The sequence below is a fragment of the Talpa europaea genome (assembly GCF_964194135.1).
Source record: "Talpa europaea genome assembly, chromosome: 14".
NCBI lineage: Eukaryota > Metazoa > Chordata > Mammalia > Eulipotyphla > Talpidae > Talpa > Talpa europaea.
Window position 1 is genome coordinate 9,594,330 of NC_140082.1, and position 143,822 is coordinate 9,738,151.

The following is a 143,822-nucleotide window of genomic DNA, read 5'->3' on the forward strand; positions in this document are numbered from 1 at the left end:
AGACCATCGGTGTTTGTCTTCCTCCTGAATTACTTCATTTAGCCTTATCCTTTCCAGTTCTACCCATGTTGATCCTTTTTTACAGCTGAGAGGGGGAGGGTTGTGGGTGGAGGTGGGGAGGTGCCAGAGTCCAAAGGAACATGCTGGAGCATGGTTGGGGCACTGGTGGTGGGCAGGTAGGCAAGAAAGCACATTTAGCCAAAGAAGCAGATAAAAGATATAAACTGGGGGCCACCCTGGTGGTGCAGGGGTTAAAGTTCCCAGCAATAACAACCTATGGACAGCCACTGCAGCATGAGTTTGATCCCCAGCCAGAGAGCTGACCCACATGGCACAGCAGACCTCTCCTGTCTCGCCCGCTGCTCCCCTCAGCAGTATATTTCGTCAGTCTGCCTGTTCTGTTCCCCGCTCTGTCTCTGGTGAATCCTCTCACCCCCCCGCACCTCTGGCCTACACCCCAGTTCTTGTATGCTTAAATAAATAAACATAAATCTCTTTTTAAAAAATGTAAACTGACTTTACCTCAGTTAACATAATTTATAGGAGAAAAAACAAAAGCAAAAGGTAACTATGTAATGCGATGGGTATGTTGATGGTAGTGGTCATAGCATATCCTATTTTTGATATGTAGACATATCAAAAATTAAACCATGCACATTAAATAGATACCATTCCTGCTTGTCAATCATAGCTCAATAAAGCTGAAAAAAAAAAGCGGGGGTGGGGGGGCGAACCCTATCTGTGTGGAGGAGAGGTGTCTTTCTGCTATCTTTGCAGAGAATGTCAACATTCCTTTCCCAGGAGAGCTGCACAGACTCCCTCAGGTCCTCAATGGAGTTCCTTGTGCTCAAATAAATATCCACATCCTTTCTCTCCAGGCCCGGCTCCCTCCCCCTTGGGGGGGAGGGTTGCCCTGCTTCGCTGCTCTTCCTTCTCCTTTAGATTTTCTTTTCTTTTTTTCAAACATTTATTTTTATTTATTAATTTATTTATTTATACAAGCACTGGGTACGGTGAGAAGCGCGGGAGGGTGAGAGAATTCACCAGAGCCAGAGCGGGGAGCAGAGCAGGCAGAAGGACCGAAGTACACTGCTGAGGGGAGCAGCGGGCGGCAGGAGAGGTCTGCGTGCCATGTGGGACGTGGCCCGGGAGCAGCCGGGGATCGAACCGGCACTGCAGAGGCTGCGGGCAGCTTCGCAACCCAGCGCTCAACCGCTGCGCCACCGGGGAGGCCCTCTCCTTTAGATTTTCAATTGCTGACCACAGACCAGGTGAATTGCTTCTGGATCACCCCCCTTTCTTTCCTGCAGTGGATATTCCTATTCCCAAGTGTCCTAATACAGGCAACCTGTGCTCTGCTTCATTGCACGACACCGATCTCTCACTTTTTACAGTGGAAGTTTTGAGACAACCCTGCATGGGATCATTTTTCCAACATGGGCGCCATTTTCCAACAGCACATACTGTCTGCATTTCTCTGTGTCACATTTAGTTAGCAGACGTACGTGGCTTTTTGATGGAGCCTAAAGTGAAGCTGCAGCATAAAACACAGCTCTTCCTAAAAATCAGCAAACCCTGTGAAATCAGGACATCTGGCCATTTTGTCCCAATATCCCTGGCTGTCCTGCTGGGGTGCGGGGAGGTCTCACACTGTCCTACAGACACATGCCTTAAGATTGACCAGGCCCACCACCCTGTCCTGCCCAGTTGCTCCCTCACCTTCCTCTGGTCTCTCTGGAGTCACCTTATTGTTAAGGTCTTCCCTGACCACCTCTATAAACTCTCCCTCACTCTGCTTTGTTTTCCAAAGTTACTTCTCACCATTTAACATGCTCTCTCTTTTTTAAATTGTTTCTCCTTCCAGCAGATTGTAAGGGCTACCGGTTGGCTTCCAGGGCCTATGAAAGGGCCTGCCTGGTGGTCAGTGCTCATTATATTTCTGCTGAGTGTGTGTGAAGGAATTCTTCAAAGGGCAAGTGATTGAGCTGAATGGAATTTGCACTGAGGGGGGCGTAAATCTCAGAGGGCTGGGGTGGGGGTGCTGTTGTTTCTATGGTCTCCAACTGAACCCACAGGATCTTCACGTGACCCCCAAACATGCTCATATCCTAATTCCTGAAACCTGTGAATATATAAACGATGTGGGCTCCCCCCTCACCCCCACCACCTCTACCATCAAGCAATGCTCTGTCACCAGTGGGGTGTCCTACAATTGAGCTCCATTCTGACACCATCTATGGGAAGATAACATCATATCCCACAGGTGAAGGGCCTGGGCCAACAGGGACCACGGCCCCCATTTAGAAACCAGCTCAAAGTCTAGTGTTTCTCACACTGGCTGCAGATCTGAGGTTGCCAGGACCCCCTCCTCAGCTTTGATTAACTTGCTAGAATGACTTGCAGATCTCAGAGGAGCCTTTTACTTATTAGATTATCTGTTTATCATGAAAGGATATCAGTGGGGAACAGGATGAGACACAGAGGACAAGGTATGCAGGAGGGCCACAGAGCTTCCGTCCTTCCATACCACGTGTTCCCCAACACGGGAGCTCTCCAAATCCTATCCTTTTGGGATTTTATGGGGGTCTTATTACACAGGCATGATCGATGAACCCAGAGGTCAGGGGGTGGACCTTTAATCACATGGTTGGTTTCCCTGGCAACCAGTTCTCAGTTGTTTTCCAAAAGTCACCTCATTAACATAAACTCAGGTGTGGGAGAAAGGGCTTGTGATGAATATCAAGAACCCCTTTATCACTCATCACGAAGGAAATTGCAAGGGTTTTGGGAGCTCAGTGTCAGGAACAAGCACAAAACGCAAATACCTATTTCCTATAATAAGTTATGATATCACAGTTGCCTTAAGGACAACAGGGACTTTGCAGATGGAATTAAAACTGGAATGTTGAGGTGGGGAGATTAACAACCTCGGTGGGTCCTGTCATCACTAGGGGTTCTTTAAGGGGGGTGGGGAGAGGATGGAAGCTGAGGACAGAGTGATGCTGGGCCACAAGCCAAGAAACAGGGGCAGCTCTAGAAGCTGGAAAACACAAGATCATTCTTCCCTGGAGCAGCAGCTATATGAAACGAGTACAGATTTAATACAGATTTTCGTATTCGTTTTCTATGGCTGTTGCGACACATTACTGCAACTTAGTGGTTTACAGCCACACGCATTTATTATCTTACTGCTCTGGGTGTCCGCAAACTCGAGTGGGTCTCGGGGGATAAAGTAAAGGTGTCGGCTGAACTGTGTTCCTTTGGGGGGGCTCTCAGTGCAAATCCCTCTTTTCCCATTTCTGGCTGGTAGAGCCACCTGCACCTGGGTTGGTAGCTGTGTGACTGTGGCGCTGCAGCCCTAATGCAGAGGCCGGGGAGATGTGATTGTTACTCAGCGTTCCTGGGACAATCTGTATAGCGAAGACATAGAGGCAGATAAAACACACACACACAACTATGGCAAAGTCCTACCTCCAATATGCTGGGTGATTGGTACAGACAAGAAGCATGGGTGGGCGGTGGAGAAGGGCGTCCCTGGAAAGGAGGTGTTTGAATCAAACCCTCTGCAATAGAGGTGGTACAGGCAGAGATAAGAGAAATTCAGCTTTCCAGGTGGGGGCAGAGGGTGGCAGAAGCACAGGCCTGGCAGAAGAAAAACAAAAGCTGTGTTTAGCTGCTGGGGAAGCGGAGGTGGGGGAGATGCAGACAGGAAGGCTTGAGTGGAGCAGTAGGGGAAACATTGACAGGGGGTTGATCCGGCTCTTCTGGTGGGGGGAGGGGCGGGCATCAAATGCCCTTGAGCAAGTCCCGGCTTTGTTCAACTTAGTGGTCTACAGAAAATGCAAGTTTTCAGGAAAGGGCATCTGGGGCCAATGTGCTTTTCCAGGAAGGCGAGGCCACCAGCTTGGAGGATAAAGGAACAGGTGTCTCCTCTTACAGATTTGGCCGGCAGCTTTTTTGGTAGTACCTGCATTTTCGTTAGCCATTCTTTGCAAGGCCTCCCCAACAAAACTGATTCAATTACTCACTGCACAATGGTTCATGAATGCCACAGACACCACACCTTGAGTTTATAGCACGTCTCAGACGTTTTTCTCGCACTTCAGTTTCTTTACCCCCGCCATGGCCCCGTTGAGACAAGAATGGAGCAGAGGCGAGGGCAGCTCATCGTACTTGAAAATCTCAGAATTCTTGAAAACATTAAATGAGAGAGGAGCCGAAAGAGTGAGACTTCCACTCTCGGCTTCTGACATCAGCTCAGACTTCTAGCACAGAAAAGCTGGGATGCAGAAGCAAGGAGGACCCCGCCCCACCCTCCAGTCTAGTAAAGAGTTTGAATTTGAGTTTTGGAAATCACTTTACTAATCACTCTGGTTTAAATCTTCTGCTATTTGATGATCTTAATCTTATTTTCCTCCAGAGCCATCGCTAAAATGATTTCCTTTTAATGAAGCGGGTTAAGCTCTGCATTGACCCATCCAATCGTAAATACTTTCCGTTTTCTCTCTTGCTAATCTTGCCAAGCAAACAATGAGAAAATAAGCATCCACATTACCTAGCTGGCTGGGAAGCCCACATTCTAGGTTGATCTGCTGGTTCCCCTTTTCCTCTCCCCCCTGAGTTTCCTACCACCTCTCCTTTCCATGGGGTGTGGAAGGTTCTGTATTGGTGTAAACTGGGATTTTTCTCCCAGTTGTCGGAAAGCATATACATTTAAATGGCCCCCACCTCCTCTGAGGTTGGGTCCCTCAAAATTCTAGTGTGAGAATCATGCAGGAAACTGGTTAAAAATGTGAGTGGTATGCAAATCACGTAGTGTTTCACCTATATTTCCTTCTATGTATTTTATGGTTTCAGGTCTTATGTCTAGTTCTTTAATCCATTTTGAGTTGATTTTTGTGTATGATGTGAGGTAGTGGTCAAGCTTCATTCTTTTGCATGTAGCAACCCAGTTTTCCCAGCACCATTTATTGAACAAACTTTCTTTGCTCCAATGCATAGTCTTTGCTCCTTTGTCAAAGATTAGTTGACCATAAATCTGTGGGTTTATTTCTGGATTTTCTAGTCGATTCCATTGGTCTGTATGTCTGTTCTTGTTCCAATACCAGGCAGTTTTGATGATTAAAGACATCTTTACAGACACATCACCCAAAGCAGTGATAGTGAAGGCAAAGATAAACAGCTGGGACTACATCAAATTAAAGAGCTTCTGCACAGCAAAAGAGACAATAACAAAAACAAAGAGAAACCCCACCAACTGGGAGAACATTTTTGCACCCAACACTAATGATAAAGGACTGATCACAAAAATCTGCAAAGAGCTGATGAGACTCAACAACAACAAAGAAAATAACCCAGTCAAAAAATGGGCAGAAGAGCTAAAAAGAAACTTCTCTGAAGAGGAAATGCAAATGGCCAACAGGCATATGAAAAAATGTTCAACATCACTTGTCATCAGGGAAATGCAAATCAAAACTACCATGAGATACCATCTTACACCAGTGAGAATGGCACATATTAAAAAAACTAGCAACAACAAATGTTGGCGAGGGTGTGGAGAAAAAGGAATTCTCCTGCACTGTTGGTGGGAGTGCAAACTGGTCCAACCACTATGGAGAGCTGTGTGGAGATTTCTGGACCTACTAAACATAGAGCTTCCATAGGATCCAGCAATTCCACTCCTAGGTATTTACCCAAAGGACACAGAAACATCAATTCCAAAGAACACCTGCACCCCTATGTTGATAGCAGCACTGTTTACAATAGCTAAGCTTTGGAAACAGCCCAAATGCCCAAAAATAGATGACTGGATCAAGAAGATGTGGTACATATATACCATGGAATATGACTCAGCATTCAAAAAAGATAAACACATGCAATTTGCAGCAACATGGATGGCGCTGGAAGGGATCATGCTCAGCGAAATAAGCCAAAAAGAAAAAGAAAAATACTGGATGGTCTCACTCATAGCAGGAATCTAGAAAACTTAAATAAGGGATCAGGAAAATGAATAACTACAAGAAAGTGAAAATCAAAATCAACAAAAAACTATGAACCAGGGACACTTTTTGGGGGGTGGGGGCCGGGAGGGGAGGGATTGGGGTCAGAATGGGGCATGTGCAGTTGTATGGGGGAATATAAAAATAAAATTTATTATTTAAAAAAATAAAATAAATAAAAAATAAATAAAAAAAAATAAAAAATAAAAATGTGAGTGGGTCTCAGACCTGATCCCTTGTGAGTGCTAACAGCAGGGACAGGCAGGTGGAGGGAGAGATCAAACTGGCTTTAACAATGAGTGGTCCCTGTGCTGGCAGGTGGCCTGAGGAAGCCTGAGAAACCCAGGCATTGTGTCAAGTGGAAAATAGCAATGGCATCAAGGCGGAGCTGTTTAGAGCTCTGGTAAGAGATAAAGGCTAACAAAGCTGGAAGGAACCAGAACAGGCAGCTTAGTGTATTTGCTTGCGTATTGGGCTACTCTATGCTATTCCAGGCCATTCTATTGAGTCCTACCCTGCTCTATGTCACGTATCTGTATCTTAACTCACTTAATCTTATGCAAGACAATGAGGTCAAAACAACTGCGGTCCATTTGACAGCGAAGAAATGAAGGTTCAGAAAAGTACGGTGACTCATCCAAAGTCACACAGCTAGGAAGTGGACGAGCTGGGATTGAGCAGGGACAGTTTAAGGTCTCTTAAAAGCAACCCTGGCTGGTGGTTAAGAAGGCAGATTCTAGAACTAGACCGTTTGGGTTTAAACTCCAAGCCTTAACATTTACTCCATATGTGGACCTTGCACAAGCTGGCTGATGGCCTTGTGCCTCAGTTTCCCAACTTTTTAATTGGGGAGAACAACCACAACATGTCAAAGTGTTCTTGAGAAGGCTGACATTTAATGAGCTAGCCATTATTTTTACTCATGACTCAATTTCTGCAGGGCAGTGTTGAGCTGCCCGCCTTCACACCCAACTCCGACATGCATCTCACACGTGAACTTGGGCCTGAGGCTCAGGGATGGGGTGGAGGAGTCAGGAATGGTGTATTGGGTAAATTACTCTAATTTAAACGGCCATCCCAGTGGTTTATGACCAGGAAGTATGTGTGAATGTCACGCCGCAGCACCCAAAAGCCATATGCAAAAGGGTCTGGTGATACCTTAGCACCCCCCGGCCACTTGTCCTTGTACAGCGATCACCTTGGGTGTCTAGAGAGTGCTGCTTTATCTGTCCTTTGGGTGGTTCTGAGGTGTCTTCCTTTCAGAACTAGGTCCAAGGCCAGCCAGGAGTTAGGTTTTGGGGTCCTCAACTGTGTGTACAGGAAGGGCTGAGGGGGCAGGGGTAGAGAGTCCTTGGAGTCCTCTCTGTGAATGCAGCTGTGATGGGGGCAGAAATGTCCACGAGTGGGGAGGAAGCTGAGGTGAGGATTCCAGATCCGTGTTGACAATCAAGAACTCTTCGTTTGGCTGCAAGGCGCGTCCTCAGAAGGTCAGCCCCTGGGGGAATGGGTTCCATCTTGTGGGAGCTGCTTCCTCCAGGACTGCTGGATGGAAGAGTGTGATGTCCGGTCTTCTCGTCTCAAGCTGGGATGCTCTGAAAGGCCAGTTTTAAAATTCTCAGCAGGTTGGCTGAAGTTTCTGCTTGATGCTCTGGCAGCTCAGACTTTCCTCATCACCAGTTAGGTTCTTCTCCCCCCACCCCTTCCCAAGAGCAGCCCTCATCAGCCTCCAGCTACCTCTGTCTCAGAAGGGAGTTCCCGGGACATCTAGCCCATGTCAGAGGCGAAGGCATGAGAAATTCCGAGCCAATCAAACAAAAGACAATAGTCGGTCAAGTTGAGTCCACTTTTTAATATGTTAACCATAATGCAAACAGGCATAAGTAGACTTTTGTTGAATTCCATCAAATGAGAAGATGAGAACTATACAGAAGAGCATGCGGTGAACACAGCCTGGACAACCTCGCAAAGAGCGTGGGGGTGGGTGTCAGTCCTTTGAGGAAGGTGCTGGAGCACATGGGACACTGGGCAGAGAATTAGCAGCATCGAGAGAGCTCAGAGGTAGGGGGAGTCCGAGATTCCAACAGCGTGTGTGTGTGTGTGTGTGTGTGTGTGTGTGTGTGTGTGGTGAGATGCCACATCCACTCCACCCACCTCCCCAAACCCCAGTGGAAACCCATGGAGGAGGGTACAGCAACTTGGAACAACCGACCATGCACTCTCCTGATTTTCGGGAAAACCACTGCTGAGCCCGGCATGGGTCTTAACAATCACGACAACATGACAACAATGAAAACTGGGTGGAGGCAGGGAGCAGGGTACCGGAGGGGCTGGCTGAGCCGGCACAGGTGTGCTGGGCCTCCCAGGCCTTCATCTGAACGCCAAGAACGCAGCCTCTTCCTGAAACAGAACCACCTTCCTCTGTCTTGGGAGGAGTTTCTGAAACCACATGGTGTTATTCCCCCTTGAGAGCATTCAAATCTCAGTTTGGCAGCAGAGAATGGAAACAAAACTACAGACTGAGGGAAGCTCTCCTTACTCCAGGGGCTGGCTGCCCAGGTCTGGGGCAGACAGTGGCCCCCCAGTGGACACTGGGCAATGTCCAAGGACATATCTGGTTGTCACCACTGGTGGGGGAGGTGCTGTGGGCCTGCAGTGGGTGGAGCCAGGGGTGCTGCTCAGCATCTACTACACACTGGTCAGCTCTTCCCAACAAAGTATCCTCCAGCCTCGGTGCCAGAGTGCGGAGGTTAAGAAACCTGGTCCAGGTCTTCTAGTGCTTAGGAAGCAAGTCTGGGCACTACGATGTTCTGGAATCGTTTTCTAGCAGACTGTGGAAAGCAGCACGTTAAGGCAGATTTGTTCCTGCCAGCCAGGGCCACCTCATTGGCAATTTGCTCCTTTCTGGACCCAAGAGACATGGCCTGTGTACTCAGAACCATTCAGATATTCCCGGACAGAACAGATGTACAGGCGCACTGAGGCCGGTCTCCTCCTGGCCGTCCCCCTTGCACTGGGCTTAGGCAAGCAGCGACAGAAAACAGAGCCTGCTTTCCAGGGGTAAAGGTTTCCCTGGGTCTCAGGGGAGAGACATATCTGTGTTTGGGACCCTTGTCCCCAGGCAGGGGCTTGCAGTGCCCCAGGAGGGGTGGGGTGGGACACACAGGAGAGGCCCAGGGCAAGTTCAGGTCTGTAGGACCATCGTGGTGAGTCCCGGGGAGCAGGTTCCTCCCTCAGGCTCTTGGACTGGTATTTGTCCCTCACAGCTCTTGGCCTCTAATTCTTGAATGAAACAGGACATTTGGGCGCAGGAGGCTGGACAGAGGCTGGTGGCAGACAGGGGTATATGGACAGGTCACAGAGGAAGCTCAGATGAGTATTTCCTTCTTGTCACCATAGGCAGTTTCTTGCCTATTCAGACAGAAGGTTTTGAGGGAAGAGGGCACAGTGACGTGCTGGAGATGGGGCAGTGGAGATGGAAATTTACAAGTAAACACAGCCAGCTTAAAACAAAATCTAAAGTTCATGGCTTTCCTAACAGCACAAACGAAAAGGCTATGCCAGGCCAAAGCCATCAGGGTGAAGGGACTGGGCGTTTGGCTTGTCCATCCTGGCAGGGCCCATCTGCCCCATGATCTGGGTCAGAGAGTCCACGGTCCACTTGTTTTTTTGGACTTAAGGCAAAACCTGACCTCCTTTCAGAAGCCCAAAGCAGGTGGCTGCTGAGGGCTTGTTTGGCAAGAAAATCCTGTGTTCTGAGGCCAGTGTCTATTGGCTGGGGTCTGTTTTCTTTCTGTCCATCTAGGCTTGGCTGGACCTTGGAAGGATTCACTCTGTTGACTCGGGGAGTAGCTGGCTATTGTGTCAGCACTGCAAACTCACCTCTCTGCCCACCCCAGCCCCCAGCCTGTTCTCCTCATGGAACCCCTTTCTCAATGTAGAGGCAAGACTCTTAAATGTCCCCTTTGTTCTAGGACACATCAGTCTCCAGGTTGTGTTGATTTAACCCCTGGAATCCTTTTTATCACTATATCTGCCTTTTCCTTCATTCCAGCCAGGGTTACTGCAATCACCCAACTGTTTGATAGGCTGGAAAGCTATGCTCCAGGCTGCAGCCAGAATATTCCCTCTGAAGCATAATTCTATTGCTTTAATTTCCCCTTTGGAAAAAAAACAGAACATTTTTAAGGTCTTCTTGTGGCCCATGGAAGAAAGTCTAAATTCCTTGATGCGCCACTCCCCTCTCCCCACTGCCTGCTCCTGGTCCATCTTCCAGCCCCTCAGCTTTCCAAAACTGGGCTACATCTGAGGACGGCCCTGATTTGCTCCAAATGCTCCCCATCCAGGTTTCTTCCCACTTCCTGGCACCTAGTCTCCCCCCAAACTGGCAGGTGGACTCCCATCCGTTTCTCAAACTGCAGACCTTTCTGTCTATCCTGAGAACTGTTACTTATCAACAGATTCTAATCTTCGATCAAAGAGGACCCGTATTTTGCTCCGCACACTCCATGGTTGGCGCCTTCCGCATACCAGAGAAGCAAGAAATCTTATCGATTAAGTGAAAAAAATATTTTGATTGCTTACAATGGGCCAAGTGCTGGAATGGGGGTATTTTAGGGTCATTATCTCATTTAGTTCACCTCTTTATACAGGTGGATTTGTAGACTGAGAAAGATGCAGACATCAGGCCCTGGCTGCCTACGGAAATGGGGCAGAAGTCTGCTTCCAAAACGGTTTTGGTGGATCTGAAGCATTTTCCCCCAAAGAAAGATAGTTAGTTGGTTGTCTCACTCCATAGAAACCAAGGAAACCCGCTCTCCTCCCAGAGAGGGTAACTACTCTTACTTCTTTTGAACACAAGGTAGGAGAATTGGATTCATAGAGACAATGGCTCCAGCTTCCTGGTTGCCGGGGATGCCTCACTCCTCCTGGCCAAACTCACTTTTGTTAAACGAACTTGGGGCTACTACAGGCCAGTTCGAGGGGAGAAGAAAATAAAAGGTCCTGGCTAACCCCCAAACGCCCTAGAGGCAACCTTATTTTTGCTCATCTATTACAGGGACTGAACTCAAAGCCACCACCAGAGGGCAGCATTTACCCACCTGGAGCAGAGCTAACCTCTGAGCTGGGGCTCCACTCTGGGCCCTATTGGCTCCTAAACAGCCAGGCTTTTGGTATCAGGAATTGCAGCAAATGAGAGAAGTGCCTCAGACCAGTCTCCTATCTTCTAAGCCAGGAGCTGTGAAGCAGCTTGTGTTGGGGATTGAAAGGTGTTTACTGAAAAAAAAAAAAATCCTTTTAGGAAGAGAGATGAATTCTGGTGATGTAACCATTTCTTTGGGCTCCCTGACAAAACAAGACCATTTGCCTGCCTGCTTCCAGGAGGGCAGGAGTATATGAAGAAGGTGCCTGGCACATAGTAAGTGCTCATCAGTTTTTATTAGGTGATGGAAACTATTCGTGGGGAAAGCTTGACTGGGAGAGGAAGCAGCCATCCCTTTCTCTCTGACAGCGGACCAGTCCCTGGGGAGCCAGTGACATCTTAGGAGGACGCGCCAAAGGCTTGAAGGGCTGGGAGGAAGGCCCCTGGGAGAAAAGCTCCCAGGAACCGCAGTAGCATTTGTAGGGAAGAAGTGGTTTCCAGGGGGCTTCCCTCCAGGTGAAAGAGGCTCAGCAGGGCGTGCCCAGGTTTGGTCTCTATGCCTAGGGCAGCCTGAGGGGGCCGGAGGCTTCAAGGCAGGTGGGGAGATCATAGCCCCCATGACTCCAGTTGCTGTGCCAGGTCTGGCATTGGCAGGGGCTCCAGAGAAGGGGAGAAAGGCGAGATACAGGTTGCCCTTTGGCTTTAAGACCCTCCCCTCCTGGGAATACCTCTTTGACCCCCCAGTTCTGAGGCCCATCCAAAGGCCAGGGCGTTTTTCTCATTGTCAGGGCCCCAAGCTGAGCGTCAATAAAAGAATTCCTGCTGAGAGTCTACGCAGGAACCCGTCCTGCTGTATGCCAAACCAAAAGAGCAGGTGGGGACTGGCTGTGTGCTCCCACCCGAGGCGGGAGTGGCCGCCTCCCACTCTAGGCCCCAGGGCACACCCTGCAAGGTCGTCCTGGGGCAGGGGTCACTGGCATTACCTGGCTTTCTCTGGGCACTGCTGGACATTGATTTTTAGCACTGAAGTGTCGAGAGGGATCCCATTTACTCTGATAAAGGGGGACGGGCGGAGTGGGCGGGGTTTGCCCAGCTGGGGCTCTTAAGAGCCCAGGAGAGGTTTTCCCCACCTAATCTCACAGGATCTAGTTCTGGGACTCCCCTTTCATTGCAGATGTCCCCCTTCACCATCGCGCACACCCCATGGCCTCACCCTTTACAAACAGGACAGTTAGGTGCTTCTGTGTGTTTCGGGGACACTGGCACAGACCCTTGATCTTGGACGCACGAGTCATTACTATGGGTTGGGGCACCTTCTTGGGCACCGAGGGCCTGCAGGTGCCGGCTGGCACACGACAGGATGCCGGAGACCCAGCCCATCACACACACTCGCGACCAAAACGGCGTCATAAAAAAGGACCAGGGGGCCGAGGACGGGCGCAGGACACGCCTGTCAAGTCCCGGGGAACAGGGAACAGCGGTTCCCCGCCGCGAGCCGTCCCTCCGGGAAGGGGACCCGGTCCCGTGGGAGCCACTGCGGGTCACGGAGGCGATGCACTGCAGCGGGAGATCAAGGAGCAGCTCAAGGGGGCCGAGGAGACCAGTGAGGGCGGGAACCCGGACGAGGAAAACCGGGGGCGGCGACAGGACGAGAGGCAGAGCGGGGGCCGCGGGGGTCCCGAGGAAAAGGTGCAGCAGTGTCGGCGCGTAGAAACCTGCAGCCGCCCCGCCTCGGCGCCCGGGGCGGCCCTCCTGCCAGCCGCTGGGCCAGGGCGTCCGGTTAGGAGCTGAAAACCCTGGGGGGAGAAGGGGCGGCGTCAGGGCCGCGGGCCGCGGGGCCGCTCCGGCTCTGGAGCCACCCGAGCCCGGGCGCCGCCTTCCGCGGGCCTCGGCTCCGGCCCCGCCGAGCAGAAGCTCCCCAGGCCCGAGATGAGCCCCACTCCCCGGGAAGACCGAGGAGCCGCGCGGAGGTCACCGCGGGGCCGGCAGAAAGGGGGGGGTTAAGGGCAGCCGCGGGACTCGGGCTGTGCAGGCCGCGCGAGGGGAGGCCGGGGCCCCCCAGCTTTCAGGACGGCCGCGCGCTGACAGTAACGAGGACCCAGCACAGGGCGCGAGCCCCCCCCCCCCAGGCCGAGTCCCCATGCCTCACACGAAGGGCACACGGGGGAGGTCTTGGGGTGCGCGGGGGCGGGGCAGGGCAGGCATGGGGCCGGGGCATCACAATCCAGGGTGATGTGCCCGGGCGTTAGGTTTAAGCAGTGACACGCAACCCCAGTCTGTGGTGCCTCAGATGGTCTGTAGACATTTCTAGAGGGTGGGTGAATTGTCAAAATAGCACCAATTAGAATCTGCATCCGTGAGAGAGCTCCGGGGGGCTGGGGGGCTGGGAGCGGATATAGACGCCAGAACCGGGTGGGAACGCGGTCTCCCCGGGCGAGTGGTCAGTCCAGGGGCGCTCCAGGCGGAGGCCGGAATCCAGAGCCAGCGTCCTCACTCCCGAGGGGCCTCGGGATCCACTGTGTGTGCGTGTGTGTGCGTGTGTGTGTGGAAGGGTTGTTAGAGCACAAACTGCTGCACCCTCACCCCAGAGTTTCAGATTCTCAGAGCTGGGGCGACCTGGGAATCTGCATTTCTAACAGGAGCCCAGGTGGTGCCGCGGCTGCTGGTCTGGGGGACACCCCTGCAGGAAAGCAATGGTGAGTGAACCCAGATGTCCTTGCCCCCTGGGACCCCGAGAGCGGGCTCTGCCCACCCCCAGCCCACAGCTTACTCGTCAGTGTCCTTTTTGCTCTCTTCGATGAAGGCAATGGATTCAGATCTAAGGCGGTTGGTCACTTCATAGGTGCGCAGGGTGACGCCGAAAATATCCTCATGGTACCGGTTGTCATCCTAGAGACAGAAACGGCCAACAACAGTCCTTTACTGCCAGCCAAGGAACCGCACACCAGCAATCCGGAACGGGAGAAGTCCTGGGGGACACTCGGGTCCAGGACTGACTCACAGACCCTCTCCTGGGCGGGCGCTGTGGGCTCTGAGGATAGAAGTGAGGGGGGCAAATGGAAACCTGGTCATCTCCTCCTACCCTCCTCCGCCCGGCCCTGCAAGTTCAGATCTGGGCAAAGCTGGGCTTGCTGGGAAACCTTGTAGCCTGCAAAGATGGGAGGAAAGAAGTGCCTGCACAGGACTCTGGCAACACCCCACAGCTGCACCAGGGGAGACTATGAAAGTGACTCCTGAGGGTAAGACCAAAGAGACTGAGTGCTGGGACTCCACAGCCATCCTAAAATCTGACATTTTTATCAGAAAGTTCTCCCTGTCCCTCCCTTTTTAAACTACTGGGAGTTTAGTCCCTGATTTAGAATCAGGGATTCTTCTGTAAAGATGTTTGATTAGTGCTCCTGCAAGGAAGCAGAGGGGAGGGTGGGGTCATTCCTGGAGCTTAGTGAAGTTCTGGAGCTGAGATTTTCCTATTTGGGGCAGTTGGTTACACAGTTAGGACTTTGTTTGCTGGGTTGCTCCTAGCTTCTGTCCTGTCTTTGTGTAAACTAGGAAAAGGCATGCCTCCTTGGGGTGGGCACAGCTCCATACCAAGGCGAGCAGCTTGGAGAATCAAGCTTGGGTGATTTTCAGCTCCCACTCGCCCCCCTTTGGGCAGGCCTTTTTGTGCAGTGCCCAACTGGCACAACTGCCCGGGGTAGTGCTTCTGCGGGCAGGAAAGTTGGTTTACGATGGCTTTGATCTCGCTACCAGATGGTCCACCGTCTTGTTACTATCACACACTGCAGCCCCTGACCATAGCTAATATAACACCTGCACGTCCTTCCTTCTCTCAACTATGGGTTGGGGCCACCTATATCCTCCACTCCCAGGACAATGGGAGCAGGGATGCCATCCTGGCTCCTCTCATCATGGAGACAGGCGGGTGAGGAGGAGGAAGCGGGGAGCCAGGTGCCAGAAAAGGGGTGCAGGAAGCCAGTGCCTCACTCACCCTCAGCCTGCTGATGAACACTCCTGCGTCCTCGGCCGAGAGCTTCCCCTGCTGAGCCATGATGTGCTGGACGGCTTTGAGGACGTCGGCGGCCATGGTGACATCCCCGCACACATAGATGTGGCCCCCTTGCTCCTTCAGGGCTCGGTACACGGGCTCTGCCAGCTGCTCCTGCAGGATGTCTTGCACGTACTTCTGCAGGGAGCAGGGTACAGCCAGTGAGAGAACTGGGCACTGATGGGCCTGGGGCACAACGACCGACCAGTGCCTCTTCCCCTGCAGTCAGTGCTCCCCACGGGGTAGAAAGACTTGTCCAGGTGTAGGTTCGGGTTAGTGGCTGCAGGGTTGGGGTGCAGGGGAAGATGCCAGGGAAGCCCAGGGCAGACAGCAAGCAGTGAGCAAGGGGCGGGGCTGTCAGGTCACGTGGGGCAAGGCAGTAGCAATAGCTGGAGTAAAGGGGGGAGGGGGGTGTCTGGTTTGTTCAGGGCGCATTAACTTGTCCAGGAACATTTAGCTGGCACGTCCTGCTGTGCTGGTTGTAAAACACGGCCTCACTTCCACCCCAGTGGTCGAGTGGCCCTGTGCCATAGCTGCCCTGTCCTTTTCCTGGGATGCCCCCTGGACCTCCCCAATATCCAGGAGGAAGATGCTCCAGTCCCATGGCTGGTCTGACGGTAGCGCCTCTCGGGGGCTGCTAAATGTTTCTTTTGATTCATTTTTCTAAATATTTTTATTGTGATGAGACACACACGATAGAAATCTGTCAGGAGACAGTTTCAAAGCAACAGCTCAGAGCATTAAGCACATCTACCATGCTCTGCAGCCGCCACCACCATCTAGCTCCTGAAGCTGTCATTACCCCCAAAAGGAAACCTATACCCATGGGGACTCCCTCCTCATCTCTCTTCCCCACAGCCCCTGACACCTCTAAACCTGTCTGTATGGGCTTGGCCGTTCTGCATATTTCACATAAGTGGAATCACATCATGTGGGCTATTCACTATTTTAAAGAAATATTTGTCTTCTCCAAGCTTCCTGAGTATAAAACCAGTTCATGGAGAGTCAGAAAAGGTGGGGGTCTCTGGGGAGAGGATGTGCATGTTGGGGTGAGGTGGGGTGACTGCACGGCTGCGGTTACCTTTGGTTTGTCCGGCTCCCTGGAGTAGGCGGTGTACAGCTCTCTGAAGACCCCCTTGTTCTTGGCCTGCAGGGTCTCCTCGCGGTAGATGTGGTCTATCTTGGACTGCCGGCACCCGAACACCAGGACCATGGGGCAGGGGCTCAGTCCTGGAACCAGGAAGATGGGAGCTCACCGACAGCCTTGCTTTGAGGGGTGGCTGATGTGCCGGGGGTGGGGTGCTGGGAACCTTAGTGTGTGCCATGTGGATAGAAGCAGCACAAAAACACAGGTGGGCACATGCACACACACGCGCGTGCACATGCATGCCGGGGCGGCAGTGTTCAGCCTTTGGCAGATCTCCCTTTTCTGGGTCTCCATCTTGCCTTCTGCCCCCAGGGCTGCTGAGCAGCTCCATACCCCCCACCGGGTGCGCTAAAACCCTGGACTCTGCGGCTACACGGCTGAGTTCAGATCCCAGCTCCGGGTCACTGCGAGCAACTTACTTAATTTCCCACGTGTCAGTTCCACCCCCTCCCACCCTTGTCAATGGGCCTCCGCACACGAGTGCTCCAGGACATTAGCTGTTTCACTGGGACGGCAGTTCCGCGGGGCAGGGTTTTTACAGCCGTTTCTCTGCCTATCTCACTGCTACGCCTCCAGTGCCCACACCGTATCTGACATGTTAGATGCTCCAGAAACGCCGAGTTTGCTGTGCTGTGGATTTCTCTCTTTCCTCCCGAAGCTGATCTGTTGCGTCTCACACAGCAAACCTGCTCCTGGACAACAGCTCTGGATAACATTGATCTGAGTCTCATGCTCACCCATTCCAGGGCTGCTGGGATTTATGATGGACTCCTATCTTAACCATCAAAGGAATGTCCTCTGGGGGTGCACTGTTAGGTCCTCGGACTGTGTGGCCCGTCCAGCTGTGTGGCCCCTCCGGCTGTGTTTGGAGGGGCCCTTTGAGTTACGCCATGAATGTCACCTATTGGTGGGGTCCCCACGCTTCTGCTGCAGGCATTGTGCCCCCCATCTCCCCGGGGGTGGTGCTGCCGTACAGTTTTCATTCCCCACCATTCCTCCTGCTGCTGACACACGGAGTGGGGGTTTCCTCATCTAGGAGTGGAGGTCTCGTGGCTGCGGGGCTGTGACCCACCTTTGTGTTGGATATCAAATTGCCGCTGCTGCCAGAAGCTTCGGAAAGGGGCAATGCCAGTACCCGGGCCAACCAGGATGCACGGCACTTGGGGGTTTCGGGGTAGACGGAAGCTGGGCGCTCTAGACCAGGAAGAGAGAGTCACAAGGCTTGCTGAGTTCCTCGCTGTTCAACAACAGCCTTAGGCCAGGTGGCCATCTTGGGCTGAAATACAGTGGGACCGTGGCATTTCAGCTGGTGCCAGGCAACACTGATGAGGGGGGTGGGTTCCATAGATTTGGGGAGCTTCAAAGGCAGGAGGTCCTCAGGGTCTAGCTATGACTCCATTTCCCAGTTTCCCTCATTGCTGAGCTGAGCCACAAAGGCAGAGGGACTGACTGAGGCCAGGGTCTCCCTTCCTCAGCACTGTGACACCCGTTGGGGGGGTGGGAGGAGCTGCATCTTTCTCCCTTAGGGGTGCTGGCCTGTGCACCATGGGGTACTGAGCAGCACCCCAGCCTCTAACCACCAGCTGTGACAGTCAAAAATGACATTGACAACTACCTGGGGGTCAAAATCACCCCAGGTTGAGAACAATGATTTAATCACCCACGAGGGGTCAGGGTATACAGGAGTGTGAGAAGGGGTGCAGATGCCTGCACAGCGCAGGGAGTCCGGGCTCAGAATAGCATTTTAGGGGCTTTCTGGGGATTCTGATGCCTATGGTACGGGGTTATCCCATAACGATCTACTCTTGACAGTTGACAGAAAAGGTTGGCCAAGCCACCATTCAGGCGAAAGTACTGGCTCATAAAGCAGATACCTCCTGTGGGCCTATGTCAGCTCTCATCCCTGTTTATCATATATTCAATTATATTTTTATTTGGGTGATGCTGCTAAGAACAGTTAACATGAAATCTAAGCCCTTCTAAACAAGATTTTAAGTGCACAACACAGTATTGTGAACTACAGGCGGGAAGAAAAGCTCTGATGGATGGGGGTGTGAGGGATCTGCCCTGACTCTAAGAAACTGGGGACACCGAGGGTAGCTGGAGACCCTCTGTCTGGTTCTTACGTGGTTCCGGCCTCTAGAGTCTAGTGCAGGACATGCACTTGGTGACTGCTGCCTGGCCGGGCTCTGGCTCTGGCTCGCTCACTGCTGCTGTGCCCCCGAGACCCCGCTCCCCTGACACCTTGCGGGGAGCCAGGATGGTGATCTCAATGCCCTCTGACTCAGCCATTTCTCTAGAACCCTTCAGACTGCGCCCCACCCCACCTCATGACCTCTGCAAGCAGATGTGGGGCGATTGCTCATTTGTCTTCATTTGCACTCACCCTCGCACGAAGCAGGGTACACCCTCGTCAGCCTGGATGCGGTTGAGCCAGGAGGAGCACACGCCGTGGTGGACTGGTCCTTCTCCATCTAGCAGGATGAGGGAGGTGGTCAGAGTCGCCCATTGTGCCCGGGGCCGCCACAGCACTGGCCTCCCTTCCCCACTAGAGCAGGAGGCTCACAGCCCCAGGCCAATCTCTGTCCTGAAGCTCCTCTGACGGGGAGGAGAAAGGGCCCAGCTTGGCTGAGCTCCCAGCTGAGCAGCTGCCTGGGCTTCTGCTGGGTCAGACTCACATCCCGCCCACCGACGGGATGGTCAGCGTGCGCCTCAGTCAGGGTGCTTTCATGGGCTACCGGGCCCCAGTCTCTGTGCCCTCGGGTGCATTTTAACTGCTTTATCAGAGAGGGAGAAATACGGAAGCAGAGGTCGGGGTAGCTGATTGGCCCACAAGCTGCTGGATATCATCCTTGGAGGGAGGACGTGGTATGTGCTTGTTCTAGCTGCTACCTTGAGGGTGTGAGGGGATGAGGGGAGCAAAATGGGGTGTCAGGCTTTGTTAGCAGAGGGGGCTCTCAAAGGCACATCTTGTATCCTTCCTACTTCTGCCCGGGGTTTGCTCTGCTTCTCTGGCTTCCTGGCTTTTGGGGATTTGGGATTTCAGCAGATGGCAGAGGTCCAGGTGGTGGGGGATGAAGACCTAAGGGGGCTCTCCCGGTGCCTCTACCCACCTCCGGTGCGGTAGGAGACAATGGCCACGGTCAGGTGCACCTCGTCGGGGTACATGTCTGGGGAGGAGCTGATGGAATAGTAGCGAGGTTGCAGCAGGGACAGCTGGGTCAGCAGCAGCGTGGCAGGCATCTGGATGGATGGGAACTCCTCCAGCACCTCCACGATGGTGGGGTTCTTGCCCCATTTCCATTCTTCGTACTCCTGCAAACCCTGCGCCAACAAGAGGACAGAGGAAAACTCGCACCTGGCTCTGGGGCCACTTCCAATCAGGACTTTGGGAGTCAAATAAAAATCATCACCGAGAACACTCATAGTGGGAGGAATCTGGGCCAGGTTTTAATTCCTGCCAGGAGCTATGGAATAAGTATTATTGTGGCCCCTATCTCATAGAGGGAGGCATGGGGCCCTGCTTGGAGAAGCCTAGGAGGTCTTCCTGGGTCAGCTTCTTACTGAGTGAGGCTCTGCTGCAGCTTGGGGGCAAGCTTGGTTTGTAAGCAAGGGAGGCAGTTGCTGTGTTTGTTTGGCTCACTTGACCATCAGCCTCCTATACCTCAGCTCCTGAGTCAGAAAAGGTTTATCTTTAAGGCAGTGTGCCCAGGGAGTCTCTCCTTTTCTTCTAAGCATGAGGGGAGCCAGAACTAATGGAAGTTCAAAGGTTCTGAAGTGCAGGGGAAAAGAGTCAGAATATCTATTTCCACCGTACCTGAGAACTTTGAGATTCAGCGGGCCTTCGAGGGCAGATGGTCAGGACCAGCCCAAACGGACTAGCCAACAAACTGGAATATGGCCGCCTTTATTCCAGGCTGCCATCTGCTGGACACTGTTGTAAGAACAGCACAACTCTGCGATGACTAGGAAAGTGCCCCCTGGGTGTTCCAGGCCACCAACCCACCTTGCTAAGGACCAGGAGACGCTGCTTCTCTTTCTCGCTGGTGGCCAGGGAGGCAAACTGCTGCAGCTGCAGGGGCGTTGGCGGTGTGGTGATGTCTAGGTAGTACTTGAAGGCCTGGAAGATGGTGCAGGGAGGGAGGCGGTGCTCATCCGTCCAGTTACTGATCACTCCTGTAGAGGCACAAGGGGGGTGAAGGGTGGTGGTGGGAAGAGTCTGAGCCCCGAGGGCAGAGGATAGGGCCAGGGAGCAGGTTCGCCCCAGAAACAAGAAGCTCTTTGGGGTCCATCTTTCATGACCTGCATCTACACCTGGGCACCCAGGGACTGTGTCACTACCTCCTGTGTGCAAGGAGCATATCCAAAATCAACTGAGCAAATTAGTCCAAAAATTAAAAAACAAACAGAAATTAAAATAGCACGAGTCTCCTAGCTTTCTACGCAGTGAGCCGCCAACCGAGGGGGAGCTATGAGACTATTTTGGCTCCATCTGTCCTCTCGTGGTGTCAGCCTCTCTCCCCTCTGAGTGGGATTCTAGTGTTTAAAATTACAAACATGCCTAACACTTACCTAGCACTTTCTGCATACCAAGGACTATTCTCAGTGCTTCACATTTGCTGTATTTATACTCATAGACATATTTTCTATGTATTTATATTCATTTAATCCTCACTACAATCCTAGGAAGCGGGGGCTATTATTATCCTATCCTTTTTGCGGCTGAGAAAAATGGAGGTACAGCGAGGTTAAGCAATTTGCCCACAGTCACACAGCTCATAAGTGGGAAGTGAGGCAGGATGGCTCCCAAGCTTGTTCTTAGTACTTCACGGTGCTGCTTCTGTGCTCTCATTCAAGTTAGCCTCTGCACACAAGCCTCTCCTTCAACCACCACTCCAGAGAACTTTGAGATTCAGCGCGATGCTCTTGTTCCATCAGGCCTTAGAGGGGAGAGGGTCAGGACCAGCCCAAACGGACTAGCCAACAAACTGGAGTATGGCCGCCTTTGCTCCAGGCTGCCATCTGCTGGACAGCTGGACAGCTCCTGGACAGCATCTGCAGTAAGCTCCTCTTACTGTTGTAAGAACAATACGACCCTGCGATGACTAGGAAAGGTGCGGCTTCATCAGGGGCTCAACCCAAGATCAAAGAACTTCCAACACAGAGGATGGGGCTGGATTTATTAATGGAAGGTGTGTCTCTCCAAAGTGGTACCTTCCTAAGGGTTCGCCACAGGGCTCTGACTACCTCCCTGACTTGACGTCCTTTATACAGGTGATATGTCACCATCTCACAAGCCACCAGGTAAGGCCCCTGACGTTCCCAGTACCAGAGCCTTGAGCTCACCTGCACCTACTGAGATGAAGCACTGAGGCCCGTTTGCCTTTGCAAGTTCTTCAGTGGGCATGTCAGGGATGGTCGCAGAACAGGTTGGACCTTGATCTAATGAGGTCTGATATGTGGTTCAGTCCCTGCGGGGTGCTGGGGCTGCACATGGAACCTTCTGATTTGGAGTGGGGAGGCAGGAGCAGAGGCCAGGGGCTGTTTGCTCAGTGGGCGGTGGGGCCCTGGCGAGGAAGGCAGAGAGCAAAGCGGCCACTTCTAAACCCGCCTCTAGCCGATGTGGGAAGGTGAAGCCCGTCTCTTGCACTGGTGGCCCATCAATGTTCGCTCAGCGGGTTGGGCCACACCGGTTCAGCCATGAGAAAGGGGGTGTCTGCAGACTCATGAGCTGGTGGGGAAAAACCCATGCTCCCACCTGGATTGGTGATTGGGAAGAAGCCCGAACCTCCTTTTCCCCAGACACCCACTGTCTCTGGAACTCCCTGGGAAGGAAGGGCTCTGGGAGGTGCCCGACCCGCTGTAGTTACCCAAAGCCGTGTTCCGCTCCTCCAGCAGCTCCACTTTCACCAGCTGGTTGACAGGGGGTGCGTCCTCCAGCCGCTCGATCAGGGCATTCACCAGGTCCTCGTGGTTGCCGGGGAAGACGCCCAGGTGGTCCCCCGGCTGGTACAGCAGCTCCTGATTCCCGTTGGTGTGGAGACGCACGAAGATGGTGGACCGGCTGGAGAGGAGGGCGGGGGGCAATCAGGGCAAGGTCACCAGCTGCCGGCCGCTTTCTTTGCCCCTTTGCCCCTTTGCCCTTGTGGCTGCAATTCCCCCAAGCCAACCAGATTTCTGCCACCTGTGAGCTCCTCATTACAAATCCAATGCAAAGCCGGCTCTCAGGGTGGCACTGGACATGGCTACTCACTTCTGCTTCTTTAATTCTCTTCTCTTGGATGCTAGCACCCAGCTCTCCTGATCTCTCCGCTGCTGCTGCTCAGCCTCCTTTGCTGGTTCCTTCTCATTTCCCCTAACACTGCACATGGGAGCACTCCAGTGTTCAGTCCCAGGTCTCTCTGCTTTTCCCTGGTCCTGTCCCTGCTTGATTTTTGTTCATCGCACCTGCCATCATCACGCCCCCAGGGGAGCTGACTTTGCTATCTCTATTGCCCTCTGCCCCCTGCCAGGCCCCTGAAACTCTAGAGGGCAAGGAGTTTGTCTTTTTCTGTCCACTGCCCTATTCCTGGCACTTGGGACAGTGCATGGCACACAGTAGGTGCTCAAGAAATATTTACTGAATGAAGGAACCCTGGACTTGCAGGATTAATCAGCTGCCAGGACGCACTGTTCTCAGCACCAATCAGGTTCTCAGCAACCATTACTCTGTTGGGACCACAGGCAGGAGTGGTGTCCCCAGTTTGTGAAATTCCATGGCTCCGAGGAAATCCCAAGCTCTGCTCCCTTTTTGTAACCAGAAGTCCTCATGTAGAATGGAAAAGGGAAGCGGACTTGGCTTTAAGCTTGGGTTCTTATTTACAAATATGCTGATGTTAAAATACTGAGCTATCTGAGAAGAGAACCCGGAGAAAAACTTGTTTATGGCTGTAGGGTCACCCCTTTTGCACTGATTTTTGTATTTCAAGTGTAGGAAGCCCGGGTTAAAGGAATAGCTTAGGAGTGAATCTCAGAATATGAATATGAATCTCAGTTATTTGGGATGGTCCTTTTAAAAGTTTTAGCACAGGGCCTCCCTGGTGGCGCAAGGGGCTAAGACACAACCTATGAAGCTATCCCCAGCATCTGCAGCATAAGTTCGATCCCCTACTGGCCAGGGAGCTACCCAGATGGTGCAGCAGACCTCTCCTGACTCGCCCGCTGCTCCCCTCAGCCGTGTACTTCAATCTGCCTGCTCTGTTCCCCACTCTGTCTCTGGTGAATCCTCTCACCCCCCGCACCTCTGGTCTGTACCCCAGTTCTTGTATGCATAAATAAATAAATCTTTAAAAAGAAAGTTTAAGCACAAAGATGCACAACCTGAAAACTTTGGGACCGATCACACTTCAGTGGATCGAACCCTTTGTACTCTTGGAGTTACGTCTGCTTCTGGATCTGCTTTTCCTTCATTGCCAACTGGTTCAGTTGATAGGGACACTTGATATTTATTCCACTGGAAGTTTCTACATCCTCCAGGGTATGTAAATCAATACTTGAATAGACCAATGGGACTCGCTATTTAAAGGAGTGTTTGGCTCAACCAAGAGCTTCTTTGTGCTGCAAATAGCCACCATTATTAAAAATAGTTGTGCTGGCACATTTGTTTTTTGGGGTGTCAAGTATTTTCTTGAAGCAAGTCGCCCTATCCTTAGAATGGTGAGGAACTTGGTGACTGAGATTGTGAGCGGCGGTGTTCGGGTCTGGGGTCCCACTCTGCTCCCCGGGCAGATTCTGCCCTCTCTGGGTACTCATCTTGTCTCCTGAATGTCTGAGCCGGCTCTGAGCTCACACCGGTTGTCTGGTTCCTGGAGCACAGAGACATCATTACCACCCCCCTCCCAGCAGAGGCCAACAACCAGCAGGGGGCGCTGTGGGGTCGCTAATCTGGGTGCCTCCTGAGTCAACCACAGGAAGCCTTTGAAAGGTCCGCAAATCAATTCCCACTTTCTCCCAGATCATCACGATTTCTTTCAGAAGTATATTTGCCTCCGCGCTCGCTCTTTTGGCCGGTACAAAATAGAAATGCGGAGGACCTGAACTTGCTGAGCTGGCTCACGCTCACAGCCACTTTCCCCAAATCCTCTTGAAAGTCTCGCAGAATGTGGCCAAGCAGATAAGGGGCAGGGAGGGGATGCAGCGGGCAGGTTAGCTGGAACGTGGGCCCAGGCTTGGCTGCGAATTTAACCAAGGGAACTTTGCGAGGCGCTGACCAGGCAGGGCTTGCTGAGAACCCCAGCACCGAATGACTGTGGGGCCCCTGGGCCCCTGGGTGGGTTGAACCTCGAAGCTTTGCAGGGAAGCGGATCACCTGAGTAGTACCGGCCTGGAGACCAATTATCTGAAATATCAGTTCTGCTGGGGGTTTCTAAGTATTTTAGGATCTTCTAAGTTCTTTTTTTTTTTAAGCTTGGGACACATTTGGGCCATTGAGAAATACATACTCAAGGAGGGAAAAAGGGTGACACTAGGATGTCAGCTGTTATTAGGGTTCCCTCCACCTTCTCCCCCATAGTATCCCCCAATTTGACATATTTATAGCCACATACAGAAGCATAACACACACGTACATGTGTCTGCTTGGCTGAGGTTCAATGACAGTTTCGCGATAAAAGAACAGCTTGCTAATGCCTAGCATTAAGTGAAAAAAATAATGTTCGCTCTTCAATGAAAAGTGTCAGTTGTGAGCAGTTCTGAGTTACAAGGTTCATTCATCCAACATCTTTACAATGAGTGTCAGGCACTGTTCTAGGCACTGGTGTGAGTGACGGGAAAAGACAGCAAAGTGCCCTATTTCACTGAGAAGCAACTTTGGAGGCTCGCAGATGGGGTTGGTTATGTGGATGGTGCTGGTCACGGCTTGGGGGCTAAGTGATCATCAGGTAGGACAGTCAGGGAGGCCTCTGTGATTTGCCATTTGAACTGAGATCCAGAGGGTGAGAAAGAGCCAGAAGGCAAAGATCTGGGGAAGAGTGTTCCTGAGAAGAAAGAGCACATGCAAAGGTCCTGAGGTAGGAAAACGTGTGGCAAGTTTGAGGAAAGGAAAGAAAGGGAGCGTGTTTGGAGAGAGGTCAACACAGGGGAGAAGGAGGGTACAGGCCTTGGCATGACCTGTCACTGTGAGGAGAGAGCGAGCTTCCTTCAAACCAGTGGGAAGTCATTGGAGAGTGTGATATGCTTCCATTTGTGTTTTTAAAGGGTTCCTCTGGCTGTTTTAGAAAATTGACCTTTTCGTGAAAAGCCAAGAAACAAGAAGACAAGTGAGACGGCTGTTGCGGTGACCCCGACCAGTGGGTGAGCCTAGCTTTGCTAGAGGGGGCAGGGGTAGGTTTGAGGTATACTTTACAATCCAGGGTGCCCGTGGATGAACAGTGTGAGGGAGAGACTAGGAGGACCCTTGAGTCAAATGTTGATGGACTCTGTTTCAATGCAGAAGGGCTGGAGAGAAGCAATTTTATCAGAGAGGAGATGTATAATAGTATAATGTATAATAGTCTCCAAAAGGAGTTCTCCGTTGAAGGTCCCCCCTTCTCCCCCACTCTCTAGGACATCCCAACCTGGCTGCTATGTATCGAGGCATCTGCCATTCTCTTTCCACATGTTCCTCCTCATTCTTACCTGCCAATTTCAAATCTATATTTCCCCTCCTCCTTCTGACTTCTATACCACACCCCTTAGCATCCCCTTCTGCACTGGTTGCTAATTGGCATATGCAGAAATTATTTCTTACCCAGCCAGTAACTGAAGTTATCAGTTATATATTTATATTTGCAAAGATCACCCTCAAAAGGCTATTTACTTCCTCTTAAGCACTTTGCTTGCAATTAAGGGGGGAGGCAGTTGTGACACCATGCTTCTGATCTCCTGGGCCAAACAGTCTGACTTTGGCCTTGGGCAGGAGAAGATAGGAGAGAGTTTCATGCTTTTTCAACTCATTATCCTTTCTCTGAAAAAATGAAACACATAAAGCTGGAAATGGTCTTAATCCTGAAAATAGGAGGCAATGCTTTCAGAGATAAACACCTAGCCAATTTGATTCTTTCTGCACTAATCCATAACTGATTTTAATGCTATCTTTTAGTTCCTAGCCTTGTTGAAATATTCCCTTGTAAGTCACTCAGCATAGAGTTCAGTTGCCCTTTCTGGAGGTGGGTGAGGGTTATTCTGGGGCTTGGTCCAACTTAGCATCAAAACATTTGTAAATGACCGTGTTTTTTCTGTACTATAGCTTAGGGAGTAGATTTGTGATCTGGGCTTTCATCGTTTGTTGCTGAAAGAAAATTCCAGTAGATTCTTAGTCCTTTTTTTCTAATGCTACTCAAGTCATTTCCATAGCAGGAAAAATAAAGAGTGCCTCTCATGTCAGGGAGCGTTATCCTCTGAATGTTGCACTTAACAAATTATTTAAATGGATTCACTGCCCAGCCCATTTCTTTAGTGTCTGAGGATTGAATAGAGAGAGTGTGAGGGCCTCCAGGGATCCGTCCTGCTGGTTATGCTCATCAGGTTTGAAGTCCATGTGGAAAGCAGCCATACTAAATGTACAAGTGTATGCTGGGGTGGACAAGTCACTGATGGGGATGGATGACATGCTACTTGCTTCGTGAATGTCATCTTGAAACCCACAGCAGCCTTGCGGTGCTGTTGAAGTCATGCGGTCACCCATTTGGCCTAGTGACTTCGCAGTCAAAGAACCGGTTGGTGTGACCTTGAAAAAGTCACTAGAATTTTCTAATTGTCAATTCTCATACTCAAAATGAGGATAATGGTTCCTACTTCCTGGGTGAGTCAGAATGATGACAGATCCTGCACAGACAGGACTCAAAACAGTGGTTGGCCCATAGAAAGTTCTAGATAAACATTAACAGTGTTTACAGTGACTGTTGTCATATTAGGCAAGGAGACAGGGGCTTAAAGAACCTGAGCAGGGACTTGCCCAAGGCTCCACTGCTGGTGCGGGGCAGAGCTGGGGTCAGAACTCAGGAGTGTCACGCTTGAGAGCCTACTCTTTGTGCTATGTCATGCCACAAATCAAGATTTTAAAAGATTTTCATGAGCTGTAACTGCAAATTGAAAGATTTTATTCAGTAGGGACCAATGCAAAGCTACTTATATAAGCAGGCCTGGCCTGATCATTTTGGAAAGACGTGATGTCTAAGAACAGCAAGGACCTCAATGGGACAGCACAGGAGACAGAACCGCATCTGCGATCTCAGTTGGCATCATGTCCTGTTCATGTCCTGTTCAGACAATCATCACAGCCTCACTGTACTCCTCTGCACTGTAGCCAGGTCTGAGAGTGACATTTCCAGCAGGAGAGTGTGTTCCCTTTAGCTACGGCAGCTAGGAAGCCTGTTTTGAAGAACCTAGAACCCAGGAGATATCGGCCAACGTCCTTGGCTATTTGAAGCTGTCTCTTTTGGAAGAACTGAATTTGTTTTGGGTGTTACTAGAGTGTAATTAGGATTCATATGAAGTGCTAGGAAGATATACTTTGGTTATAAGCAACAGTAAGATCATTTCTAACAATCCGGACTTACAAAACAGAGCAGGCTGTCTTGGGGTAATGAACCTGTCATCCCACAGGAATGTAAGCAGAATGTGGGCAGTAACTTCTCAGCACTTCACAAAGAACCATCTGCAGTGAGGAAACGCCTGGACAAAGTGACCTCTGATGAAGGTGCAGTGAACACTGGCAGGTCTACAGGGGTGGGTCTACATTCAGAAGGCCTCACAAAACCTTCCACTTTGCTCTTTGCATACCCATCATCATTGTCTCCTTTTCCTGTCCCTGCAGGTGGGACCTTAACAAAGGACAGCGGGAGACCACAGAGCAGCCGGGGTCTTTACTACGGCCTTTGGAGTGGCTGGGAAATGGCAGCCGGTTCTGGGAGTCACCAGTCTCCTCCCTTGTTGTGGTGGCAGCGGTGGGTAACCCTGAGAAACAAAGGTGTTCCTACCTGGAGTTAGGGCTCTGAAGGTTTTGACGGCTGAGGAGTCGAGCGGCTGAGACTCGCTTTTTGTGGACATTGGACAGACCTGTGGGGGGGGGGGGCGGAGAACAGCAACAGTTGTCAGTATAAAGTCTCCAGCTTCCAATGACCTTCTCTTCCCACTATGCTCTGGGGTGAAGTGAAGAGATCAAGGAGCTGAGGCCAGGCATGCACTGGTGGGGCCAGCTGAGGTGGCTGTGGATAGTGCAGAACAAAAAGCAAATCTGGTTGAACTTAGTTGAGAAGAAGCTGGTGATGGTCCCGTGTCACACTACTGCAAAGAGAAAGGTCTGAGCGTGTGCGTTACTGGGCATGGGGCAGTAACGCTTTGTCTACTTTGGGGGGACTATGCTAAAGGGAGACCAAAGCCATAGACCCACCTCTCTAAGCACCTTTTGGAGGGGAGAGCTCCTTTTTTTCCCCCAGCATCATGAACGCCTCCCCAGGAGGGTGGTGAGAAGTACCTTGTGTAAGTTCTGGAGCTTCGGCCACATAGGTGAGGCGGAACTTGTTCCTCTTCCAGCTGCGGTCATTGCTGATGAGGGAATTGTTCGCTTTTTCAATATTGACATCGTCTCCCACGCAGAATACATCACAGGCTGCCTGTGGCACACACGGGGCATTCAGGGACCCCTTGAGCCAAGAGGGATTCCTCTCCAAAAGCTCCAAGTCATAGGAGGCATCTCTCCACCCACCCACCTACCCATCTACCATCCACTCATCCATCATTTCACCCATTAATCCATCTGTTCACCCATCCTATTTTTCTGAGTGCCTTCAATGTGTGAGACACATCATATTTATTATTGACTTTAGAACCTCACCTCTATTTAATAGGTAACTCTGGGCCCTTTATTTCTAAAACCAACATGTACAGAAGCTTAACATTAAAAAAGACAGTAAACAACTTAGAATTTCCTACCCATCTTCCTCTAAAGGCTTTAAAAATTATATTAAATGTAAAATATGTCAAATGTGGATAGCTGCATATACATTTTCCTTTGTTTCCTGTTACTTTTTGCAAGTTCGTAAGTTCTTTAACTTTAGTGATAAGTTCTTTTAACTTAGTGATCCTGTAGATTTCTGTTCAGAATTACTTTTTGAGATGAAAGGCAAGAACAAGCTAAAGGTTTTCAAGGGCAGATCTTATCATTTTTGACCTCATCTTGATTTTAAGACAGCTGAAATGTCTATTAGTTGATGAGTAGATAGACAAAATGTGGTATATCCACACTGTGGACTACTGTTTGGCCATGAAAAAGGAATGAAGTACTGCTATGTGCGGACGAATCCGGAAAACATGCTAAATAAAGTAAAGGAAGTTAGTTCCAAAAGACTAGGTATGATTCTATTCCTCTCCTGGAAATACCCAGGAGAGGCAAAATTATAGCAATAGAAAATAGATTAGTGGTTGCTAGGGCTGGGGGTGGGGTGGAAGGCCAGTGGAGTTATAGCTAAGAGGCCTGGTGTTTTATAACAGTTTTGCTTCTGGGATGTTCAATCAAAGGTGGATGACTCAAGTCAAGATCCAACAGTTAGATCGAGATACAAAAAAACCCCCCATATCTCTACTCTGTCCCAGAAGAAAAACAGGAATAGGCTTATGGACACAGCCTCCCCATCCAGATGTCCCTATGGCTCACGGATCTCACTTTCCCCTTCTGTACTCCACCTGTATTTGCAAGTAAGATGAAAAGTGTCAACTAAATGACAGTGGGTTGCATAGTTAGTCCCCTTTCTCTGGGGGCTGCAATGAGAATGCATTCCAGGGCTGAAGAAGGGACAGGCAGAGCTCGGTCCATAGTCACTGGTTTTTAGTATTTCCCAGGATGGTCAGTGGAGTCATGTTCCACATGTAGATCGAAGGTCACTGTCCACATATTCTCCTGCAGCCACAGACCTGGAATAATCCAGTAAGATGCTCTATCCTGATGGAAATGTTCTATGCTGCCCAAAATGGTAACCCAGGGCTACTTGTGACTACTGAGCATGTGAAATATGGCTTGTGCAGCCAGGAATGAAAGTCTTAATTCATGGACAATTTTGAATATTAGCTGAATCATTTTTAAAATTTAAGCATTTTATATTTATATACATAAGGAGAATTAATATAAAATCCAACTGAAAAGGTATAATTCAGTGTTTTTTAGGATATTTAAAGGTTGTGTAACCACCACCACTAACCCATTTCAGAAAGTTTTCGTCATTCCTAAAGAAACTGAGTACCCATTAGCAGATATCCGTTTTTCATTCTCCTGAACCACAGGCAACCACAGATCTACTTTCTGTCTCTATACATTGGTCTGTTCTGGATGTTTCACAGAAATGGAGTCCTATGACAGGTGGTCTTCCGTGTCTGGCTCTGTCACTCAGAATTTTTCATCCACGTTGCAACATGTAGCAGCACTTCATTCCTTTTTACTGATGAATAGTATTCCACTGTAGGCACATGCCACGTTTTATTTCTCCACTCATCACATTTAATTAGTTTACATTTCAATTTTAAATAGCCCAAATGTGGTTAGAGGCTCCTGTATTGGTCAGGGAGGATAGCTCACAAAGGAATAAGCTTGCTGAGGAGACAAATTGGTAGACAAGGCAGACAAAAGCTGAGGCCCAGGTTGGGTCATGGCCCCCAGGGTTGGTTATTCAACTCTGTTGTGGGGTATTTATCTACCAGATGTGAGTGAGGGATGGGTTTCTCGCAGCCCCAAAATTTCAAGACTCTATAGTTATAGACCATATCCTTACCCATAATGCAGGAGGTTAGATTCTGGGTGGAAAATGTATGCTTTAAGAACACCCAAACTCATCTGGGTTGTTTAATTGTGTCCTGGCTGGTTACATGGGAGACTACCAGGAGTTCTCTCAAGTTTCCTCTATTTCTGATGGTTCAGTACTCCATTTTGGGGGGCAATGGTGGAGGGGCATTACTTCTCCTGTTCTCTGAGATCCTGGCAGGCAGTTACCTTGAAGACCTTCTTGGCCCAGGTCCTGAAAGCCTCTTCTTGCCCACAGAGCTCATCCCCCTCCCTCATCTTCAGGATCCTCTCTCCTCCCAGCTCTTCCAGGAGAGTGTCCACGGCATGTCCAAAGGCGCAGAAGTGAGGATATGCCCGTGAGCCAAGACCAAACACTGAGAACCTGATAAGGAAACAATAGAAGCTCCATGCCAGGGAACCATGGAGGTGGGGGTGGTGGTGTCATGGTGTCATGGACTGAATCACATCTTTTCCAAGTCTATAGGTTGAAGCCCTAACCCCCCAGTGTAAGTGGATTTGGAGATAGGGTCTTTAAGGTTAAATGAGGTCATAAAGGCAGGACCCTAGCTGGGTAGGACTGGGGTCTTTATAAGGAGGAGACTCCCTTTCCTACCTGTGCATGTGCATAGAGGACAGTGTGAGTACACAGTGAGAAGGTAGTCCTGTGCAAGCCAGGAAGACAGAAACAATCCCACTGGCACCCTAATCTTGGACCTCTAGCTTCCAGACCATGAGAAAAAAACATCTCTTTCAATGTCCCCAGTCTGTAGTATTTATGGCCACCTGACAGGCTGATCCATCTGGTATCTCCAGAAGGACTGTATTTAGCCCATAGTAGTGAGGCTATCCCAAGCCCATATGTGGAGGGACATCCTTTAAACATATGGCCCCCCCCAAGCCTTCTCTCCCTTCCTCCTGGTTCTCTACTAGGCATTACCATCTTAGTTGGAAATTCCCGATTGGCCCTAAGGGGATAAAAACCCAAGCCAGTTGACTGTTTCCTGTGCATCTCTAAGCTGGACTAACTACAGAAATGAGGCTGTTGCTGGAGGCTTCAATCCTACAAGGGACACAGCTAGATTAGTCTTAAGTACAAAGATAATGAAGACTGTAGCAGAGCAGTCCTTGGAGACCTGCATGAATGAATGAGATCAGGAGGACTTGTCTTTAGCACATCGAGGGCTGGTGTGTTAACAGGTTCATCTGAAAGGGGTGAAAGGTGGATAAACATGCTGGCTCTGCCCCCTGCCATGCCTGTGAAATTAATTTGCTTCACAAACCTTCTTTGCACAGATTTCCACCAAGAAAATGTGGGTACTTGAATCACTGGGGATCAGGTTAATGAGATTTTTCTCTTTTGAGGTGGGGAAGTGGAGGGCTGTGTTCCACATTGCCCCTCCTGCTGGTTTTCTGTCCTACTCTGTATTTTTTTTAATTTATTTTATTTATTTATGCATACAAGAGGTGGGGTATAGGCCAGAGATATGGAGGGCTATCAGAGGATTCACCAGAGACAGAGTGGGGAGCAGAACAGGCAGATACACTGAAATACACTGCTGAGGGGAGCAGCAGGTGAGACAGGAGAGATTTGCTGCGCCATGTGGGTCAGCTCCCTGGCTGGGGATCGAACTTGTGGTACAGTGGCTACTGATAGCTTGATAGTGCTGAGACTTAATTCCTTGCACCAGCAGGGAGGCCCCTCTGACCTATACTGCATGTCACACTGTCAGGGCTTGGTCCCGGCTCTAGGTCTTCACTCCATCTATTCTGGAGCAATGGGTTAACAGTTGGGACAAAAACACTCCATTCCCCCTTCTTCCCCAGGCCAGAATATTCTGCTGTAGACTCATCTCAGACAAGCCAGGGAGTGGAACTGTTTATCCTTGTCCACACAGGGTCTGACTCTGCTCCTGAGTCTCTTTTACGGGGGGAGGGGCCAAGATGGTGAACGCCTGAGATGGAGATGGGGAAAGCTGGGAAGTGGCTTTTCATCGCTGGAGAATGAACTTGAGATGGACCCAGGCGTCTCGCAGTTCAAATGAAGGCCTAACAGATTAATATGTACACCTTTCAAGCCCACATCCACATGTCCTCATCTCTTCCTGCCTTCCTTTTCCTGAGGTTCTAAAGCCTTTCCAATGGAAGCATGTGGGCTCAGGCAGTGCATTCCCCACCACACCTTTACTCATGCTCTTCCTGGGGCTGGATACCTCACCTTTTCATCACAGGGCTGTGGGCCTGACAGGAAGATAGGTTGGGGTGCCAAGAAGGTGCCCTTCTGCCCCAAGCCATTCCTCTAAAACTTAGTCTCACATGAATTTGGAAGCTCCTAGTACTGGTAATGTCTTGTGGTTAAGGCATGTTCCCCAGACTGCCAATATTTGTCTGCCATATCTGATGACCATGGGTACTGTTATTTACTAAGAAGCTAATGAGCACTGTTTAACTTGTGTGTAATTTGTGTTAACTAACAGTTGGTTCGGGTGATTAATTCATTGACATGCTTCCCAAAGCACCTAAAATCTGTATTATGGTTACTTCCTAGCCTCACATTTCCATCAAAACCTTTACCTTAGGATTTAAAAATTCTGCTACGAAACCTACAAATGAGGAGCTGACAAATTTATTAGATATGAGGCCAGATAATAAATATTTTTAGCTTGTAGGCCAAGAAGGAAAATCAAAGGTAATACTAAGAAGAAATTATAATGGTTAAGAAAATTATCAAAAAGCTATTATGAAGAAATAATACAAATCCCTGTACTTTTTTCCTGTTCTACTGACAAAATTAAAAATATAATGTTATTGTAGATGTTGAATATAATGTTTTTTAGTAATATATGTCTATAAGAAGAATAAAATTATTTTGAGGGGGTATAGCAATTTGCTTAATTGGAGTTCAGAGGTAAAGTTTTCTATCAGCAAATGAATTGCAAATTCATCTGAAAAAAACATTCTTAGCTCATGGCAGTGAAAATATTTAGTGGCCAGGCTGGATTTGGCCCATGGGTGATAGTTTGCCAATGCCTGCCCTAAGCCAGGAGAGAGTTAATTAGGGGGAAAAGACTTATCACACTACTGGGCTGATATTTCAACGTCAAGCTAAGAATATGGACTGATATCAAACTCCACAGAATGCACGCCATGCCGGTGACTCCTAATGCAAACTATAGTCACTTTGTGACAATAACATGTCAAATGAGGCCCAACAACTATAAAAGTGGACCACTGTGGTGAGGGATGTTGATCATGGAGGAGGGTGTGTGTGTGTGTGTGTGTGTGTGTGTGTGTGAAGGAGTATATGGGAAATCTTAAACCTTGAAATTTGGCTGTTAACCTAAAACTGCTTTATAAAAATAAAGTCTATTAAAAAGTGTGCCCGTGGACCTAATACTTCAATATGTAGGAATCCTGTGAGGTGTATTGCCCACTAAGCACAGCCCTGAGAAAATACAAAGAAGATTCAGTTAGTGAAGATTTGAGAGATCCATGGTCAGCCAGGTATACTCTGCTTATATCAGGCCTGTCTTGACCAACATCTGTGAGACCGAAGGTGTGAATCTAATTTTATCTGTTTCCAAACACCTATACACTGAATACACAATATCTGTCCATGTGTTACCTAAAACCATCTCAAGCTATGTTATTACACTTTGGAAAACATGGGGTCAGGCCAGCAGTTTGAGATTTGACTGGGAGTTGACAGGGAAGACTGAAAAAAAAAAAATAAAAGCAATGCTTGGGCACACTTCTAGACCAGTTATATCAGAATCTCTGGTTGGGCTTTGCTGTCAGTATTTTGCAAATATTTCCAGTGATTCTGATGCACATCTAGGGTTGAGGACCACTGGGCCATGGCAGGGTGTCTCCAGAAGCTTCTATTTCATGGAAAACTTATCACTTGGGAAGGAAGGCTCATTCAGTGATTTCAAGGGATTACTACCCTTCAGCACAAGTGAGGTGCAGCTAATGGGGTCAATGTATATGAAACTGGGGTCTCGAGCAGTGTATATAAGAAATGATCACAAGAAGGATCTGGGTAGTGTGTTCAATGGGAAGGAGGGGGTCCCCAGCCAGCCAAGGTTTAGCTGGCCATTCACAGGATGAATAGGCAGAGAAGGGTAAGCACCCCTAACAAAGAATCCCCTGAGTATAGTTCTCCAAGAGCCTTCGAGGTCCCTGATGCCCAGGACTCCTTGCTCACCTCACATTGGCCAGGGGGCCGGCACTCTCAAAGTTGTCTCTGAGGTCAGGTCCATCACCTGATGATTTTCGGGAGTCAGAATACGAGGAGACGCTGTTGAACCGGACCTTGTAGCTCCTGCCCAAATGAAAGACAGTCGTGAGCTTTGGCTTGGCGGCCCCTCCTGTTCTCTGTAGGTCAACACCCTCTGGATCTTAATTACCACTCTTGGTCCCAGGACTTTGTCCTTCACATTGAGACCATAACCCTACCAAGGCCTCTTCTAGAATGGCTCATAGCTATCATGGTGATAGCTAGGTACTCTCTATACTTGGTACTGCCTGGATTTAAAAGATTTCTGATCACATGCAACTCAGGACATTTGAGACCTAGGCAGCCAAGATGATTTAATCAAGAAGCCAGAATACAACAAACCATTACACCGTGTTTCCTTCCCTAGTTTTGATGACATAAGAATCATCCCTGGATCTTGTTAAAATGCAGATTGAGATTCAAAAGCTGCTGGTCCCCAGACCTCACTTTGAGTAGCCAGGAACTAGACCTGTGCTGCCCACTGTGGTAGCGCTTGGCCATTTATTTATTTTCTTAAAGATTTATTTTATTTTTTTATGCATACAAGAGCTGGGTTGTATGCCAGAGGTGCAGGGGGTGAAAGGTTTCACCAGAGTGGGGAGCAGAACAGGCAGATACACTGAAATACACTGCGGAGGGGAGCAGCAGGTAAGACAGGAGAGGTCTGCTGCGCCATGTGGGTCAGCTCTCTGGCCAGGGATCGAACTTGTGCTGTAGACAGCTTGATAGTGCTGAGACTTAACCCCTTGTGCCACCAGGGAGGCCCGCCCTCGGCCATTTAAACAGAAAGTTAATTGTGCGAGCAACACATATAGCACACATTCAATAGCCAATGTGGTTTCCACACTGGATGGCACAGATAAAGAACTTTTATTTCATTAGGGAAATTTTTCTTGGCCAGTGCTGGACTATCCCATCCAAGACTCTCTTTTCATGAAATTGTGGTCCTCGGACAATTTTAGGGTCTGTCATATTTCACGAAAACATGAAAAATATTCAGCCCTGAACATGGCATGAAAAGATTGAATTTCTTATTAAATGGTTGTGAAAGGGAAGAAAGATGTCATGGGTCTTCAAACTTCATTAGAAACTCAGAGGCCTTGGGGTCTAAAAAAAAATCCAGTTTCCCAGATTTCTTCTAAAAGTGGTAAGCTTTGTTCTCAGATGAGACAAAACAACACATAAAATGAAACAAAACAAAAACTCCAAGGCTAAAAAAAAAAAACACAAAAAAACCCACCCCAAACAACAAATCCCAAACAAAAACCAAAACAAAACAAAAAACTCAACACACAAATTGGAGTGCAAAAGACAAAAAAAGAAATTGCGCATTCTGGCAGCAGGGTTTCTAAGCTGGATGTTCTTCAAAGTTTTCGCTCCAGCATCAGGAAAGTTCTAAATATATGTAAGTGTATTTTCTGTCCTAAAATAGTCTCACATTGAGTCACTTCTCCAAATAAGACATGCAGCATATCAGGGGGTGGCTGTGCTGTTAGTGGGGGTGGGACAGTGGATGGTTGTGGAGTAAAAATAGCAGCACATGGATTCCTAGGAGATTTGAGGTTTTTCCAGATGCTTCCCTCTTTGTTATTATCCTCTGATGTGCGCAACAGCTCCCAGAGGTGGTCAGGGCAGAGAGCGTTGCTCCCCATTTAGCAGATGAGAAAGACTGAGGTCCAGAGGGATCAAGTGCTCAAGGCTCTCGTGAGTTAGTGGCACAGCCCAGGTTAGAACTCAGGTGTCCTCGAACGTGGACGTGGCCTTGGACAGTCCAGCCTCGGGCACACACACACACACACACACACACACGCACGTGCACTGCACAGCCACATGCAGATGTGTATGCACACACCAATATAGGGCACGCACACATGAACATGCACACACACATAGCACCAGTGCACACGCACACCCACACTCTACCTGTGCTGGCTGTCACGAACTGTAGCCAGACCAGGCACTCCTGTGTCACCTCGGGGGAGGGGAGGCCCTTTACGGGGAAAGAAACGCAAGCGTTCCGGGTACCTAGAGGGGAGAATTGATGGTGCCCTATCTCTCCCTGAAGGAGGGGTGAGGGGGATCCGCTGGAGGTCACCAGGATGGGGTGAGAAGAGCGGGGAGAGCGAGGACTGAGATGCTGGCACGGGGCACAGGACAGGGCTGACCCCATCGATGCAGCTCTCCTTGGATATGGAACGTCGTGAGTTTGGCAACATGAGTTTGGCTAAAAGAAAACCAACAGGGCTTTCCTGCTTTTCTCCACAATGCAGCCTCTAAATACCAGCCAGTTCCGGCATCTGACACTCCACTTACGGCACGGCTCGGCTCCATGTTGGTGGCAACGCTGCACTGGCCTCGTTGCGCAGGTGCTCAGTATGCACGTGCCATATGTTCTGCTTTCGCGGAGGATTTAAGGGCTTTTCAAGGGTAATTTTGATTACAGGTGTTTTCCACCTTAGGAGATATCTCTAAAAGCCACGTTAGAGGCGATTTTACCACATACATGCTTCTAGTACCGGTATTTTTCACCATATGAAGTCTTAGCTCTTGAACTCAACCTCCATGTTAGCTGCAACTCCACCACGAGTAGCAGATGGCGAAGTTCTAGGGAAGCAGCTCATTTCGCTGACTTTGAACGTAGGTTTCTCAAAGGGGGAGATCAGCAGAGCCGATTTACATAGCAGTTTTAACTCTTCGTGGGGCACTTACGTCTATTTTCTGGCTTGATTCTTACAGATTAGAAGGTTGGGTCAGGTATACTAACCCTATTTTGTAGAAAAAGAAACCAAGGCACAAGACTGTGAAGGGAGCAAGTCAAGACTTCCCAGTCACAGACCAAAACACCAGCCACCTACGAGGTAAAGTCCCCCAGTGGACTTGAGGTCCCAGTCACAAGCAGGAACTCAAATGTGAATCTCAGTTGCCAAGGACAGTTTTGAATTACCCCCGGCCCCAGAGTGCCATGGGACACTGGAGGGTCATACACTTACTTCCTTTCCTCATGCATGGAGTTGGGGTGTCTCATCTCCATCAGAGCACAGCCGAATTTCTGGGGGTGGAAACAGAGGAAAGGAATGAAGAGCGCATGTTATTAACCCAGGATAGGGCAGGCCACTGGGGCCTGGGGGGTCTGGCTGGCAAAGAGAAGCCTGAGGCCTGGGGGCGGGGATGTCAGAGATGCTGGGGGCGGGGCTGGGCAGCAATGCTTGAGCTGAGCATGGGCCTAGAAGGACCTCGGTCTAAAGGACTACAGGTGTGGACCGAACCACCCCAGCACCCCTTTGTGGGTTTCTGTCCATAAAAACATTGTCCCCTCTTGTCTCATCTGTACAGGGGACACCAAGTTCTTGACTGGAGCATCCATTCCAAAGGTTGGGGGGGCCTCATTTTCCTCGGGGGCTAGCTGATTAGTGGACACTAATGTAACTTGCAACCGTCATTAAAGAACTTGGATCCTAATCTAAGTCACCGACTTTGAGACTCTGAGAGGATTTGCTGCTGAACAGCAGGTGTAACTGCACCCCTTCTTCCCGCTGCTGGGAAGACCGGCCAGAACAAGTGGGGCTCATCTCACCTCCCCGTTCTCGGGGGGGTCTCCATTGCCAAAGGTGCTGGTAACCACTAGGACCAAAGTTTCATGTTCCAGGTGCACGATGTCATATTCTTCCATGGACATCACCTAGGTGGGAGAGGATGAAGGGATAGTGGGGGCAGAGGAAGGAAGAGGGGTATCAGGGGAGGACAACAAGTGATGGGAGAAAGAAGGAGAAGAAAAGCCAGAGTCATCTCCTTTGGAGGAAGAACCAGTATTAGGGCTGCCTCTGTTCCAGCGGGCTCGGGTGGGCAGCACTAAAAGCTTTTTGGTAGTGTGGACCTTTCTATGGTCACTGAGATCTCAAGGACCCTAGAGAACTTGGGGTAATGGTCCAAAGGGCTGGCTGCCGGTAGAGACATCTTGATTGAGACCCTTTGGGGTCTTATCATTCACCAATCCTGGAATCTTTTCCGTCATATTTAGGCTGGGAATGACTTGGCTAGGTCTGATCAAGTTGGCTCAGCTTCCTTTCTAATCCTCGAGCCGGCAGTGTGGGGACCTGGGCCACCTACTCCCGGGCCAACCGAGTCTGCGATATCAGGCTGAGAGGGGAAGACTGTTGCCCTCTAGCTTAGCATCACTAAGCTACACTTTTCAAAGTAGGTTCGAAGGAAGCTTGGTCTCCTAAGATGCTCTCTGGCATAAGTGAACCACGGACAAACAGGTTTGGGGAACATTTATATTCTATCCTCTCCTCTCTTGCAGATTAAGGCTCTGAGAAATCCAGCAGCAAAGAGACCCACTGAACTGTATTTAATGTGGCGTCATCCACTCGGATTCCAGAAAGGTGGTGTTTCATAAACCGTCTAACATGTTGCTCTTGAAAGGGGGGTTTCGTTTTGTGATTCCTGGAGGGTTCATGGAAGGAGGGCATCTTGGTCCCCTGAAATTTCTGCAAACATGAGTGTGTGCTGGTGCACCTCTTCAAACGTGCCTTCATCCATTCTCAGAGTTCTCTGTGGGCTTTCCTTTCTCCCCTTCCCAAATGTATTCACCATGAGCGGCTAGGGAGTTGGCACTGCCCCCTACTCACCTTGGCATCAAAGGCGTGTTTGAAGATTTCACACAAGGTTTTGGCATAGGCTTGTGACTTGCCTGTCTCTGTAGCATAAAGGATTGTAGCCTTGACCCTCTTGGCCATTGCCTGTCCCATCAGCTTGGCAGAAAACTTGACAGCTCTGGGGAGACAAAAATGGGAAATGTAGAAAAGAGAGAAGATGCTAATCTGGGACTTTGGGTCAAGAACCATGATCCATGAAATAAAACAGGAGGGAACTAACTTTCTTGATCTTTGATGGCTTCAGGCACACTCACAGTTGACCCCTTGATTAAATTCCTCCAGAATAACCAGTCATGAGCTAAAGTGGTTGGTTAGCTTTTGACTTGATTGAGAACTTTGGTTTGCCAAGCACTGATTGACCCAAAAGGTGATTATTCATGTATTCATTCATTTGTTCATTCATGAAAGGTTTGTTGAACACATAACCGAATAGCTGATGAGCAGCATGGAACACAGTTATGGAGAAACAGCTGGCACAGGCTTACATTCATGTGTGTGTTTATGAGAGAGAGAGAGGGAGAGAACGAGGGAGAATATATATCACTAATAAATCTTCAGGTATTGAGTCAGAAGGTATTTTAGAGGTTTGGATATCCACAAAGGAGGGGCCAGATCTGACTTGGCAATGCAGACCCAGGGTCTTGCTTGATATTTAGTAGGCACTAAATAAGTACCTATCAAAAGGGGGCATGAATTTTAAAGAAGCAGCCACCAGTGACGCTCTGGGCCCCTTAAAAGTCAAGTCTGGGCTTTTCCTGGCTAAGCGGAGAATTAGAAGCAGTTGCTTCCTTTCAGTCTTAGTGTGGGGGTGGCAGGCCAGTGGCTCAGGAATGCCTGGGCTCCCCTTCTGAGCAAGCCCCCCTCTTCTAACTCAGAAGCTCAAGAAAAATTTCTAATTACCCCCACCTGGGGATTATTGGTGGTAAATTCATTTTTTAGAAACAGGGAAACCACCCACGCTACAGGAGAGCTGGAGCAAAAAGGGGAGAAACAGAAAGGAATAAAAGGTGCCTGAGGGTTCCCTTTGAATGATCCTGAGCATAAAAACGCATCTATAATTAACTCCCATTGTTTCTACCCCAAACGAAATAGTGCAATTAGTGTTTTAGATTTCTTCCTTCCTTCTTCCCCAGAGACAGGTGAACTGAGCTGAAGCCAAGGCTGCCCTCCTTGCAAATATCTGTGATGCTCTCAGCAGAGGCAGAATGGCTGCTGCTGTGGTCTTGTTTGGCTGGAAGATGGGGTTTGGTGGAGGGAGGGCGAGGCTGTGGGCCATGTGATTGGAGCCAGGCCCCAGGTTTGATTCCCTGGAAGTCCCACCAGTGTCCTGCTTGTGGGGTCCCTGACCTGGGTGACATTTGTTGCATAACTAGGCAGGCCCCATACATAGGGAGTTCTGGAACTAGAGGGGTGAGGAAGGAGAGTAATTAGCCCAGTGTATACCTAGCTCCTTGGCCAGAGTTAGTTTCCAACTGGTCTCCAGGTGGATGCGTGGAGTCTCTTTAGAAGGTTGGCCTCCCCACTCCATCACCTCAGTTGGCCCCATCCCACTTGTCACTGGTCCCCTGATGGGCCATGTGGTCTTCAAGACAACTACTTTCCAGTAGCCTTGGCCATAAGCTCTTTCCTTTCTTTCCTTGCTCGGTTAATTCTTTGTCATCTCAGCTCAGCTGCCATTCTCCCGAGGAAGTCCTTTCTGTCCCCTCAACTCAGCTCAGTTGTGGCACGGGACACGGTGAGCCCTTCCTCCATGGCCCCTGTCACAGCTGTAGTCTTGACTGTATTTGTGCGATTCTTGGACAGATGAAGGGCTGTGAGCTTCACAAGGGCAGGGGCCACCTTTGTCGGGCTCATCATGGCAACCCTGGAGCCTAACACAGTGCCTGGCACAGAGTAGACACTCAATATTCGTATGATGGCTGAATGAATGGATGAGCGAGGCGGTAGAATTAGGGTTCAGCTCTGGATCAGCACACTCTTTCAGCAGTGAGGTGCTGCAGCTGCTCATTTTAGCAACTCCCTGCTCTGGGTTCAGCGATTTCTCATTGATAGTTTGAAACTGGCCACAGTGAGAGAATTTATACCCTGGAAGTTGCCCAATGTTGCCTATTTTATTATTATTACTATTACTGATAGTATTATTATGAGAAGAGCTGTTTTACCAACACTACGCTCCCTCTAGAATGAGACTTAAACTGGTCCAAGGAGAGTGAGAAAGTGGGGTGCAGAAGGATGAGCGTGGCATTCATATCCTAGACTATGAGGCCAAGAAAGCACAAGGGAGTCAGAGGACATGGAAAAAGCACATGCTACCAGAGGTCAGAGGTGTAGCCCCTGTTCAGCTTCCTTTTATGGGGCTCTATGAGTTTGGGGGCACAGCCATGCCTCTCACCCCCAACCTACTTACTCTGCCAGTTTCTTGAAGCCGATGGCTCGCCGCTTTGTGGGGGTCCCGTTAGTGCCTTTCCAGACGTGGGTGTTCCAGGGGTCAGGCTGGGAAGAGATAGGGTCACTGTAGTGAGGGAATATGGCTCTATTTGAGGATGCCTGGGACTCCCTAGGGGTTTGGGGAGCACTATTTGGGGCCTTCAGGTCATGCCCGCTCCCCCAGGCCCTTGAAGGGAGGGACTCTGTCGGTGGGGCCCACCGGTGATCTTGCACAGGGTAGCTGGTCCAGCCTCCCTGCTCTGGCCCTCAGGCTCTTTTAGTCAACTTGTGGCCCTGGCAACATATTTCATCCCCGTTAGTCTTTCAGCTAGACCTGCGCTGTCCCACGGTGGCCGCTGGCCACGCTGGTACATGAGCACTAGAGTGTGTGGCTGTCTGAGTGGAGAGCGGCTCCACACGTTGACAGCGGAGACGGAAGAAGCAGGGAGGGGGCAGAACCTGGTATTCGAAGGAGGGGGTGAGCCGGTAGTTGAGCATCTCCTGGTGGAAGACCGGGGTGATGCTGCCAGACATGGGGGGCACGATCCACACCCAGTCAGCGGGGCAGCCCCCCCGGCAGCGGAACTCGTTCTCCATGTGCTTAATGAAGGACTCGGTGGCCGAGTGGTGGTCCACGATGGTCACCTTGTCACTCTGTGGGACGAGAGGGGACAAGGCATCAGAGGGCCAGAGAAGATGCATAATTTGGGGGCTCCCTCCCCTCTACCACGCATTTGCCGTTTCTGCAGGAGATGATCGAGATTCTCAGCATTTCTCTCCCCTCCTTCTGCCTGTACACTGGAGTCTCCTGCCAGCACATCTTCACTACTCTCTTGCCCATCCCCTCTTTTCTTTCTCCCCTCCTTGAAAAAACTCAAAACTTGAGGAAAAGTCTGAATTCATAAGGAAACAGAAATAACCGCATGAACTGAGAGCATGGGCCTATGGGGCAGCCCGCTCCTCACAGATACAAAAATACACCGTGAATTTTCTAATGAAAAGAAATACACACTGAATGAAGAACACGCTGAAGACAAGGCACAGGTGGAGGAAGTTTCCCACCATCCATCACGGAGACGCCAACGTCACCGCTGGGCCACGCACGTGCCCCCAGGGAACCACCTTTGCCACCGTTCTTCCTCCCCTTTTCTCTCTGCCTTTCTTTTAAAAATTTCTGTTAATTTCTTGTTTTTACAAAAAGAGGACTGATCGCACCAAGTAAGCTGTTTGAGAAATTGTTTCGCGATACGGCAAGAGAGCGAAAGACCTCTGACTCCATTTCTTTGTCACTGGGCTTTTTTTTCCCTTCAAATGAGCGAGGGCCCTCGGCAGCTTCGAGCTCCAACAACTTTGCTTTGTCTCATTAATTTCTCTTTATTACAGTTATCTTCCAAGGATGGCATCAAGACGACTCTCCCTTTATGGTGGGGATCAAAATCCTTTTCAAGTAAAAATGTTTAGGTGATGAAGAGGAGTCTATGAAAATCAGAAGAAGGAACTCATAGTGGGGGTGGGGACGGGCTGACCCTCACTGGGCTTGGCTGGTTTAGACTCATACTCGAGGTAAGCAGCACTTGCCCTCTCTGCCCCCAGATGGTGCCCCTGCCAGCACATTTCTTTTTCTACCGCTCATCACCCACATTTCCACCATCTCTGGCTAGCTGGCACTGGCAGCAGCCCATCAGGCCACCAAGCCACTCTGCGTCCTTTTCACTCCTCCATGGTCCAGAGAGGAGAAGGCCTCCGTGCCCCCTGCCCTTCTCAACTTGTGTCTGTTCGCTGGGATTTTCCTCAGTGTGCCTGCTCCCCTTGTCCCTGACATGTGGCCTGAGGTTCACAGCCTCGTCTATCCAGGATGGACAGGTCCATTCTACCGCTTGTGTGGGCCTTGCCTGTGTATCCATGTGGACAGAGCTTCCCAGACCGCCAGCCTGCTGCAGGCCGAGCTGGTCTCTAGCATAGATTTGCCTCTAGTCTATAATTTTCCTGGTTTGTCCAGAGAATCTGGGCTGATGCCCATCATCCTGGCATGATTATTAGCAGTGCCCCCTTTTGCCTGCAGAAATGTCCTGGTTTAGATGATCAGCTTTACAGCTATCCTTTTATATTATTTATCACTGAGCCACATGCACTGAGGGGCCTATAGGTTTCTGATTGGATGCTGAGTATTCGTCTTTGTTCCTTAATAGTCTGAGTTGCTAACAAAGGGCAAGACACAGAAGATGCCTCCACTTCAATTCTAACATGTTATTAAGTAAGAAGACACAAAGCCCTTATCTGTTCATCTCTTCCCAAAACAGCCTCTACCCTAGATCTACAATGGAGAAGACAGCATGTATGATGGGGAGCAGGCCTTGTTGGTAGAGACGCCCCCACACCCCCCAACCACCTGTATCAGAGGTGGTTCCTCGTAGCTAGTGCCGTTGATCCTCTACTTCCATACTCTAAAGTTTTAGTTCTCATCTGAGGCTTGACAGTTGAATGCGTGCCCTGGGCTACCTGGAAGCTGTAGAGAACAGCAATGTTGATCTCCACCAGCGCCTGGTCCTTCCACAGGGAAGAGGTCTTCCTCATGTCCAAGTTCATCTTCTTGGCCACTTCCTGAAAAGGATAGAACACATAGATTCACAGGCAGTGACAAATACAGGATTTTAGGTCAAAGAGGGTCAGGGCTGGTGTCATCCATGAATTTCTTAACTAATCAACTCATTTATTGATTAACTCACTCTATCTGAAGGCTTCTTTTATCTTTTTTTCCAATGAGGACCTACTGGCAACAGGAAATTAGAGTGACTTCTGGCCCTTTTAGTATTGCGCTTACCTTCTAGTGGGAGAGAGAGACAAGATTGTGATGAGCACTAATACCTAACAAGAAAAAAGACAAAGAAATGGGACGAAGAGGGATATGGGAACAGGATTTAATTCATCCAGGAGATGCAGGGAAGGCCCTCTGTGGAGGTGGCACACTGGGTGAGACCTAAAGTGTGAGAAGAAAAGGCATTTGCAGACCAAGGGGAAGGGGGCTGTTCAGGCACAGGCAGCATGTGCAAAGGCCCTGTGGTGGGATCAGTCTTGTGCAGTATGAGTAACAGAGCAGAGCTCAGGGTATATGGAGGGGAAAGAGCCACGGGAGCTGGCGGGAGAGAGGTGGGGCTGGGTCATGCAGGATCTTAAAGGACATGCCAAGGCGTCAGGAGTTTATTCCAAATGGGATGGGGTATCTCTGGAGGGTGTTAAGCAGTGGTCTGGGTTTTTGAGTATGCCATGATCTGCTTTCTAGTAGGAAAAGCTCCCTAAATCCTGCTCTAGTGACCTGCAGTGGCCACTACTTGGAATCTACAGCATGGTGCTTGGAGCTCATGGGGACATCTGCCTGACTCCATCTGCCAGGTGAGGACACTGAGGTTCAGAGAGGTGCAAGGACTTGCTCCAGGTGCACAACCACTTGGCCTTGGGGTTGGTGCCCAGGGAAATGCAGGATGCCTGAGACCTGGGTGCAGCTCGCCAGCCAGCCAACTCCTTTTGCAAAATGACTTGGAAAAAAACAACTCCTGACATTTATGTTGCAGTTCAAGCTGAAGCAGAAGCTGATGTCAGGAGTAGGAAAGACCCAATAGCAAATTCATTAATTAGAGCCTTGCTTTCCACTTCCTCTGTCAATGCTAGTCACTTGCGGGAACTCAGGTCTCATTATGGAGCTGGAAAGCTCAATGTCTTAGGTTTGGGTAAATCGCTTCCCACCCCCAGCTGTCAACATTTGTACATAATGGCAGTTGGCATTGCAGGGCTGGGGTGGCAGGAGCTCATTTAAGCTACCCAGTGATGACTTTTTGCAATTGAAATGTAAGCAGAGATCATGAGAACAGGCTTATTAATTCACTCTTTGAGGCTGAAATGTTAGGTTCTGCTTGGGGTCTTTTAGCAATGACATACACACTGGAAGTAAGATATTTGCTGCTTTACATAAATTCATATAAAACGAGTTATTTCACACACAAATGAAAGTTTATAGCCAGTCACACTGCTATTGTTCCTTCTACAGTGTACTTATGGTTAAAAGAACAGAAATTCATTGCAGAATAAAAAATCCTCAAATGCAACTTCAGCCACATCTCTGGAAGTGGACTAAGATGGTTTTTCCATCAGTAGGTGCCCAGAAGAATATTCTGGGAGCCTTAAAACATGTTGATGGCTAGGTCCTATTCTGGAGCAATTACATCTGAGTTCTGGGGAAGGGGACCAGGGCATCGTTTCCCCTGAGCAGCCAGGCTCAGGACTCCTGGACATAAAAAAAAAATGGAGCTGTAATTTACACATAATACTGTTTAATGTATACTGTGTGTTCGTTTGGTACATTGATATGTTGTAAAATGATTATGGCTTCTGTCATACCATAGAATTCTTTCATTTTGTGATGTGAACAATTACAGTCTAGTCCTTTAGCCACTTTGAAATTTAGAATACAATACAATAGATTTCATATGTGAAAGAGATCATCCGGTATTTGCTTTCCTCTGCCTGATTCATCTCACTGAGCACAATGTCTTCGAGGCCCATCCATGTGAACACTGTGGAATTTAACTACATAAGCTCAGTGCTTGGTGCTGCTTCTAATCTTGACTCTGTCCCTAATGTACTGTGTGACACAGGCTCAGAGTTTAATGTCTGTTTCTCAGTGCCTTCTTTTCAAACAAGGGCCTGTCGCAGCAGGCTGTTGTTCAGAACATTTGCTGACAAAACCACAGCCGGGCTGGTGCTTCCACCAAAGTTGTGCTCTGGGAGGCACTTTGCCCCAGCACTCTGGTAGATGAGGGTGATGCAGCCAGCAGGGAACTAGAACAGACTCTTAGGGGCCTCTGCCTTGTTCTCTCCCTGGCTTTTCAGAAAAGATACCAAAAAATGTTTCAAGTTCATGGGTCATTCTTATTTTTTTTAAAAAGATTTATTTATGCATGCAAGAGCTGGGGTGTAGGCCAGAGGTGTGAGGGGTGAGGATTCACCAGAGACAGAACGGGGAGCAGAACAGGCAGACTGACTGAAATACACTGCTAAGGGGAGCAGCAGGTGAGACAGGAGAGGTCTGCTGTGCCATGTGGGTCACCTCCCTGGCTGGGGATCGAACTTGTGCTGCAGTGGCTGCAGATTGCTTCAAAGTGCTGTGACTTAACCCCTTGCACCACCAGGGAGGACCCTCATAGGTCATTCTTAAACCCCTCTAACAAGATTTGGCACTCAGAGGTGATGTGCACAGGGGTATATAAACTTGGACCATGGTGAAATAATAGAAAATATATAATTGGCCTCTGCCTCCGGTTCATGACAGGACTTCTGAAACCCTTATAAATTCCTAAGTGATAAGAGCACTAGGAACATGTTGTTTAAATGAGGTGATGTGGATGGGCTTCTGGATTGCCCTGGATGGGGGCTGGTCACCTGAAAGACAGAGTCATGACTAAAAATTTGGAATTTTCAGCCCTGCCCCGGTGCTCTAGGAGGGAAAGGGGCTGGAAATGGAGTTAATAATTGATCATGCCTGTGAGAGGAAGTCTTCGTAAGATCTCAATAGTACAGGCTCAGGGGGTTTCCAGGTTGGTGAAGAGATTCACATACCAGGAGAGTGATGCGCCCAACTCCACAGGGTCAGAAGCTGCTGACTCTAGACCTCGGCTCACATAACTCTTCATTGGCAGATCCTTTATCATATCCTTGAGCACTGGTGAGTGTAAGTAAGGGTTACCCTGAGTCCTCTGAGGCATCTTAGCAAACTGATGGAACCTTTGGAGGGGGTTGTGGGACCCTCTGATTTGTAGTCAGATTGAACAGAAATTGTGGGAACCCAGGGACTTAGTGCTTGTGACTGACACCTGAAGTAGGAGCAGCCTTGAGGGTCTGAGGTCTCGAGCTGTGGTGTCTGAAACTCTTCAGGTAGACGGTGTCAGAATTGGGTTCCTTAGTAGGACACTTAGCTGACGTCACGGAATTGCCTGGCGTGGGGGAAACCCCACACACATTTGGTGACCGGAAGTGTGAGAAGTCCAGTATCTGTGTGAGTGTTCTGTGTCAAAATAAAGGGGACACCACGGGGAGACAACTGAATTTTCCTTTTTCAACCATAAAATCAGACTGGTTGCTTTCCAGCCCTGCCTCTCTCTAGCTGCGTGGCCTCTAGTTGATTACCCCTCCAAAAGAACTCAGTTTCCTCATCATACCCAGAGGTTATGGTGAGGACTCAGTGAGCATGTAATATACACAAAGTGCTTTGGACAGTGCCTGGCACAGAGCACCTGCACTGCTTATGCCAAGGATGCCTCTGAAATTGCCAGGAGCTTCTCCGGGATGACAGGTTCTGTACTAACTCCACTGGTTTCCTTTAGAGTTCAGCATCTATCCCCTCTGCTTTGAGCTTCGTGGTTGTGTGAGCAGGGAGGGACCTCACCTCCAGGATGTTGTATCTCGAGTTGTCACAGTAGTCTCGGACGCCGATCTCTGTGCCCATGTACCATCCGCTGAAGGGACAGGCACTGAACTCTAGGCCGCCGATCTCCAGGAGCATGTTGGACACAGCAGGGAGGCCATACCACTTCAGCCCCAGGTCCTTGAACCACTCAAACCTGTGGAGACCAACACAGCTCAGCTTCCCATGGACAGGAATCTCACAGGCGACACTGGGTGGGATAGCCCCAGTCTGGGGGTGCTGCAACTCTTGGGCCAGCAACCGATGGGATCACCTACGTCAGGACCTGACTCCTGGAGTCAGCTACAGAGCTGTGGAATCAAGTTCCCCAGCTGGGACCTGAGAATATGCATTCTAACACACTTCCCAGGTCATTTGGGTGGCCGCCAGGACCTGGGAACCACGCCTTGGGCAGCTGTTTATCTTTCTGTTTGTTTTTTTTAATTTATTTTTTAAGTTTTATAAAATTACAATTTTATTTTTTTTTTATCTTTCAACCCCATGCTGCAAGGACTCCTGGAGAAAAGTGAGTCCACTGAGTTCCTTCCTATCCCAGAGCCTTCATATGGGCAGGTCCTACCTCCAGAGACACCCTCCCTTCCTTCGGAGCCTGCCCAGCTCTTACCCATACTTTAATTCTCAGCTAAAATGTTCTTTACTCTGGGAAGCCTTCCCCGGTGTCCCCCAGTCTGGGTTGGGTCAGGAGACTCCATGCCTTTAGCAGACCATATAATTTGCTTGTGCGATAATTTCTTTGTTGGAAGTGAGTGGTTATTATGGTAATTGGATGTGTAAAGTTTTCTCCTTGAGATGGAAAGTACCATGGAGACAGGGACCAAGTCAGCCCCCAGAGCTAGCACAGTGCCTTGCAGGGCTGGGAGTGGGAACAATGAACCCTGCTGAATGGGCCAATGGATGAATGAATTCTCCAGGGAGACTGGGCAAGTTCCCAGCTCATAACACAGGGTCAGAGCCTCGGGGTATTTGTTCTCTCACCAGGGCAGGGGCTAGGGTGAGGCTAGTAAGGCACTACTAGCCTTGGGTAAAAAATTTAAGGGGGCACCAACAAACCCAGGAATCAATACTATTATTTAAACATGCAATATTCAAAATTTAAAATAAAGGCAATGTTTTAAAAAATTCAAAATGAATAAAAAAAAATCTATATTAAGCAAAATGCCAGAACTTTAAATAAAGACAGGATTTCATGCTGCGCACGCATGACTCACCTTCCTGGCCTCGCCTTAACCTGGATCCTGTTTTAATTTAAAATTTTGACATATTGGGCATCTCAAATTAAAAGAAAAATTCTTGATTTTTTTTTAATAAGCTGCATTCAAATATTATATATTTTAATTATTGGGTTTTCTCCCAATTTTGCTCCTGAGGCCAGTCTCACTGTGGCCTTCCTTCACTCTCAAAGTGCAGGTTCTGCTGGTACCTCTGGCTCCAGTCCTTGAAGCTCCTTTCTATTGGGTTATCGGAAAAGTTATGACATAGTTTTTCAAGGAAAAATGCATTATGACTTTTCCCACAATCCAATAGCTCTATGTTCCTTATAGACTTGACACACACAGCCCCATGTAGAGCTAAAACAGCTCCCTCCATTTGAAGGAACAAGACAGAAGGTGATTCTTGTTCCTGCAGCCTGTAGGGCAGGAATAAGAGCAAATTTTGGTTGGTTGCTTAGGAATGGGGTGAGCAGAGAGATTAGGGTTCATATGAAACAGGACTTACCAAATCTTGGGTTTTCTACTCTGCTCAGATCCCACTGTGGGGACAGGAACCAAAACCCCTTCCAGCCTTTGTCTGAGCTAGAGATGGAGCTGAGAGGCATGGGGATAGGCAGAGGGGCACTGGGTAAATCCACCAGCCTGCACCCACCCCGTACCAGCCCTTCTTACTTGGGGTGTCTGATGGGCACTTCCAACACCAGCTCTGGAGGAATCTGGAAGAGCTCAGGGTCATTGCCATTGGCCTGGAGCAGGAGTGGCAGGACATCAAAGCGGCCTCTCGGGGGTTTCCAGCCCTGCTGCATACAGATCTGCAACCAAACGCCGCCAGATCAGACCACTGTGCCCCCAATTCTCCCAACATGACAGCAATGGGACAGAGATTTAGAGGCAAGCCCACCAGCAGCCCCTTCCTCCAGGGGTTCTGGACAATGTCACCTCTTTCATAGGTTCTCCTGGGCGTCGCTGCGTAGGTAGCATAATCTCTTGTGGTCCCACCAGACAGAGGGCAAAGCTGTAGTTCCAGCCCCAGTGGGAATCCAGAGGGCCAGGGCTGGGCCTGGTTTGTAGCTGCCATGCTCTATGCACAGGGCCTGGCACAGGGTGGGGTACACGGAGGGTGCTGGCCCCTAATTGTGTGCACTGCTGCTTTGAGATACAAAGCTAATCTACCAATTTGGTAAGGGTAAAGTTATCCAATGTACTGGTTAAAGTAGCTGTCCAGTCAAAATATAATGCAAGCCAAATAGGAATTAAAACTCTCTAATAGACACATTTTAAACAGTAAAAAAGTAAAGTTTTTAAAAAGTTAAAAAAACCCACCCCCCAAAAACAGGTAAAAATAATTTAAATAATATATTCCTTTTAATTTATACATATTTTAACTTCAATTATATTTAATTATTAAATAAGTATTAATTACATTGCGATATATTAATTATATTAATGTTAATACTATTAAATAAGGTATTAATATTGACATATTTTAATAACATATTTGACATTACATTTAAATATGTGATATATTTATTAAGCCAATAAATACATCAAATATATAACATGTGATTAAAATGATTAAACATCACCACTAATTTATTAATAATCATTAAACAAATTATTACTATTAAAAGATATTTAACATAAATAAACATAAATAAAATGTACTTATTAACCCAATAAATGCATTCCTAATAAACATAACAGATTAGCCAAATACTATTGTCAGTATTATTATTTCAATAGGTAATCAAGATAAAAATTATTAATGAGATGTTAATTTCCGCTCTCTTTTTGGTGCTCAGTCTACAAGATGTGGTGTGTGCTTTATATCCGAGCATGGCTCAGTTTGGGCTCCCCACATTTCAAGTGCCCCATAGCCTAGCACAGCTGCCAGGTAGACAGCACAGGATGAGGGGTTCATGAGAACCTGCTGCGTGGTTGTGTTTGGGGTGATTCTTTCTGTGGTGTTGGCAGAAAGAGGAAGTGTGAAATCAAGGACTTAGGAGAATGTGTTCTGTCATGAACCTGTTCTAGAGACAGAAAGAGAGAAGAATCATGGGTACACGTTCTGGGAGCCCCGAGGACAAGGTCAGCCAAGTATACAGTTAGCGCTCAGCCAAGTGGAGCAGAGACTTGGCTGAGTCTACCCCCACGCAGGTGCGGCTCCTGGTTGCCCTGGTGACAGCCCCCTCCTCAGGATAATAGCATTTTAAGAAGGAAAGCCACATGCAAATGAAATCAGAGCTGGAAGAAGAGGAGCAGCCGGGCCAGCCAATTCTGTCTTGGGAGGTAAGGGGGGAGCTGGAGGAAAGGACAAAGATGAACTTCAACTGAGATGAGTGGGTAATAAATAAAGGGTGCCAGGCCTGTGTGCTTGAGATCACGGTGCCTGAGGTCTGCTCTGGTGTCTGCTATGGGCAAGGTCGCTGTAAGCGACAAGCCTTGCCTGGGCAACGTTGCCACATCACCAGCTGGAGGGAGTCCAGGATAGGGAGAAGGTGGATTCTTGTGTCTAGCAGCTTTTCGGAATGGATTTGGGCTGCCAGCAGTTTGGTGGTGCTGACACCACGGAGTCAAGCCCACCCAGCGAGGGGTGGAGTGGGTAGGGCTGTTGTATAAACAAATGGATGAATGAGTGATAGGAGTCTGACATATTACCCAACTCAGAAAAAGTGGGTGCCAGACACGCTTCCATATGTCAGCTCCTTTCCTCCTGGTGGGAGGCAGGAGATTTGGACTGTGCATCTAACTTTCCTTATGCTCATTTAATAGCTGTGAACAACTCATTTAGCCTCGAGGAGACTCAGTCTGCCAGTCTGTGAAATGGGACAAACTGATAAAGTTCCAGTGAGGTAATGGCATGAATATGATCAAATGACCAGTTGTCCAAGAACCAGTGGTATGTGGGTGGCGGTGGGGGTGGCAGGTAACCAAATGGGCCAGGGGTCTGGAGATGGTTACCCTGCACCCCACTAGCAGCCGGCTTTATGATGAAAACAGTAAATGAGAAAAGTCTGTGGATAAAGACGGGAGGGGGGTGGAGAGTCCAGGTGGGGTGGTGGGGGCACGCACCTCTGTGAACTCCACACTGGCTGGGTCTCCCAGGATGGAACTGTCCGGCTGCTTGTAGCCGGCATAGCGGATGAGCTGGGAGTTCCAGACGCGGAAGTCATGCTTGCCATCGGTCCTCTGGGGAAATATGGTGATGGCTGACCTGTGGGGAGTGAGGGGACAGCAGGGGTCAGGGCTGGGCTGGCACTGTGGGGCCACACTGCAAAAGGCACTGCCCAGGCCAGCCGCTGTGTGAAGCTTGGGCAGATGACATTTGTGCTAAGGTCCCCAGATGTTTGGGGTGGTGGATGTGTGTGTGTGTGTGTGTGTGTGTGAGGATTCACCAGAGACAGAATGGGGAGCAGAACAGACAGACTGAAATACGCTGCTGAGGGGAGCAGCAGCGGGCAAGTCAGGAGAGGTCTGCTGTGCCAAATGTGGGTCAGCTCCCTGGCTGGGGCCTGAACTCAGGCCACACCGGTGATAGCGCTGAGACTTAACCCCTAGGCCACTGGGAAGGCCCTCAATGCAGGTATGTATGTTTAAATTTTTATTTATTTTTTAATTGTATTTTTTAAATTGAGGTAACATTGGTTGTCAACACTGTGTATGATCTAGGGGACTAGGTTCGCACCTCCTCAGACGAATGCTACCACACCACGACCACCACCAAAGTCCCCATAACCTTCCACCAGAGTCCAGCGGGCTCCTCCCTTCCTTGCACCCCTCCCCATCTGCCCTCCAGGAGCTTCAGTCCTACAGGCAGATTTCTAGGGTTTATTTTGGTTTAGTTTCATCTGTTCCTTTGTTTCCTCTTTATATCCCACATATGAGTGACGTCATTCGGCTTTGGTCTTTTCTCTTCTGACATATTTCACTTAGCATCATCCCCTCCAATTTGTTGTAAATGGCAAAATTTCATCTTTTTTTTTTTAAATAGCTGAGTAGTATTCCATTGCGCAATGTACCACGTCTTCTTGAGCTCCTCATCTATCGGCGGGCACTGAGGTTGCTTCCATCACTTGGCCATTGAACAGCACCACGGTGAACACAGGCACACCCACCTCCCTTTCAGGGGGTGCTGTTGTATTCTCTGGATAGGTATCTAGGAGAGGGGTCACTGGATCATGTGGTAGATCTATGTTTAATAGCTTGAGTAACCTTCTACCTGAAGGCTTTGAACCATGTCCTCTTGGGCCAGTTTTCCAGGCACTTCTGATGAAACAGGCACCTCCCGGGAAAGAGCCTCGGACTCCAGTTCCCTTTAAGAATGACCCACAGATTCCAGGTTCCAGCCTCTTTCCTACCACCAGCATTCTTTCTTGCCCGGTGTGCCCACCCCGTCCCACACCAAAGTCTAGAGCCAGCCTCAAAAGAAACCCATTTCCATTTGTGCCCACATTGCCTTACTCTGACAGACAGGTTGCCACTGGGCTCGCCTACCCAAACAAGCAGCTGCTATTATATTGTAGAAAGAGTCCTGCTCGCTCCTTATTAAAAGGGAGATTAGCAAGTATAGAGAGGAGTTAAGGACATCTTAGCACCAAACCTAGGCTTTCTCTTGGGCATCAGCAGAAGGATGAGTTCAAAAACTGAGAGGAAAAAAACTTTTTCACCATGTAATTCAACACTATGTGGGGCCAGGATCTCCTGCCTCCTGGAGTCATGGGTCTCATCAGGGCATCAAACCCCAGGCAACAGACAACACCGGCCTGGCTGAGTCAGCCTGGGGCGCCACACACACACACACACACACACACACACGCACGCACGCACGCGCGCCCCTGCATCTTTGCTCCTGCTGTTCCCCACCCCCGTGTCTAGAATCCTGCCCTGCTGTCAGGCACCCAAAGTCCAGGTCTGGCTCCAATTCACTTTCTCCACACAGTATCCCCTGTCTTGTCTAATGCCGGGGCCACCTTCTTTGTTAGCACATTTAGGTCTGTCTGTAAAAGACAATATTTAATATTCAGGGGTGGTGTGTGGCACTTGTGGGAGAGTCTAGAGCCCAGGCCAAAGGCAGATGTCACAGAGGAGCAAAGGTGTTTTTAAATATCTTGGATCAAGGTGAACAGAGTGAGGCAAACTGTCACTTTTCCCTTCAGCAAAGAAACATTGGTGTTCCTTTGTTTGAACACCTGATTGGGGGGGGGGGCGGTGGTGTGTGTGTGTGTGTGTGTGCGCGCGTGTGTGTTTAAGAAGGTTTAGAAACACCAGAATCACACACAGTGGGTGGGTGCTTACCGTGTGTGCCTACACTGAGACCAACATAAGAAATAGATCCCATTTACATCTCCTCAGCATAATCTCTGTGTCGGCGACTCGGATGCCCTGCCCTGTTTAAATGCCATCTCTTTCCCCTCCCTTCTCCCCAGCCAGACTTCCTCTCATATTTGGAATATTTCTATGCATGCTTTATGTTCTTTTATAGCCTTCTCATCAGTTCCAGACATGTGGTTTAAAACTCGTAAAGATAAGAATTGAATAAATTTTTAATACACAATCTCATGCAGACATTCTCCCCCTAGAAAATCTGGAGGTGCACTGCCTGGCCATTGGTGACACTCCCTGCTATTGACATAGCATCATTTGAAAAGCACCAGCATGGCCCCCGTGCTCTGGAGGGCAAAGGCTTTGAGCAGGCCCTCCTCCAACTAAAGCTTAGGACACGCAGGAACTTGTAGGAACATTGTAAGATGTTCTCTGAGGGGTGAGGTCTTTTACAAGAAGACTCAAAATACCACCTTTCCTAGCAGGCCCTGGATTACAGGCCCTCTTCCTACTGGGAGGCTTAGCTGGCAAACACCACTTTCTCCTTAAGGAGGGAATGCAAGCATGAAAACTCAGGCTTAGTGCGAACAAGCCACTTTGAGGAGCTCAATGCAGCTTGGGGGCTTGTGGGAATATCCCTGCAGTGGCCCCATGCAGCCCCAAGATGGGGCTGGTCCTCAGCAGCTGGGAACAGATGCCTGGCCAGGACTGAGTGAGTGGGATTAACAAGTGTCACTTCTGTCTTCGGGTCCCAGCTGCTCCCCTCCCAGCTTCTCCTTGCCAGTACAGAAACCACAGAGCCCACATGGGAGCTTTTGGTGGTGTCCTGCTCCCTGTGGTTTTGTTCTTCATCCAGGGCAAAGGAGTCTGAGGTGTGGCTAGGCTTGGTGGCATCTGAAGGAGCAGTCTCCATAGCGGTGGGAGGAGACATTGCCCTTTAAACTGAGGGAGATTTTGGGGTGGCTCCATGCAACACAATAGGAGCAGGTCAAATCAGGTGGACACTGACAAGGTGATTTTCCCATTCTGGGGAGCCTGAAACACCCCTTTCCGCCCCTCTCTGGATGGTAGTGAAGAGGTGGAAGTGATTTTGGTTGCTGTTGTTTTGCAAACCACATGGGAGTCTGTTTCTCCCAGTGCGGGCACATGGTGGAGGAACAAGAAGCCAGGCCACCTCTGGAGGCAGGGGTGGGTGGGGGGGGGCACCTTCCTGAGGGGGAGGGGTTGTTTCCCTGGTAGGTGAGCCAACTCCAGACCTAAAGTCAGCACGGTTGGGACAGCAGAACCCCCTCCCCGCAGAACTCACCTGAGGTTCCCTTTGTTGGTGGCGTACTTGATGTGGTTGCAGATGTAGTTGAACATCCCATGAGCCGTGGTGCAGTCACGGGCATCGAACACCTGAAAAAGTGGCCAGCATGCTTCCTCCTCCCCCCTCAGCACCCCAGTGCAGCCTGCCCTTTGGAGGGGAGCCCACAGCCCGCTCCAGGCACTGCCCCCTTGGGGCAGTGAACACTTTGTCGCTGAGCCTTCCGTTGGGTTTTCTATTCTGATAACCACAGTCGATAAAATGAGGAAAAATCTCCCAAAAGTAGAGGGTAAGTGGAGGGTAAGTGAATGTGGGACATGAACGGTCAGTAAAGGAAGGAATTTTTAAGGGGCTGAATGTATTTTCTATTAGGTTACCAGAGGGCCTGGGATTTAAAAACAAAACAAACAACCCTACTCTCTTTCAGTTTGATAACAAATCTGCTTCCAACTTGAAACTGCTGCCCAGAGAGAAAAATCACACCAGCGAACATAGAATCTAATGCTTTCAGGGAGTAGGCAGATAATAAAAACAGCAAATAGAGTGAATGTAAGACAAAAGGGAGTGGTGGGGGTTGTGGTAAACTGGAATGTACCAGCCCTACCAAGAGACATATAAGTTCATTTTTTTTTTGTTTGTTTTTTTAAATAGAGGCATGTTTTATTTATTTAATTGTTTGTTTGTTTGTTTTGTTTATACATGCACTGAGTACAGTCAGAAGCGCGAGAGGGTGAGAGAATTCACCAGAGCCAGAGAGGGGAGCAGAGCAGGCAGAAGGACCAAAGTACACTGCTGAGGGGAGCAGCGGGCGGCAGGAGAGGTCTGCGCGCCATGTGGGACCCTCCTCCGGTGGCCGGGGAGCAGCCGGGGATCGAACCGGCGCCGCAGAGGCCGCAGGCAGCTTCGCAACCCAGCGCTCAACCGCTGTGCCACCGGGGAGGCCCTATAAGTTCATTTCTAAAACACACTGTGTTGGTGGTTGGCATGATAAAACATGGTTATAGGCTGGATTCAACCATGATCCAAAAATTTGGAACCACACAATACCATCTGATAGGTCACCATGGTTATCAGGTACCCCTTGGTTTTTAAAAAGTTTTTAGAGTTCCATGCACCCTTTCTCCCCCTAACTCCCACCAAAGGGCGCTTCAAGGCATCTCAGCCTCATGGCCTACCTGGAGCTTAGACCACTGGATCCTGCCGACGCAGCGGGAGGCATTCCGCCAGGCGTGCTTGGCCCCATAGATGAGCTCTGTGTCCTTGAGCTGATAGGTGCTGTTGGTTTCGATCTCTTTGTTCACCTCTTCCAGTCTTTCCATGTGGGCTTTGGAGCCAAATCTGAGTGAGAAGAGAAAAAGATCGGAGCTTCACCTTCTCTCCTGAATTAGAGGCTGGTGGAAGGTATGAGATGTTACAGGTGGCCAGAAGCACAGAAACTCTGAGCACACTGGACACAATAGTTGAAACAGAAAGGATAGACTGCAAACTTGATTGCCAACCACCAGGGCACATGTAATCAAACTGGCTGGGTGGGGACTGTGGCTAACAGGCCAGCTCATGCCTGGTGCTGAGGGGAAGCAGCATTCTGTTCCAGCCAGTAGCTATCCTACAGGAATGGGGGCTTAGTGCTGTCAGTGATTCGTTCACGATAAACTGGAAATATAACATTTGAAGGAAACTCTTCTAATTTTTAAATGTTGGCAATGAATTCAATTTTAGAAAGTTAAAATTATTATGAAAAATTTCAGGCTTACTAAGAGGTATAGAGAATAATATAACAAGCCCCTAAGCCTAAGAAATAATACATAAGCAAATGAAACAATATAGTTCCTTGGGGACTACTTCTCCATCGTAGTCCCTTTTCTCCTCAGAAGGGACTTCTATTTTCAATATGGCATTTACCAGATTTTTGTTTGTATTTTTTGCCGTGTGTGTGTGTGTGTGTGTGTGTGTTGTGTCCCTAATTCATATACAGTATTATATAAGGTTTATATAAATGGCAAAGTTTATATAAATGGCATCCTTCTACAACTTATTCTTTCTTTTGATCAAAATTATCTGTCAGATTTTTTCCCAGGAGCATGTAGAAATCTAGCCCATTCATTTTTCACAGTTGTATAGTCTTCCATTAGGAAAATAACACAATGTATTTTTACACATTCTTCTGTCAATGGAGTTGAGGTGATTTCCAATTGGCTATTTTTCCCCCTCTATTATTCAATATTCAGTGAGGATTTTCACACATATCTTCTTGTGAACAGGTAGAGAGTTTCTTAAGGGTATAGACCTAAGTGTGGAATTATTTGAAATGTTTTATATTTAAGCAACATTTTCAGGCCAAAAAAAAAAAAAAGCATATCCAAGGGATAGATTTAGCCCTTGGGTCCAGGTTTTTGACCTCTGCATATACTGGGCAGAGGCCTTATCCTCAGGCCTTGGTACAACTGTCTGCAAAGTTGGAACTTCCTTGATAACTCACCCTGGGCTTCCCAGAATTGACATATACTTGCCTTTTAATTGATGAGTAGTACTGATCAATAAACTCCTTGGCGAGAGGGAAGAGTTGTTCTTTTGTGCGGACGTCTTCAGGTCTTCGTACTTGCTGGGAAGGAAGCATGATGGAGCCCATGCAGATGTGCTCAGTGCATCCTGATTCCTGGAAGGAAAAGAAATTTGGGTTATTGCTTGGTTATGCCCAAGTGTGGCATGAGTTGAGTTGTAGGACTAGAGCTGATATTGATGATGGAGTTTACCTGGCCTTTAATTCCCAAAGGGAGTTTCTCAAGTACCAGCTTCAAATAATAGTTGGATGTGGTTAACAGCCAAGGTAAGGGATGCTCTGCAGAAGTGTAAGACTATGAAAGCATTTGCCTGGCTTTGTGATATAAAATATCCCTCAAAGCACAGGGTGGTCCTCAGACAAAGATTTCAGGCCCCAAATGTGGCTAGTGCTGAGGTCAAGTGGTCTTGGTCTACACCCCACTTGGATACTCACCAACGTACTCTTAAGGTGGAGGGTGTCGGTGAGAACCACATCTGTCTCCCAGTTCTTGACCTTGAGAAAGCGGGGGCACTTGGAGGGACTGCCATTCTTTGTGGGGGACTGTTTTCCCGAGGCAGGGGGCTGGAGGAGAGAATGGAAATGGTACATTAGGCTGACTCTTGAGAGTGCTGGAAAATTGTCTCCTCTGGGATGGGAAGAGGTGCTGCTCCCCTTGGAATCTGCCCTGAATCACCATCTGTCTGCACAGAGAAATAGATATGGCTCTCTGACACTGATATGTATGAAGTAGTAGGGAACCTGATCTTGCCACTATACAGAAAGAGGTGCCATTGAAGAACATTTTGGGATCTATTCTCTGGGGTAAGGGGTCAGGAACTCAAAGGTGTCTCCATTATCCAGCACAGGGCATGGCATAGTAGGGACTCAATGAATGTTTGCTGAATGAATGTATGACTGAGAGGACACTATCAGCCTGGGTCAAGTTTCTTGGATTTCTAGGCCTTCCTGCGAGCCCAAACTCACAACCTCTGGGAAGAGCTGGGAAAACAGAAAGGTTTAAATTAGAAAGACTTGAAGCATAGAATGGTCTCCCCAAATTTCAGGTTTCTGCCTCTCAAAAATGCCAAGTTTGTTTCTGCCTCAGGGCCTTTGCACTCACCATCCCCTCTCGTTTAAATACCTTGAGTCCCCCATTTGTCTTCACCTCTGTAAACAAATCACCCAGTAGGTGTGGGAGTATAAGTACTGGCCTGACCAATGTTGACCCATTCATTGAGACCTCAAGGTAAGGATCACACTGTCTTGGGTGTTTCTGAGCAACTGTCTACCTGGCTGGGTAGAGGGGTGTTTTGTGCATCAGAAAAGCATTAGTCATTCAGCAACTCTAAGGAAGATGCAGTGGGCACACTCTGACATGGTAGCTCAGCAAGGGAGGGAGAAAAAAGTGTTAGTCATGCTCATGCCAAAGAGTAGAGCAATGGGCAGTGGGCCAGTAATATTTACTGAGCATCTATTATGTACTAGGTCCTGGAGACATTATAGTGAACAAGACAGACATGATCCTTGCCCTCTGGAGCATTGTTGAGGGAGAAGTGGAGATAAATAGTAAGTAAATGAATATATAATGATAGAATTTCAGGTGATGATTAGACTATACAACAGAGGAGGTGATGGTAACTAAGTGGAGGGGGAAAAGGCAAGTGCAAAGGCCCGGAGGTAGGGATGAGCTTGTTCGAAGAGCCAGTAAGGGGCCTCCCTGGTGGCGCAGCGGTTGAGCGCTGGGTCGTGAAGCTGCCCGCAGCCTCTGTAGTGCCGGTTTGATCCGTGGCCACCGGCAAGGGTCCCACATGGCACACAGACCTCTCCTGCCGAGCCCACTGCTCCCCTCAGCAGTGTACTTCGTCTCTCTGCCTGTTCTGCTCCCCGCTCTGGCTCTGGTGAATTCTCTCACCCTCCCGCGCTTCTGACTGTACCCAGTGCTTGTATAAATAAATAAATCTTTAAAAAACAAACAAACAAAAAAACCAAAGAGCCAGTAAGGAGGACAATGTGGCTGGGGTATATAAGTGGGGGTCAGGACAGAGGCAGGGGACATATCTCATCAGCTTGGATGTGTTCAGGTGAGAGAACTGGGAATTATGATTAAATGGGCTAAGTCCAGGACACCAATCACAGAGAACTCCGAAGGACTAGTGCTGAAAACCACATTTGTTTATTGAGTATCTCCTGTCTGCCGGGCAAAGGATACTGTGACAAACGAGACAGATGTAATCTCTGCCCTCCTGGAGTTCACAGTCCAGTGGGGGTGCTGACAATTGAATCAACCATCATTGAGAGTGGCAGGTGCCGTAACGTGGGAGGTTGGCAGCATATGGGGGACTAGCAGACAGAAGAGGCATTTAATCCAGAGCATTTGACTTCTAAGCTAAGATCTGAAGGATAAGTAGATATTAACCAGGCAAAGGTAGCAGAGCAGGGTCTGTGGGAACCGCTTGTGCAAATGTTCAATGGCAAGAGGCACATCACAGCCACCTTTCCTGTCAGTGCAGTAGGAGCCCTGTGCTAAAGCACCTGGGCCACCATGGTAGAGTTTGGGAAACAGGAGGCAGGCGAAGAGTACCCCACTAACCCACCCCACTATTAAAGGCAGTTCCAGACGAGGGAGCAATAGCAGAGAAGAAATGGAAGGCACTAGACTCGTGACGTTCCACGCCTCCTGTATTGGTCAGATGTTGTCACCTCTGTGCTGGGCGCCACCAGCCATGCCCCTTCGCAAGTCACAGATGGGAACTGTCCCGGGCATCATCCTCTCTAGCCACCACATCCCTTCACCCCCTCCATTCCCTTTCATTTTAGCCTTCTAAAGATCTCTAGAACTTGTCTACCCTTTCTCCCTGCCTGCTGGCCAGCGCCCTGCCCAAGCCATCCACTCTCACTAGATGACTGTGATCATCCTGAGTGTCAGCCGGTACTGACTGCTATGGTGGTGTGATTCTGCTACTCCTAGTACAACTTGTAATGCTAGCAGTGCAAGTACAGCCGTGAGTATTATTATGGCGCAGTAACTATTCTGGGCACCAGGAGAAGGACTTGGATGAAGTCTTCCCTTCATCCCACACGTGCACTTTCTGTCCTGCTAGACATTAAGTCACTTACAACTCTGGGAAGCCACGTACAAATAGCCCACTACCCTGGAGACCTGCTCAGACATCCCAAACCCTTCTTGAGGACCCCAAGATCTCCACTGCTGCCTCTTCCAGCACAGCACACCTGCAGATGGTGGAAGGGACATCTGGGCAGGCTTTGCTGAGACAAATTCCTCGGATCAGCAGCTTAGAAACTTTCCTCAACCATCCACATTAACACTCTGGAGGCTGAGTTGCAGTTGGAATCCCAGAGGGGTGTTGGCGTGGGGTGGAACAGAAGAGTAGGAGTGTAGAGAAGCAGGAAGGAGAGGTGTGAGGTGTGGTCAGTGGGAGGGCAGCTCGTGGCCTTGATTGGCAGGGAGAGGAGGGAGCAAGAGAAGTGGCTAATGAGGGAGGCATCTGTTGAGGTTCCAGATGTGTGAGGGCTGGTGATTATGTGTCAAGGAACTGGGGAGTGTGCGCTGTGCCCCTCTCCATCCTGGGCTGCATGAGGCTGCACACTTGAAACCAGGCATTAGGAGGCCTCTGGTAGGGCTGTTGTACTTGGGTTTTGATGTTTTAATTAACCAGCAGTAATATTAGATGACTCAGGGGGGGACAAATGGGGAGATTAATATAGCAGTCAGGGGCGCTGTATGGGGGATGCAAATGACTTTTCTAAGCAGGGCCTAGCTAAAAATGCAGATTAGTGGCACTTAGGAGCTATTAAACCGGTGAAAGGGCACAAGTGGGCTTTGGGCTGGGGCTACAAGTATCCTTTCCTGGATTTGTCTGGGGTGGGTGGTGGACAATGAGAGCTTTTCAGGTACTGACAAGCTCTCCCTGGGTTCTGCAGGAAGGGCTGTCTAGAAAGCCTGCTCCAAAATTTGCAAAGGTAGCTCTGAATTTCAAAGGCTATGTCAACACCTCTTTGCTTCTGGAGCCTGCAGAGGGCCTGAGGAAGTGGAAGGAAATGACCCTGCAGAGCAAGAGGACACAGCCAGGTCTTGTCAGCTTGGGAGTCCCAGCCAGGAATTGAACTTTGTGCACACCTGACACACCAATTCCTTCTGCCTCCCCTCCCTTCCTTCTTGGTCTCCTTCAGCAAATACAAATTGAGCCCCTACTGTATGCCAGCGGCTTGTGTGCCTGCAGTGGCCCTCATCCTCCTCCCACAATGGGAGACGCATCTTACAGCTGTGTGCTCTGAAGCAAGAGTCTGCAAACCGTGGCCCATGGCCGAATCTGGTCTGCCACCTGTTTTTGTACAGCCCGCGAGCTAAGAATGGCTTTTCCATTTTTAGTTTGTGGAATAAAAAATGTCCAAAGAAGAATAATGTTTCGTGACACAGGCAAGTTATATGAAGTTCAAATGCCAGTGTCCACAAATAAAGTTTTATTGGAACACAGCCACACTCATTTGTTGCTGTTTTGGCTCTGGTTGCTTCGTAGGACAACGGCAGAGTATTGTGATGGAGATGACAATAAAATCAAAAATAGTTCCTTTACAGAGAAAGTTTGCAAACTCCTGATCTAAAGGGCTGAATTCCAGTGGTTAAACTATGTTATTTTACTTATGTTTCCATCTGCTTAAACATCACTGCATTAGAGATCTTCCTAGATCATTCTTCAACATAGCTACTGGCCCGTTACTCTCTGCTGTCCTTACCACCTTTATTATGCTTTGTTTTTCCTCATAGCACTTACCACTCTGCAATTATTGTGAGCATGGTTGTGGATTTGTATGTGACTGTATACACCCACAACTCCACAATCTTATAGATATAGATTTATATGTCTCTCTGGGTAGCTAGTCACAGACATAGTTCTCTGCCTACTCATTGTTCACTTTGCTCTATCTCCAACCTCTAGACCAGCATCCAGCACATAGTACATGTTCAACCAACATTTTAGATATGTTACGGACTGAACTGTGTCCCTCCTGAATTTATAGGCTGAAGCCCTAACACCTAACGTGCCTTATCCGGAGACAGGTTTTAGGGAGTCATCCAGGTTGAATGAGTCCATCAAGATGGAGCCGTTGTGTGACAGATTAGCAGCTTTGTAAGAAGAGGAACAGTCTCTCTCTGTCTGCATGTGTGCCAAGGACATGTGAGGACAGCAAGAAGGCAGCTGCATGTAAGCCAGAGAGCCCTCACTAGAAGCCGACCCTTCTGGTACCCTGATCTGGGAATTCCAGCCTTCAGAACGGTGAGAAATAACTTCTCTTGGAGTTGTTTAAGCCACTGAGTGGATGGTGTCTTGTTAGAGCAGCCCATGCTGACTAATAAAAGGTCTGAATGCATTTTAACTTTGTAGAGTCTCTTAAATGCTAAGCCAAAGGCTTTGCTCTTGATTTAGGAGGGAATGGAGAACCCCTGAAGCTGCCTGAGGGGGTGACCTCATCGGAGCCCAGTTTGAAGACGTAGGTGACTGCAAGGACTGCAAGAGGGAGAGGATGGAGGCACAGAGACCAGGAGGGGCTCTTGCTGCCACTCTGGTAAGAAGGATGACAGTGGAAACTACAGCTGCAGGAGCAGAGCACAGGAAGGGAGGAGTGGAAGTTGGGGTGCCTCCACAGGGTTGGTAAGTGGGAAGACGGAGAGCCTCTTAGTGGGAGTGATGGGAAGGAGGAGAGAGGGAAATTTGGAAGGCAGGAAGTTAGACACCAGACATCAGAATCCAGAAGATCTCGAAAGGGAGGCCAGGTAACCTCCCCCGCAACCCATGTGGCTGTGACAACCAGGAGCCTCGACGTGAGTCCAAGACAAGAGTGTGGCAGTGACAGGGAGGCACCTGGGAGGCATAGAACATCTCAGAACTGTTATGGGGTGAACAGTGTCCTCCGAATTTATGTCTTGATGTCCTAAACCCTAGTACCTCCAGAAATGACCTTATTTGGAGTTTTAACGAGGCAATTAAATTAAAAGGTCATAAAGGCAGCCCTAATTCAATATGGCTGGTGTACTTTATAAATATGGGCTAAACTGGCAGACAGACATGCAGACCAGGAGGAAGCCAATGAGCATGACGATGGCCATCTGCAAGATGGAACCAGCCCTGCCAACACCTGAGTTTCAGGCTTCCAGCCTCCAGAGCCCAGTGCTGTGAAACAATAAATTCATGTTTTAAGTCCCCTGGGTCTCCTCCCCCACCCCAGGAAACTGATCCAAGAGGTAAGCCCAAAACTGTGCAAAGCAAGTAGCTTTTTATTCTCTCACTGCTGGTACCAGCTTCTCCATTATGGCCAGCAGCAACCTGCACTGTTTGGCTGGTTGTAAAACCAGGGCAGCGAGCTGAAGCCGAGACAGGCAGCAGGCCCTCCACACAAGGGCCCAGATGCCACGCACTGTGTCCTTCTCTGCAGCTCCAGGCAGCGCTGCTCTGACTTGTGGGTAGTGCCTCTTCAGGGCAGCGAGTGTAACCCTGTTACAAGCTATGGCTGCTCAGGGTCCAGGACCACAGATCAGCAAACCAGCAGGTACACACCCATACAGGCAATTAAAAAATTGCTACTTACAACACTTAACCAACTGTGTTTAGTACCTCAGAGTATAATTTCTTTGTAGTGTATTCAGAGCATTACTTCAATGTGATTCATTCTTTATAATAACTCCACAGAAGCTTGAAATCACTCTCCCTCCCCCCGATTCAATGGTTGTGTTCTATAGTGTGTGGAGGACGATTAAGGAAGGGGGTGCTTGATGGTCAGACCCATCATAGTTTGGGTCCACAGTTGGGGGGGTCTTTCGCTTAGATTGTTGATACTTTCTCCAAATGAGTTAGTGCTTAGCACCCCTATGATCTCACGATACAACAGGCATTATTACACAACTTTAAACTTGGTCTCATCATAGACCACAAAATCTATAATACACCAGGAATTTTAGAATAATTTTAAAATAAATCCTGAAATTATCTTAGTAGTGTGTGTATTTGTGTGTTTAGTTATTTGAACCATTAACTTACTAAATATATGTATTTTTAACATATCTGCGATTATGTTGTGACCGTTTTTTACCTTTTCAAACATCCTGGAACCCTTAGAAAGTAGAATTGGGTTGTTCCTTTGCTCACCTCTAAGATTCTGTTTGAAAGACGTATTGGTAACTGATATCAATTTGCAAAGTGAGGAGATAAAAATGATTCTGACCCAACTTGGCCTATCTGGGAAGAGAAGTTGAATGGTTTTGATGCAATGAATGGGCATGCAGAACAGTGTCATGATTTCTCAAACCAGAATGTAATTGTATCACTGGACAGCAGTCGGACAGCTTGCATTGAACGTACTCACTAGTAAAACAAACAGTTGGCAAAAGATGTGGAAACTCCAGCAGGGCTAAACCCAAACACCCGTCAATTCAGGCCCCACTTCCTGGCTCCATCCTGGCTCTGACCACCTAGGGCAACAGGATTTGGAAGGCTGGTCTCTTGGCCAAGTGACCTGTACAGGCCCTGGCGGTCATGAGCAGGTGACAGCTTGGGTGGAGGGGAGAGAAATGCCTGCAAGATTGGGATTCTGCTGTTACTGGGGGCTAAGGGAGTCCTGTATAAATTCCTGGAAAGCATCTTTGTTGAGGGTCCTTTGTCCTCTGCTTGGGGCTGGGGGAGCTCCGGGGACACTGGGCAAGTGAGAAACACTAGGGGGACTAAAGATACTTCTGGGAAAAATCCAATTTGCGTGTCTAGTGCTGGCTGTGAGCTGGATCAAGGTAAAAGAGAACTAGTTGTGTTGAGTTAAAACAAAAATGAGTTGACTAGCAGGGTATAGCTAGGGATTTGGGACACCCTTCCACAAAGATAAATTAATCTTCAAACACAGGAGGTTTCTCAAACGCTTGGAGACAAAGGTAGGGGACGGAATAAGCAACAAGCAACCTGAGTTGTCACTCTGAATGGGACCAATGGAATCTGCCAAAGCCAACCAGGTGGACCTTGTGGGGACTGCTGTGCATGATTCTACAAAACTCCAAATACCATGGTGTGACAACTGCTATGTCTATGTCTGTAGCTTGTCTTTGGAATAGAAGTTTCTGGAACATAAGGCAAATACTTGATGAGAAGATGATGTCTAGGCTGTGAACTCCCTCAAGGCAAGTGATCATGTTCAATTTCATTTCATTTTGGTCACATTTACTAAATGCCTATTGGGGCTTGACCTGGTCTAGGCCATTGCATGCCCACCAAGTCAGAGGGGGAAGTGGAGGCTCTGAAAGGTAAGGCAATTATCCCCAAACTAACGACTAATGGGGAACAGAGCCGGGAGAGGAATCGAGAGCCTCAAGGATGCTATCTTTTTACTTTGGGCCTTAAAGTTTCCCTGCTCTGTATTCCTAGAGCTCAGTCCCCAAGAGATATAAGTGACACGTTACTCAATTTGAAAGAGCGACAAGGACCATGTAGTCACCAAGGGAAAGAGGTGCGGCTCTGTCACCAAAACTCTGCGGCTGCTCACTTCCCCTTTCTGGGAAGCAAGGATGTCATCTGTAAAATGAGGATAACTTCTTGCCCTGTTTGCCTCACCTTAGCAACAGGATAACTAGCCAGCTGTCTATACCTAGATAAACAACATACTACCCAAACTAGCAGGGCACTAATGAGCCAAAATGATGACACTCATTTTTAGAGCACGTATTCTGTGCCAGGTTCTGTAGAGTTAGGAGCGGCTTGTGAGAATCCATGGACTGGGTTCAAGTCCCATCGTCACCAATTAATGGTCATGGGACCTTCATCAGGCTACTAAAACTGCTGGGCTTCAGTCTGCTCATCTGTAAAATGGGGACAAGAATAGTACTTTACTAGGGATGGGTTTTAGGACCTTAAGTGCCTGTGAGCACTGCCTGACAGCGCCTCAACAAATATTATCTATTATTATTGCAGAGTTGATATTCTCATTTCATACATTATCTCATTTCCTTCTCCCCACAACTCTCTGCTGAACCTATTAGCCCCTATTAGGAAATGGAGGGTCAGCATTGTGCGCTAATTAGTTGTCTGACCAAGGTGGCCCGTAGGAGGCAGCCAAGCCTGGGCTGACCCCAGAGCTGAGCTGATAGCAGCACTGTGGGAGAGTGAGCCCAAGGGTCAGAGCCCTCCCCCAGTCTCCCCCCCCCATTACTCTGAGTGCCGCTGTTATTTTAACCCTGACATCGACATGGACAGTTTGTAGAGCCAGGGTTGACTTATAAGGTTTCCCGGGGAACCAGGCTTGGGCTGAGAGGCAGGGTTTTGCTGGCTTGCCTTCATGCAGATGCAGCCCAGCGGGCTTGGCAGTGCCCTTTTGGTTCTCAGTGAAGCCAGCACCAGCGGGTCAACTGGGGTGTACGCCCATGGAGTGAGAGGGGCCCTGGCCACCATTGCTTTTTTGATGATTGGGGAAAATGGCCCATCAGCATGCCCACCTCCTCATAATTGGAGTTTTCCAGACAGGCTGGGGGGGGATGCTGGAAGTAGAGAAAAGCTTCTCAACAAATTTTGACATTTTGAAAGCAGCCAGGAAGCCCTAAGTCCCCAGAGGTGTGGAAATGCCAGGCTCTTGATGAGGGGTAGGGCAGGGAGGGGGATTTTAATATAGTCATTTACCTGATGCCTGACAGCCTGTCAGCAAGAGGCTGGAGAGAGGGGCACAGGCTGAAAAGGGGAAGATCCCAGCAGTGATCCTGCTTCCCCTAGGCCAAGACCCCTCCTGGTGCCCTCTAAGGATTGGCCTGATGCTTAATTAGTATCTGAAAATATATGTTCTGCCCCTAAGCAGATCACGGCCCACCGCTTACCCCCTTAGGAAAGGATATCAGGCTGGCAAGGGACATGGATGCTTAGTAAGGAGGGAGGCTGAGAAGGGTGTGATTCAGATCCTAAGGTTTTACAGGAAGAAGGACAAGCAGTTTCTCACATCACTTATCTAGGGTAGCATTTTCACTTAAGAGAATTATTATGTCAAGGATCTTTAGAATGGTGTCAAGACTCAGTACATGTCTCAGGTGGTATTACACAAAAGATAATCTCAGAGATCCAATAATGATCCTTAGCAAGAAAAAAAAAAGCACAGCCACAGCCTTTTACTATGTTTCCTACTTTCTTCTATGCAAGCTCCTATGTGACCTTCAAAACCCAGGTCAAATGTCACCTCTTCCCCTAAACCTTTCCTGATACTTGCTGAGATACTTATGTTCCTGCAGCATTTCTTGTCCCTCTCTGGTTTTGGATTAGTTGCACTGTATATGTGCCTGTCTCCTCAAGATTCTCCACAAGGGTCTCAAAGGCACGGAGGATAATGTTTGCTCATCTTTGCTTCCTCCATAGAGCTATGCACATGGCAGGAATTGGTGAACATTCGGTGATGAGTGAGCTGATTCATTCTCTTTACCAGCCCAGGACAGATACAATTTGCAAGAAAACTTAAAAATGAATGTCACAGTCTTTCACACACTGTGTTTTAGTGACCATGCCTGCTTAGGAATTTAAGTCTCACAGGTCTTGCCCCCTGCTGGCACAGGCTATTAGCAAGAGAAATGCCAACTAGATAAATATGAATGTCTCAGCCTTTGGGGACTGATTTAAGAGATGGTATCCCTGTGACTGATTTTCCTTGAATTTAGACCAACAAAGCATCAAAGAGGAAGGGAGACACTTATCTTTTCCTTCAGGGAACTATGGGCTTCTGAGTCTGGAAGTTCTTTCTCATGTCTAGCCTGCCTCCTTCCTGCTTCAGTTGGGCTCTGTTGCCTCTGGCTCTGTGTGTGGGGACAATGCCGATCAGCCGTTCCTCCCGCTCCTCCACTTTCTGACTCAGGGAAGCAGGTAGCAGCTGGGTCTCTCTTTGTGCTATTAACAATGCTAACCCTGCCGTGCCATGGATGCTTAAAAAAGCAGCAAATGTGGGTTACTATTGGGAGGGAGGAAGCTGATTCCAGTAGCTTCAGCTGAAGAGGCAATGAGCAGGTAGAGAAGAGGATAAGCATGGGAGCTGGCCTGTCAGCTGGGAAAGAAGAGCCTTGTGTTTTCTATGAACTTGAGCATCTGGGAAACATTTGTGAGCTGCGGCTGTGGCAATGTCTAGCAGGAGCTATCAGGGCTCTGGAGCTGGGACTTCTATAACTGAGTGGTTGGGTCTCTGCCTCTTTTCACTCTATTTCTAAGAGGCATTTGGAAAATTGAGTCTCAGACAACTCAGCCTGGATAATGCAGGCCAGTGGCTTTGAATCTTTTTTCGGGTCATGGACAACATTGAGGATTTGATAATGATAAAGGAATGAATGTGAACCCAAGCACTGCTTAGCTAAGTGTCTGGCTTTTAGAAGTTTTTAAGCCTAAAGCTGTTTAGCAGTTTAGCTCAGAAAGATGCAATCTTTTCCCTTTTGCCAGCATCCTTCCTCCAAGGAAATGGACTTTCCACTTTAGAGGAGAACTTAGGGTAAATTCTCAACACTTCTGATTGCTGTGGACCAAATATTTGGTCTCCCAGCTACTCCCAACCAATTCACAAGTTGAGGACTAAGGCTCAAAGTGATGGTATTAGGAGGTGGGGACTTTGGGAGGTGATTAGGTCATGAGGGTGGAATCCTTCTGAGAAGGATTAGTGCCCTTATAAAAGAAACCCAGATAGCTCCTTTTGACATGTGAAGACACAGCAAGAAGATGCTATCAATGAAGCAGGCCTGCACCAGACAGTGAATCTGCCACTGCCTTGACCCTGGACTTTGCAGCCTCCTGAATCATGATAAATTATTTCTGTTTTTATGAGGTACCCAGTCTATGGCATTCTGTTACTGCATGCCTTCATCCACTAAGACACTGATCACGTCATCATGATGGCGTGCAAAGAGGGCCAGTGGGCCTGCTAATCAGCCCTGCTCTATCCTCAATATTGAGCCCCATTTCTCAGGTTTGAAGTTCAAGGTTATACTTTTCAGGCTGTCACTGTCTAATTGAGGTGATACATGAAAGGAAAAGGCCATAGTCCTGCCATTGCTCAGAGTTCAGCAATGACATTAAAGGTCTTTTCAGTGGGGTCAAGGCCACTTATGCTTCTTCCCTATAATTCAGATCTTGGAGGTTACTGCAGACTAGCAATGAAATTCTCATACCTACAGGGGACAAGCAGTTAAGGTAAATCAATAAAGCAGACTGGATAATATCAAGACATAACACTTGGTTGCCTATTAACACACAAAAAATGCTTCATTTTCATAAAACGTAAAATCTTTCTCATCTTCCCTGAAACATATGAATCTCTTGGCCTATTTCTATCTGACAGTTAGGATAAAGACACGGATACAAAAAGAAAATCAATAGCACTAATATAAAAATGACAATGAACACTTGACCTTAGTGAGAGAGAACAATAACGAGTGGTGAGGATTGTGGCAAACCAGAGAATTCCCGTTTGGGGAGTGGGGGGCAGCTGCTACTCAGTCCAGGAAGGTTATTGTCCCATAAAAATATAGGCTCAATGTGGTCAGATTGTCCACACTTGTAAGAGAAGTTATATATATGCATTTATATAAAAATTTGAAACACTGGTAATAAATTCAAAGTACCAATATAAATTTCTCTTCAGATACACACTGCAGACCTAACAAATCCTATCAATTTGGATCTGGCTTGAGACTGCCTCTTTCTGTCCTTTGTCTTGGAGGGTTTGCATTATGGCAACACCCTTGATTTCCAATTGAGAATGAAAATTTAAACTTTGTTCATTTAAACACCACTGGATAATACTTTTCTCATGTTCGCAGTGTGGACTTGATTTTTGGATGGCATAAATGAAGCCTGTAATTGTGCTTATCCACCAAGTGTTCCAGATGTCACTGCAAGAGGAGAGAGGCCAAAGGATCATGGGTCTCAACTACTGTGGAATCCCTGATGTCCTTATATCCCTGAGCAGCCAACAGCAGTTAAGGCAAGCAATTCCCACTGAAGCTCTGGAATGATCCACCTCCCCTGTAAAACTCTGTGGAGAACCTTTGAGTCATCACTTAGTGGCTGGTGCTGAAAGATGCTGTCCATACACTAAGCATCAGAAGTCAGAACTTGGCAATCTGGTCTGTGCATCCAGAGTTTGGGGGGTACTGGGATAATGAAAGGAAGGAAGATGATCTTCTGAGTGACCTGGGTCATTTCCCCATTCTGACCTCCTCCTGGTCACTCCATCGGTACCCTCGGCAATGCAGAGGATGGATGGGAAATTCACATACTTCACTACGGTTGCTTTGGCTTGGCCCACTAGCTGGCTGGGTAAGTGAGAAAAAAAGTGTTGTTGATCTCTAGTTAAATCCAGTCATTCTTGGGAAAGCAAACTGACTTACCTGCAAAATAATCTCAGCAAATCGGCAATGACTAAAAAGTTGGATACGCCGAGTTGCTGAGGCCATGGGAAAATAGTTACTCTCCTTTTTGGTGGGATTGGCATGTCCCCTATGGTGAGCAATTGGGCAATTTCTGCCCACATCATAGATATACATGACCTTTGACCCAACAATTCCACTTTCAGGAATTTATTCTATGGATAAGCCTGTCCATGTGTCAAATGAGATATTTATATAGTCTTTCATTATGGCATTTCATTAGCAAAAAACGCAATGGCCCAGGTGTCCATTATGTAGGACTGACCCAGTAAATTATGTTACTGCCATATAATGGAACATTATGCAGCTGTGAATAAAGAATCAGGACTCTCCTTACTTATGAATTAGGCCTAATCTCCAAGATAGGCTACTAAGTGAAAAAGCAAGGTGAATGTGTATAGCATACTCTCATTTGTGTAAAAATATATAAAACCAATAAGTGTACTTACCTATTTCTGCATAAAATATAATTAAAAGGACCCAAAAATAAAATATTGCTTACTTCTGGGAAGGGAAAGAAACTGTGGCTGGAATTAGGGGAGAGAGAAGAACTTTTTACCTTCAGTACTTTTTAATCTTTTAAACTTGTAACCAAGTGATTGCCTTTCCTGGCAGAAAGAGAATTAGAGTTTGAAGAAAAACGGCAAACTCACAAACAAAATAAAACAAACCAAGCCAAAATCTATATCCCAGGACACATGCTCCTGACCTCACCTCAGCAACCCTTCAACTATGGCGGCTGGTTTCTACCCCATTGTGTTTTGGGGTTTGGCTTCCCTTCCCTTATCTTCACACCCAAGAGGGTTCGGGGAGGCATGAGAGAGTGGGTGCCAGGTTGGCACCAACCTTACCTGCTCCTTCTCTGAATACGGGTTGTTGAGGACCACAGGCACGTTGCCCTTCCCCCACAGGTCACTGAAGACTCGGTCATTCTCTACACCGAGAGGCAGTGGCTTGTGTGACTTGCCATCCATCAGATCTCTGAAAGGCAAGGGGGCAGATGAGGAAGGTGAGGCATCAGAGAGCCTGTTGGCTGCCCCGATCTACAAGTCCTGCTTGAGTCAGTACAGAACCTGCAGATCACCCACATCCACATGGAACCAGCCAGCTTTAGGCTCCCAGCCACCGAACAGGATCACCAATGACAGGTGGGAAGGAAGCCCCGTTGTCAAGCCCAAAGGTGACTGCATCCAAATTGGCACTGATGGCTGGCACATACCCATCTTTGCGGATATCACCTCAGGATGGCCACGGCATAGATTTTGTGCCTTCTCCCCCACCCCATTTTATAGATCTAGGAACAGAGGAGGCCCATCTTTCAGCAAAACCCCTGGACAACTTAATGTCCATAAGACTTAATCATGGATGATACAGGAGGCAGAAGGGACAGGGAAGGAACCAAGCTATGTGGGTCAGGGTGGAAATCATCCAATGCTGACTAAGGCTTTGATAATAAGATTAATGATACCAGGTCAGGATAAACAGGAAAGATTCCTAAAATAAGGGGGACAAAGCAATGACAAAAATGCATTAACAATGATGCTAGTATTTATTAAGTACTTATTATGTGTCCAAGCACTTTATATGTTTTAGTATAATTCTTGTGACAGATGTTGAGACAACTAAGTTGCTCAAAGTCACAGTATTCCAGCCTACTCTTCCCATGCATTGTGAAGTGCAGGGTCTCACTATTATAATCATCATTATCATAATTCACCACCACCATCCTCATCACCACCACCACCATCATCACCACCACCACCATCAGCACTACCACCACCACCATCACCACCACCACCACCACCACAATCATCACTACCAAGGCATCAACACTATCACCAGCATAATCAACACCACCCCCACCATCATCACCATCATCATCACCATCACTGCCACCACCCCCACCATTAACATCACCTTTACTACCATCAGTATTACGATCATCACCATCACTACCACAATCACCACCATCCAACTCCTCATTAGCATAACCATCACTATTGTCACAGTCACCATCACCATCATCACCAGTGCTATCATCTTCATTATCATCACCTGCCATAATTATCAAATCATTATCATCACCACTTTTTTCACCTCATAATATTCTTCATCATCCCTTCCAGCATCACCATCCTCCTCCATCACACTGTCATCAACATTGGTGTTACCATTATCATCGTCCTCATAGTCATCATCAGATGAGGAAACTGAGGATCCGAGAGGTTAAATGATGGTGGAGTTGAGAATTGAATCCAGGCTGGTTGCTGATTATAGAGACTACAACTGCTTAACCAGGAAGCTTCCTGGATCCATAACGGCCCCTGGCCCCCAATCTGGTGATGACAGTCGTTTGGGATGAATCAGAAGCCAGAGTCCAGGCTCTGAGTGCACAGCCCTGAGTGCCCCCTCCAACTGCTTCCTTCAACTGTGTTTCACAAAGTCCTGATGGCCTATGTCAAAGGCACTTACATTTTTCTGCTTGGAGAGGCTTGCAATTGCCAGAAGGAATGTTCTGTTTCACCCTCTTTAAAATGTCACCCAAACACACCCGAAGTGGCTCTTGATTACAGACATTTCCCAAGTCAATGGTTTACCTACATGGTGATAAACAGAGGAATTGCCTGTTGTGAGGGTTGCTGTAAATGTCACTCCTTTCAGCTCCCAATCTCCTGATCCTGTTATATCATAAGACCCTAGTGGGGATTCAGAGAGAAGTTTAATATTGTTTGAGCGTCGGGATCATACCAGTGCTTGCACAGAAGTCACTTCATTTAATCTCAACAGACATTAAAAGCCCAATTTTACAGACGCAAAAACCGAGTCCAAAGGGTTTATAGAAGTTTCCCAAGGTTCCGCAGGAAGCACACAGCAGTGTTGGGATCTGAAATGAAGGCTGATGGATGCTTGGCCCAGATCTTTCTTTTCTTTAAAACAGAGATAGGAAAAACTAGTCAGGATGTTCACACTAGGCCAGAGGCTAAAGAGCAAGTAATGCAACTTCTCTCAATCAATGAGGTCAGTTTACAGAAATGACAGGACTCAATTACCCAGGCAACTTCAAAATGGCTCCCAGGGCTTGTGCAGGGAGGGTGGCTTTTGTCATCTTTTTCTTTTTTTCTTTTTTTGTTCTTTCTTTCTTTTCTTTTCTTTTCTTTTTTTTTTTTTAGCATTTAACATCTTTGTTTAAGTAATGCGTTTGGAGTGCTTTGCAGGCACTTATTTACAAGTCCTATGTGAAGCAAAGGGGAAGAAGATTTTTAATATGGGGCCACGGGAACATATGGGTTGAGCTATTTTGCCTCCCTTCACCCAAGAGCAAAATCAGAAGTAGATTTCCGTAGATTCCCAATGCCCAGTCTGACAACAACAACCAGGTCTGAGAGCTGGGGTATTGCTAAACGTGCTCACCAGGGTCTCAGTGTGATGGGGGTGAATGAGCAGCGTGTTGGCTAAAAGCACTGTGGATTGGGTGGAACTGGGTTCACTTCTTGGCTTTATTGGTGATAGGCTGTGCAACTCAGATATTTTTGATACTTAAGCTTTCTAATTCTCCATTTATGCATCTCGAAAATAGGTTTAATGATCACACCTCGTTCATGGGGTTGCTGCAAGGGCTAAGGCTTACAGTATTTAGCCCGTGGGCTTGTTAGCACTCTTACCAATGACAGTGGGTTGGGGGAGAAGGGAAGAGCACAGGCTGTACCTACACACTATATGACTATTGATCTTTTTTTTTTATTTATATGTATTTTACATCATTCTTCATTTTTGTACAATGTGTGCTTTCTCCTCTCAGGTTGATCTGTTTTCTTGAAACTAAAATTCTTAATAATGAACTGAGATTCCCACCCTGATGATGCACAAAGGAGTGCTGGGCATTGACGCCATCAGAAATCAATCAGGATCAGCAGGACAAGATGTACCAGGGTCAAGATAATGGGGAGGCTGAATGTGACAAATACCAGAAACATTAGCTGGCCATTCTGATGGGCTATTAGCACATGACTAACTGTTTTTGTTTAACTTAATATAAAAAGGCCAGCTTGAGATAAGATGGCAGAAGGGTTTCTTCAGGGTGTTGCACCTGCCGTTCTCTCAGATCGCTGGCCAGCTTTCTGAATAAAGTGCTTCTTACAGAGTCAATTCCTGTTGCTGCTTATTGGCTTTCTGTAGTGACAGGCAGCACCAAGGACCTGGCCTTTTCTGGTAAAACCACTAGCTTATAGGCTAAACAGACAGAAACAAGAAAAGGAAAATGCTAGTTCTGTATGAGACAGTCAAGAACCCCCTAAGCTGGCATAAACTTTCAGAGACGAGGGAAACATTCCACATCTGTGCTGACTGGTGGTATTGCCACTAGCCACAGGTGGCAACTGAGCACTTGAATTAAGAGTATTGTCACTGAAGAATGAAATGTTTGATTTTATTGAACTCTCATGAAATTGAAACAGCCACCTGAGGCAAGTGACCTAGTATAGGACAGCCCCTGGCTCTCACCTCCTCTCAGTGTCCACATCATCTGGAAAGGCTGTCCCCAGAGAGCGTGGCATTCTGGGTGTGCCCATGTACTACAGCTATCACATGGCCATGTCTGATGGCTCTCAAACTTCAGACTGCATCAGAATTAACCCAGGGGCTTGTTAAAATTCACCTGAGTCCATCCCTGGAGAGTGTGAAGTCTGCTCTAGGCGGGAGCCTGGAATCTGCATTGTCAAAAGGTCGCCACATGGTTCATGGACACCCTTGAAGACCCATTTTCTTGGGAATGCCCAACTCTACTGTCAACAGCAAGCTGCCCTCCTGGTTAGAAACGTCAGCCCTCCGTCTCCCCTCCTTCCTCCAGCTCCTTCCCTCAGCTCTTCTGCAGCCCTCTCTGTCCCTGTAAGGGCAGGCGTAGTGCTCTGCCCCCCACCTGGCGAGCATTTCCTATGCTTTCTGGCAGGGACTAAACTAAAATCCTTTTTCTGCCACGTTGCTAGCTGGACAAGCCAAGAGTCGGTCTAGCATCTCTAAACCTCTGAGCACCTTTGCCAGGTCCTTCCCAATGAGGCTCCCCGGGAGCCCGGTCCCTGACCTCTCATGCAGGGGATGGGGGCCCTAAGCCTGACTCTATAGGAAGTTGGCACGCGTGCCCTCAAGAGCTGACCACTAGCCAACCCTGAGGCTCCAGGAGGGGCAGCAGGTGGCCAGGCCTGTGTGCAGCACATAGCCTGGAGGTGGAGCCGCTGGCCCAGCCAGGCAAGGAGGCCGCTGAGGAGCAGCTGGTCCTGGCAGGAAGTCCTGCCCACGTCTCTCAGCAGACGCTTCACTCTCTCCGGCTCCCCTTCTCCCTCTCCACACACTCAACAGCCCTTGGTTTCTGTCTCCACCTGGTCATGAATGCTGGGAGCTGTGGAAACCAGGTTTGAGGTCTCGGCATGGCTCTTCTCCTGGATTTTGTGAAGCTGGAGTTGGGGAAGGTCTCATAGAGAGAAAAATGTGCTCCTGAAAGCCGGCTCTGGGGTGAATGCTGTCACCGAGCAGTGAGGTGAGGCCTCCAGTCTAGGCATAATAATAGTGCAAGAGCTGGGCAGGACTCCCCAGCTCCAGGCTTCACAGGGTGCAGGTGGGGCATGCCGGGCTGAGTGTGGACGCTGGGGAACCGGAAGGGCCATGAATTCCCCTTTCCCACGGTAGGCTGCCTCGCCAGGATATGGACTAATGCTAACAGTTTTTCTGATGCAGATAGCAGAGTGAGTCTGGAGACCAGTTTTATGATGACATCTCTTGAATTCTCTATTTTGTCACAAATTCACTCTTTCTGTGAACTGAAGGTTCGAATAAAATTCAAGGGAGAACTAGCTGGGACCCTTAGCTCCCAACTTGTGACCTTTGACCTGAGCGGATGTTGGACTTCCTGCCAAAGTGATTTCCAGAAGGGTCGAATGGAGCAGTAAACCTTCCAGGTGTGGCCTGACAGGAGAGGGACAAGGCCAGTGGCCTGGTCTGCAGTGAGCAGCCCGCCACTGGCCTTCAGGAGGAACGTGAATGGTTGTTCTGGAAGGACTCTTAGGGCTCATCTGGTTCACGTACTCTTTCTAGGGATGGGAAAACTAAAGCCCAAAAGGACTAAGGGCTTTCCTAAAATATGTAGCTGGTGAGGAACACAGGGGGGACACTGAACCCCATCTAGACAGACCTCATTAGGATGGCTACGGGTCAACTACTGGTCAGTCCAGGGTCTGACCGCAGTGTTGCCCAATAACACTCATTGGGTGAGTGTGGTAAGCTGAATAAGGGCCCCCAATGATATCAGGTCCCAATCCCATGAAAAAGGGGACTTTACAGGTATGATTAAGTCAACAATCTTGAAAGGGGGAGATTATTCTGGATTCTCAGGATGGGCGTTAGAAGCAATCACAAGTGTCTTTACAAGGATATAGAAGAGGATGGCCTGTGAAGATGCTACACTGCTAGCTTTGAAGGTGGAGGGAGGGGCCACGGGCAGGCAAGGAACCAGCCTCTCCTCGAGAGCCTCCAGAAGAATCGCAGCCCCTGCCCACACCTTAATTTTAGCTCGGCCAGGCCGACCCTGACAGAAATACCCCAGAACTGCAAGTGAACAAATGTGTGTTGCTCGAAGTCACCAAGTTTGGAGTCATTTTTTCACAGCAGCCCCAGGAGGCTGATGCAACAGTGGGTGGAGGGTGGCAGGAACAGAGATGACACCTAGATGCCCAGCAGTCCCCCCACCACATACCACACTCAAGAGTCTCCAGTCTTTCAGTTCCTAGAACGTCCCAGCCTCATTTCTGCCTCAGGGCCTTTGTTCTTCCTCTACCCTCTGCAGGAATGCCCTTTCCTCGATTTCACGTGGCTCATCCGTCTGGCCTCAGTACACATGTTGCCTCTCAGAGAGGCCGCCCCTGACCTTTCCATCTGAGGTCCTCCCCGACTCCAAGCCCCATTTCTCTGAGTTTTATGTCCTTCATAGATTGTATCAATATCTAAAATGACTGCATGTGCTGTGTGTTTATTATTCATTTCTTGTCTCTATGACCTCTTAATAAAAGAGCTTTACTAATGGATCCAAGTTCTGAGACCAATATCTGAGGCAGAAGGAAATATCTGAGGTAGAAAGAGGCTTCATAAATACTCATGAAATAAAAGATGGCGAGGAGCCCCCTGGTTGTGTGCAGTTTGGGGTAGGTGGGCGGGCTGATTCCCCAGAATGAGGGGCTGCTTACCCACCCCACAGGTCACAGCTGGAAAGAGGGACAAAGGGGGAGTAATACCGCCTTAAGGAGGGCCTCTCTCCCCTTCCTAGGAAAGGATGGACTGGGGAAGCCACTTTTGTTCTGATGGTCAAAGTGTACATGGAAAGGTGCAGAGATTCGGTGTGAAGGCAAAGTTATTGTGTTCAATTCCTCAGCTGAAACATGCCACCAGAGTAGTTTAAAGTGATGAGGCATGTCGGGTCAGCCTGAGAGGGGACTCTCTGAGGTTCATTCTCCAGAAGTACTATCTATAGGTACCTCAGGGCCTCAGTTTCCCTTTTAGACTGAGTCAATATTCTGATGTCTTCAGACAAAATTCTGATGTCATCAGAACAATATTCTGATGTATCACGATGGCTGGTGGTCAAGGGCACTGTGATCAAGAGCCTGGCTTGGGGACAAGTCCTGGCTCTGCCATGTGCTGTGTAACCTGGGGCAAGTGACTGCACCTCTCTGAACCTTGGCTTCCTTATCAGGAGCATGGGAGGTAAATGAATTAATTATGTAAAGACCTAGCATGGTGCCCCGGAGCGCGCAGCAGCTGGCTGGCCGGAGGATGAGTTATGAAACTTGTTGCAGATGTTGGCTTCCTCCTCTGGATTAAGCTGATTCTTTAGGGTGGAAATTGACTCTGTTCCTCCAGATCCTCTCACCTGGCTTCTTTTTAACTCTAGGCACTCACGTGCGATTTCTAGGTAGAACCAGGACTGTGACCTCAGGCAAGGTGCTTTGCCTCGCTGAGCTTCCGTTCCTTATATAAGATGGAGCTAAAATCACGCATCCTACTTAGGGAGCTGACTTCACACATGAGGTAATCTAAGTAACCGAGTGCCCTGCAAGTGGAGAAGTTAGTTATCAGAGCACAGGGCGAGGCTGAACGGCGGGTCCAGATGGATGCTGGGCCGGGGACCTTGGCCTCTTTAGAACCTTCCTTCAGGGCAGCAAGCTGAGCAACCTGGATTTCCTCTGACAGGCTTAGAAGTGACCGTTTTAAAGTGACCGCTCCCAAGCACAGAAGGTCCCAGAAACCCCCAGATTCCCTTCCTTACACTCTCTCACACGCTGCCACCGCCTGCCCCCACCACCTCCTCCCTGGGATGAAGGAATGAGGCTGCGTGTAAACGTGGCTTCTCCCCACAAGTAAGGGCCAGCACCCCCACGGGGGAAAGAGACTAGATGGGGCAGGAGAATAAGTCTGTGTCCAAAAGGAAAGAGGGAAGGAAGACAACGAGGGCCCAGGTGCAGGACACAAGGGCGCTGCTGAAACCAGGGGTGGCCCGGCTTCTGCTCGGTCCCCAGAAGCCACGGATTGCTGAGTGTGACCTGGATGTGGGGCTTGGGGTTGGCTGGTAGCCGGCCTCACTGTCACCTGTTCATCCTGCATCAGGGAGGCCAGTTCCCACCCCCACCCTGGAGCAGCATGCAGCCAGACGGAGAGGCCAATGGGAAGGTGAGTAATTTCCAGGCAGCGTGTACTCCAAGAGGCCTGAGCCAGCCCCCAGAGTGGTCCCGAAGAACATTCTATCTTTCTCTGGGTTCCTGTTTTCTGACTGGTGACACTGATTCTTAACAAGGCTTTTGTTCTGGCCCCTGGGAGGCAGTTTGGCATCATGTGGGGGCACTTTTGGTTGCTGGCATCTTGGAGGGAGAGAGGTTACACTGAGTGATGGGCACCCTGCAAGGCTGGGACAAACCCACATTAGGGAGAAGGGTTCTGACCACATGTAAACTTTGGACACCCAGGCAGATGTCCCTGAACTGAGACCCCATTCAGTCGTGGTGTGTAAATGTGGCTTAATAATATGGCTTTAAAACAGACTGAATTGTCCACGTGTGCAACTACTTGGTAAATCAAAGAGACAGGACGTGGCTTTATCGGGAGCTGCTCACCATTTTGGAAAAATCACGTCACCAAGGCGACGCTGCTGGTGGCATTTGAGTTGCCAAAACAACACACCTGAGTCAATCTGCGTTTTGACACTGTCGTGTTTGCAGTGATTCTATGTTTAGGCACAAACATCTGACCCATCCAGGGAGTCACGCCTGGACCCTGAGAGTTAAATGACAGGTTCTCCTATGCCATGTTACTTGGATGCTCTGCCGCCTTTACTTTATAATTAGGGCATTATGTTGATTAAAAAAGGAAAAATGTGGGTAGGTTAAATGATCCCCGAAAGAGCATCCCGTGAGTGAAAGGGGCAAGTAACAATATTTGTTAAAAAATGGGGGTGGCTTGAGTCCAGCAGGGTGTGAGCCACCGAGTTTGGGGGTCATGCTCTTATTACTATCCACCCTGAGAACCACTCACTGTTTTGTGGGCTCCAGACTTGCTCCCCAACCTTACTTCCTTGGAAGCAGTCTTTCCTGCTCTTCTGCGAGGTTGAGACAGGGTCACCAAAGGGAGGGCGGTAGTGGAGCAGGGCAGGCTGGGCGTTCAGATGCAATCTTTCCCATTGGGAAGCAGATGCCCCAAAGCAGAACCCAGGTCAGACTGGCTGACCCTCCCTTATTCTCAGGGAAACAGGCTGCTGCTTCCCAGTCGGTGGCTGGACCAGCCCCTGGGGCCTGGCTGCCGGGAGGGCTCTGTGAAAGCCCTTCCCACGACAGCCCCACCCAAGTCTAGAAGCCCTGCACCTGGCCTCGGTGTGCCAGACGTCGGGGACTTCTCCCTACACACGGACACTCCATCTGCGGGGGCTGAGCTTGAGCCTCCTGGAACACTGACACTCACCGCCCAGGCCAGTCAGGAACAAGAACCAAGCACACGGAACATTAGGCAGTTGGTGCTCAACTGCCCCAGTCAATGTCGGCTGCTCTTGGGAGGATCTGGTGCTGAGGGTTACAGAAGCGCCTATAGGATTGGAGGAGGTGGTGCCAGGAGCCTTTGGGGAGGGGCACTTCCGTGTCTCTGAGAACAAGAGCAGCGATTGCTCTGGATTCTGCAGATCTTTAGAATTTCAGCCCTCCCAAGGAAACTCAGGGGACCTGCGGTGGCTCAGCAGACACAGCCAGACTGAACAGGCCATGGCTGCTGGCATGCGAGTGGGGGTCCCCTGGAAGGTGCTAGCCCCTTCAGAGCAGGGCTCTAGCTTGGGGGGGAGTCTTCCATTCTAGTTGCAGTTGAGTTAGGCCTGGTCTCTGAGAACAGGACAACCCCAGGAAGTCATGCTGGCCCCCAGCTACGGAAATGGACATCGGGGCACCAGGGAGCCCTGACTGTCTGCCTCACCAAGATGGCCACAACATGCGCTACGTATGGGGCCAAGGCTCCGTCTCCCACAGAGACAGGACCTAAGGGGTATGTGTGTGTCAGGGTTGGGGGGGTGGTCCAGGGTGTCTCCAGGGAACTTGCACAAGAGCAGAGGGCCACAGGGCAGGGGCTCAAAAGGCAGCAAGTGGTCCTGCTTTCCCCTCAGCTCAGGGATTTCCAATGAAGCCTCATCTTCCTATGGGGGGTCTCGGAGGAATTGGTGCAGTTTTTGCCCAGGTGTGAGAAGTTAGGAAAAGTTTCAGTATAAAATGGTGTGCCTCAGATGGAGGAGCCTACCAAAGAGTGGTTTTTGGGTTCCCCATCAGGAAGGAGTACTGGATCCCATGCAGTTCATCAAGCACCCCAGTACCCTGGTATCCCCCTTTCTCTCTGCCTAGAATGCTCCATGAAGCTGCAAGTCTTCCTCTCTCCTTTGTCTGGGTCTTCCAACATGGCCTTCCTAGGTAGAGAGAGTCGCAGAGCCTCCCTCTAAAATTTCACCCTCTCCAACACTTCCTAATCCCTGCCTGCTCTACTGATTTTAGCACATTGTAGGGTAAGGTAAAAGGTATCAGGCTTTTCTGCCCTCCCGCCATCAGGATAGATGAGGGAACCCTGTGATCCTGAATGCATGCCTGATGGCGGGCACCTGGAGTGGGTACACGTGTGCTAAGACTGTGCTTTTAAGGGCGGCACCACAGGGATGTCAGAAGCTGAGAAAGCAGCAGCAGAAGCCGAAGAGAAGCCGAGATCACCAGAGAGCCCAGATAGAGTGAGGATTTGCTGGGGGCTGGGAGGCCTGCCAGCCTCCCGGCCCCCCAGCACCCTTGCCTGCCATATGCCTGGTGAACCCCCATAAAAGACCTGCAAAAAACCACTGAGGACTCTGACTCCTCCTTTACTCGGTTTGCATGGGATCGGAAAACCTGCACCGTGTCTATTCCTGCCTTTACAGTGTTCCTCCTCCCAATAGTTGTCACCACGGAGGTGCCTATGTAGGGAAAAAAGACTAATGTGGAGGGTGGTCTCAAGAAATCTACTGAAAACTACTCGGTCTGCATGGGATCTGAAAACCTGCACTGTGTCCTGTTCCTGCCTTTACACACATCCACTGGACTACACATTTTCCATCTTTATGCTAACTATTCTTCATCTTCCCCACTGCACAGTCAGCTCATCCACTCACAAGGTCAGAGGATTTGTCAATTCCATTCACTGCTTTACTCTGGGTGCCCAGAACAGCGTGGCACATAGTAGGTCCTCAATGAATATGTTACGTGAATGAATGCAAGACCCTTGAGAACTACCCTAATCCAGGCCCCTGAGGGACTCCCTGGTGACCTGGGGACACCTGGGTGCTTGAGGTGGTATGGAGGAGTCTGGGTCTGGATTTTGGGTGGTGGAGCCCAGACCCCAGCCTCCTTCTAATGGGGAGTGCAGAAGAGGAACCCACCTAGGCCCACCCTGATAGTGCTGGGGGACGGAGGGTCAGTGCTAGACCTAAGATGAGAGTGGGGGGAGGGCAGAGGGAAAATTCTTTCTCCTGTCTCCACTGTTCTCTGACCACCTGGCCCAGCTGCTGACTCCTCCCCAGAGAAGGAACTAGAATCGCCCACTGTGTTGCCAGCTCTCCACCTCCAGAGAATCAGAAAATGCCAAGCTGGCAAACACAGGGGGCTGGTACCAGTTGGTTCTTCAAGTCCGAGCCTCAGCTCCCACATAATCCCAACCAGACCATAGTTTGGGGAGTCGGGCCCATTCTCTGCTTTAATTCCAAACCCCCTCCTCAGGACCTTCCTTGCTCGCCACTGCGGCCGCAAGGGGGATTGCTGGAGGATGATAGGGGAAGACTGGAAGACATGACTCCCGCGACCGTGATCACTAACTATGGGTTCCCAGGCAAGAGATTCAGGCTAGAAGTTACGCCTACTCTGCTCTTTCAATTGCAGGTTTTTAAAAAAGATTTATTTATTTATGCATACAAGAGCTGGGGTGCATACCAGAGGTGCGGCGGGTGAGAGGATTCACCAGAGACAGAGTGGGGAACAAAACAGGCAGACTGACTGAAATACACAGCAGTGGGACGACAGGAGAGGTCTGCTGCGCCATGTGGGTAGCTCCCTGGCCTGGAATCGAACTCGTGCTGCAGAGGCTGCGGGTAGTGTCATAGTGCTGTCTACTACTTAATCCCTTGCACCACCAGGGAGGCCCTGAATTTCAGTTTTAAGAGCAAGAGGCAAGGATGGGTGAGTGGATGCTCCTGTCCAGGTGGCTGAGACAACTGATAATACACACACACACACACACACACACACACACACACACACACGATGGGTATACCCATGGAGCTTACCTGTCCACCTGGACTTCCGCATCTTTCGTCTGTGCCTTGGCAGCTGCTCCGCCATTGAGTCCTTTGGCCCCACTGGTGAGCAGGCTCAGCACTGGCTCTATCTCTCTGAGCAGTTCATTGTTCTCCCCGCTGCCCTGGGGGCCCACCCCGGCACCTTTCTTGGCAGGGTTCTGGCTTGGGTGCCTGGGAGCCAGGCCGTTAGTGTGGGCGAGCAGGCCAGCTTCCGGCCCATTGTCTGAGGCAGGCGGCGGCCCTCCGGGACCCGTAGCCCTGTCCCCTGCCAGTGGCTGCTCTTTGCTGGCTGACGGCTGGTGGGTCAGATCGACAGCAGTGGGGGGTGGACCCAGGGGCCGTGTCACCCGGATGGTTTTGGGGGTCCCGTCCCCAGTAAAGGTAGTCTCTAGATGCGTGGTGAAGCCCTCGGGGCCCCTCAGAATGAGGACCACGTGGGTCTCGGAGGCAATGCCCCTGAGGACCTCCAGGGCGCTGTCATAGCTCAGATCCACCAAGGGCTGGCCGTTGACCGCGAGAATGATGTCCCCAGCCTGGATGAGGCCGCTCTGCTCTGCGGCACCCCCTCGAATCAGGTCAGAGATGATCACAGGGGGCTTGTTCACCCGCTCCTTCACCAAGAAGCCCAGGCCCCCCACTTTGCGCTTGAAGAGGCGGACAGAAATGACATTGGGTTGGATCTGCTGTACCGTGAACATGTGATTCTCCATGGCGTCCTGTGTCCAAGAGGCTGGAGACCTCAGAATATGTCAAGCCAAGGCGACGTCCCCTGGAGGAGCCAGGCTTCAGGCTGTGCCGAGAGAAGGCGCTGCAGGAGCTGCGAGAGTCTCGAGAGCTGGCTGCCTGGGGTCCGGGTCCTCTGTGCCTGTGACGTCAAGTGGCGTCACCCCCTCATTGCTGTCGGGACATTGGTGGCATGATTTCATGCGTCTGCTCCCTCCTTGTTCTCCAAGGAAGTGATGAGTGATCAGGCAGACGTCAGGAGAAGCGGTGGGGAGTGTCCCCAAGCAGCAGGTCGGGTGGACTGGGAAGAAGTGTCTGGGGGACGCACGTAGCTGTGTCTAGAGGTGACGCATGCTAGATGTGGATCGCCAGCCCACTAGAAGCAGATCAGATCAGGGGCTTCCTGAGCTGGTGACAAGGAACAAGGGAGGGATGAAAAGAATTAAAAAGGAGAGACGGATGCTGAGCGCCCAACACCAAGTTCAAGACCAGGATGGAAAACAGTTGAGTCAAGTTGTTGGAGTTCAGAAATTAACCCAGAAATGAAATCCTTCTTCCTCCAGGGGGCCCACTCCCCAGTTAGCTGTAAGCTCCTTATTTTCATCTCCCTGCCTAAAGCCCTGCAGGGCCAAAGGGCGCCCCCGGACAGAGCACTGACGGTGAGTCCCAGAACTCAGATGGCAAGAATCAGACCGCTCATCTCCTTGTCACTGCGAGAAGTCCCCACGCCAACATATCTCGCAGCGTTGGGCGCTCTGTGTTTTGCAAACATTTTCTAATCATAGGTCAGAGCTCAGCCAGCCTGGGTCTTTGGCCTCTCCATTGAGGCCACCCCCAAATTTCCCTTAAGAAAGCCCACTGGAGGGGGACTGGTACCGTCCATGGAACTGCTGATGAGGGATGCCCATTGGGCTTGGCCACATCACAAACCATTATGAACCCAATTTAGTATAAGTACCAAAGAGATGGATTCACACAAAACTCTGAAGGACATTTGTGCTCCACCGATGGTCTGAGACCCTAACGGAGAAGCATTAGCAGGAGGGGGCTTGTGCCCCCAGGGTCAACAAGAGCGCAGAGCAGGTGTCCAGTAAATATTGATGACTGAAGAGGGAAAAAAAAAAAACCCAAGACTAAACAGAACCCACACTTATGGAGCACTGAGGCTCTGAACATGTACGTCCCCCACTTTGAGTCACACGGTAACCCTTCAGCAGAGGAGAGCGGAGCTGGGGCAGTCTCAGTCAGCTGCCCACGGTCACACAGAGAATGGTGGCCGAGGATTTGAACTCAGTTTGGCTCCATTCTTGTTCCGAGGTCTCAAACCCAAACTTTCGTTTTAAAACATTTATCTTCTAGTTATTTTACCAACTCCTCCAGATTCAGAGAAACGGGGTTTGGCCGGGGTAGCACGGCCAGCAGAGAGCCCTGGGTGCAGGTGCACAGCCAGCAGCTCTGTCAACCGGTCCCGTGCACCTGGGGCGGGGCAGGTGATCTGTGGGTGTGGGTGGAGTGGGGATGCGTGGGGGGCAGCAGGGAAGCCCTCAGTATATTTCCTGTCCCTTAGCTCAAGTCCCAGTTCCCTCTGTGTCCTGACACCCCTTCCTGCCAGCATCCTTAGCACAAGGAGGGAGCCCCCAGCTGCCACTACTAACAAAGTGACACTCACTCCCTCGTTTCCCTTTTTGCGACTTCCTGGGGTCACCCCTGGGCGGAGGCAGCTGTCAGGCTCTTGCTGCCTCTGAAAACAGGCTGTGGGTGCAGACACCCCCTGGGGAGGAGAAGCCACCTCCTGGATCCCCTCCTGGGGTGGTTAACAAGTTCAGCCTACCCCCTCTGCAGCTTGCGTTACGTAACTCTGCCAGTCCCTCTGTGTGGGTGAGGAATAATGAATACCCGGGCCCAGCCCGGGCTGCCTTCTCCATCTGGCGTCGCTCTGTGTGTGTTTCTCTCTGTGTATTCATGCATCGCCCTCATGCTGGTCACTCCTCGGCTGTGTGTGTGAGCTGGTGCAAGCCGGGTGTCCACTGGCTGAGTGTCTTTCAGTATCTCTGGTTTACAGAGAAAGCCTTCCGGAAGCACTGGGTCCTTCCTCACTAGGGAGGAGCGGCCCAGCCCCACCCTCCTGCTTGCTTCCTGAACTCACCCTTAGCCCTATTACTTCTGGGTACCAAACCCAGGATGTTCCTTTTTGGGTTGGAGGCAGAGACAGCTGGGACCTCCTGATCTCTCGAGGGTCCAATATTGGCATCGGGCTCCATTCTTTAATTAAAGGAGGGAATTGAAGGTGAGCTCTTGGGGGAGGTTGGGCCCCCAAGTTCTCTTCTTCCACAGGCTGGGGGGCGGTCAGACCTCACTGAAGGACAGAGCCTGGACTTGGCTGAAGTTAACAAAGAGAAATGAAGCCATCCCTGAGCCTCCCCAGTCACCCTCAGCTTTTCTTCCCTCTTTTTCAGCTGCTTGCCTAAGTCACAGAGGGCTCTGGCTGGTGCCTGGGAAACTGGGGGTGGGGTGGGGTTGTTTCTCCATCTTTGGCCTTCAGAAGGAAACTGATTATTTGGAAGGAATTGGGAGAAGGCTGGGCTTGGGAGAGGCAGGGATATTCAGAATATGCTGAAAAAGAGAGGGAGGGCGGGGAGAAAGCGGGAGAGAGAGCAAGGGCTGTGTGTAAGGGAGCGCGTTATGAGTATTTTCCTTTGTCAATCGTGATTCTAGCACCAACTCCACGGCATCCCTCCTTTTCCTCCCTGCCCCAACCCTCATCTGCTGTCAGATTTTCATCCTCACCCTGACCAGAGCTGGGTTCAATGACCCTCTGCCAGGTGAATACATTAAGCTGCTGTTTGGAGACCCTCTTGTCCCAGTCTGTGAATGTCCAGTCCTCAGGAGTGTCTTCAGTCCTGGGCCCACCTACTGCCACGGGGACTACTTGTAGGCCCTTTCTGGTTCTGTATGTTTGGGGGACAGTTCTTCATTTTCTAAACCTCAGTATCTTTATCTGTAAAATGGGATGATTAAGTAATTACCACCTCCCTAGGTAACTGGGAGGATCAAATAAAAATAGTACAGGCAGGGTACTTGGCAATGTCAGAGTGAATGCTCAGAGTGGCTTCCTGTTATTGTTATATAATATCTAATGAACCGGGTTTCCTGGCTTTTAATTCCATGCACTTTCTACGCCATCACAGTCTCACCAAAGGTACTGCATGTGCATCTAGAGGGGGACCCTTTGCTGGAAATCACACTGAAGAATCTCGAGCCAGTCATGGCACGGGGTATTGTCTGTGGGCAGTCGGGGGCAGGGTAGCATATCCTGCCCACCCAGCCTCCACCCATTGGAGCTGCGATTTTAAACAGACCGCATGCGCGTGCACGCCAGAGCACACACCATGGAAACAATACTTGGACCTGGGCCTCATTCGAGTAGTGCAGGGCTTTTGGGTGTATTTATTTCATTTACCTTGCTGCGAGGAAATTAGCGGCTCACTTTCGGGGACCAGTGCCAGCGAGAAAGAGGGAGCCAAACTAGGCCAGCGTCTGTTACTGCCATCTCGCCTTGCGACCTTGGGCAAGCCCCTCCCATCCTGGGCAGCTTGTCTGCAACCCAAGGACTGGGAATAGGAGCAGTTTGGAGACAGATTCGCTGTGCAGCAAGCATGTCCCCACGCCAGTGCACGGTGTCTTATTTATTCCCCACAGCAACGGTATGAAGGAAGTGCCCTTTCACTCCTGATTTACAGAAGGACAGGTGGACTGAGGGGACAGAGGAGGCAGCCCTGTATTAAGTGATTCTGAGCACTTACCAGGGCCCACTGCAATCTTAAGAAGAGCCCCACTGGGCCTTCCTGGTGGCGTAGGGATTAAGTCTCAGCACCATCAAGCTATCGCCAGCCACTGCGGCCTGAGTTTGATCCCTGGCCAGGGAGCTGACCCACATGGCACAGCAGACCTCTCCTGTCTCGCCCGCTGCTCCCCTCAGCCCCCCTGCTCCCTCTATTTTAGTAGATCTGCCAGTTATGTTCCCCACTCTCTCTCTCTGGTGAATTCTCTTACCCCCTGTACCTCTGGCCTACACCCCGGTTCTTATATGCATAAATAAATAAATCTTTTTAAAAAAAAAAGTACAGCCCCACATGCTATGCCTTCTTTTTCCTCCCCAAAGCAATGTTATCTGCTGCCATATATTTCTCATCCTCACCCTGAGCCAGGCCACATCCAATTTTCCCCCCCAGGTGGGAAGTTCAGCTGCCATAATAAGACCTGCTTGCCCTGCCTTGTCTGCGGCTTCCCAGGTCTGGCGCTGGAAGCTGGCGGCGTTTGGATGAAGAGGAGCCCTTTGCCATCCCCCCAGCTCCCCTATTCAAAAGGGAGCAAACAGGCCCAGAGAGGCCAAGAGTTCATTCCACACGGATCACACCGCTGGGTGGGCCTAGAGCTGCACTGTCCAGCTGGGCGGCCACCAGCCATAAGGGCCACTGAACTCCTCAGCTGAGGCTGTTCCACTGAGATGTGCTGGAAGAGCGAATTACACGTTGGGGTTCAAAGGCTGGCCAGAAGAAACACAAACTGTCTCAATAATTTTCCAATATTGATTTCATATGGGAGTGATAATTCTTTGGATATATGGGTTAAGCAAAGAGACCGTGAAATTTAATTTCGCCTGTTGCTTTTTTACTGTGACTACCACACAGTTAACAATCACACTTATGGTTGACGTGCTGCCACCGGGAAGGCAGGTCTAGAGTCTGACCCTCTACATCATGGATCAGAGGTCCCTCCTGTATCCCACTATTCCTTTTTTTTAAAAAAGATTTATTTTTTATTTATACAAGCGCTGGGGTATAGGCCAGATGCGCGGCAGGGTGAGAGGATTCACCAGAGACAGAGTGGAGAGCAGAACAGGCAGACTGTCGAAACATACTGCTGACGGGAGCAGCAGGCGAGACAGGAGAGGTCTGCTGCACCATGTGGGATTCTTGCTGGCCGGCCGGGATCGAACCCGTGCTGCAGAGGCTGCGGACAGTTTCACAGTGCGGCGCTTAACCACCTGAGCCACCAGGGGAGGCCCATCCCACTATTCTTTAGGTCCCCTCAAGGCCTAAGAATCTACTAAGACGTAGCCAGGGGCCTCACTGGTGGCGCAGCAGTTGAGCGCTGGGTTGCGAGGCTGTCCGTGGCCTCTGCGGCACTGGTTCGATCCCCGGCTGCTCCCAGGCCACCAGAGGAGGGTCCCACATGGCGCGCAGACCTCTCCTGCCGCCCGCTGCTCCCCTCAGCAGTGTACTTCGGTCCTTCTGCCTGCTCTGCTCCCTGCTCTGGCTCTGGTGAATTCTCTCACCCTCCCGCGCTTCTGACTGTACCCAGTGCTTGTATAAGTAAATAAATAAATCTAAAATAAATAAATAAAAATTTAAAAAGATTTATTAAAAAAAAAAAAAAGACGCAGCCAGGCACAAAATACTTTTTCTTTCTAAAGAAACCAGGAAAAGGACACAGAGTTAGCAAACATGTTGCTACCTTTGGCTGCTGACTGCTGGGAACAGGCATGATGGGGGGAGAGAGAGAAAACCCATCTAGAACTACCTGCCACCTGAGCACATAGTCCAGTATCCAAGGTCCTGCCGTCTGAATGCCGGGTGACACCAACACCCCCAACCCTGCCGCTGGCTCCTGAGGCAGATCTCTAGCCCCAGGCAGGACATAAGCGCATGACCTGCCACTAGGTGAAGAGAGAAAGGTGCAAATGTAAATGCTGCATGTGGAGATGCAAACATTATTCTGGAAGGAGCTGGTGTCAGAGGTTGGAAGGCAAAAGTAGGAGCGAGGCACTGAGTGCTGTTTTTTTTTTTTTCCTATTTGAATAACAATCTTTTTTGAATCACGTGTAGTACCTCTAAAATGAGCAACGTTAAAGAAAACACCACTCAGCCTGTGAATTCCTGGATGTTTTCAGTTTGTGCACCCACAGACCTTACAGTCCTGCTTCCCATCTTCCTCCCAACTCATTTAAAAACAAATTCCAAGTCCTCCATGTCTGAAAAACAAAATACTGCCACCAACACAAAGACTGAAACTGTAACACAACTGTGCTCTTCACAACAACAACAAAACAATACCGACTTCCTTACATCAACCCAACTGCTAATTTGCAGTCTTTCCCCAGAGAGAACGCCACCCAGGAATCAAGCTGACATGTCTTCTCCCACGCCGCCGGCAGTCACAGCTACAACCCGCCAACCTCTGCAAATCAGGAGAAGACGTTGGCGTTCTGTGTCTTGGGGATCCCAGAGACAGAGGCACCCTGGCCCCAGGGGTCTCCCCAGCCGCGTCATTCCACAGCATCACGGCCACAGTGTGTCTGTGATGACTTTGATTTTCCCAGGCTGAAGGCCCAACGTGGAAGAGCAGGGCTGAGCAGCCTTTGTAGTGAGGACCGCGAGGATGAAGGCTGGGTTCAGGTCTGAAAGTTTGCCTGGTGGATGGGGAGGTACCCACACTCTCTTACACTGCTGCTTGCTCTTAGGGTGGCACTCTGATGATCTCTATCCCCAACCTTAAAATATACACTGCTCTGCATTGGCAGTTGAAGGTTCAGGCCATTCGAGGAACACCCTAAACACACACACAGATGTGAATTTCCCTGCACGGTTGTTTGGAATGTCGAGAGAGCAGGGAAACCTGAGTATTCATCAGAGGGGAGCATGGCATCAAGGGGGGCTCAGCGTGTGGTGGAGTGCCGTGCAGGCATTACATAAGCAGGATTTGGGTTAAAAGGACGGATGGGGAATCATCTTCAAGATACGCTATTAAATTTAAGAAGATGGAAACATGTATGAGTGTATTTACATGCTCACAATGTGTACACATGCACGTTTCCATGCGAGTGTGCAGACGGGTTGAGCATCCCTGGAAAACCACCCAGGATGTTGGTAGCAGCAGTTGGGAGTTTATGGGGAGGGTGGGAGGAAAGATTAGTTTCTTGCTTGTTTATGTATTTTACTATGTTTCTGTCTCATCTTTAAAAAAAGAGCAAGATCTTTGAAGTTAGACTGTCTCGGATCTGAACAGTAGTTTCTCTATTGGCTTTGTGGTAGTGGGCAAATCACTTTACCTCCGACTCATAGTTTCTGTATCTATAAAAAAGGGGAGACAGGAGCCTCCCCGGTGGCGCAAGGGGTTAAGTCGCAGCACTATGAAGCTCTCCACAGCCACTGCAGCACAATTTTGATCCTCTGCCAGTCAGGGAGCTGATCCACTTGGCGCAGCAGACCCCTCAGCAGTGTATTTCAGTCAATCTGCCTGTTCTGTTTCCCACTCTGTCTCTGGTGAATCCTCTTAACACCCCCTCCCACATCTCTGCCCTGCACCCCCAGCTCTTGTATGCATAAATATATAAGTCTTTAAAAAATACATATATATAAAAAGGGGGAGATAGTACCATCTTAATTTCTGCATAGATGGAATGAGGTAGGAGTTAATTTCTGAGTTTTCACAATGTGACATAGACCATGGCAGGTGCCCACTGCCTGCATCCTGTTACTAATACATCCTGTATTAGGAAAGGGGGAAAAGAGTGGATTTCAGAGATACTCAGGAGGTTGAGCCACCAGGAGTTGAAGGAGTTGACCGACTGGATGGAGGGAAGGAGCGAGGTGTTGTCCACCATCATACCCCAGCTCTAGCTCTCACAAACCTGAAATGTGATGCTGTTTCCTGGAAGAGTGCAGGATACATCCTGCATCCTGTTACTAATACTAATACATCCTGCTGGCAGCTGTGCGGCTATTTGCTGTCTGTGGTGTCAAAGGACACACACTGCTTAGAGCACTTTGTGCTGAGGTGCCAGGTGACAACTGTGGACATTCAGGTTGGTCCTGCTTTCCAGTGCAGTGGGTGCCCGTCACTGGCTCCTCCTCGAAACACCAAAAAGCAAGATTCAGTGTGTCGGGACATGAACCTCAAGAGAGGCTTCCAGAAACTCAGGCTCTGGAACTTGGGGAGTCAACACCGCTGGGGTGGATGGGTGTCAATGGTCTAGTCCATCAGCACAAGAGAGCGGCAGTGCTGCTGTCCCTGTGGAGGAACAGATCAAGGGAATTATGGAGCCTTCAATTCATCTTCATTTTGCAAAGTTCATTTTTATGAGCTAGTTCAGCCAACTGTAGAGCACTATATCTATCATGCAGACAGAATATTCCAGGTTCTAAGATTCTTAAATTCCTTCCAAGCACAGACCATTCAGGGGCACAAACAGCCTCACTGATGGACCTCCCCCACCTGGGCCAAACATGCCTCATCACTGGAAGGTCAAAGGCTCGGGTGTTGGAGCCAGGAAGATTACAAGTGTAGTAAGTAGAACTAAGTGGAACACACACACACATGCACGCACATGCTCTCACTATCACAAACAAGACACCTAACATAACCTGGGTGGTGGTCATGGGGGGCGTCCCCTGGGGGAAAAGCTAGCCAGATGACAGGGTGGGAGGTGGGAGTAAGGGGTGGAGGAGAGAAAGCGTTTGAGGCACTGGACAAAGTCCAGATTGGCAGAAGAAAGCCCATGTCATAAAGCTGGAGATCTCACACGGGTTTCTCAAGAGCAAAGTTAAAGATTTTGAGCTCTATTCTAACAGTGATGGCAAGACTGGGAGGATTTTCAGAAGGTAAGGCCTGTGGTCAGATTCTGATTTTATAAAAATCACTGGCCACTGGATGGAAGCTGGGTGGGAAGGGCAAGGCTGGCTACAGGGAGCCCAGAAGGAGCCTGCTGCTGCCCAGAGATGAGAGATGAGGGTGGTGAGAATCAGGGTAGCAGAAGGGAGGAAGCAGGGAAAAGGGTGGATTTCAGAGATACTCAGGAGGTTGAGCCAACAGGAGTTGAAGGAGTTGACCGACTTTGTGGAGGGAAGGAGGGAGGCGGTGTCCACCGTCATTTCCCAGCTCTAGCTCTCACAAACATGGTATGTGATGCTGTTTCCTGGAAGAGTGTGAGAGCATCAGGAGTGGGCTAAAAACGAGATGAATAAAATGAAAAGAATGAATGACAACCATATGATAGAAATGTCCTTCCTGAGGAATAATAAATAATCTGTGGCCTAGCGTATTACCAGGATCAACATTTCCTGACATCATTACTTCCACAACGCTGCGAATTCAGGAGGATTATAGAAAATAGACTTGATTTGGATCATTCCCCAGCTGTGCCATTTATTGGCCATTTGATCTCGGACAAGTCATTTAACATTTTGAATCTCAATTTCCTTTTGTGGCACTGAAAAGGTAATAACAGCTACTTTCCAAGGTTTTGTGAAGATTAATAAGATGGATGCTGTAAAGAGCACTTTGTAAACTGTAAATGTCAACTGTAATGGCAATGTTGAGTCTTTATTTTTAGGATATTGAGAACAACATCCTCCAAATTGCAGCTCAATGTTAACTTGAGACTCTATCAAGTTTCTCCTCTCATGCCCAGCATCCTTGGGTGTCCCTGGTGCAGGGAAGCTAGGTCAAGGGGATGGCACAGGTGCTCATGAGAGGAAAAGGAAGTAAGGAGCAATAATAGTATCTGCTCCCTTAACTTCAAAGTTTCCTGTAAATAGATCATTGCATTCACACAAGCCCTCAATCAGTCGCATATGAGTTTCAGCAAAGACAGAAAACGCACATTACAATGACAGGAATACCTTCAGACATGTTGGATACATCAGTGACAACAATAAATGTAAATGGGCTAAACTTGAGGAAAATATCAAGACTCCCTCAGACTGGCTAAGTGCACTTGCAGTTGCCCTACGTGAGCAACTACGGGTATGGCGACAGGGGCCGCGGCCAGAAGGGAACATGGCTCACCAAGGCAAATCTGGCTTGGAGTCCATCTGCTGGTCACTTAAGTCCAAGGCAGCAGAGTTCTGCTTTGATTTGAAAGATACAATTGACTCTCCTTAGAATATATAAGCAGCTGGTGAGCACAAAAGTAAATATTTACTGAATAAATGATGAGCTGTACACAATGGTATCTTTTATTGAATTTTAAATAATTAGGTTGAACTAAATGAAATTAGCAGTCTTGCAAATGTTCATATTCACCAACATCATATAGTTCAAACTAATATTTTGAACATTTTTACAGGCACACATTTTATTGAATTATTTAATTTCATTGTTGCAAAACCCTATGAGGACTTGATATTATTATTCCCATTTTACAGATGTTGAAACTGAGGCTCAAAGATATTAAGTCACAGAAGTTTTATCCAATTATCAGTGTTTGGGATTCAAACGAGTTTGCCTGATTCAATATCTGCCTCCCTGCGTTCCTTTCTTCTTTCTCTTTCTTTCTTTGTAAATAACTTTTACAGCTCCAATAATTTTCAGTCTCAGAACTTCTGAGCAACCATATCACTTACAAATAATGATAGTTCAATGTTTTTGCTTTTATCACATGTATTATTATTTAAGTTGGTCTGACCACCACCTATAATTTTAGTAATTAAAGTTGAAATGGACTCCAGTGTATTTTCTATTCCAATGTTTCATAATATGGAATAATCTTTGGATGTCCAACTGTGCTCAGGGAGCCCTTAAAGACGCTGCATATGCACACTTACATAGAAAAAGATTTCCTATGATTTGATTATATTGAGGTTTTCTAAGCACTCTATGACCCAATAGCCATAAGAGTGGAAGTCACTGGAATAACTCCACTTTTGATAGAGGAGGGGTTAGAAGCTAATAGGTGAAGGGTCTTATAGACAGTCAGATCTAGGGTGTTGGTCTCTTGCATAATTTCTACTCAAACTCAGACTACATGCTCATTTTCCTTGCCTCCCCCCTCCCTGAAATTAGGACGGGGTCCTATAACTTGACACATTCAGGCCCTATTTTTGACAGTATGTTAGTCTCAGGATGTCCTTCCTATCTAGTTACACAATTTCTTGATTATTCAAAGTACAAGGAGTCACGTATATCCTCATCCCTCCCTAGTGAATCATCTCCAATTGTTATCTGCCTCTCCAGGATTACTAAGAGGGGCTCTGAGGTTACCACAACAAGGGTGACAGGGGAAAATTTTTGTAAAAGTTGTGCACACAATTCCAGGCTTTGCCGGCACCCTGGAGCCCTACAGAGGCTCACAGAACCCATATCAGTAGCTTGTTAAAGTAAGTGTTTAAAAGATCAATTTCATAGTTAAGATAAAAATTATAATAAATTAAGTATACGATTCTACTTATTGAGTATTGATTAAGGGATCCATAAATGATAATGCTGGTTTTAAGATAAAAATTAAAATAAGGGGCCTCCCTGGTGGCACAAGGGGATGAGACGCAACCTATGAAGCTGTCCGCAGCCTCTGCAGAATGAGTTCGATCCCCGGCCAGCCAGGGAACAACCCACATGGCACAGCAGACCTCTCCTGACTTGCCCTCTGCTCCCCTCAGCAGTGTATTTCAATCTGCCTGTTCTGTTCCCCACTCTGTCTCTGGTGAATCCCCTCACCCCCACCCCTCACCTCTGGCCTGTACCCCAGCTCTTGTATGCATAAATAAATACATCTTAAAAAAATCAAAATAAGGATCATACTAAACAATGGATCTTCCATAGGACCAAACAATTCCACTCCTAGGTCTCTACCCACAGAACACAAAAACACTAATTCCAAAGGAAACATGCACTCCTATGTTAATTGCAGCACTACTTACAGTAGCCAAACTATGGAAACTACATAGGTGCTCCCAAAGAGAGGAGGCGCTCGGAAGATATGGTGTATATACACAATGGAATACTACTCACCTATCAAAAAAGAAAAACTCTTCTTGGCATTTGCAACAACCTGGATGGATTTGGAAGGAATTGCACTAAGCGAAATAAGTCACAAGGCAAAAGATGAATACCGGATGGTGTTACTTATATGTGGAATACAGAGAAACAAAACAAAGGATCAGACAAAACCAAACTAATAACAAACCCTAGATATCTCACGTAGAACAGAGGCTACCAGTGGGGGAGAGAGAGGAGCACGAATAATATCAGGAAGGAGCACAATGGACTGTCATGGAAGACTATGGGGGTTTTGATGGCAGGTGCAGTGTGGTAACGACACCTGGGGAGATCCAATATTTCTAAAACACAAATATTGTAAACCTCAATGAAGAAAAAAAGTAAGGATCATAGTATCAGAGGCTCCTTCACTTACTCAGTATCATTGAGTAACTACCTTATTTCAAAAGTGTCTCATCATAATGAACTATACAATTATACATTCCTTAGAGACAGGTCATGATTCCGTGGTTTTCTGTTATATCTTCAGGGCACGTTAATGTGCTTGGCACAATAGCAGGTATGCAACTCCAAGTCAGTAGCTATTGAATGAAGGGGCCCGGGTGGGAGGCTATAGGGAGCAGTGGAGACTGTGGGGAACTGGAGAGCCCACATCACATCTACAGGGCTATTCTAGGTGGTGACTGCTCCGCAGGACAGCAGGGCTGGTATCAGTTCACTTCTTCCTGAGCAATAACAGAGCTGATTATAAATGAGAAAGTGAATGAGTGTTATCACTTGGGTGATAACACTTGGATTCAGAAAAAGGAGCGCCAAAGCAGGGTCTTATGGAGTTTGTAAAATCACCAATGACGACACGGCCTAGTGCCTTGCTACACAAAGTGTGGTCCACGGACAGCCACGCATTACCTGAGAGCTGGTTAGAAATGCAGAGTCTCAGCGACTCCCTTCCCCTCCCTCGACTGATGAGTCTGACCCTGCATTTTACTGTGACCCCCAGGTGATGGACATTCTTGTTTGAAAAATGCTGGTCCACTTTGCCTCCAAATGCCTGCTACTTTTTTTGCAGGTCCCTGAAGCTCCCAGCAGAATGCTTTTCAGTCTGAGTAGTGTCATAATATTAGGTTGAACTGTATAAAACTGCGGATAGTCAACAATTTTGTGACCTACAAAAATGGCAATTTCAAATGAAATTTCAATTTCAACCCAAACTATAACTTGCTGGGCACAAAAGCACTTCAGACCTGGGTCATCACATGCTTCCAAAGGTTGCTGGCGAGATTCTGCAAACAGCCTTTAACCATACTGGGGAGTTTTGTTTGGTTTACATAGTTAAAAAAAATTCTTTTAATTGGTTGCCACCTTACACACTCAAGGTTTCATATAAGATACAAATGTCTGGTTTTCCTGGAACAGAGGAAGGCGCATTCATCCTGGGTCTGGATTGCTGAATGTCAGCAAAGAGCTGGAGAATGTGTTGGTGGCTCCCCTTAGGTAGGGTATGAGCTCTCCAGTTCCAGGGGTTCCCAGGCAGCCCCCACACTTGTTTGCTTCTTGCCAGAACCCCAGGAATTTGACTCTAGGACCTCTGGTAGATGGAAAATTTTCAAGGGAAAAAAGATGGTCACCTTTAGAAGTTGCTTGATGAAAGGAAGAGGTGCTCCTTGACCTGGGTCCTTTCCTCGGTGCCGCCTATGACCCAGGCGCCACCTGAGATGCCCTCGTTGGGCTGGGCAGCGGATGCCCTCACTTCCCACAGGCCCGAGTTCCTGAGAAGGGTGCAGCGTTTCACACGCTAGTCATCCTTAACTCCACCTCTGCTTCTCTACCTCAGTGTGTTCACAGAAATCCTTCCTGGAGTGACACCTTTCTCTTTCTAAAAAGAGCTTTTCTTTCAATGTCAAACCAGTCCATGCCTACTCATTCTAACAAAAGCTAAACGGAAACCACCTCCTTCCCCCCACCAGGAGGGAGCTGAGTCTAGTTCTCAAACGGTGACCCCACCTTGGGGATACCCAAGTGGCTGGGTCTTTATCTCTTGCTGCACCAGTGTACCTGGAAAGCCCCTTCCTCGGAATGCGAGTGACACATTCCCACCTGATTCAGGCTACAGAACACAGCTCTGACATAAAGTCACAGAAGAAAGACAGCAGCGTGACCTTGAACAACATCTACGCTGACATCCTAGCAGTCGGAAGGGAGGCTGATGGGGAGATGGCATGGTTAACATTGCAGGTCCTGGTTCAAATCCTGACAGTGCCATTTATTGGCTATGTGGCCTCAGGCAGGACAGTGGGCATCTCTGTGCCTCTGTTTCTTCTTGTGTACAGTGGCAGAGGATAAATGTATCTACTTTGCAGGGCTGTTGTAGGGATTTCATGAAGCAGTATTTCCCCAACTGGTCTTACCACCTTCCTATCTTTGTGCTTTTTCCTTTGTGTGAAACATATGCATGTCTCATGTTTGCAATTATTTACTATTATTCCTTAACAATTTGCTTTTAACAAATATTAAAATACACACTTATTCTCGCCTCATCCTAAGGAATAATATCTCCAAAATGATGGTTTGAAGTGCAAGCTATATTTTTCTATTACCTATCAAATCAAATATTTAATGAGCAGATTTTTAAAATACTACCTTGTTCCAATTATAATAAAACATTGTACAAACGCAATTTGAGAGACTTTCTACAAGATATCTGAGCAGTAATCTTCCAAAGTGTCAAGTCCACAAGAGGCAAAGAAAATCTGATGAAATCACAGATCATAGGAAACTCAGGAGAAATAAGCACTAAAAGCAGGGTGGGGTCCTGGAGAAGATCCTGGAACAGAAAAGGGCCATTAGTGGGATAAGTGGCGAAATTCAAATAAGGCATGTAGTTTCGTTAATATTATATTGCTATCAATTTCCTGCTCTTAGAAATTGAACAGTAGTGGGACTCCCCGCTGGCGCAGCGGTTGAGCGCTGGGTTGCGAAGCTGCCCGCGGCCTCTGCGGCACCGTTTCGATCCCCGGCTGCTCTCCGGCCACCGGAGGAGGGTCCCACATGGCGCGCAGACCTCTCCTGCCGCCCGCTGCTCCCCTCAGCAGTGTACTTCGGTCCTTCTGCCTGCTCTGCTCCCTGCTCTGGCTCTGGTGAATTCTCTCACCCTCCCGCGCTTCTGACTGTACCCAGTGCATGTATAAATAAATAAATAAATAAATAAAAATTAATCTTAAAAAAAAATCCATTTAAAAAAAAAAAGAAATTGAACAGTAGCTACGGTTGATGTTAACATTAGGGGGTGCTGGGTAAGGGATATAAAGAAACTCGTTGCACTACCTTGCGACTTTTCTGAAAGTCTACAATTACTGCAAAATAATAGTTTCAAAAATTGGGTGCCCCTCTAAGCAGTCTCTTTTTTCTACCCTCCTTTCAACACCTGGACTACTAACCTGTTTTTTATTTCTCAGAAGTTGCCTGTTCTGGACATTTCATAGACATGTTGTCCTACACTATGTGGTCTTTGGATCTGGCGTCTTTCTCTGAGCACAATGTTTTCATGGTTCATCCAAGTGGTGGAGGGTGTCAAAACTCCATCCTTTTTATGACTGAGTAATATTTCATTGTGCAGTTAGACTATATTTTGTAGTCTGTGAATGGACATTTGGGGAGTATCCACCTTTTGATTGACGAGTGACAACAGTACTATGAATGTTCATATGCAAGTATTGGTTTGAATGTTCATTTTCTGTTCTTAGTGGGTATGAGGTTTCCAACTGAGGAGATTAAAATGTTTAAGAACTAAGTAGGAGTAAGAGTCGTAAAACATTGCAACTGTACTAAATGTCACTAAATTGTACCTTGTAAAATAATTATTTTTTTGTTATGTGAATTTTATCTTTTTTTAAAGATTTATTTATTTATGCATACAAGAGCTGGGGTGCATACCAGAGGCGTGGGGGGGGGGGTGAGAGGATTCACCAGAGACAGAGTGGGGAACAGAACAGGCAGATTGACTGAAATACACTGTTGAGGGGAGCAGGGGGTGAGATAGGAGAGCTCTGCTGCGCCATATGTGTAGCTCCCTGGCTGGGGAGGGGATTGGACTCATGCTGCAGTGGCTGCAGATTGCTTCATAGAATGTGTCTTAACCCCTTGCTCCACCAGCAAGGCCTTATGTGAATTTTATCTTAATAAAAAAAACAAGTAGCACCATGGAGGAGGTGCTGCATTTTGCAAAACCTGAGTTAATGCAGGCCCAGCACTGAGCAGAGTCCCTGCTGATAGCAAGTCTGTGGAGAATGTTGGCTGGTGCTATTTTCATTGCTGGATCTGCACAAGACCCCAGCTCTCACTCTAGGGTTATTTCTACAATCCACATCATGCTGCTTTCACCAAGAAAATCCAAGATGAATCTACTTCTCTCCTTGGAGAATGATGGTACTACCCAGGTTCCCTAGGATGCGACCCCTAGAATGCCTTGCTCTGGTGCCCGAGAACTCCTCTCACTTTCACAAGACCTGCACCCAGCTGGCCCACCAGCCATCATGCCTAGGTATGAGCTCAAAACAACCTACAGGCACTAAACCGGTTCCTCGTTGATTGAACATCAAAGCTATCTCAGCAGCGTATTCACCAAGCCTACCCTTCTCAATAGACCAGATGCGTTATTTAGGAAGACAGCTGTAGGACCCAGCCTACAGTTCGCTGGTGACATTGCAAAGCTCTGACAGAGTTTATCTGATTTGATAATGCCCACACCCATTTCCTCAGAACTGGGGTGTATTTTGTTGTTAAATGAAATGCATAACTCAGGATTTCCAGAAAACTGGAGACACCCCAGCATTTCCCAAGATTAGGGAGGCAACTTTATCCTCAGAGCTACAGAACTAGGGTTGGGTTTGGTGAGGATCATCTCGTCCTTGGAAAGAGAAGCTCTTCCTCTTTCTAAGCATGTGTTGAATGTTCTCCACCCACTGCCCTCAGGTCCATTCTTCCCCCTTCTTCTAACTTATCTGGGCCCCAGGAGGCAGCTGACCTCTGTGGCGAGCAATTGGCTCCTTTTGATTGAACTTGGGCAATGAGAGGCATAAACAAGATGAGAGACACAGGGGAGAAGAGGGAGGCTGCTCGCTCTGAGCACAGTTTCTGCTGGGAACCCCTCCCATCCCATTTGGTGCCCCCAAAGGGCTTCAGGAACACTGTTCCCCCCCACTGCTTCATCAAGCCTTGCTCACCCTGTGGTTAGTGCCTAGATTCTTCACTCCTCTTGTTGGTGCCTTAAACCGGGTCTTAAATACTGCTGACCCTTGAACAACACAGGAGTTGGGGTGCCTCCCACTGCCCCTCACAGTTGGAAATCCAAGTATAATTTATAGTCAGCCTTCCATGTATGGGGGTTCCACATCCACAGGTCATTTGAATCCATGAATGTGGAGTCCTGGGATAGAAAAAATCCATGTGTAAGTGAACCTGAACATTTCAAACCCTTTGGTCAAGGTTCAACCGTAATTCTTTTATTCAGTTATCTTGGAATTCCCAGTTGCAGGTGCTTCTGTTTCCTCTTGGATCCTGACTGATAAACCTCCATGCCCATGGACCTTGGGATGAGGAATACAGAGGAGGCAACTCCAACAGTCAAAGGCACAGCGGTCTAAGCGGAATTATCCTAACGGCCAGCCTCATCCTTCCTTATGAAGTACCCACTATGGGGCAAACACTGAATGCCCCAATAACCCAGTGAAGTGGCCTTATCACCATGTTTACAGAAGAGGTAAAGGAGATTTAAAGAGAGATTAAATAACTTGCTCAAGGGAGAATGAAAAGCCAGGGATGAAGGGGCAGCAGCTGAATGCAAATCCAATCCAGCTTGGATGGGCTCTAGAATCCGACCTCCTTCAGGTCCCCTCACACCCAGAGCGGTCCATGTGCTCAAAAGTCAATGTTACAGGCAGTCAGGGCTTGTGTCTGGATGCGCAGCTAAAGGATGTCATAGCTGCAGTTCGAACCACCTTTCAGAGCTCAAATGTGTTCAGCCATGCCCAGGTATATAGCCCAGGAGAAAAGGCAACTTGGGAAGATATTCCAGGGATGAATCTCAACTTCATTTCTCCATTCCTCAAGGGGCCCAGAGGCTGTCCTGCTGATGACAAAGGGAACTGTCGTCCGCTCACTGCTCAATGTCCCTGATGAAATGAGCACCGTGGAAGACGGCTCGATTGGGATGCTAAACAGCCGTAAATGACATTGTCACCAGCCTTCATAAAGCACAGTGACTCACGGCCCTAATTAAAATGCTGAGAGAAAAATGTAAAGAAAGGCTGCCATAGAAAACAGTGACATTCTGCTAAACTGCAGGATTATTTCTTCCAGGAAAAGAGGTGCTCACGCGTGCATGTATATGGGAGTGCATGTGTGTTGCAGGAAGGGGGGATAGAGATCAGGAGGCTGTTATTCCCCTAAGAAATATGGGAATTTTAACACAGAGGAAAGTCTAAGTAAAGCTATTCATGGTGCTCAACTTCTTGATATGAAATATTTAAACACAGAAAATCTAATAGAATAATATGACACTTACAAACTTCCAACTAGATTCAACATCTATTAGATTTGCCCTGTCTAGTCTATCTAGCCACCATCCGTTCATCTACCTACCTATTGAGTCTATCTCTATCAATCGATTGACGGATCATCTACATATCTGATTCTACATATCATCCATCTACCCACTCACCTACCTTCTTACCATCTATCTATCCGTCCATCCACACCATCCATCGATCTTTACACCAAACCATTTGAAAACAAGTGACAGACATCGTGATGCTTCAGCCCTAAATTCTTCAGCACACACAGCCTAAGAATAAAAACAGCTTCCCACAAAAACTAAGGTACAATTACTCCGCCCAAGAGAATTAACTATATGTGCAAAACTCTACCACATATTCAGTTGAGGTTGTTTTTTTAAACAATGACAACTGAACTCGTAAATCTAATCCCTGCTGCTCAGGAGAGAGAAGTCAATCTGCGCACAGAAATAGGCTGTCAAGGTCTTCTTGAACGGGAAGATTTTTGGCTTCATGGAGGCTGGTTCCTGTCATCAGAGTCTCAAGATGAAGTACACAGGGCAGGCACGATGCTTGACTTAGACACCAGTTCAGAACCAGACAGGAAATCCAGTCTGATTACACCATATTGTTTTTAAAAAGAGCCCTTCTCAAAACTAAATCTTCACATGATTTCATCCAATGTAATTACCCATTCTAACCACAAAATGTGGTTCCCAATGACTTCTTGCTGTTTCTGAAATGCAAATGCACCCTTAATAGCCCAATAATATCTCACCAGTAGGAAGATTCAGAAAGAAATATAGTTTCTGAAGGCAGTCTTAAAGAAAGTACCCCCTTGATATCCCGGCCATTGAAGGCAGTAATCTACACAGAGAAGTGTAAAATATTTGTTTAAAATGTTAAATTATTTGTAAAAAATAATAAAGAATGATAAAACTATCAAGCCAAAAATCCATCTGGAGTCATTGTTTTATATCACACTTTGTGAGAAATAAAGGGAGTTCATTTCAGTGACTATCCTGAGATTAAGGGAGAAATGACAATAGGAGGTCTTCGCAGCTGAGACTTATCTTAATAAACTAACCCACAGATGTCATGGTCTTTTCATTACCTGAATTCTGCTACATGAAGATAATCGGTTTTCATTTTCCTTATTGAATATTTCAGAGTTAGGAGACTGCTTCAAAAATCAAAGAGAAAAAGGTAACCAAAATATGCCAGGTGCTACATGTGCTGATTTATCCCCATCGGTTCCATATTTTGCTTAAAACCCCTGGAATGACACACAGCATAATGTGACCTATAAGGCATTTTCATGACCAAATAGGCTGAGGCGCCCACATCACCTGCCCCAGTGCAATCTAGTTATTGGCAGGTGGATCCCTTTCCTGGATACAAGGTAGGGACAGTACTTTCCCTCCTTCATGCCCCAACCTCTTTTGAGTACTGGCCCAGAACTGGGAGCTCAGGGCTTAATTGTTTAATGAAGAAGCGGCTGCCTCAACCCTGGTTCATAACAAGCTCTCCCCACCCCGCCCCCCACCCCGAGCTGAGGAACCCCAGCTGTTTGTATGATGTGAAGTTGGCCAAGCTTTTGAGTTCACCAGCTCCCCTCTTCATTTCTAACTGAAAACACGGTCCAGAAAGGCCCCCCCCTTTTTTTTAAGCTTCCACAGTAGTAAGTTAGCTGGCAGGTTTTGAATAAAGGAGATATTCCTCAGTAATATTTAATTATGGTGGGCAAAAGATCCTGGCAGAAGCTAAGACATTTTTCAGAACAACTCTGAAGACATGTGGAATTTCTTTCCAGTACTTTTAATATGAGACTGATGAAGCATCATGGATGGCCAAAAGGAAGCCCCATGTTTCCTGGGGACTCTCAATTGAGAAGAGGTGATCTTTTCATGATAGGTGACAGAAGAGGCAAATCAGAGGGGAGGAAAAACAAAACGGAGCCCAGGCCAGAAACAGAAACGTTACCTCCGCAAAGAGCTGTGTTTTCCATCCTAACAGGACAACCCTTTCTCTTAGGAACTGTCAGCAGAAATCACAAAAGCAGTTGATGGACAAGAAGCTGGCAAACGTTTGTTTCAGGCGAGGAGGCGTGGAGTGTTAGTGAAAAAGGTTTTTGTTAGTCCCGGGGTTGTAAACTGTAATACCTTGATGGGCCAAACCAGGGACAAAAACAGTATTTAGTGGTGGGGTCTGTGGCCTAAAGGCAAGTAGAGACCCGATCAAAGCAAATCAAACCAAAATGCAAGCCCTGCACCAGCCGAACAGATCATATCTGCAGGCTTCCGAACGGAGTTGCCCTTGAATTCCAACTCTTTCATTTCACAGATGAGAAAATGGGGTTGAGCGAGGGGAAGGTGCCTGGCCCACATCAGCTGGCTAACTAAACGGTTTCTCTTTTGCATTTCTTTTCTTTGTTCTGATCGCTGAGATGGGCCTGATGCTGTCCCCTCCGCAGTTATGCACACACTATCTCATTGGTCCTCCTAACAACCCCACGCAGTAGCTATAACTCCTATTTTATGGACGTCATGCCTGAGGTTCAGAGAGGTTAACTCACTCACCCCGAGTCACAGCATCCACAAATAGCCGAGACTGGTGTCAGGTGCTGCCCTGGATGGAGTCCTCTTTTGCTCCTCAGTGCAGCTCTCTGCCTTTCAACCTGGCGGCACTTGGTCCCACATGGCACTGGAGACCCCGTCACTGAGAGGGTGATGTGAAGCAGATGGCTACCATTTCTAATGCCACCTCCTCTGAGAAGTCTTCCCTGATTCCTCTGTTACCCATTCTGGGAGCTGAAGCAGTACTTCCCCTCCACTCCTCTTGCAGAAGTTTCACATCTGGAACCAGACTTGTTTGGCGCTTACTGCCGGAGCAGACCTCAGGTTTCATCAGAGCGGGACTCACACCACCTTAATCTGGGCATCTGCCCTTGGGGCCCCCGCTCTCAGCCTGCCATTTGACACTGATCATTACACATTTGACAAATGTGCTGATGTCTGCCGCAGACCCACACATAACTGCTGCTCATCTTCAGCTCATCATCACTCAGTACGACTATGCCAGGATCCACGCCTGCTGCACCCTGTTTGCTACACTTTTATTGGGGACATATAGGCATTTTCTGTGGATAGATCATTTTAATGTAATAGATTTAAGTGGGCTCAATTTTCCAGCATTGCAGGGTGCTGCTCATAATTCTCTAGCAACGGGCATGCGAATGACATAAACATCTGTAGGACCTGCCAAGGTTGGGTGGGGGGCTGACTCGGCTGTCAAGAGGAGCCTAAACCCATGGTTTTGGTGAAATCAATGGTAGTTTCATTGGGCTTATTAGCTCCTGTAATAACTTAGTTTTCAAAATATCTCTGATAAGTCACTTTGAAAGCAAATTTCCTTTATGAAAGGACAGACAGGTCAACCATGCTCATCGTTAGTTGGGGACTCTGGACTGATGAACAGCAAGGTCAAAGTGGGAAGAATTATGCTAAGTCTCTCCTGAACAGTTTGTCTGACCTATAACAACAATCAGGGCAGAGACCGAATTAAATTTCCCGTAAGTTCAGAATCCATCCTCTATACTGAGGGAAATACGAAGTTATCATAAATGAGCACTGGGCAAAGAGTCAAGACACTGAAGTTCTATCCTGGCTTTGTCCATAATGTGCTGTGTGACTTTCTGCAAGTCCTGTACCTTTTCTGGGATCTGATTTTTCCATCTGTAAAATGAGGATGATGGACAAGAATTGACAGTATCTGGATCTCCTACAGAAATCCTATTAAAAACACAGAACTTCGAGTCTCCTCTGGGGCACTGATTCCTTAGATATGGGGTGGGATATGGCATCTCTCCTTGTAATCAGTACCCTGGAGGATTCTGAGGCTGAAGATCCACTGGGCGGCTATTTGGCACTTGCTAGATTGGAGGATGTCGACATGTTCTCATGTAAGAGAGAATAAGGGAAATCAGAATAAGGGAAATAAGGAAAATAAGGGAAATCAGAAAAGGCTACAGTCATCACAGCCATTGCGTTAAGCACACAAGCCCACACTGCCCCGTGGTGGAAAGCATTTCCCTTTGTTCAAAAAAGCCAGATGAAAATTGGTCTTGGAATGCCAGACTCAACTTCTGCATTTTCTGCTTTCTAATGGGAAAAAGCCTTAGTTCCAATGGGCATAGACTGTTGCTTGTGGCTCTCAACCACATCCCAAGCCCTGCAACATACTGAGTGTTGTCACAAGAGACTCCAAAACATGTGCCCAAGAAAGCGGCACAGATAAACCTGTGTGCTCACAACGCATAGGTGATCTGACATCCCATGTCTTCCTGTGTCCTGGGAAATCAGCACCCCCACCACCGGCAAGTTTTGGGAGTACTGTTGGGGTGGTACCTTGGACAGCTCCCTGCGGCTCAGTTGTGGAGACCCAGTGCGAGCAACCTAGGCCAGTAAGCCACTCAGCTTCTCACTCTCCATGTGCCCATGCAAGCCCCAACCTCTTGGGGTGGGGAGCTGGCTTGGGACATCTGGGGAAATGAAGAGGCAGGAAAAGCAAAAGGCAGGCTGGTATGGAAACCATGTCCCAAAAGATAGTCCAGAAGACTTCCCTCCGGGGTTCCCTTCCTTCTACAATTACCGATCTTGGCATAAAGCTATTGTTTTCAGAACACCTTTCACAAACACCCCTTGTGAGAGTGGTTGTCCTCATTTTGCAGATAGTGGAACTGAGGCTCAGAGAAGTGAAGTGACCATCGCGATCACGGCATGCAGTCAGCTAAGCTGGGTCTGAAGCAGAGGCCCCACCAGATCTCTCTTCTGCGCTGCTTGCTCTTCCCTACATGGTCTGGGACTTTGGGGAAATCACAATTTATGAAGACACAGCTGTGCCCTTGCCCACTGGGGTAGACTCTGAATAGATGCAGCAGAAAATGAGGCTGTGGGTGCTAAGGCAGGAAGGAGCGTGTGTCAGACTGCTTATGTACCTAGAGTTGTGCGAAATCCCCCATCTTAACAAGCCAAAAACTAGGCTCAGGTCTCCGTTGTGCCACTTACCAGCAAGGTGACTACGGGAAGGTCACATGGTTTGCCCTACCTCAGTTTCCATATCTGCAAAATGGGATTCAGATTGCTTCACTGGTGACCTGGGGGATGAAGGGGGGGCAGACAGATTTGATGAGTATTCCTGGGTGCATTCCAAGGAGACCTGGTGTGTGCCAGTGCCTTGAAGAGCGCACAGAGCTGTGCATTCTTGGTGGGTTTCTGGAATCAGGCTGGCGGAAAGGACTGGGGGTAGTGGTGGTCTCCCATTGGAGACCCGTTAAAGCTTCTCCAATCCGTCTGCAGAGGCGAGGGTAGAAGAGAATGCACAGAAGGAGGATGCACGTCAGCCCTGTGGGTTGGGGCACAAGTGGCTCCTTCCCTGTTTGATTTTAAGTTCAAAATAATAACTGGAAAAATCAGTGCTCCTTTGTGTCTGTCTTCCTGAACAGTGTCTGCCCCAACCCCAATTAGGAAAACACAGAAGGGGAAAATTTTTTCCATCATTCCTCTGGGGCAGTGGTCTGAGTCAGCTCCTTTCTCCTCTTTTCCAACATCCTAGGCCACTGGAAGGCAGACAATGCACCCTGGGCCAGCACCTCGCCAGCACCGCAGCACCTCTGCCCAGGCAACACCTTTGGGTGCTCCCACCATGGCTTCTTGTGTGGGGTCTGAGCACAGGGTTGGAACTGTGATGTAGGAGTAGATGCGTCTCTCACCCGCAGGGGAGAGCCCTATGGATTTTCCCCTGGGGCTTCTTGGGTCCCACTTGAGGTGAGTGCTAAACTACCCTACCTGGGGACCCTAAGCTGTGCACTCCCAATTCCTCCTGTCAGGACCCCTGAATCCAGTCTCTTCCTGGATCCAGTCGCCTTCAATATAATAAAATACCAGCGACCTCCCGAGTATTGCGCGCTCAGCCGAGCTTCACGTTCACATTCATGGTTTTTAAGGGCATCACGGCAGCCCCAGAGAAAGGTGTTGTTTTTCTCATTTCATAGACAAGAGAGCAGAGGCTGAGCGAGGTAAAGGGGCATACTTGAAGCAACGCAGCAAGTCAAGGGTAAATTTAGGATCGGAACCCAGGGCTGTCACTCCGAAGCTTCCTGCCCTCGCTCTCCAGCCTTCTCGGCGCGCCTCTCCGCGGGCGCCGGCCCCAGACAGCGCGGTCCCGAACGCGCCGCGCGCCGCGGACACTCCGGGCTACGGCACTCCGGGGGCGGGGGCGAGGGTCTCGGGTCTCTGCGGAGAACCTCCAGAGGCCACCCCGACCCGAGAGGCCAAGGGCCCCTCGGGAGAACATGAAAATTGGATCCCCCAGAGACCTTGCTCTGACCCTTGGCCACCTGGAAGCAAACCCACGGGGTGCGGCGTCCCGCCGCGTCCGGAACCTCCACGGAGCGCGCTTCTGCCTGTCGGGGGACGCGGCCGGAGCACCGGAGCCTTTTTCTAGGGAGAGGCGCAACTTTCCCAGGTTCTAGGAACCGGAACTCCCACACCCTAATCTCTCCAGTGCTGAGGAGTGAGGGGTGCCGGCGACCCCGCCATTACCGCTGGGGCGCAATGACGATTCTCGAAAAGTTGAAAGCCAGGCAGCAGCGGTGTCCCCCCCGAGCAGAGCCCGCCCCGCCTCGGGCCCCCCGCGGAGGGTGGCTTGACACGCCAGAGTCCGCCATTACCGCGGGCTGGCAGCGGCGACGCCTCCGCGCACCGGGCACCGGGGAAAAGCTTGAAGTTAAGATCCCGCAGGTGCAACGATCCCCAGGGGCTGGCGTCCCCCAGCCTGCGGCTCCTGCTAGGGGTAGTCCGCGGTGCCCAAGGGTCCGCCATTACCGCCGGCGCTGCGCGCCGAGTCGAGCGCGCCGCCGGAGAGGGACGGGGTCCCTGCAAAGTTGGAGCGGGGCGGGCGCGCTGACCCCTCGGGGACCAGGGCCCCCGGCCCGGGGCCGCCAGCTGGGCGGAGAACAGGCCGCCCGAACCAAGTTAGCACGCGCAGCAAACCCCGCGTCTTCCGCGCGCCCCGGGGGCTCGCCCCGGAGCCGGAGCCCGGGGGGACGGAGAAGGGACGCGGGATGCCTGGGCCGGGAACTCACCTGCCTCCGAGCGGGGCGGCGCCGAGGCTGCCTTTTCGCGCTACGCACCCGCCCGCCCTCCGGTCCGCTCGCCTACCCGCCTCCTACTCCTCCTTCTCCGGCTCCCGGACGCCCGCGAGCGCCGCGCTCCGGGTTCCGAATCCGCGGGGTCCGCCGCCCCGCGCGGCTGGAGGGCGCCAGTCGCACCCACTCGCCGCCCGGTAGGAGCCGCGCGCGTCCCTCCCCCTTCCCCGCCGCTTTGTGCCGCCCGGAGCTCTCCCCACCCCCTCCCGCCGAGCCCCTACCCCTCCCTCCGCCCCTCCCCTCCCTCCCTCCGCCCCTGCGAACCCAAGTTCGGGACGGAGGCTGCGGGCTTCCCCGGCGCGGAGCCGGGTGCCCCGCGCGCGCCCCTGGCTCACCCTGCCGGCCCGGGCGCTGGCCGCCCCTCGGAGGAGCCGCCGCGCTAAGTAGCTCCGCGCCCGGCGGCGGGGAACGCGGCATAAATATGTAGAGACGGAGCCGTGAGCTCAGCGAGGGTCGTGAGGGGGAATTTATTTCTTAATGTCCCTCCTTTATCCTATCATCGCTGAAACGAATTAGCGGTGACGTCCCACCCGGCTGGTTTATGGGTGTGGGGAGGGAGACGTCGCAACCCTCATTAAAAGAGCTGCTCTGGGCTCCGAAGCATACATCTTTTATATAACCTAATTTCCATTTTTTTTCTATCAGGAAACACACACGCACCACGACAATCTCTTGGCGTCTGGAGGGGCTGAAGGTAGTAGCCACCAGGCAGCTCTGGGGCGGAGAGGGCCCCCCGGGAGGCAGGGGTGGCTATTTCTGTCCTGGAAATCGTGTGGGGATCCCATTCCCGAACGGGACGGTGGAGCTGGGCCTCCCGCGCCAGGCGGTGGCTCCCGGGCCTCCAGGAGCCTGAGGGAGGTGGCCGCCCGAGTTCTGGCCCTGGCTCTTGGGTGGGCAGACAGGCAGAGGCAGCCAGTTCTGGAAACACTGCCTTGTGCTGGCCTTCCCTGGAGCAGCACCGGGGCCTGGCAGCCGGGAGAAGGAAGGATGCTGGGGCCAGGCTCACCTGTGGCCTGGGAGACCTGCAGGGAGGTGGGGACAGGCTCACCTGTGGCCTGGTGGACCTGCAGGCAGGTGGGGACAAGCCAAGGCTGAGCTGGGGGCGGGGAGAGACAGAGAACCAAGCTTTCCTTCCTTTCTTAGGGGCCCTACCATATGGGTAACCATATAAACCCGTCTGAAAAGCTGTCTTTTCCTGGGCAGATTGCAAAGGATTTTGTATTTCACTGTTGTTGCTGCTCACACTCTTGGAGAAACAGGGAAAATCAAGGAAAGAGAGAATTTGGACACGTGTGTGCACACCCTCAGCACCTGGCTCTGGGCCGCGCGATCTCCCCCCACCCCCAGCCTTGCCGAGGGGGGGAAGCCCACTCAGGCTCAGCCAAGTTGCGCAGAGGAGAGGCAAAGAGGAAACTGCCACCCTCGTTGTCACTAATAAATGCTTTTCAGATCGTCTTGCACATCGAGCTCTGGAGGAGGGGGTGTGACTTTAGGGGCAGGAATAGGGGTGTAGGGATGAGGAGGGGAGAAGGAATGAAGAATAAGTGGGGGGGTGTGGGGCGTGGAGGTCTGTGCTGTCTCCACACAGTGGAAGGAACACAGGAGAAATTCCCTCTGGCCTAGGGCTCTGCGGATCCCCGACTGCCAGACAGGCAGTTTCCAGAATCTGTGGGGAGCTGGGCTTGGGGTCATATGAAGATGCAGTGAGAGATGCCGGTGAATTTCTTGGCACGGTGCCTGGCTTGTAGTAAGTGCTCAGTAAACAGTAGCCAGAAATAACTAGGACGGGGAGCCGAAGAGCAGTGCCACAAAGGCAGGACAGGGCGTCCCGGGGAAGCCTCGCTGCAGCCTGGTCCTTCAGCCCAGGGTCCCACTTCCCTGCCTGAACCACTTCAAAGTTGAGCGCCGGGTTTCAGTGGCATCAGCACACTGCTCCCCTCAATTGCCATGGCAACTGGAGAAATCAGGAAGCCAGGGGAAGGGAAGCTGCCTTACACTGGGCTGGCAGTTCACCTGCTGCAAACAGACTCCTGGCCTGCCCACGGCCCCCAGGGGTCAGGAGAGGCCCGCCCGGGGAGGGGGTGTCTCCTCTCCTGCAGCACCAGCTACTTTGAAGTTGGGGAGAAGGGTGGGAGGTAGGGGGCATGGAGAGCCACTAGAAGGTGCTTGCAGGAGAGTGAACCGGGTTTAAGGAGAAGGGGGCAGAAACCCCACTCCTTGAGTTCTGTCCTCACCACAAGGTGTCCTGGCGCAGCCGAGAGTAGCTCTTGAGAGAGACTGGAGCCCCGGGTAGGGGCAAGTGACCACAGAGGTCCTCTGTGTGTGTGCGTGTGTGCGTGTGTGTGCGTGTGTGTGTGTGTGTGTGTGAGAGAGAGAGAGAGAGAGAGAGAGACAGGGAGATGGGCAAGGAGGGGAAGAGGGGGGGTATAAAGAAGGGAGGGGGGGGAGAGAGAGAGAGAGAACTCTCCTTCCCTTTACCTGTTTTTTGGTTTTTTTCCCCCCCGTAGGAAAACTAGCCTCATACTAGTTGTGGGCGTAGAAAGAATGGAGCGTTTCTTGTGCTGTCCTGTGCGGAGGACACAGCATTTTGTCCACCCTGAGTCAAGCATGGTCTGGGTCTGCCTCACTGAACCGTTATGAGAACTGTGAGGGAAGATTTCTCTTGTTAGTTCTCGTTCGCTGGGGGAATGAGGAGGCGCGAGGCAGTGACTTGCTCCAGGTCACTCAGGGGGCTGCAGCGAAGCAGCTGCTAGAACTCAGGTCCCTTCCTGCCTCCCCACCGCCGCCTTGTGGAGGAAGCAAGCGCGGCATCGCCGGAGCCGTCTTCCTGGGGTCAAGGGACCCCACCTCACTCGGCTGGGCGGGCCCAGAGAGGGCTTCATCGCGCCAAAGGACCCGAGAGCCCCACGGCGACCCTGAGACCACGCAGCGGGACGTCCCGCCACAGCTCCTGGGCGCCGCGCGCTCTGGAAGTCTTTCCTCTTTTGAGGTTGCCCGGGCAACCTCATGGTGGGGTTGTGGCAGGGAGCGGTTCACAACGCTACCCTTCTCCTAACCTGCTGCGGGCTTCAGGCGGCGCGCGAGAGGCAGCGGGGTCAGCGCGCGCAAATGCTCGGTCCGCAGCCCCCGGGATCACCCTTCTTGGACTTCCTCTCGGGCCCCACCCTCCCTCCTGCGCACCGGGGCGGGTTTGAGGGCCCTTTCCTAGCTGAAGAGGGGTTGTCTCCTTTCTCCCTCTGCCTCCCTGGACCCTCACAGGTCCCACCCAGCGGCTTGGAGGTGGCCCTGGGGCGGTCTGCTCTGGCAGGGCCGGGGTGGGGGTGGTGAGGGAGGAGGTTTGCTGATGAGGCTGCCACTGAGGGGGTAATATATTATCCAGGGCTAATGAAAACATAATTATCTCCTTTTGGCTGCAGAGAGGGGCTAATTTAATAGGCTGCGATCGAAAGGCATCTGCTGAATTCACCCAGCAGTGAAAACACTTGAAGGGCTTGGGGAGGGTGCAGGCGGAGCGCGGCCGGCAGGCCCTGTGGCCTCGTCATGGTGGCAGCTCCCCCAGGAGGGGGGCCTAGGGGTGCAGGGCAGAAGCAGCTGAGGGGTGCTGGCAGTTGGTAGGCCACAGGCACATGAGGTTACTTCTCTCCAAGCGGCCCTGGGCCAGTCCTTTGCCTCTCTGGGCCTCAGCTTCCACATCTGTACAAGGTGCACCTTGCCTCCCTTGCCCTGACTGGGAGGGGAGGATGAGAACTGCGAGCAGGTGCTGGCAGCACTTCCATGGCAGCTCTGCTGGGCCAGCTGCACTTAGCCTTGAGGTCTGAGCATGAACAGCACCCTCTGACTCCCACAGTGCCCGGCACCCCTCCTTTCATAACAGTGCACTTCAGAACACGCCCTTGTCTAACCCTACCTCAGGCCCCACAGGGCAGGACAGGTCTGTCTCATTTGCCTCTAAACCAGGGCTTCTCAAATCAGGTTCCCTGGACCTGTGGCTTCAGCAGCACCTGGGAACTTATTAGCATTGCCAGTTGTTGGGCACCGCCCCAGGCCTGCTAAGTCCGACTGTCAGGTTGGGGTTCGGCAGTCCGCCTTTTACCAAGCTTGCCAGGATGTCCCAAACCATTCAAGTTTGAGAATCTTTGCTCCAATCTGACACTGAGTCAGAAAACAAAAGAATATAGAGCTTGCCAGGGTGCATCTATGCAACAACAGTAACTCTCCTTATTCACCAACAACTGTGTTCCAAGCTTGTGGGCAGGATGTCACTGACCCCGCCAAGCCACGCCCTTATGCACCACTTTCCATCTCACCCACACCTCCGTCCCCAAGCAATATCCCTTGGACTGCCTCTCTGTCCTTAGTTGAAGCCCACAGGGGATGCTGAAAGACCCAGAGGGAGCCTCCCTGTACCCACTCATCCTTTTCCCCAAAGAGCGAGCCTCTGATTCTGGAAAAGAATTCTGCTTTCGACCCTGTGCCCGGGTGCTTGGCTGAGGAAGTCGCTCAGAGGTGCTTGAGAAAGACCATGATCATCAGCCAGGCTTGTACAGTTAGGGTGAGAGGCAGAGCACATGGAAAGGCCCCTGGATATGGCTGTCTCCGGCCCTGGCTTTTCACACATGGGGAGGCCAAGGCCCAGGGAGGTTCAGCAATTCATCCAAAGGTAACAACATTTCAGTGGTAATCTGTTCCCTGTCCTGACTGCCAGTTCAGGATGCTGACTCTGGAGTTCCTAGGAATCAAAGTTGGGGTAAGGGTGTGTGTTTGTGTGTGTGTGCGTGTGTGTGTGTGTGTGTGTGTGACCAAAGTGGCTTTGGGGGCAGGCATTTGCTGGGGCCTGGGAATGGCAGCCTAGGCGGGGGCAGGAAGCAGGAGACATGCTTGTCTGAGAGGCTAGAACCTCCCAGGAGGGGGTGTGTGTGCCACAACCCCTGGGAAGACTGATGACTGGTCAAAAACCATGTAGATATTTGCAGAACCCTTGTAGGGAAGAAACAGGAAGGAGCCCTTTGAGGCTTAAAGAGCAGCCTGGACATGTAAGCACCAGGTTTGAAGCTGGAACAGCTGATTTCCAGACCTGGCTCTGCACTTAGTGGGCTGTGTGAATTTGGCCAAACCCCTGGCATCTCTGGGTGTCAGAAGATGATCTTAACTAGAGGAGGGTCCACTCCCTGGACTTCTATGTAAAAGAAGCGCATGTTTGCTTGTCTGGGGCAGACGGTTCAGTGTATTTACTGAATTTTGAAAGGCGTCTGAGTCCTTGAAAAAATTAAGAGCAACTTAACCAGACAATCTCTCAGGGTGCTTTAATGAGTAAAAGAGAGGCAACTTTTTGCCTGAGAAATCTTTGCTGGCAAGTTTGCAGGTGTCCTTTGCTCTGCGCAGCCAGAGAAGCAGAGCTGCAGCTTTCCAAGCAACCCACAGATGGCGCTAAACCTTCACTGTAGTCACGCTTTTCCAAGACGCCAGGTGGGTCCCTATTTCTGTTTAACCAGCTTTAAGGACTTCTGGGCCTGGGTCTCAGCCATGCTGCGGTGACCTGGATGTGACGATGGTTCTGGGACACCCTGGGGACTGTCTGTATCTTCTGTTTGTCACCTGGTCTTGCTGCGATATCTACAGAGGAGTCATAAAAAAAAAAAAAAGAAGAAGAGAGGACAGGGCCTTTTACGGGGAGGGGTAGAAAAGGACTGGGAGTCTCCAGTGTCCAAGGGGACCAACTGAAAAACAGGAAGGCATCTGAAGTTGGCTGTTCATTCCTTCAATTTAGTCCTTTCATTCGCTTCTGACCACCCCTCTCCCCATTAACAGATCCTCTCTGTTTCCCACAGTGGCTGCAGAGAGTGGACAGCACCTCAGAATTCTCTAGTATTTGGTGGCCTGTCATACTGGAGTATGAAAAGCCAAAGCACTTGCATTTTTTTTTTAAATGTATTTGTTTATATATATTTTTAAAGATTTATTTATTTATTTATACAAGCACTGGGTACAGTCAGAAGTGCGGGAGGGTGAGAGAATTCACCAGAGTCAGAGCGGGGAGCAGAGCAGGCAGAGGGACCGAAGTACACTGCTGAGGGGAGCAGCGGGCGGCAGGAGAGGTCTGCGCGCCATGTGGGACCCTCCTCTGGTGGCCGGGGAGCAGCCAGGGATCGAACCGGCACTGCAGAGGCTGCAGGCAGCTTCGCAACCCAGCGCTCAACCACTGCGCCACCGGGGAGGCCCCAAAGCACTTGCATTTTTAAGGCAATGACAGAGAGAAGTCAACACTTCCAGGGAACAGATGAAGTGGGCTGGGTCTGAGACATCAGGGAGTAGTAAACTGTGGTTAATTGGGATGCATAATTCAAATGTTTTCAAAGCAATGTTCCATCAGACTAAACCACTGACCAGCAGTGTGAGAACTCTGACCAAGGAGAAGGATTTCAGCACCTGTGAGTGGAGGTGTTTGAGTGGCAAGGAAGGTCACAATTGAACACACAGCAGTGGTCCTTAAACTACCAGGTGCATAAGAATTGCCCGAGAAAGAGCACAGCAGTTCCTGAACTCCTCGTCCAAAGATCTGGAGTCTGTAGGTCTCAAGAGAAATCCAGGAAGCTATATTTTTTAGCAAGCTCTTCAAGGGAAACTGAGGCAAGTGTGTTGTTGGCTACTCTGACAATAAGGCCACCCCAGTGAGCTGGCTGGTCCTTAGCCTGCAGACACCTGGAGTCCAGTGACTGTGTCTCAGCAACACTGACGCGCCCTACCCCCCGCCCCCCATCTTACAGTTCTGCCCCTCCCTACCATACCACAGACATACACGGCAAAGATGACACACCTAGGCTTATTTCTAAGAATGTAGAAAGTTCTGAGATCAGTTCCTGGGAGAGGAGAATGGGGAGGGTGAAGAGAGAGAAGCAGGTAACGTTCCAACTTGATATTCTGGAAAGTTGCCCAAACCAGGTCAAGGTATTTGACTTCTCATCTTACTCTGCCCTCCATGCATTGTGTGATCTTGGGCAAGTCACTTCCCTCCCTGGATTGTTCCCATCTATAGAAAGAATGGACAGGAGCATGGCTTCCTCCTCTGTTACAGGATCCCCTTGGGCTCTGCAACAGTGACTTAGGGGCTGCAGTGACCCAAGTGGATGGGAAGGCTGGGAAGGGTGTGGTGGGGCCCCTAGATCTCCCCTCTGTTCAGAGCTGATCTGTTTTTCACCAGTTCACTTATCTGGCTTCATCATTTAGCATTTGTTTGAAAAGTCAACCTGAGAGCAAATGGTCTGCGAGCTCCTTGTGGCATCTTCTACCGTTCACTTAATCATTCTCTGCCCTTCCTGTTTCTGTGGGCCATGCACCAGGCACTGCGCCAGGCAGGGGCCTCCAAGACCCCCGGGCAGGACTCTGGCTCCAGTGGGGAGGGGGTTAGACAAACTCACAGTGCACAAGTAGGCGACAACCCAACCTGCCAGTGGGCTGACATTTTGCATTTCACAGGACCCCCAAAAGAGATCTTGCTAGCCTCACCCTGACTTTCAAGTCTTAATGAGAGAACCCACTTTCTTCCCCCTAGCCTGACAGCCCAGAGCTCCATTAGCTTCATATATTTTGGCATTTGATTTATTCAAACTGACACTTGAGCAAACGGTCATACTCTTTTAATTGTGTGGAAGAGGGGAGTGTGCAAGGATACAGCATAATTGAAAGCTTTTGGAGTCTGTCCTGGGTTTTGTCATTTCCTAGCTGTGTGACCTCAGGCAAATTAATTACCCTTTCTGAGACTCAACTTTCTCACCTGCCAGAATTGGGGATGATGATAGTCCCTACCTGGTTGCTTTGTGCTGATTAAATTAGACAATACAGGGGCGCTCTTACACATGCTTGATCGATGGTGACTCCGCCTCCTCTTATTATTATTAATCTGTGTAGGATTTCTATCCTTGCTTTTAGATTAGAGGCTCTGTGAGGATGAGCTCTGTCTGAATCCTCTTTTGGTATTCTTCAATATGCCCAGCATCTGCAGGACGCCCCAGGCACCTGATAACTAAATCTATTGATTTCTTGGAGGGATCAGGCTACTTTCTCTTCTAACAGTGGTTCTCAGGTATGATCCTTACACTAGGAGCATCAGCACTAGTGTCTACCTGGGCACTATTTAGACATGCACATCTTTTCAACCCACCTCAAACCTACTGAATCAACAGCTCTGGGAGTGGGGCCTGGCAATCAGTTTCACAAGCCCCCAGTGAGTCTGCTGCATTTAAAAGTTGGACAATCATTTATCTACATCGTGATTTTCAAACTTGTTTCAGCTGGGGCAATATTTGAATTTTTTTCCCACGTGGAATTATCTGCAGACACCAATATGTCAAATGGGTGTAAGAGGAGCTACTAAGGAATCATGAGGGAGAAGGCAAGACCTCTGTACTGTCTCAGGACTTATGACTTAGATTTAGGACTAAACTTAGGACTTCCAGGAATATATTAAAAGGTACTTTCTTGCAATTTTCATCCTCCCACCCTTATACCCATCCATTTATCCATCCATCCAACAAGCTATCCATCTAATTACTGACTCATCCATCCATCCACCCACCCACGCACTCACCCATTCATCCACCACCCATCCACCCACCTACCCATCCATCTACCAACCCAACCATCTATAGCTGTTGGAGAACATGTCTCTGTGTTTCTCTATGCTGTACCAGCAGAGGCACCGATTGTCTTTTCTTCAGACTATCTTTTCAAGATGTTAGTAAAATAGTTCTGAAAGACAGAAACAGTATCTCCCTTCAGAACAAAGGGCAGTCATGCTTACTGTCTAGCATAATAAAGATACTATCTCCAGAGTAAAGGGAAGGTTTGCTGATTATCATTATAAAAGATTTGAGTTCCCCACATTTGGAATTCCTCTCCTGCCATCCAACTCATGTCACCTTGTTCTCTTTGTGTTGCCCTGTGGGAATTAGGACTTTGGTTACTGCTGTTGTTGAGAGTAATGAAATCCTGTGTCTCTGGCCCAGGAATCTCTTACTTCCTGCCAGCATCCATAGATCCGTGGCAGCATTGTTTGGTTACTTCCTGGCATGGTAAAGAAACTTAAGATTCTGCCCCAACCTCAAAGAGTTTATAGTTGGTTATCAAAGAGCTTATAGGTGGGACCTTTTGGATTGAATGAGAAGTGTGGACAGAGATGATAACAGGGTATTCAGAAACAGCCATGCTTATGGAGGGGGGAAGGGTATGGACCCTCTGTCCTCCTCATGGGTGTGGTATCAACATTCCCCTTCACTCCCCCTGTTCCAGTGCTGATCAGTTTGCTCTGTGTTCTCCCCTGGCTCTGCTACTCCATCTGACCCAGAGGGACTCTATTTTCTTCATCTCTTGAGCCCCAGCACTCTACCTAGTATTTGGCACACAGCAGGTATTTAATAAAGGTTTGCTGACTCACAGAAGGGCGTTTAGGTGATACCACTGATGACAGTACAAGCAATTACTATCGATGACTTACGATCACTTACGATGACTGCGCTTGACATATATTAGCTCCCGTCTGCTTGGGTAGCGGCAGAGCCAGGACTTGAGCTCAGGAAGACTGGCTTCAGGCTCTATGCAATTAAAACCTACATGATGGTCACTATCGTTGACGAGAAAGTGGGCAGAGGGAGCAGTCTGGGGAACAGGAAGATGCAGTAGCAACTGACATATAAGCTAAGCATCATCTTTTCAAGATTACTATTCAAGATTTTTCATCCTCTCTTCAGTATCGCCCTTTCTTCTTCAAGATTTCCATTTTTTGAGGTCTGATTCTGGGGCATACTAATCTTCCTCAAACTTCACACCACGTGTGAGTGGGTGTTATTGGCTCACTTTTTAGGGAAACCGAGGCCCAGAGAGGCAGAATTGCTTGCTCAAGGACACACAGCTGTGCAGTAACCACTCCAGAATTTTACCCCAGGTCTACTGGACTCTAAAATCCACCCATTTTAAAGGAGGAATTCTGGCCGTGGTGAAGTCCTGGAGGATTGGGGTCACCTCAGGGCAAGAAGATTCACTGACTGGACTTTTGAACAAGATTGGACTGACCCAGTTCTGGAGCCAAAAGAAGACCGAGAAGTAAAGAGATGAGAGAATACCCAAGGCCCTTTCTGAATTTTCAGCTTAGAGTATTGACATCACTGCAATACCCTGGCAGCCAACAAAAAGAGAGACTGGGCACTGAAGCCAGACAAGACCATGCCAAATTCAGGCTCTAACTTTTCTGGCTGTGTGACTTTAGGCAAATTACCCAACTTCTCTGAGCCCCAGTAACTACCTGCCTTTCAAAGGCTTTGAAAATCATAATAACAAACTACGGTTACCTGATATATAGTTGGCTCTCAACCAATGTCCATTCACTCATCAGTAAATATTTACCTCACCACCTTCTGGAAATGCCCCACCAATAGCTCATGAGCACCTACTACTCCCATATACACTGATCCAACTTCCACTGACAATACTTTTGCAAAAGAACTGTGGGGGGATCAAATTCCCCAATTTGGAGCACCCTCAACCAATGTCTGACAGGAGCTGGGGTACAAGTACTCTTGTGGGTTAACTGAGACATGTGTCCTCACTGGCTTCCTGGCAGGATTCAGCTGCAGTCATCCAGGGGTAACTTGCCTCATTGCTTCAATATTGCCTTTTCTTCTTCAAGATTACCATTTTCTGAGGTCTGACTCTGGACCTCACTAATCTTCCTCAAACTTCACAGCCACCTGTGAGTGGGTGTTATTGGCTTTGGTTTTGTTATTGGTTTCTTCTCTTCTGTCTCATCACTCCCCGTTCCTCCTAGTGTTTCCTGAGATCTCCCCCCAAAACTCCTTCAACTCCAACCCTCGTCTTAGTGCCTACTTTGGGGGTCGCCAAACTCAAATGAACTAAGACACTGATTAAACTCCTACTACATGCCACACACCAGACTCCATGCTATGCTAGGGGATGATGCACTGGACAGACACAGCCCCGCGGTCAGCTCTCTACGGCCGGGACATCAGAGGAAACAGAGCAGGCAAAGAAGCTTGTACAGAATCAACTGCAGCTAGTATATGAGTCCGTTTCCCTCTGCCTTCCCTGCCCTCTCAGAAAACGTGAAGGCCTATCTCTTAGAATGTACCCAATTCTTTCCAGAATTGTCATTATTTTTCCTTGACAACCTGTAAAGGCACTTTGAGGCCTTATTGTTCATATTGTTTTCTTGGCCTAGTGCTTTGTATTCATTCAGCTGATAAATGTTCAATGAGTAGCTCATGGCATATTCTAGGCTGTGAGGACACAGCAGTTAGCAAAACAGATCTTAGTCCTGACCCTCATGGAACTGACATGCACATCTCTGGCTACCCTGCCTAGGAATGATACAACAGATGAGGACAGCACTTTCAGGATAAAAGAGACTTTTCTAAGCACTTCAAGGACCGTCGTCTACCCCTCTCTGAGTGGATGCCATGGGAAAGGTATCAATGACTTCATTCAGAAATCTGGTAGATCTCTAGTGTATACAGTTCTTGGACCAATTAGCATCCCCAAGAGGAAGGCCACCTCATGTTTGATCAATAGTAGTAGGAGAGCTGCCAGAATCAATAGAGGCCAGCGGAGGTTTCTGGAAATTGCACGGTGCTGAAAAAACAAGGTCTATAGCAGATCCTGCAAGTCTCAGGGCCCAGGAGTGGTTAAGGCCGGAAGGGGCTGGTACTGTCTGCTCACTTAGTCTGGGCCGCACTGTGTTTTTTTTTTTTTTAATAAAGATTTATTTATTTATACAAGCACTGGGTACAGTCAGAAGCGTGGGAGGGTAAGAGAATTCACCAGAGACAGAGCAGGGAACAGAGCAAGCAGACTGATGAAGTACACTGCTGAGGGGCACAGCGGGCTCAGCAGGAGAGGTCTGCGTGCCATGTGGGACCCTCGATGGTGGGCAGGGGTCGAACCGGCACTGCAGAGGCTGCAGGCAGCTTCGCAGCCCAGCACTCAACCGCTGCGCCACCAGGGGATGGGCCACACTATTTTTGCTTAAAGCTCACCAATACCCTGTTAGGCAAAGACTATTATAACCCCATTTTGCAGGGGAGGAAATGGAGGCTCAGACCAGGTTAACTAACTTGCTCAAGGTCAAGCAATGCAACTAGTTAAGGGTGACAATGGGAGGTGGGGGTGGGAGAGCAGAGGTGGCCCCTTACCAAGCCTGGGGCCAAAGAGGTTCACTCCTATGGTATAACTTCCTGGCCAAGGTCTGGAGAAGGCAAGTTGGTCCAAAGAAGGCAGGCAGGGAGTGGGGAGAGGAGCTTCTTCCAGAAATGCAGGTGTACCTTGTTTTATGGTCCTTTGCTTTATTCCACTTCACAGATACAATTTTTATCTTTTTAACATATTGAAGATCTGAGGCAACGCTGCCTTCAGCAAGCCCACTGCACCATTTTTTCAATAGCATGTGCTCACATCATGTTTCTGTGTCACGTTAAATAAGGTATGTACATTATTTAGACGTAATACTGTTGTACATGTAATAGACACAGGGTAGTGTAAACATAACTTTTATAAACTCTGCAAAACAAAAAAAAAAATTTGTGTGACTTGCTTTATGGGGTCTGGAACGGAGCCCACAGCTTCTCCAAGCTGTGCCTGCAAGCCAGGACACGAGGAGATGCACTGTCAGGAATCCCTGTGAGTTTCTATTTGGCTGGAAGGTGGAATTCACCCCTTCCTGAGCAGCTCTGTGAGCGCTCAGCAGTCTGAGCCACCATCTTCCCTGTCTTCTCCATCGGTTCCCGCAGGGTTCCCTGCCCTTGGCAATCCAATCTCCTACACGAGTCTGTTACCTTTCCAATATGCAGATCTGACCATATCGCCTCCTGGGTTTGAGTGACTTCAAAGTCTCCAATGCCCTCGGGGAGAAGCCGGTTCAAGTTCTCCAGCAGTCCGTGTTTCCTTTATTCCGCCAGCCCACACTGGTTGATTGAGCACCAGCACCTTTCCAGGTTTGATGAAGCATTAGCTTCTCACCTGAGTTTAGAGGTGGCCCTTGTTTTCCTTTTGGTAGGAGTGAATCTTGTCAGGCCACCTCTTGTTTTGTGGACCCAGCATCCCTTCTTCTGGCAGCTGTTCTCCAATTTTTTTGGGGGCGCTCTCCATCCTGCACATGCAGTGCTGTGGCTCAAGATCCTGCTCCTGAAGCTCAGTTATTCAGCTTTTCCTCCAAATCTTTTGTTTTTATATATAATTTTTTAAAAAGGATTTATTTATGCATACAAGAACTGGGGTGCAGGCCAGAGGTGTGTGGGGTAAGAGGATTCACCAGACAGAATGGGGAACAGAACAGGCAAACTGACTGAAATACACTGCTGAGGGGAACAGTGGGCGAGTCAGGAGAGGCCTGCTGCGCCATGTGGGTATCTCTCTGCCCGGGGATCGAACTTGTGCTTCAGTGGCTGCAGATTGCTTCATAGTGCTATGACTTAACCCTTTGCACCACCAGGGAGGTCCTTTTCTTTGAAATCATAGAGCTACCCTGAATCCTTCCAATACATTCCTCATTTTCCTGGAGTTGCATCATTTATGATACTTGAAGCCAAAGAAACCCTAATGGACTGGGTCACTTTTCATGGTTTAGCCAGAAAGGGGCTAGAGCTGGCTATTGTCAGTAGATGCCTCCAGGTTCACCGACCCCTGCCTTCTGCACTCTACTTGATGCCCTTGGAGCTTGACCCAATCAGCAGAATCCCTTGCCTCTAGCTTCTGATAGGATTCAGCCAACGAAAGCAAAAGCGCTGGCAGGCAATGGGGGTGGAAGCACAGTGAGGTTGGGCTTATTCTCTCCTGCATCCTTCCCCGTGGGCTGCAGGAGCAGTGCAGTGGCTCTGTCGCCTGTGGTCCTTTCCACAGAGCTCACTCTCCAGGTTCTGGGAGCTGCTGCCTTCTCCTGCTCTTTGAGGCCTTTCATGGTCCAGGGTCCTGCATGACTCCTGTTGGTTTCCCTTGACCCTATCCTGTCTTTGTAAGCAGACTATTCATCTCTCCTCAATTGCATTTTGAGTGTCCGCCCCTGACTGATAAAGGGAGGTGTTTGCTTAGGATCCAGAGGTGGGAAGCAGAGGTGTCTTTCATGCTCTTGGTAGGGTGGATGAGGTATTAAAAGTTTTGGGGGAAGGCAAAAAGAAAATCCAGGGTACCCCCAAAATTGGAGTGTGAAGAAGAGACCCAGCTAGAAAGAATGTTGCCTTGTAGGTACAGCTGCCACTTGCTGGGTCGCTTTGGGAAAAGACATTTGTTGTCTCTGGGACCCATCTTCCCATCTACTGCTTTGCGCTGTGCAGGGAGTCAATTGACACCATGTCATTCATTTACTCACTCAACAAATGTGTTTTGAGCCCCTATTATGTGTCTAGCAATGTGCTAGGTATTGGAGACACAGCGGTAAAGAGAGCAGAAACTGCTTTGACTCTCTAAGAATTTACAGCCTGTGTGGGAAAAGGTACATAAACAAGGAACCATACAAATAATTTTCTATGTATTCACTGTGAAAAGCTCTCCTGTGAGGGATCCTGCTTGTACTGAAAATTCCTCTTTGAGGAAATAACCAGTATCTGAGCTGAGTCTTGGAGGCTGAAGAAGGTTGGTCAGGTAAGAAACGTGCCCAAGGTGGATCATCGAGGACGTCCAGTATGGAGGTGGTTGTTGGGGGAGCTGTGAATTATGCAGAAAGAAGCAGATGAGGTGGCAGAGGAGGCAGGGACCTGGTTAATCAGAGCTTTGACGCCACAGTGAGGGACTCATATTTTACTCTGAGAGACAGGAGTAGCAAGGATGGTCTGAGTTGTGGCTTGAAGGGACAGAAATGGAGTCAGGGCGACCAGAAGAGGACAGACCGTTGCAATCATCCATGTGAGTTGTGAAGGTGGCTGAGATTGGGGAAATGTCAGTGAAACTACCACTGAAGCAGAGATGGCTGTTGTCCACCAAAGATCCACTTTTATAGTGTACAGTTATGGTTGGGAAATAGATGCTCAGCCAGAACTACATTTCCCAGTGTCCTTTGCAACTGGTGAGGTCATGTGGACTGGGTCTCACCAATGAAATGGGAGCAGAAGTAATGGTGTTACTCCTGGGTTGAAGTAGCTTAGAGCAGCTGTGTCCTCCTTGCCCTTTCTTTCCCTGTGCATTGGTTGGTAGGGGAAGGTGGAGTCATAAGTTGTGAGTTCACTGAATTTACTGAATCACCATCTGGATCCTTTACTAGACTTTATTTGACCAAAGAATACATTTCTATTCTATTGAGCCACTGAGATGGGTGGGTCTATCTGTTATAGCAGCTAGCACTATCTTAACTAACCTATGGACAGATCAGTTAGGAGAAAAAAAACCAGCAGTGCTAGGAGGATGGATTGGCTGTTGAGGATAAGTGAGAAGGAGGCAGAGAATAACTTCGAAGTTATCAGCTTGAGCAAAACTCCCAATGGTAATAAAGGTGATATTTTTCCTTTTCTTGTGGGAGTAAAGAGTTGAGTTTAGAACACAGATGTTTGCAATGTCTGGAAGAAATTTGAATAGGGATCTCAAGTAGAAAGTTAGATATAAGGATTGAAAAGAGGTCTGAGTTGGTGACGCAGTTTAGGGATTTGTTGTCTTATAGATGGTATTTGAAGTGCTTAGTAGGTACTCAATAAATGTTCTCTGAATCAGAAGATGAATCATCTCATCCTCATGTCTACCCAGCATTGGGAAATTGGTGGGCACAAAACACCCAAAAGTGATTAAAGCACCCACCAAGCTCGGCAGAAAGCTGAAGAACCATCCATTCCTTGCTTTGCTCTCATCTACCCATTGAAGAGGCTCTCTGAGCTCAGAGAAGCCTGAGAATCAAGCTATTCAAAGGTTGAATGAAGGTAATTCTGAGGATGTTTAAAACCGCCTTCTTGCCGCATTGAGCAAAACACTCACTCATCTTTGAAAACCACAGCAATGAAAACCACTTGAATTTCTGCCTTTTATTCCCTCAAGCAGCTTCACCTAATGGGCTTTGATAACAGTGTGGCCAAGGCAGGGCTGGGCCTCACCTGCCTCTGGATAAGGCACTGTCCCTGGGCTAGAGGTTTCCTACTCCCTGGGGGTTTTGAAGGGGCAGTGGCAGAGGGAAGGTCTTTAAGGCAGACTGGGGATGCCATTCAGCTAGAAGAGACCCTTGGCAAAGGTGACCACTGACATCCAATGGCTTCTCACATGGGTGGCAAGTTTAAGTGGCTACAGGAGCCACCTGGTGAATGACTCAAAGAGAGGGTCACATGGGACCTTGGAGAACTAGAAACACGGTTCCTGTGCAAAGGGGTGGAGGATGCGATGTGGCTCCAGCGATTCTGTTGGTATCTGCCAGTCCAATATCACTAGGTCTTTTGACTCTCAAGAGAAGCCTCAAATTCTGATTTTATATGAATCTTCTGAGTTTTAAGTGCTGGCAACTAACTTAAACAGTGCTCTTGGGCCAAACAAAGAACATGCACATGGTAAGTATAATCAAGGGCTTGAAAGCAGCTGGAAACCTTCAAGGAGTCATGAAATGAACACGTACCTCCTTCCCAAGCAGCTGCCCGAAGGAGAATATGCAATCCTTTTGCAATTGTTACCAAACCCACACGTGTCCACTGGCTGGGCCACACATAACACAGGAGGCATGATTCGTGCTTCGGTGAGGTAAATGTTGGAAGGTTTTCAACAAGTGAAGAAAAATGTAAAGCTAAATTGTGACTGAGAACGCACTCAGCACGGAGCGCGAGGACCTCCTGTGTCTTGTGCACAGCTAAATCTTCAGGGCCCGAATTCGTGCACCCCAAATACTGTTGCATAAAGTAATGAATGAAGCGGAAGGGCAGGTAGAGGAGAACAGCACAGAACCAGGCCTGCATGTTTCAGGATGCATGAGTCCCTTGTGGCACGGCTGTCCCCCAAGCCTCTCTGATTCCTGCTGCATTTACCTTGTTCTTGAGAAGACACTGAGGACGCTGGTGCAAGGTATGCTGATCCCAATAAGGACCACGAGCTCAGCATTAATGAGGCCTGTGTGGCTGAACTGGAATCTTCCTTGTTTTTCTCTCCTAGAACTCTCTAGAGCATTTAAGCTACAGCTCCCAACTTCCTTACAAACAAAGCTGTCACTGACCACCTTTGCTCCTCCTCCACTGAATGAGTGACAATTGAACGAGTGACTACTGTAAGCCACACCCTGTCCTCTGACACTCTGCAATGGGTTTTAGTAACTTTTTAGTCACCTTTCTTCTCATAACATGTCCTGCACCCCTGACTGCATGGGGAATACATGGCTAAGGCCTGGTCAACCCCAGTACCTCATACTCTTCCCGAAAGCCACTGGTCTAAAGGGTAAGCATGTGATCAAGCAGGGCCAATCAAGGCCCTTCTCTGGAATTGACAGTCCACTGCTAGGTGAAGGAAGCTTTTTTCTGCTGAGGCGGCTAAGCTTTGGCTGTGGGCTATATGGTTTGTAACGGCTGGAGAGGCTCGTCTGCAGGATGAGAGTGGGCCTCCAATGCAAGAGAGGAGAAAAGAACAAGGGTGTCTATCGGGAGCTGGATTTCTGTCCCTTATAGCTGGAAGACTGCTGCCCCATATAGTTCTTTCCATAACAGGTCTCATCTAACTCAGCAACTCCGTGAAGTTGGTACTAGTATCTCCCACTTTATAGACGAGGTAATTGAAGCTCAGAGAAGTAAAGTGACTTGCTCCAAGCCACGCAGCCAGTAGGAGGAGGACACTCCACCTGTCCTGAGGAAGCAGCTTTCTGGGTGTGAACTTAATATATTTTTGCTGTTAGAGCAAGCTCCTGTAAGGCAGAAGAGTCTTTTAAGCAACCCACCATTTCAGGTTTAGAAACAACTTCAGGGGTCAGCTGGGGTTCTGGAAAGAGGAGGGGACTTGGAATCAGATACTTCCAGGTTTCTCGCTAGCTGGGAGAGTCACTTAGGCCCTGTGAATCTGAATTTTCTTATCTAGGAACAGGATACCATACTCAGGATAACACTCAAGATACGGGATTGTTATGACAAAGGGGATAATGTTGGTGAAACTCGTAGAAATGCCAAGCCCTGTATAAAAGGTAAAACCATGATATTTATCCTGTTTCAGTGTGTGCTTCAATACCCCCCAAGACAGTGCGCTCACAGCCTCTCAAAGTACTTCTTTTCATCTTTAGGCCATTCTAATGAGTACGAAATCCTTTTACATTCCAAGCTGAACTATGTCTTCCTTGAACTTGTGTTCACTGGTTTTGTGGAGTCCATTATTCATGCATCTTCCTCTCTCCCTCTCTCCCCGCTCCCTCCTTCTGTCCTCTGCTTCCTTCCTTCCTTTTTCTCCCATCCCATGCACTGTAATAAATATGTTTTCAGTCACTCAATGGTTTAATTGATACCACAAAGAAGGAGCGATAACTGATGAAGTAATTAGGAAAGGATATTTAGCATGTTTCAAAAGAGTTCAAAGAGGAGCAAGGACACTTTACAGAAAGTTGTGTGAAAATGAATCCCTCACATTATTAGTAGAAATGTAACATTATTTTCTAACACACAATGACAGAAATATGAAAGGGCTATGTGTGTTCTAAGTCTCAAAACTATTAATAATGACCAGCTATTTAGGTTTAAATTTACAGCTTGAGAATCATATTAATATACATGTCTTCCAAACCAGTGGGCAATATTTTCCAATTAACCATGAGTGTAATAAATATTGAAGATAATTGGAGGTTCAAAAAGACACAGTCCCATCTAAGCCATTCTCCATACAGCAGTGAGAGCCATATTCCGAAACACAAATATTCTCCTGTCACCCCCTTACTTCAAGCCCATCAATGGCCAAGATAGAATGAGCTACAGGCTCCCTCAGAGTGACTTGCATTTGCCAGCACAGAACATTGTCTTCCACCCCGGGCCTTTGCACAAAGTTCTCTGTGCCCGTACTGTCTTCCAGCACGCTCCTCTTTACCTGGCTGCTTATCTCAGATCTCAGCTGAGACTTTTCCTCCCCCTGGAGGCCTCTCCCACCTCCTGAGACTGGGTCCTGTACCAACCCCTTCCCCCCACATCCCAAGTCCCGTGGCATAGAGGACACTGCCCATGGCTCCCTGGATGCTTGTCTGTCTGCCTCTGTGTCAGGCTGCTGACTGGCTGGCTGGCTCCCTAAAGCCTAACAGAGTGGCAATAAGGGCTGAGTAAATATCATTTCTCTTACTGCCTCTACTTGCAATCTCCTGCCTCGAACCCACAGGGCCCTGTGGATCACAGAGATAACAGTTCTACACACACAGAGAGAGAAGGGCCTTGTCCTCGGCAGCTCTAGCCCACCACAGGGCTGGAAATACCACCATTAACAAGTCATCATCCAAGGCAATCAATGCCCTCTTCTGGGGGTCCTCAGGCAGAGAGCACACTAGAAGTGTGAGGCACTTGTGGGGTTGGGGGAGTGTCCCTTGGGACAGAAAACCCAGAGAGGTGCATGCGTGTGTGTTCACATGGTAGCACTTGGCAAGGGCCCCAAACTCAGCCTTGCGCACAGCCGCCAGGAGCGGAGAAGCTGTGCCTGTGAGGCTGTGCAGCGCCGCCGTTACTCCCTCTGCCTGCGGTGTTGAATCTTGCCTCTACCATTCTCCAGGTGCCCTTGGCCACATCATCGAACCTATCCGTGCCTGTTTTCCCTTCTGTAAAATGGCCTTGATGAGAAAAGTACTAACTTTTGGGGTCAGGATGGGCATTCAGGGCCACAATGGCAGCCAAGTGCTCAGGGAGGGGCTGCGGTGTAAAGAGCTCGATAGGCCTGTTAATACTGTTACTCTGCTTTAAAGTGAAATTGACTTTATTCTGCATCTCTAGATCTGGTCTCTAGCCCCAGAGTTGCACAGACTCTGGGTGACTCTAAGCAAACCCCTTCCCCTCTCTGGGTTTCCCAAGTTGTTCTTGGATTCTCCCACCTTTGGGAAACAGCTGTTGGACACCTGGCACCTGCTCTTTTAGGGGAGGATTAGAAGGCTCGCTGGGTGGGATAGGTGTGAACCCCTGGGACTGATAACCTGCAGAAGTCCTGGATAAACGGTCAGCAGACTGAGGGACCGGGGCAGGGTGACCAGCTGTGCTGGTTTGTCAGGGACTGGCTTGGCTTGAGCATGGAGAGTTCCATGTCCCAAGAATCCCCTGGGTCTTGGGCAAACCAGGGCCACTGGTATGCCAGCACAGTGATGTCCCCTGAGCGGGGGCATGACACTTCCAGGAATGACAATCTTGAGAAGGGAACAGATGTGGCTCTTGGAGGCAGGAGTTGCTGCCCACCCACCTGGCACTGCTGGCCTGGAGCAGAGGAATGAGCTCTCCACCACGCCAAGCAGAAGGCAGCCACTGCCTGGCCCTCCCCCCCACCCCTCCCTTCTACCAATGGTTCCAGCCCCATTGTCAGCCACGCTTTCCTGACCTGCACCCACCTGCCCCGCACAGTGCTCAGGAGCCCCACAGAGAGGCTCCATCACACTGCTGATGCCCACGGCTAGGACTGAAGAACTTTTGTCTCCTTGCTCACAAAACAGAAATAATCAGAAGTTTGACCTCTTAGGGCTATTGAGATAATGACATGAGCTAATAGAGCTGAACATTTCAAGTGGCCAGTAAGTGTTAATGACCATAACAAAGATAACGCAATAGGAAACCAGTAAGTGATGGTGATGATATGGACGCCCCTACTATTTCTGCTGTGCCCTGCTCCCCTGACCCCTTCTCCTACCTAGTTAACAACTGGCCCACATGTATATCCATCCCAGGCTGGCCTATAGCTTTCCACACATGTTTGATGTATGAAAGTAGAACCACAGGCTTCAAAACCTCCTTGCAAAGGACTTGACAGGCCCTCTGATGAGATAACAGTAACACCTAATATTTATTATGCACTTGCTGTGTGCCTGGCCACGTTCCTTGCACCCTGCAGCTGTGCCACCTCTGTTAACTTAGAAAATGGAGTTGGTTGATGTCTACACGTGTCCACCACATGCCAAGCACAGCACAAAGCATCCCCCACGCCTGGAGACATTGTTGGTTGTCACTCTGGGTGGGATGCTCCTGACATCCAGGGGGTCAAGGTCAAGGATGGTGCTAAACATCCTAGGGAGCCTGGGCAGCCCCTCACTGCAAAGAATTATCCAGACCCACGTGCCAAGGCTGAGAGACCTGGCTCTGCCTGTGTTGTCTCCTGCTTCATCCTCCCCATGATGGAGGGATGGTGAAGGAGGAAACAGAGGCCCAGAGAGCCCAGGCAAGTGCCCAGTGGAACGAGGCCATGACCCCTGAGTGATGTGATGCCAAACCCAGTGCTGCTTTAGCTCCTGCTCTGGGGGAACAGATTTAGAAGGGAGAGTAGAGGAAGCTGCCTTGGAGGGGGATGAGCAGGCGCTTGGATGTAGGGGGAGGACCCCCCTGGTTAGCTGAACACAGTCCTGTCTGGGGGTCACCAGAGGGTTGGTTTGGGGCAGAGCAGTCTGACCAGAGCGCAGAGCTGCCCCATGGGGAATTCTTCCGGCCGGCCAGAGCAGCCACCAGATGGGAGGCCCAACAGAATTTAATATTTGACCATCTGCAGCCAGCAGCCCCCCAAGTCAGCGGGCAGCCCTCCAAGAGGATGACAAGGCTCTTCCTGCAACCCTGTGGGTTCGAACCGCTGCTGATCCTGGAAGCTCTGACTGTTGAAGATAAGCCTCACACACCATAGACATGTGCAGATGAGTGAGCGAGCATGTACAAATACATGTTCACACACACAACGTCTGTCCTTCAAGCGCCAGGAGCGCTGGGCACTGAAACCATCCATCTCCCTGTCATCTGCCTGCTCTTCCTCACCTAGGATACTGGCCATACTGAGTTACACCCTGTGCTCTGTCCCTCTGCCAAGTCAAAGGGAAAATCTCAAGGCTGCTTTGAGTGGAGGCAAAATGCATCCAGAAGCAGGAAGCGCCAGGGTATCCCTCACCTGGGCTGGCCACCCTAAGTCTGCAGAAAGACCTGGCCCCCGCACTCCCATGTGAGCTGCCAGAAAATGCTCTGCTCCTCCTTGATCTGCAACCAGCTCATTCCACGGGGCCCCAAGGGGCTGTTAAGAGCTGCAGAATCATTCTAAAGAAGCACATCTCTTAGTAACAACAGGAACCATTGGTAACTGAGGCTCTGTATCAGGAGCCAGGCACTGCAGCAGTGTTACTGCAAGTCCTTAGGGCGGTCCTGCAGGCGCCCCAAAATGAATCCTATTGTCTGAAGGTTAGAGAGAGTAAGTCTTTCTCCTAAGGTCACAGAGCAAGTTAATTATTTTGGGGTTTTCCAGTAAGCCGAGTTTTTACATATTGTGCAGAAGGGTGCAGACACCGCAGACTAATTTGTGTCCCTGTGAGATCTCAGGGAACCCCTTCAGAGACAGAACTGCTGCTAAACAGGCTCCCTCGCAGGTGTTGGGGGGACTCTGCTCTTTAAGGTGGTTGAGACGCACTTCAGTCACCAGGCAAGAAGTCACCATGTTAGCTCATTAGGTCAAAGCTTTCTCTGCAACAGGACCACGCCACACTTTACACCACTCCCCATCCGACAATGGTTCAAACATTGGAACTTGCATTTCTGAGCCTTCACCTGGTTCAGAGGCTGCATTCCACCTGGATCTCTACTTGATTAACCAAACGCAACTAAGGCCCCATCTGTGCCAGGCACGAGGAAGGCAAGCGCGGTGGCCACATCTCTGCTGGCACAGTCCACAAGCTGAAAGAGCCACTGCCCACTCGGCATCTAGTCTGGGTGCTTCGCAGACTATGTTTTTTATCCTTACAGTGGCTCTGCCAAGTTAGAGCCTTACTGCTTCACTCTACACTTCTAGAGACTGGAGCTTAAAAGGGTTTGTAGCTTGCTCAGGGTCCCACATCAGCTCATGGCAGAGGTGGGATGGGGAACCAGGCTTCCATGGGGGGGTCAGTCTCCTTCCCTTCTTTCCACATCTGGAAGGCTTTCCTGGTTTGGGCTTGTTAGGACAGGGGTTTGGGGGAGGCTTGTACCCTTTGCCTCCTGGGTTATACTTCTGGACATTGCTACCTTTAGGGGTTCAAGGCAGCTTCCTCCCCATGGGATCAGCTCTGTCCTCTTGATTTTAACCTGAGCAGACAGTGCTGAATGACAGTAATTCTCTAGTAGCTTCCAAGTCTGCAATGAGACCAGACAAAATGGGCTAAGGAGTTCAGTTGTACTGGTCTGCCCTGGGCAGGGAAAGGGCATTACCCAATTCCTGCTCCTATGCAAGTCACCCCTGAACTGGCCAGGAGGCTGACTCCCTGACCCTATTAATCAAATATTCAACTTCCCAAGTTTGGGGCAGCCAAACTTGACAGTCTGTGACCGGATCCCAAAGGAGAGGGGCCTGACCTTTGCAGAGTGAGACGCCAACGATGAAAACATGGTTTAGATTCCAGCAGCTCCTCTGATTTGGGGCAAGTTAGCTAACTTCTGAGCTCAAGTCCTCACCTGTAAGACAGGAATAGTAACCAGAATGGGGCAGATTTTCATTTGTGTTTTTGCCTTTTACTAGCCTTTTCCCCTTCGTACTTGTACTCTCATTTTCAAAGAAGGGTATTTGCTTCCATTTCTACTGGATAATCATTTGTTCTGCCCATTCCTTGCCAAGTGGTGGGTCCAGAGGGATTAAATAGGATGATGCCAGCAAAACATTCAACCCAGTGCCTGGCACTCAGTAACTTGCTTCTAAGCCAGTGACATGCTTCTAAGGCAGGGATGCCCCTTCTGATATTAGGTTACAAAAGGACTGAGGCTTCTGTCTTCTTCTCTTGTCCTTGCTTAGTGAGGATTAAATAGGAAGATGCTTGTGAAGTGTTTAGCCAGTGCCTGGCAGTTGCTCAGAGCCCTCACTCTGGGAAAGCCAGGGACCAGGCTGTGAGCTGCCCTAGAGAGAGGCCCACGTGGCAGGAGCTTACTTTCTGGGCCATGGAGTAAGGCCCAAAGCCTGCCAGAAGACAGTGAGTGAGCTGAGAAGCAGAGCCTCCCCCAGAGGGGCCGTGAGATGACTAAAGTCAGCTTCTATTTCCTGGCCTTTAGGAGGCTGGATGGAGACTGTGGTGTTAGTGATCTATAAGCTCTGCAGCCTCTAAGAATTTTAGCTGTGTTTTCCTAAGATAGAGTTCACTGTGACTCTGCCCACTGCCAACAGCCCTCCCACTGACATAGCACTGTCTATGTACCAGCTACTGTGTTCAGCACATTTTTTTTCTGAAATCCCCATCTTACAGATGTGAAAACCAAGGCATGCCAGGTTAAGAGAATAGTGCATGGGGCCTCCCCTGGTGGCACAGGCGGTTGAGCGCAGTGCTGTGAAGCTGTCCATCAGCCTCTGCAGCGCCAGTTCCATCCTGGCCCACTGGCGAGGGTCGCACATGGTGCAGCAGATCTTTCCTGTCTCGCCCACTGCTCCCCTCAGCAGTGTATTTTGGTCAGTCTGCCTGTTCTATTCCCCGCTCTGTCTCTAGTGAATCCTCTCACCCTCCTGCGAATCTGGCCTGCACCCTGGTTCTTGCGTAAATAAATAAAAATCTACAAAAAATAAAAGAGAATTGTGCATGGTCACAAGACTTGTCCATGCTGGGACTGAAACCCAAGTCAGCCTGGCCTCTAAGCATCTGAGTCCCTGTAGGCTTAGGGAGGACCTTCTAAGAAATGGGCCCCTAAGCAGCCCTTAGCACCCTCCAGCTAGCACCCTTGGCCTGTGCCAAAGTCTGTAAAGGGTGTCAGTGTTGTTTAGCCCCAAGGGTTAACCAGATCCAACAGAACCAGAGGTCAGTGCATTTTGGCATCTCCTTCTTGGAGGAGAGAGCTGGCCAGACCTGTGTGGAGGCAGGGGGGTGGGGGGGAGTGGGGGGGATGGCCAGGGCGACCTGTCTGCATTCAGGACAACCAGGGTTCATTTTACACTCTCTTGGCTCAGAGGCCTTGGCCTCAGGTTCCAGGTGGGTCCCTGGAGGCCGCTGATGAAGTGACCCCCACCTGGTGATTGAAGAGTGAAGGACCCTGCTGTCTGCCTCTTTCTGGGGAATCTCATCTGAGTCAGAGGTTTATGGTTGTTGTGACCTCATCCCCCAGGGCCGATCCCTGCTTCCCTGTAATTTATGTTCACGTCCACATTAATTGATGCTGCAGAGGCCGTGAACCGGGCTAATTGTTTCCAAATAGCAAATTGATAGGTTTCTTGGCCGAAGATGGGGCATTAGAGTGGGAAGTGGCCAGGTTCTGCTGTACGATAATTAATGAAGGACCGGGGGGGACGCCATCTGCCCGGATGGGACTCAGAAGCTTTCACATGGCGTGGCCACCAGCGGCCTTGGACAGCCTCCTACCCTCAGACCACAGGAAGGGCACAATCCCCTGCACGCGACAGGAGGCACGCTCCTCTGTGGCCATTTCAGCCACACCCTCCCGTGTCCTGTGGTGACGTGACAGGAAAGAAAGGGGCGTCATGGCGGACTTCCGGGCCCAGAGGACCAAGTGCTGCCGAGCAGGGCAGAAATAATGACGTCCGTTGTACCAGCACTTACTCCGCGCTAGAACAGCGCCGGTACTTCCCATGAGGTGACTGAACTAACATGGCTCTTTTCGCGCCCATTCTGCAGATGAGGACACGGAGACGCCGTGAGATGACGTCACACGGCCAGGAGCGATGACGTCACAAGCCAGCACAGTCAAGCGCCACGGCTGAGCTTTAAACCCACGCCGTCCGGCTCTGAAATGCACCCTCAGAACCAACCGCTCCCAACAGCCTTTCCGGCAGGCTGTGTGCCGGCCAGATTTGTATCTCTGATTCTGGAAGTTTTGGGGTGCACCATGTTAAGCTTCCCATTCCTTTGCAGCTGGTCTTAGTTCATTTCCAAGTCAGCCCCTCTGTACTGTCCTTGTCCGGTTGTTTCAGGGTCTGCTCTGGCCCCCTCTGACTTCTCCCTCAGGATGATAGCTATAGGGGGAGGGAGGAAAGAAGGGAAGTAGAACTTCCTGAGGGCTCAGTAAGTGTGCATCTAAGCTCATTTAACCTTAAAAAATCATATATAGGTAGTGCAGCCTGTGAAGCTGTCCGCAGCCTCCGCGGCGGCGGTTCGATTCCTGCCCGGCAGGGGAGATTCCCACATGGCGCGACAGGCCTCTCCTCTTGGCTCACTGCTCTCCTCAGCAGTGTATTTTGGTCCTTCTGCCTGTTCTGCTCCCCACTCTGACTCTGGTGAATTCGCGTTCCTCTGGTCTGTACCCCAGTGCTTGTATAAATAAATAAATCTTTAAAAAAAATTACAAAATATCATACATATTTAGGAGTGATGCTATTGCTGTAATAGAGATCATGAGGAAACTGAAGCTTAGAATGATAAGTGGCTTGCCAGGTGTCACACAGTACCCAAGTTGTGGTGCTGGATGAGGTCTGACCTCAGAGTCTGCTCTTCAATATGACAAGCGGCCTCAGGACAATTCCTGTTACTTTTCAGCGTCTATCTCTAGCTGGGCATTTTTCACTTGGGTGCACAGTGTTATCTATTTGATCATATGTAGCAAATATCTGACATGTGTGTACCAGTAACTCTTGTGCCTTGACTCTGGCTGAATTGATTAGAGTAGAGGCCTCTTTTTCTACTGGAGTTCCTAAACTGGTAGAAGAAAAGCTTCTCTGAGGAGAGTCTGCCTGAGAATGAAGATAGCACAGAGGAAAGCATATTTGAAAAGCGAACAGAGAATGATTCCTGATGACATTGATCCAGGTACCTGGATCCACCTGAGCCAGAAGCTAGACTAGAACCAACACATTATATGGCCTTTCCCCCATTTACTCTAATATGTGAAATTCATTGTGTTAGGTGCTAGGCAATGCTTTGGTAAATAAAACATCCATGGCGTATGCCTTCACAGTCCAGCGGAACAACTAGGCAGCATAAAAGAAAGCAAATGTACAAAAGCTATAATTATGGCTGTGAAGGAATGCTATAGGGTACAATGACAATAATCTGAGGAAATTACTTCAACTAGGTGTCCTGGAACATTGACTTGAAACTTAAACTTGAAGATCAAGAATGAATCCCCCTGCCCCTCCTGTGAAGATGGGGTTTTCCAGGCAGAGGAAAGAGCATGTGCAAAGGCCCTGTGGTTTGAACAAACTTGATATGTCTGAGGATGCCAGAATCCTGACATATGCAGGGTAAGGGACCATGTGGCTTGAGATGAGGCTGGACAGGTGGGCTTTAACTCATCACTTAGACTAGAACTTGGAGATCAAGGTGAGACAACTGATATGTACTAAGCAGCTACAGAAGGTTCTAGAACAAGGGAATGACAGTTCCTCTTGTTTCTAGTTTTCTCTGACTCATGAGACAAAGGGATTGGGGGAGGGGGGGGGAAAGGGGGCAACAACTAGGTGGTCATTTCAGGGCTCCAGGGGAGAGAAGACAGTGGTTTGGATGAGCACGTTGGAGCTGGACATTACAAGAAGTGGGCAGATTGAGATTCATGATCTGATTGAATTTCCCGAGGCTTCTCTTACCAACTCTCTAGCCTTGTTTTCACAGATCCATTCTGGGAACCCACCCCCAGTCTGGCCCCAAACACAGTCATTTCCAGTCACGGCCTTCCAGGATCATTCTCTTACCTGCTTTTCTCTCTGTTTTTAAAGCTCTTCATTACTGCCTAATTGTCCTGATTTCAGTTCTTTCTTGTTCTTGTCAAACACCAATTTAAAAAATGAGTCATCATTAACTTCACGCCACTCTTCATTTATAATTAGGCCCATTTCCCCTGCTTTGCCTTTCTCTCTCTCTTTTTTTCCATTTTGAAGGACTAAGGGAGAAAAGAATTATCCTTTTTTGACATCCTTTTTTTTATCTTTTTTGGCTAGCATCAATGCTTGCTGCTCAACTGTCTTCTGGGTCCCTTCTGAGGCCTAACTGGAGCAGGCAGTGCTTTTGTCTGGTTAAATACCACCTAGAGATCACACTGGAGACCAAGTCAGACCCCAGGATGATTCTGAGAGGCAGTGGGGTTGACTGAAACCTCTGATGGTGCCTGGGGACATTTAACACCAAGCCAACCTCCACGCCTCAGCACTCAGGCTCCTGGGCTGGCCAGAGCAGGTGTGAGTCAAACAGAGGCCGGCTCACTGAGGACATGAATCTATTGCTCATCCCATAAGTCCATAGGAAGTAAACCTGGGTGCCTTTAATGTAGCAGATCTTAAGACCAGCAAGACAGCTGCTTTGAAAGTGTTCACTTCATTCAGTCAACAAACATTGACAACACATCTACAGGGTCACATGGCTTCTTTGGGAAAGAGGAAGGCCCCGTAGTTAAGGGAAGGCTCTGGACTCAATTGCCTGAGGTTGCTTCTTGCACACTGAAGAATTTGGGGCAAATGTCTTAACCTCTCTGAACGTCAGTTTACTCATTTGTTGAATGGAGGAATGCAAACATCTGCCTACAGGGTGATTTTGAAAATGGAAACAGATAAGTAAAAGGATCCTACGGGCAATGCACCTTACCCAAAGGAAGAGGCTCAGGGCAGCATCACTAGACAGAATAATCTATGCTTTCTGGACTGCAATTTTGGAGAAAGCGAGAAATAAAAAATAAACTGGTCAACTATCCAGAGGGCTCTATAGTGCTAACAGAAGAGACTGTGAGACTCCATCTTATGAAGGTCAAGAGGAAGGACCCTACTAATGGTGGCAGAAGTCAGAACAGGGGTAATCTGTTGGGGGTGGGAGATGACTATGGGGTGCATACGGGAGATCTCATGCAAATTACTCTGCATCTTCATTGGGTGGTGGATCCATAGGTGTATATCCACGCTCACTCTGTCAAGTGTGTGTCTTTAAGATTAGTGCATTTATCTGGGGGTGCATTATGCCTCAATTGGAAAACAGAAAGCAATTAATCAATCAATAAATCAGTCTACAGAAAAGGCAGAATGAAGAGGAAAAGGAGAAAAGCCATGCTATGCTGTCTTCTCTAGAAAGCTCTGTGCAAGCTGTCACATCATGTCAGTGGTCCTGCACCAAACACAGGGAGGTCAAAAGGGATCTTGATAGAAATGCAAATTCTCAGGCCCTTCTGAGTCAGAGACTGGGGGGGGGGTGGTTGCTGAGCCCCAGAACCAGACTTTCCCAAGCCCCTCAGGTGATTCTGAGGCCCACTCCCATGAGGCCACCCACTCTCTGCCAGCCCCTCACACGGGAAGCATTTTCCTTGGAAGAAGCCCTCCCCTGGCCTTGGAAAGAGCTTCGGGTTTCAGAAGGCTGCTCTGTGCCCACCCCTTCTGAGCCTTTGTGTGGAAGCCTCTTTCTGTGTCATCCAGTACCTGTTTCCTGGCCCAGAATTTCCTCTCAAGCCCCCCCGCCCTTTTCACAATCCTGGGTCACCGCTTAGCTGCCCCTACAGCTTCAAACTCATATCAGGTCACACCTCCCTCTTGGGTTGCTGGAAGGCCTGGACCCTGCCTGGACGAGGACCGAGTACTGGCTCCTTTGCAGCCAAGGGTGGGTCACAGGGAGCCTGGTGCTCTCTGGGTGTTAGTTGTCTCATCTGAAAATGGAAATAACCATAAGTGCCTCATCGGTCTCCTCTGAGCATTAAAGGAGATCAAATACAGATTCTGATGCTTGCCTGCTGCACCCTGGCCACGAGTGCCCACTGGATTGTTCTGAGCCTATTTCCTTGCCTGTAGAACAGGACATTGAATACACATCCTCGATGGAGCTGTCAGGAAGTCTCAGCAGAGCCGAGCAGGGGACAGATGTTGGCTGATCTCCTAGTCTATGCTCTGCTGAAGCCTGAACAGTTACCTTAGCTACGGCAGACTTGGCCTTAACCTCACAGGGCTGGCGGAGGAGGAAGCTATTCCTTAGGTAGAGGCCAGCCTTAGATCTTCCCTAATTTACAAACAGCAGCCATTCCAGGACCACAGGAACTTCAAACTTCTCTTCCCTTTTCTCAAAATATGGAGATGCCCCCGTTCCAGCGGAAATCAGGCCCTGAGTCAGGACTAAACATTTCTAGTACATGGAGTTATATGTGCAGTTTAGATTTAATGAGCAGGTTCCTGGGTTGCATAATAAGATCCAAGGAGTGTGTTATCAGGTGAGCTCTGATCTCTATTTAATTAGATGCTGGCTTCTAAGGCTTCAGGGAACAGGAAAAGGGCTTCCTGGCTCGATGACAACTTTTGCCACAAGGTCTAGCTTTGTTCCTCTTAGAATACCTGTAGAAATTACCAGTGCAATATAAACACCAGGGAAATGCCTTTATCAGTGCTGTAAAATAGGGAAGCTTGGCATTCACATGCCCCAAGCTTTAGTTTATGCCAGATAATGTGTGGATGGGATTAGGTTGTAGGAAGGTCTGGAAAGAACCATGGAAGGTCATGTGTGAAGGAGTAAGTCACTATCGTGTTAGTAGAAGTCTCTAGAACATACCACTGTCAGGAATGGGGAACAGCAGTTCATTTATCTCTAGCTGGTGTCTCTAGGAAAGCTGGAGTGTGGGGTGCTGTGTTGTGGGATCCCAAGTAGGTGATGATTATCTGGGGGTGTTGCCATGGTTGGCAACTGAGGGAACCAGGACTGGAAAATAGTTAAGGGCATTGCCTAACCAGTCCCTTGATTCCATAGCCACCAGACATTATTTGACCCAAATTTGAGGTTGTCTATAGTGTAAGTTTCTACCTTGCTCTCCCTGGTGACTGGAATCCCAAACTAGAAGTGTTCTACTGTAACAACCTCAATTTTCTCCTCACTTCCATGGGGTCAAAAAGGATCAATAGGATACACCATCTTAGAAAAATCCAACTCAATATCCTACACAGGATGAGCAGGGAGGTCCCTGCTCATCAATAGCAAGAAGACTATTAAACATAAGACATGGTGCATCCAAGAACACAGGAGACAATATTCTTATGGGATGGAGGGACCGAAAGACACCAGAGAAAATGTTAGATTTCTAATCCATGTTCTTGATATAATTCAAGGGATACTGCATCTAAGAAACAGAGATAAAGAAAAAAAGATAAATGTACAAGGAGAGTTATCGAGTTATTGGCCAGAGAGAAGAAATAATGTAAATGTCCAGCAGTGGAGGACTAGATGGTAAAATATCAAGCAACTCCTAAAATGAAGTCTTAGTTCTCATCTGATTGTGTAGTTATGGGGTGGAAAGCTCAATGAGTCCCTTTCTGTGCCTTGGACTCTCCATCTGCATAATGGGATCATTCATTCCAAACTAACAGGGTCATTCATTCAGTCAACAAATGTTTACGGACCACCCGAAAGTGCCAGGCACTGTGCTAGTTTCTGCAGATTGAACACACCAGGTCCCTGCACACATGGAGCAGACATCCCAGTGTGTTGGGGGTTATGGTGATGTGGAGAAAACTCAAACACGGTATGGAGATGAGGGGAACAGGAGATGCTGGGTGGTCAGAAAAGGCCTCTTTGAGTCTAGCCTCTGCTATCCTCTACTTGCATGAATTGGACAAATCTTTCCCCCGGCTCCCCACCCAGGCCCCAGTTTCTTTGACTGCAAAATGGAGATCATAACAATAGCATCTGCTTGGGTGGTTGTTGGAGGATTAAATGAGATCATTCCTCCTAGACCGGGCCCAAAGTCAGGTGTGAGGGTAAAGAGCAAATGCAATGGGTATGGGCCCCGACTTGAGCAAGGTCAATGTCACAAAGTCAGCATTCAGTGACTAGGGTCAATCAGTCATAAAAATGAAATAACAGTGTTTGTTCTGTCTCCTCTGCTTCAAATAACCCTAAGACCCAGAGGCTGGTAAAACCATGCTCTTCCTTTGATGTCTCTTGTCTCAG

At 49.1% G+C, this 143,822-nt stretch overlaps 1 protein-coding gene across 2 annotated transcripts; it reads right to left on the minus strand.

Moving 5' to 3' along the window:
* Positions 1-13,729: 13,729 nt before the first annotated feature.
* Positions 13,730-86,352, minus strand: NOS1 (nitric oxide synthase 1; the record flags this gene model as incomplete). 2 transcript variants are annotated; one of them, XM_084254402.1, is made up of 28 exons in its annotated part: positions 13,730-14,028; positions 15,128-15,322; positions 16,266-16,414; positions 17,404-17,525; positions 18,718-18,805; positions 19,445-19,655; positions 20,338-20,507; positions 22,202-22,395; positions 28,328-28,406; positions 28,825-28,963; positions 31,330-31,504; positions 35,327-35,443; positions 37,322-37,423; positions 38,389-38,447; positions 38,973-39,077; positions 40,027-40,171; positions 42,461-42,546; positions 42,940-43,134; positions 44,980-45,081; positions 48,917-49,091; positions 50,839-50,978; positions 53,239-53,380; positions 56,795-56,886; positions 57,970-58,132; positions 59,305-59,450; positions 59,790-59,918; positions 73,620-73,749; positions 85,631-86,352. In XM_084254402.1, 28 exons carry the CDS (start codon positions 86,350-86,352, stop codon positions 13,906-13,908), a joined length of 4,395 nt encoding a protein of 1,464 aa, XP_084110528.1. In that variant the 3' UTR covers positions 13,730-13,905. The 2 variants fall into 2 exon arrangements, with proteins under 2 accessions (XP_084110528.1, XP_084110529.1); XM_084254403.1 differs by lacking the exon at positions 37,322-37,423.
* Positions 86,353-143,822: the final 57,470 nt, after the last annotated feature.